General features: G+C 34.6%; 9 protein-coding genes and 2 pseudogenes across 12 annotated transcripts; 6 read left to right on the top strand and 5 right to left on the bottom strand.

The window, feature by feature from the left end:
• The first annotated feature begins 240 nt into the window (after positions 1–240).
• LOC140804991 (probable bifunctional methylthioribulose-1-phosphate dehydratase/enolase-phosphatase E1) lies at positions 241–12,537 on the top strand. Of its 2 annotated transcripts, none has more exons than XR_012112248.1 (12): positions 241–498; positions 634–770; positions 1,158–1,253; positions 1,343–1,462; positions 5,822–5,911; positions 6,281–6,463; positions 6,548–6,703; positions 7,657–7,803; positions 7,918–8,019; positions 11,556–11,674; positions 11,777–11,895; positions 12,304–12,427. XR_012112248.1 is itself a non-coding variant. In XM_073161169.1 (12 exons), the coding sequence occupies exons 1-12, from the start codon at positions 288–290 to the stop codon at positions 12,393–12,395; spliced, it is 1,563 nt and encodes a 520-aa protein (XP_073017270.1). In that variant the 5' UTR covers positions 243–287; the 3' UTR covers positions 12,396–12,537. The 2 variants fall into 2 exon arrangements, 1 of the variants encoding a protein (XP_073017270.1); XM_073161169.1 differs by having other exon boundaries at positions 243–498; positions 11,556–11,665; positions 12,304–12,537.
• A 3,551-nt stretch (positions 12,538–16,088) lies between these two features.
• LOC140805342 (uncharacterized) lies at positions 16,089–16,415 on the top strand. Its single transcript, XM_073161619.1, has one exon. The coding sequence runs from the start codon at positions 16,089–16,091 to the stop codon at positions 16,413–16,415; it is 327 nt and encodes a 108-aa protein (XP_073017720.1).
• A 938-nt stretch (positions 16,416–17,353) lies between these two features.
• Positions 17,354–20,205, top strand: LOC140805064 (ribose-phosphate pyrophosphokinase 4). The gene is made up of 7 exons (XM_073161249.1): positions 17,354–17,551; positions 18,434–18,749; positions 18,930–19,025; positions 19,142–19,210; positions 19,297–19,425; positions 19,649–19,748; positions 19,819–20,205. Exons 1-7 carry the CDS (start codon positions 17,436–17,438, stop codon positions 19,947–19,949), a joined length of 957 nt encoding a protein of 318 aa, XP_073017350.1. The 5' UTR covers positions 17,354–17,435; the 3' UTR covers positions 19,950–20,205.
• Positions 20,206–20,857: 652 nt separating this feature from the next.
• Positions 20,858–23,511, bottom strand: LOC140805341 (protein MEI2-like 2; annotated as a pseudogene).
• An 11,124-nt stretch (positions 23,512–34,635) lies between these two features.
• On the bottom strand, positions 34,636–51,737 carry LOC140805052 (uncharacterized). 3 transcript variants are annotated; one of them, XM_073161237.1, is made up of 7 exons: positions 51,632–51,737; positions 37,673–38,045; positions 37,113–37,340; positions 36,673–37,027; positions 36,449–36,573; positions 36,168–36,303; positions 34,636–35,163 (listed from the first exon to the last, which is right to left on the bottom strand). In XM_073161237.1, exons 2-7 carry the CDS (start codon positions 38,014–38,016, stop codon positions 34,924–34,926), a joined length of 1,428 nt encoding a protein of 475 aa, XP_073017338.1. In that variant the 5' UTR covers positions 38,017–38,045; positions 51,632–51,737; the 3' UTR covers positions 34,636–34,923. The 3 variants fall into 3 exon arrangements, with proteins under 3 accessions (XP_073017338.1, XP_073017336.1, XP_073017337.1); XM_073161235.1 differs by lacking the exon at positions 51,632–51,737 and adding an exon at positions 38,620–38,759; XM_073161236.1 differs by lacking the exon at positions 51,632–51,737 and adding an exon at positions 38,610–38,740.
• On the bottom strand, positions 43,043–45,405 carry LOC140805298 (ras-related protein RABB1c-like). Its single transcript, XM_073161560.1, has 6 exons — positions 45,133–45,405; positions 44,420–44,559; positions 44,133–44,215; positions 43,852–44,056; positions 43,685–43,753; positions 43,043–43,257 (listed from the first exon to the last, which is right to left on the bottom strand). The coding sequence occupies exons 1-6, from the start codon at positions 45,176–45,178 to the stop codon at positions 43,165–43,167; spliced, it is 636 nt and encodes a 211-aa protein (XP_073017661.1). The 5' UTR covers positions 45,179–45,405; the 3' UTR covers positions 43,043–43,164.
• Positions 47,579–51,749, bottom strand: LOC140805050 (uncharacterized; annotated as a pseudogene).
• A 2,310-nt stretch (positions 51,750–54,059) lies between these two features.
• On the bottom strand, positions 54,060–55,858 carry LOC140805323 (LAS seventeen-binding protein 3-like). Its single transcript, XM_073161592.1, is given in 4 exon segments — positions 54,060–54,212; positions 54,215–54,283; positions 54,867–55,067; positions 55,325–55,858. Coding segments are annotated over 4 exon segments (876 nt in total). The 5' UTR covers positions 55,793–55,858; the 3' UTR covers positions 54,060–54,074.
• An 8,812-nt stretch (positions 55,859–64,670) lies between these two features.
• LOC140805340 (serine/threonine-protein phosphatase 7 long form homolog) lies at positions 64,671–65,769 on the top strand. Its single transcript, XM_073161618.1, has 4 exons — positions 64,671–65,246; positions 65,342–65,451; positions 65,529–65,598; positions 65,758–65,769. The coding sequence occupies exons 1-4, from the start codon at positions 64,671–64,673 to the stop codon at positions 65,767–65,769; spliced, it is 768 nt and encodes a 255-aa protein (XP_073017719.1).
• Positions 65,770–95,609: 29,840 nt separating this feature from the next.
• LOC140805339 (uncharacterized) lies at positions 95,610–96,563 on the top strand. The gene has a single exon (XM_073161617.1). The coding sequence runs from the start codon at positions 95,610–95,612 to the stop codon at positions 96,561–96,563; it is 954 nt and encodes a 317-aa protein (XP_073017718.1).
• A 4,685-nt stretch (positions 96,564–101,248) lies between these two features.
• On the top strand, positions 101,249–109,893 carry LOC140804381 (probable leucine-rich repeat receptor-like serine/threonine-protein kinase At3g14840). The gene is given in 25 exon segments (XM_073160374.1): positions 101,249–101,444; positions 101,528–101,693; positions 101,954–102,025; positions 102,720–102,788; positions 102,884–102,955; positions 103,070–103,141; positions 103,436–103,507; positions 103,593–103,664; positions 103,764–103,835; positions 104,087–104,158; positions 104,246–104,317; positions 104,553–104,624; positions 105,356–105,421; positions 105,854–105,916; positions 106,001–106,033; positions 106,124–106,164; positions 106,364–106,746; positions 106,833–107,028; positions 107,130–107,279; positions 107,357–107,475; positions 107,590–107,800; positions 108,244–108,481; positions 108,572–108,722; positions 109,328–109,674; positions 109,676–109,893. Coding segments are annotated over 25 exon segments (3,006 nt in total). The 5' UTR covers positions 101,249–101,362; the 3' UTR covers positions 109,719–109,893.
• The last annotated feature ends 12,003 nt before the right edge of the window (positions 109,894–121,896 follow it).

Genomic DNA, 121,896 nt, shown 5'->3' with positions numbered 1-121,896 from the left:
CATACTTTATAATATTTTCTCTCTACTCAATTGTGAATTTTTTCACAAATGGTGAACCTATTTATAAAATTTCTTTACAAATAATCTAAAAATAAAATACATCATTACCTACTCATCACACACTAATTTTCAATATTTTCAATTCTTATTTTCAACGTTCAAATATTCAACGTTTAAATATTCAATACACATCTTTTAAATATTATTTTTCAATAGAGGCCAAATTGTTATAACCAAGATTTAATACATTTAATCCAACTCGATGGGCCATTAACGGAGCTGCGAAAATGGCTTCTACATCACTGGCGTATTTGGAGAGCAGCAGGGTCAAAGGGACGAAGACCCTGATTTCTGAGCTGTGCCGCCAATTCTATCACCTGGGCTGGGTTTCCGGCACCGGCGGCAGCGTCGCGGTTAGAGTGCATGATGATTCCATTCCCAGGCAGCGGCAGCAGCAGCAGCAGCAGCAGCAGCAGCTTATTGTCATGTCTCCTTCAGGTACAGCTGTGTTTTGTGCATATGCATATATTTTCTAGATTATTTTGTAGCTCGATTTGATGTAGTTCTTTTGCTCATTTTTTTTTTGGGTTTATGTGGGAGTCTAATTGAGTGAAAATATTGGTGTTTTTGTAGGTGTGCAGAAGGAAAGAATGGAAAATGATGATATGTATGTGTTGTCTTCGAGTGGGTCAGTGCTGTCTGAACCATTAGCGAAGCCTTGGCCTTATAAGCCTCCCAAATGCTCTGACAGCAGTCCCGTGTTCTTGAAGGTGTGCTGTTATGAAAGTTCATGGACATGTAATCTAGCTGTTAAATTAGTAGGCTAATGCCGCTGATCGAACTGGATCAGTGGTAGTTTTAATTTGTTCATTCCTGTTATGTGAATTGAAGTAGTCTTTTGTGGTAGTCTTAATTTTTTGAGCGGACTGTGCCGCCTGTGCTCTGAATTTTGTTGGGGGAGAATCAGTGCTTCATTACTATGATTAGGTGTGAATTTCGATCTCCATATTGAGTTTCTATATCATGTCTGGGTATACCAAATGTAAATTAAGAGCTATGCTTTTCACTTTCTTTTCTCTGAAGGCTTCCGATTGTTCTGTCTATTTTTTTTTTTGTTTTTGGAAGCACATTACCATAATACATATATATTTTTATAGGCATTTGAATTGCGTGATGCTGGTGCTGTTATCCACAGTCATGGGATGGAGTCTTGCCTTGTAACGATGATCAATCCATTGTCAAAAGAATTTCGGGTACATGCATTGAATTCTGTCAATTTTTTAGATAAAGAAATTCCAATGATGATTTTTATCAGCTTGTGGTGGCTTTCATCAATTTACAGATTACTCATATGGAAATGATAAAAGGAATTCAAGGTCATGGTTACTATGATGAACTTGTTGTTCCAATTATCGAGAATACTGCCCATGAAAGAGAACTTACAGATTCTATTTCTGAAGCAGTAAGGTTTCTTCCTGAATCTTTTCCATGCTACTGTACTTGATTGCTTGCATGATAGTGTATATGGTTTGTAAGTCATCACATAAATTCATGACTATTTGAAGAACACTATGTTATCTTAATACAAAAGCTACTTCTTTACATATATTAAATAAGTATGCTAGCTAACATCGGGCTGACATTAATAGTCAAAGCTTGTGTGTCTAGATGGTTTTGATGGTTCTTGGATGACAATAGTCTTATGAGTGAACATTTTGAACCATATTATCATACCTCAGAGACGTGAATCATGAGGTGCCCAGTAATTACCGGAACCCAGAACGGAAGAAACGAATCACCTGCTGTGATTGTTTTTAATCAGTAGACTCTCATAGTTTGCAGAATAGAGCTCTCAGCCAGTTGAACAGCCAAGCTTGAACGCTAGGACAATGAGCGGAACAAAAATTTACTTTACTTAGTTCCCAACCGAGGAGTCGGGTGAGACATAGTATCTGAATAGAAGATATAGTTCTGAAAAAAGAAACTGAAATCCTTTTACAACACGAGAACTATGATAAAACATAACCGTCTTAAATCTAAAAGTGTCGAACATAAAGTTTCTCAAGTCTTGTTTGATTTTGACCTTTTGAGTTCTCACTTCCTGAGCTTTTACTTAATTGTGACCTCCCTATAGGCCTATACTTATTTCAATCACACATTATATGTTGGATTTGCCACCTTAGTAATCATAAGTATCAAACAATAATAATTTAATTTGAAAAATAAACATGCATTATATAGTTTTGCAGGAAACAATCTGAAACAGAACATAAAATATTTAACTAAGCTTTAAATGAAAACATATATTAATCCAATTCCGAACAGAGCACTTACGATTCCAAAGACGACTCATGCAATGCCAAATCGAATACTTCACTTTTCTTAGTGATTGAATCGTTAGTACTCGTCTCAGTTTATGCTCATTGGGAGTATATAAAAACGAATAACGACTCCCTCGCCATGGATCATACTGCTGCCAGTGAGTATATAACAGAATCAACCATGCCGTCTTGGTCTTGGGATACCGTGTTCTCGCGTCCCACATGCAGCAACGGAAGTTTAACAATTTTAATTTGTCATACAAATCAAGGGTTACTCATATGGATCAAATAATATCAACATGCAGAGGGTTTAAGGAAATTTCTCCGAGAGAATCACGCTTGGGTATGACTCATAACTATTTTCCTATTTAAGCGGAGATATCTTTTCAAATGTAGTCCACCAACGGACGGAACAACTTTTCTTTCCTAGCTTTCCTTGACGTGCCTCTATTAGGTCCACAAAAGAAATCCAAGTTCCTATATTTTGCATTGAGACAGAAAGTGGCTCGAAAAACCCTAGGTAGAACTAGGGTGGTGGCCGAAACTTGGGTGAGGGAGGGTGATTATTTTTCTTGTCTTGCAAGTTCGTGTAATGAAAAACTAGGTCTCACATAGCCTATTTATATCAAGCGTAGTTGGCTTTGTTATAAATCATCTAGGGCTCTACTTATTAAGTAGAATGAGCTGGAAGAATCCAAGCCCATCAACTCTTCAATCCACACGCCTAGGCCTTGGGCATCGGATCCAAATGTTAGTCTATTATTGTGGTGTCATCATAATCTCGATCAATGAACCAATATCACTAACGTGATGACTATAAATAGCTGATTATTATGATATGAAGTTTGATTTATCAATCCCTAATACTAAATATAGTAACTGCTAATGCACATTATTTTAGCAGTCACAATCTCTACACTGTTTTTAGCAGTCATTCTCTCTCGAAATTTTCTAAAATGGAATATGCTCCTAAATCTTTTATAAGCAAGCTTAAAATGTTTGATCCTATCAAACTCTCATCACCAAATTCAATTTCTTGAATTTGACCATCTCAATGCGAATAGGGAAAGTTGTATTGTGTGACCTTCAATGTTTCTTTGATACAACTAGTTGTGAATTCACAAATTTTTGTGAGTCCCATTATATGCATCAACTCGTTGATTATAAAAAATGTCGAAACTACTTCTGAGTTCTGATTGCATCCAACGAATAATGGTAAGAACGCCTAAGTATCATCGCCCCACGATTCCCTATGTATCACTGATAGTGCCAGCAAGAATCAATTGTTTGTGGTTAACATACAAATCACATTTATCTTGATCAAATCTACAATCATTTGTACATCGAGGGTTGTATATGAATTCTTTAACCATGTGAAGTATCTTTGAACATTCAAAGTGGCATTGCATGTGCAACCATAAATTTTTTTCCTAAATCATACGTCTTACCCTGACCAAAGATTTATGCAATATGATAACAATATATTACATGGGATATCAATGTCCATAGGGAAGCAATGAAACTCTGACTACAGTGCACTGGCTCCTATTTGTGTCATAACTACACTCAAGTTCGTAACTTGATGACCCCTATGGAGTCAGTAAATGAATCAAACATAGCATTATCATATAGAGTATTAGTGTCGTTTAAGGACCAATGGTTTACAACCATAACCACGAACATCTCCACTCGATAAATGGTAACTACTTGGAAAGTCCAAGCAAGAGTTGTTACATGAACTCATCATATGAGCACTCATATGTATATTTGAATATCTTTCTGTCCTTACTAATGAAATGTGATATACGACATTACAGATATCAATTTCGAGCTTGAGAAACCTTTATCCTCTTTTTAGGCGGCCCAATCAACTAGGAACATATTTAGGATATACACTAATTAAAATATTCGCTTCATGCTATGTTGTATGGATACCCTGTATGGGTATCGTATCGAATACGATACCGATACATACGATGATACGATAAATTTTGAAATATAAGACACGATACGACTAAGATACGAAAATTATTAAAAAATATATAAATATCATATATATATATAAATTTAGTTTTAAAAATTGTAGAGATATATATATATATTTATATAAATTTATTTTAGAAATATATACATATTTATGTAAATATACACAATGTACAACTTCAGAGCTGTGATTTAAATAGAAAAAGCCAAAAAAAAAATTTAATTTTTTTTACTGAAACGTATCTCCATCGTGTCCATGGCGTATTCTAGCCATGTCCAAGACGTATCCGACCGGTCAATTCTACAAAAAGGCAATAACACGGATTTTACCATATCCGACATGTATCCGCGTTTCATAACCGTATCCGTGTCCGATACTTCAGAATTTTTTTAGAAGTATCCGTGCTGGTTTCATGGTAGCCATCATATGTATGACTCCATCTTTCATATACGTTAGTATATACACGATCTTTATGTATGTAGCTTGCGTGAGTAAACAAATAAAGTTTTCTGCCAAAAAAATATGAATTATATTAAATTGAAGATTGACTTGACATAAAGTCAATAAAATACTCAGCCTACAGTTGGCTTGTGGGCATCTACTCCAACGCTTGAATCCAAAATAAGCCTTACCTCGCAATTGGGACAGAGAATCTCCTCAATCACATGCTTTATGCATACCCTTATCAGAGTACCGCACCTGTTTCTATAGTCACAGAAATAGACAATATATATATGTATGTATGTGTGTATATATATGTATGTGTGTGTTTATACTTATGATATGATTGCAATTATAATTAGAAAGTTGTTTTCACACAACTTTCGTGGTTGCCTGTCATAAAAATATGAATTTTCTTTTTTTTTTCCTGCCATGACTTACTTATCTGCGTAGAAATATTTTTGGAAAGGGAGCCAAATTTATTACAAGTGCACACCTTTTAACTTATTGTTATTGAATTAAAAGCTTCTTCATTTCTCTGCTGGATACGAAAGTCTTAGCACACTGTTCATCCTAGCTACGAACTTCTTTAAGTAAATCATATGATTAATAGGATTTTGGTTCAACTTAAGATCCTTATTTATAGACGGCAAACACATAGCCCAATATCAACTTGGAATACCGATTAGAGTCTACTTTAATTTGGAATATAAGTAGACCTTAAAGGGCCATATACGGAGCATAGTGAAATCTCCATTTGGAGTGTATACTGGAGTAGTGTGGTAATTGTTTAAACTCATTGTGGAAGAATGGGTCAATGGCCATATCTGAATTATAGCAATATTTAAGCTTTCATTTGTTGATGTACTGTGTTATATCTAATTTGCAAAATATCAAGAACTCGAGTATTTGAAATTTAAATGTAGTGATATTGAAAGAAATGAAGATGAATGTGATTGAGCAAACATTTATCACAATGCATCTGTACCTGGTCTAAATATAGTCTTTACAAGTGTCAAGTTATGGTGAAGTAACATTCTTTTTCAAACATTGAACTCATTTCCTCGTTTTGCAGATCAAAGCATATCCAAAAACCACTGCTGTGCTTGTTCGGAACCATGGAATATACATATGGGGTGATTCTTGGATCAGCGCTAAAACACAGGCGAGTGTTAAAATAGAATAAACATGGTGCATAGAATAATGAAAGCGACACCATGTGTTCTGTTGATAAGACACGACATATGGTTCTTGACCGGCAATTGGTCATTGTATGTTCTTACATCTCTCAAGAAGAGAAGGTTAAGTTCGTGTCTTTCTGTTTCTAGTTAGTTTTTCTTTTGTTTAACTATACTCTGAGATTAGCAATCACAATTATTTTCATGATTGAACTACTAATTGTTTGTCTTTGGTTTTACTATACTGAGATTAGCAATCATAATTGTTTTCATGATTTGACTATTAGTTTTTTTAAAGTAACATCATGGAAGTTATTTTGGCCGTCTTCTTCTTAATTGGCAACTTAATCTTCCAGGCTGAATGCTACCATTACCTCTTTGATGCTGCCATTAAACTCCATCAATTAGGATTGGACTGGTCAACTCCATCTCATGGCCCCATTCACCGTTTGAATGGAGTCGTGGGAAGCCATCAAAATGCAAACATATTTCCAAAGGCTGGCCCCCTTTCTTTAAATAATGGCATTGATCCATCAAGAGTAAGTTTTGAGCCATTATTTATTGTGCAAAAGTTTGTCTTTAGCTTTATATATGTTTCAACAGCTTAATTCAATCTTTTGCAGCATTACATTGTACTTGACATAGAAGGAACCACTACTCCCATATCATTCGTCACGGATGTTCTCTTTCCATACGCTCGTGATAATGTGGGGAGGCATTTGGAACTGACGTATGACACTGCTGAAACTCAAGATGATATTAAGCTACTACAAGCTCAAGTAAGTCAATCATTTTGGGAGTATTTATGTTTAGCATATTAATTGGGTTGTGCTGTTGATGTCTTATGACATTTTTAATGGGTTTTCTTCTAATTTTACCATTCCACGAAAACAGTTTGCTTTGACTTCCTAGTCAATCAAGAAGACTAATTTAAAACATTTTGAAACACAACTCTTTGGACTTAATGGTATTTTGGGTGCATTACTTATGTGATTACTGATACTTATAACTGGATTTACATATTAGAAAAATGAAAGCACATTTGGAATAGTCAAGATTATGATATATTTATGACTAAAAAAGAAGAATTTTACATGATATGATTGAGATTGAACCACGCACCATATAGATGATATGATTTTATCATGTTATCGTTGGAAAGGTCTCCCCCACCATGTTTGTTCAAGATATTTTTTTATCTATGTAATGAGGTCATGATTGTATAAAAAATTAAGAGAAAAATCACAATAAGCATTTAGCACTCTTGTCATTTTCCCACGGACATGTGTTATATGATAGAACCACTCGATTATCGTTTTGTCTCATCTCTATTCACTATATTATTGTTGTCATTTATTAAAAACAGAAGAAAGGGAAAAACGCACAAAATAGAAAGATACAAGATAAGTGTGGTAAATATGCTTGAAGGAAAATACGAGTTTCATCCATACTAGTGGTGTCAAATGCCAACTCTGTCCCAAACACTTTTTAGGTTGAACAGCCATGGTAAGTAGAAGTCATTGCATGTGCATCTTAAAATCCCATTCCTCACGAATATCTGTTAGTGATCCCTGCCTGTACTTTCAGTTCACCTGTAATTTTTACTGCAGACTGAGCTCGTTATCAAATATTCATGAAATGCAAGTTAGAAGTTTTTGCATGATAATATAATTCCTCAAGAAATTCTTCTTTGTTTGATATGTTCTTTTTTTTACGGAATGTTTTCAATCAGGTATGTGAAGATCTAGAAAATGATGTTAATGGTGCAATTCCCATCCCATCTGATGGTGAGAAAGAGGACGTAATTGGGGCTTTGGTAGCTAATGTTGAGGCAATGATCAAAGCTGACAGAAAAATAACTTCCTTGAAACAATTACAAGTAAGATAGATATGATCACTTTCATATGATCTTTTTCATGGCGTTTCTCTGTATTTTTTGGAAAGAATGATGTCGAGCCTTTTGACATCAATGGTTTGATTTATCCTCGTCAAGGGTCATATATGGCAAACTGGATTTCAAAATAATGAGATAGAGGGAATCGTTTTTGATGATGTACCTGAGGCTCTAGAAAAATGGCACGCTCTTGGGATTAAGGTTATTCTCCTTTCCAACCTGCTTTTAATGCGTTGCATTTCTATTTTCAGTACAATAGCTGAATGTTGCCTCTTCTACTTAAAAATATATTGAACACATTTTTGTGCAGCACTATTTGTAATGATAAAAAGAATTATAGAATTTTTTTAGATAAATGAAAAAAAAACCAGAAGATAATTTGGAGCCATAAATATATTCAATGAAATAGTTTTTATAATACGACGCGTTATGTTATGTGATGATTGAAATAATTTTTTAGTATATTAAAATTATTGTAAATTGTTTCAAATTTTGATTGCTTTACTAATCATTGATGCACATGATATGTTTTAATTGTTATGACATTCATCATGTGCCTCAATGTTAAATATAGAATGGTTCTATTATCTCGTATTATGCCCTAATGTTTTTAATGTTATTGAATCGTGTTCCTTGTCAAATTTATGTTTCATTTTTTGTGTTTGTGCAACATAGGTCTTGTAATGCTCCGACTTTACCAGAATCCTGGAATGCGATAGATGAGTCTTATGCCATTAGTATTGCTGAACATAAAACTTTATATTAGTTGAAGGCAGAAATAATGGTTAAAATTGAGATTTCTTACTTCTAATTTTCCCACAAATTGATCAAGTTTCTCCCTCAAGTAAATGGAATTGAATAAAATAAGTTTGGCGGACCAATTCCTAATAACTTAGTCCATGTAATGATTGTTAGCAGAACTATGACAAATAATCAGAATGAGCAGAGAAAATCTGCTAGTAAAATGAATCAAGCGGAAAGATAACATTAAACTCAACAACAACCAGGTAGAGATATTGTTTCTGATTATAAATAGAATGTTTGCTAAGTTATTTTATGTAACAAAATAGCCTTATATTTGCTTAATCACTTTTGGAATAATTATCAAAATTTTTGAGTATATTCTGATTTTTAACATACGCTTCCTCATTTCTTGAGATTTTGACTGGTCCTGTCTTTCCGACTGCTCATTTGAGATATTTAAACACATATTTTAAGGTAACTGTGAGTTTCAACTCAGCAGCACAAGTATAAGACTGTAATAAATTAAAATCAGAAATAAAAATATAAAACATGTATAATATTTCTTGCATAAATAGAACTTAACTGAAGTGAAACATGACAGAGAACTAACATTAATACACCATGTTGTATGTGTATCATATAATATAAATTTGTAAGTATATTCTGATTTTTGACATCCGCATTCTCATTTCTTGAGATTTGACTGGTCGTGCCACTGCTTATATGAAATATCTGAACACATTTTTAGTAAAACGTGAACTGTCAACTCAACAAGCACAAGTATCAAACAATGATAATTAAAGTCAGAAATAAAAATGTGTATGATTTTACTTGCATAAATATAACTTAACTGAAGTGAAACATAATAGAGAACTATATTAGGGCACATGTGTTGCGTGTGTATCATATAATATAATATGTTAATATTTTTGTTGAATAAAGATATTTTTTTTTTTAAATAATTAGTTTGACGATGCTTTTTTACATATTGAATGATAGATAAACAAATTGAAATTTATTTATTCTTTTTATAAGAGTTAGTTGAGAAAAATGTGGAAAAAATTGGTGAAATATGCTTAAAATTACTAATAAGTACATAAAATGAATTTTACATATCAAATATAATATTAGGTTAAATTTGGAAAAAAATTGGTGTCCCATGTCTTATCAAAATCAGTTACTTTAATAAGCTCAACTATTATAATATAGTATAGATATAATACTTGGTTACTTGGTTATGGCTTCCAAATACTTATGTCAGAATAAATGCATACCAACTTTCCGTCCTATTTTATACCTGCTAGGATGGTGTATTAACGAATTTGACTCATTCACTACGGATCATGTGTGTTTATTTTACCTCAGCCCGGAACAAGTCATGGGGATGAAATCAAGTTTGTGCCATGGGTTTTACATAAAACATCTTTGATCACAAGCTTAATTTACATGATACAGGAAATCCATACGTTTGATAATTACATTTTATTGTCAAATTCATTTAAGTTGCATTTGGACTGATGAATTTCAAATTCATAGATTCATATGTATTCAAATGTATTTTTGTTGTTTAGAGAGGTAATATCATAAACTTCAAATTCAATTATTACATGCTTATTTAGTATTTCATGTTAATTAAGATGAATTTTAAGTTCAATACTTGGTTATGGCTTCCAAATACTTATATCAGAATAAATGCATACCAACTTTCCGTCCTATTTTATACCTGCTAGGATGGTGTATTAACGAATTTGACTCATTCACTACGGATCATGTGTGTTTATTTTACCTCAGCCCGGAACAAGTCATGGGGATGAAATCAAGTTTGTGCCATGGGTTTTACATAAAACATCTTTGATCACAAGCTTAATTTACATGATACTGGAAATCCATACGTTTGATAATTACATTTTATTGTCAAATTCATTTAAGTTGCATTTGGACTGATGAATTTCAAATTCATAGATTCATATGTATTCAAATGTATTTTTGTTGTTTAGAGAGGTAATATCATAAACTTCAAATTCAATTATTACATGCTTATTTAGTATTTCATGTTAATTAAGATGAATTTTAAGTTCAACCAATAATGATTGTCATTTGAAATTTATTATATTTTGTAGTATAACTAATGTGTAAATAAAGAACATATGAATTTAAAATTTAATATATTATTGTATTGTTAACGATAAAATTATAATCAAAATCCATGGATTTTAAATCCATCTCCCCAATGCAACCTCAAAGTATTTTAAAGTTATCTCTCTCCCGACGTGGAGTTTTTATGGATTTTAGCAAAAATCACACAATAATTGAAATTGTTTGCATCCGATTCCACTTTAAAATATTTCAGCAAAGACATTTAAAAATGTCGTTAGAATGATCACAAGTGCTTAATCCATTACTTACTCAACCGAACTTAATGTCTTCTTCCTCTGTGCTCGGACATAGTAACATAGCACTCTGTTTTCCTTGTTTACTGCTTATAAATTATTTGTAACTGAATTTGAAGCTTGATCGTGCTCTTAAGTTCATTCTAATGCCTCTATTTATAGATGCAGAGACAATTTGGAATAAGAAACTTCTACGTTAGGGAATAGAATTTATTATAACCAAGAATATTGTCTTCAATATAATTATCACTAAATCTGAATTTGTTTCCTAATAACCTAAGGAATTTGATTCCTTTGTTTTATGCATGTGTTTTTTCACGACAGTTGGTTTACATTTACTTATGTCGTTTTATACAGCTTTTGTCGATATCCTTCTCTGTACCAGCTGTCTTGATTCTCAATTCGGTCTAAGCTCTGTGACATTGTCTTCTCACATCTTATCATTTGACTAGTCTTGAGAGCTCGGATCATATTTCAGATTATTCACTATGGTTTTCTCGAGCTCATGAGTGCTTGTGTTTATGACTGCGCTTGCTTGCATTTCCGCCCTACAAATTTTCCTTGTTGAATGATTCTTATCTTTTTTCTTCTTTCGTCCATTAGGTATATATATATTCCAGTGGAAGCAGATTGGCACAAAGGCTCCTGTTTGGTAACACAACTTTTGGTGATCTCAGAAAGTACTTGTCTGGATTTTTTGATACTACAGTGGGGTGAGCTTCGTACTTGCACAAGAATGCTCTTTACTGGAAATGTTTGTGTTTCTCTCATCGCTCTTGAAATATCTCGTAATAAAATGAAAATTTCCTCTTTCTTGTTTGCAGTAACAAGAAAGAAACAAAAAGCTACGTTGAAATCACTCAATCTTTGGGGGTTGATAATCCATCAGAGATCTTATTCATTACTGATGTCTATCAAGAAGCTACAGCAGCAAAAGCAGCAGGTATGCTTTCATTTTATTTTTGCATGTCCTTGCATCTTCCATGAAACTACAAACTAAGTGTAATATCCCGTACTACAAGTGATCAATTGCGAGTCATGCATGATTTTACAAGATTATCCAATGTAATTTTCTAGCAATTTGGGTCGACCATTTTTATAACTCGAGGGTGGATACAAGATAATTGCTAGCAGAGTTCATTGTGGACCTGGGCTGTGACAGAAATCGGATAACTTTAAAGTTTCAAATATTGGATTCACCTTTTATCACCATGTAATATTCGAAGTCTCAAAATCCCTGCAGTCTCTCTCTTTCGGCCCCCCTCTGTCGTATACTTCTGAATGGAAAATGGAAAATTGAAAATCATACAATATTTATCTGAGATCATCTTTTGATTTACTCGTTTTGCAGGTTTGGAAGTGATCATTTCTATTCGACCAGGAAACGGACCTTTACCAGAGAATCATGGCTTCAAGACCATCCAGTCATTTTCAGAAATATGAAAGAGTATAGTGTCACTTAGACTTGTAACATATTGTAATATCAAAATAAAGTTGAGATTTTCCCATAGAGGTTAAAATTTGGTTTCTCTATGTGATCTAATTCTCCACGTATATAAATGGATGTTCACTCGTTTTCTCTATCTTTTTTTGGCTCTAAGGTGCAAATATAACGATGATGTTCAATATATTTGGATAAGATAATGTAGATTGTCATTTGTAAACTCTCCGTCACCATCAAACATATTGCAGACGAACTTGCTGCACTCGGCGATCCACGCAGTGATGTCGATCATGGTCTTGGCCCCGCCTTCAAAGAGCTTATCACAATAATAAGGACTCGAGATTTTCGTGATCAAGAAGAGTGTGATAAAATAATGTATCATGAGATTTTTCTCCTTAATAATGACGAACAACACTCTGAACTCACCCCGTTGATTTGATGTGGAAAAGCTCCTCCCCATTTTTATTTCTTAAAATGAGAACGGAAATTGTGTGATATATATATAATTGCACTGTTTGGAAAAAACAATTAAAGGCATGTTGCAAGCATAGAACAGTTACATTTAGTTGATTTGATAACCAAATACATTTCTTTTTAGATTGAAAAATAAAACATGTATTTTTTAAGGCAAAAACTTGTGTGAGACGGTCTCACGGGTCGTATTTTGTGAGATGGATTTTTATTTGGGTCATCCATGAAAAAATATTACTTTTAGTACTAAGAGTATTACTTTTTATTGTTAATATCGGTAGGGTTGACCCGTCTCACAAATTAAGATCTGTGAGACGGTCTCACATTAGAACCCACTCTTTTTTTAATCTCCCAAAACCAATTTTTTTTTTTTTACAAGCAAAGTATTGATTCTCACTAAAATCATAATATCATATTTCGAATTTTCATTCTCCCAAACAAACGAGGTGGAAAAGATGACATAAACGAATAATAAAAAAAATTATCAATATGAATAATCTAATATTCAACAATTTTTTGTAAAGACACACATTAAAGTTTGTGTTTTATAAATACCAATCCAAACAAATAGTGGGTCTCATGTGAGACCGTCTTACGGATCTTAATTTGTGAGACGGGTCAACTCTACTCATATTCACAATAAAAAGTAATACTTTTAGCATAAAAAGTAATATTTTTTCATTGATGACCCAAATAAGAGATCCGTATCACAAATACGACTCGTGAGAACGTCTCACACAAGTTTTTGCCCCAAACAAATACTAACAAATTCAAGATTATAAAAAAATTGCAATTTAAGAATAACTCCTAACTATATTTTATATTCTTAATTTTTATAAAAAAATCTTTAATTTAATTAATGATGAAAAAATAAAATAAAATATAGGGCTAAAAACTCAAAATCTTTTTTGGAAAAATAGGACCCACCTGTCCGAATGAATTTTCGAAGTTGTACGTTGTACCATAGGACATCTCCAACCCATACATCTTCATGCTATTTTGATGGAGAGTTCCTTCTCCAATGGAGCTCCATTTCCCTCTACGCCAAATTGCGCCAAGAGTTGTATTTTTTATTATAAATATTTATATTAAATTTTTTAAATATTATTTATATTATTGTATTAATTTAATAATTAGATATACTTAATATTTATTATATTATTTTTAATTTAGATATTTAATCATAAAAATTAAAATATTTAATTTATAAATAGATTTTACAATAATTTTATAATTGAACATCTAACACACAAATTTATTGAATAATATTTAAACATTCAAGCAAACAGTTAAAATAAAAATACAAATTCGAATTCAGATAATTTAAATGCAAATATAATAAAAGATAAACAAACTAACTCATCAATAATTTATAAAATCGGATCCAGATCCAGATCCTCCAAAATCGCCAAAATATTTTCCAAATGCGCTGCTCTCATGTTGACGAAGTTATGAATCTCTTTTTTACATAATTTTTGCTCGTTCATTTTGAATAATTTGACGCGTTTCTGGATCACCAATTGTGCTTAGATCCATGTACAAAACTTTATTCTCCTCCTGAATTTTAGCCAATTCTAGTTGTTGTCAACGAATTTTTAGTGTTTTTTTTTGGTCATTTTGCAATGCTAACATTTTAATATCATAATTTTGTTGCATATCGATATATCTTTTTTGCAATGCATTGATAAGCTCGCAATGTCCTTCCTTCATCGTAGAAATTAATTCTTAAACATTTCTTCTCTTTTTCTTTTTCTTTAATTTGGATTTTTCACTCCAAGAGGTCGTTGAGATGGAGTTCCACTTGCATTTTTGTCACTGCTTAAATTAATTGAAAATGAATTTACCGCATGGGAACCTGATATTGGAGATTCTGGTTCTTGAGTATCCGACTCTGATGAATCTAAATTTGCGACAGGTTGTTTGGATACTGCCATCGGTGCACTTTCGTTGATCGAAAATTTCTCCATATCTTTCATTATAGGCCAAACACGATCAAACTTGAATGCTAAACGAAATTTTTATCTTGCATCATTAACTCCTTTGACATGTTCAACTGCACAGAAATATGTTACTCGTATTAGAAATAGACTTAGAGTATTCATGTAAATATAATAATAAATACTTACAATATCTTGTTCAGAAGCACCACTCGGCTTCAGCTTTTCAATTATACTAACACATCCACATAATTTTCTAATGGCGTGGAGTATAACTTGCATGCGACATTGCAATGATTTGATATTGCGTACTTGCATGTTATTCGATTTGCCGATATTGAAAGCTTCTTCAATCTGACTCCAAAATCATTCTTTGAATTGGATTATACCGATGATAGGATTTTGTGAAATGACAAGATAAACATGACACATGAGTTTATCTTCTTTAATAGTGTAATTAGTTGTTTGGAGAGTCCATTGTATTTCTTTGAAAAATGAGATTTTATGGTTGAAGATTGTAATGTTTATAATTTAATCAACCAACAAGAAGTTTATTTATAGTGGAAAAGTGACCTACCAGTCCAAACTTATCTACCAGTCAAATAACATTCCAAACTCATCTACCAGTTAAAACGTATCTATCAGTCAAAATGTATCTACCAGTAAAAAGCGCATCTACCAGTCCAAACTCAGCTACTAGTCAAAACGTATCTACCAGTCCAAACTCATCTACCAGTCCAAACTCATCTACCAGTCAAAACTTATATATCATTCCGAACTCATCTATCAGTCCAAAATGCATCTACAAATCTATATAATGTAACCATAATATCATACTTTCATATAGATTTTACCTTCTTTCTAAATTAAAAATGAATTCGTATTCTCTATTTGATGCAAACTCATCTAGCTCATCTTCATTGTCAGATAATGAAGATGATATTCAATTTGTTGAAAACTTTGAAAATAGAAGAAGAGCAATACTGTCAATTATAGCTCGAGAATATGATTTGCTTGCTGCCTACATCATCCAACAAGAACAATGAGCCACACATGGAGGGTCAATTCCAGGTCACATAGTCATCAACGCGAAAGTGAAATTGCCGATCAAAAGTTGTTTAACGACTATTTTGCTGAGAATCCAACATATAATGAAGCAATGTTCTGACGAAGATTTCGAATTTCTCAAAATATTTTCCTTCGGATAGTATATGTCGAAAAGAATCATGATGTTTGGGAAGGCTCGGGCTATCGACTAATAAAAAAGTAACTGCTTCATTGAGAATGCTAGCATATGACTTACCTGCTGATGCTATTGATGAATACATCCAATTAGGAGAATCTACTGCAATTCATTGTATGCAACCCTTTTGTCGAGCTATAGTGGAAGTTTTTGCGGAGCAGTATTTGAGATCACCTACTGCCAATGATGTTGCCAGACTTCTCTATATTGGCAAACAACGAGGTTTTCCTGGAATGTTGAGAAGTCTTGACTGTATGCATTGGAGGTGGAAAAATTGTCACACGGCTGGGACGGGACAATATGCAGGTCGTAGTGGTTCTTCAACAATCATTTTAGAAGCGGTAGCTGATTACTATCTTTGGATATGACATGCATATTTTGGTATGCTTGGAACCAATAATGATATAAATGTTTTAGAGTCTTCCAGTCTATTTTCCAATCTTGCACAAGGAATTACTCCTCCAGCTCATTATACTATTGGAACAAAATCATATTACACTGGATATTATTTAGCTGATAGTATTTATCCGAAATGTCAATTATTGTGCAAATTATCCGTGATCTGCATGGTCCAAAGAAGCAATATTTGCGATGAAACAAGGGTCATGTAGGAAAGATGTGGAGCGTGCATTTGGCGTTCTTCAATCACGATTTGCGATTGTAGCATCTCCAGCACGTGGTTGGAAGAAAAATCATTTGAATGATATAATGAAAGCATGTATTATAATGCAAAATATTAATAATCGAAGTTGAACGTGATCTTGGTGCATCAATTCAAGATGTTAGGGAAGTAACGACTCCAATGATAGAAATGACTGTCAATGAACATATCAGATTTCGAGAATTTCTCGCTCGATATAAAAAAATAAAAGACAAAGATGCTTACTATATATTACGAAATGCTTTAATTGATAATTTATGAGATGAATATGATCGTTCAAATATTTAAGTTGTATTTATATTATGTTATTTAATTTAATGTCATGTATTAATTTTATTTCATCAATTTAAATTATTTCTATTTTAATTCGTATAATATAAATTTCAATAATATATTTAAAATAATTAAATCAATCATTTTAAAAATATTATCACAATTATTAATAATATAATATTAATTATATCAAATATAAAATGTAATCATAATTATGTCATTAAATTTAAAATATATATATTTAATAACAATAAAATATTTAAATAAATAAAACAAAAAAAGAATATTTTGAAAAAAAATTTTAAAGTAAAATTTGAAAAAGATGTTGATACATATTTGATGCAAATAAAATCTTTGAAATAAAATTGGGTTGAAAATGACTTTAGTAATTTGACCTTCTTATTCGCAGTCGCAGCCATCTCGGTCTCCTCTGTGCCGGGAGAAGATCGAAGAGATGGAGAGACCACAGAAGAAGCAAGTGTTCCTCTTCTATTGTGAGGAGGCTGAGGAATTGGCGCGTAAAATAGCTGCTCAATCGGACCTCATCCGCCTTCAATCCATTAACTGGAGGTAAACTAACAGATTTTTTTTTTTTGGGTTCTTAGGTGATGCAGGGGATGTGGGATTTCAGTTTCAATACCTGTATTTTTTTGTGGTGTGCTGGAGTTGAGGGTTAGTGCCACTCGGATACAACAATCTTTGTTTGGTTTTCGAAGTTTTTTACTCTTTTGATTTTGAAAAGAGAATCCTTTGTTTCTTCTGTGAAATGGGTCACATTTCTCGTAGTGAAAATTTTTGGGGTACGGTTTTTTTTGCATTATGGTTACGAGGAAATACCTCTTATTTACTTATATGCTTGTCTGGTTGTGCCGAGTTCCCTGGAACTTTTGTTAAAAAGAAGCATAGAAAATTTTCTTGGAAGCTTTGATTTTTGGAAAATGGTTTCTGTAATAAAGATTGCTCAAGCCCACCACTTTCCTAGGCAAACTTAGATTATCGCGAGTTCTAATTTTTAATTTGTGGAATGTGATAGCCTTGGAAAGTTGCTGATGTTGATCACCGTAGGCCGCGATGCTATAACTTCTGGAAACTACCTGGTTTCCTATTGTTCATGTCAATAGTGTTACTAATCCTTATCCGGTGAATCATTTTAATGGCAAAAGATTTGGACAAGAAATCTATTTTGGTTTTGAGGGAATCAGTTATTCCTCGGAAAATTGTTCTGGCAGACTAACTATGGGATGATTGCCGTTTTTTTTTCATATATTGCGGCATCTACCTTTATTTCCTTTTACTTATGACAATCGTGTCGATAATAGTTATCTAATAGATCATGTTGATCCCAAAAAATTTAGACATAAGTGCTTGTTATGTTTGACTATTGTAAATTATGTTTAGTATATCGTAAGGCTTTATTTGGTTTAGTTTATTCTGAGCTCGACTGTGTAACAGGAGCTTCGATGATGGGTTTCCAAATCTTTTCATAAAGAATGCACAAGACATTCGAGGCCAGCATGTTGCCTTTTTAGCATCTTTCAGTTCAACTGCAGTCATTTTTGAACAGCTTTCGGTGATCTATGCACTTCCTATGTTGTTTGCTGCATCGTTTGCTGTGGTGCTACCTTTCTTTCCAACTGGTTCCTTTGAAAGAATTGAAGAGGAAGGAGATGTTGCTACAGCATTTACCTTGGCTAGAATGCTATCAAACACTCCTATCTCAAGGGGTGGTCCCACCAGTTTAGTTATCTATGATATACATGCGTTGCAGGTTATTTTCAATCATAGTCGTGTTCTTCTCACTTGTAGTTTATTGTACATACTTATGTTTATATCTCACCTTTTCTGATCTATGTACTCGGTTTGTTGAAATAGTTTGGAATAGCAATGGCTCTATCTCTTAACATGATACTGAAAAATGTAGTTTTATTTTATCTTTTCATTTCCACAGGAAAGATTTTATTTTAGCGACACGATTTTGCCCTTGTTTGAGACTGGGATTCCACTCTTGAAGCACCGGCTTCACCAGCTTCCTGAATCTGACAAGGTGGGTTCCTATTTTCCTAAGAAGTTAGTAATTATGTCTTCATAAGAGCGTCAAGAGATCATTTGTTTTATCTTTTAATTATATATACATATTTCCAACTTAACTTTCATTCCCAGATAGTTGTTGCGTTTCCAGATGATGGAGCTTGGAAACGATTCCACAAGCTGTTGGATCAGTTCCCTATGGTCAGCTATTGTAATTGAAATGCCACACTGTATTTTTTCTATTATATATCTTGTTTGTTGGAGATTATGTCTTATTTTTGGCACAGGTTATTTGCAACAAGGTTCGTGAAGGGGACAAAAGAATAGTTAGGATAAAAGAGGGTAATCCGTCTGGATGCCATGTTGTCATTGTTGATGACTTGGTGCAATCTGGTGGGACCCTAATTGAGTGTCAGGTGTTACTTCTCAACTCTATTTAATTTTTGGTAGGTGCACGATTTGGCAACATATTAACCTCAGTTTGTCTTCGATATTTTGTTTACCATTAAATATTTTGCATATTGCTTCCAAATGTTTTTTGGTACTCACTCCTTCAATGTTAAATTACATAGGCAATGTATTTGTGATGACTCAAAAGTGTTATTTCTTTTTGTTATATTATTATTAATTCCCTCCCAGAAAGTGTTGGCTTCTCACGGTGCAGCAAAGGTGAGTGCCTACGTAACTCATGCCGTGTTTCCAAAGAAGTCTTGGGATCGCTTTGTTCACAAGAGTGAAGGTATCGTGTGCTTTCTTAGTTTCAGCGACTCTTTTCTATATCTTGTTGCTGACAACGACGTTCTCAGCAGACTTGGAGAAGGCGTTCACCCATTTCTGGATCACGGATTCTTGCATGAACACTGTGAAGGCCATCTCCAATAAGCCACCTTTCGAAGTTTTGAGTCTTGCGGGATCCATAGCCGATGCTCTCCAAATCTGAGGATTCGACCCAAAAAATCCAGAGAAAAGGGAGGCACACATTGTGCACTCTTATATTGAGGAAATATCGTTTGAACTTTAGGTTCTGACAATTAACCATCTACCCAAACTAGTTTTTTTTGGTACATTAGAGAGAAGCAATTGCTTCTTATCGTCCTGTTTACTCCCAAAAACTACTCTCTCATACCTATGGCTACGTGTGGTGTGCTTGATTACGTACTGAGTGTTGTTAAGTGTCATGTTCAAGCATTCTTTAAGTTGGGAGAAATAATACAAGTTGGTCGTGGGATTTTATGTATAACTTGCTGGAGATCATTTAACAACGAACTCATTATTATATAGTAAAGTACAATTCCAATATATTTAAACCATGCAAGAGTGGCCCTCTCATCTTTATTTAGTGTCGAGCAGGACTTCAGGCAATCATACAGGTTCTGTTCATTTAGAGATGCAATCTAATTTATTTGGTAGTTTACTTGTTAAACATCTATCCATAAACCACTCTATATATATGTACGGGGACGTAGGCAGGAAATAATTTGAGGCTGGGCTGAATGCTAGTTGCGATGGACACTAAGCGTTCCTACTAGCGACGGCTTTTCCAAATACCGTTGCCGACTTATATCGGCGACGGTTTTGATTAAACCGTCGCTGATCAGCGACAGTTTGTACACAGAACAAAACCGTCGTAATTTTAGCGACGGATTTCGTAAAACCGTCGCGAATCAATCTGTTTTTTTTTTTTTTTGTAGTATGGGCTATGGGCTAAAATTTTTAATAAATTCAAAAATTTTAGCGACGGATGTAGTAAATCGTCGCTAATCTATCCATATTTTTTAGTAGGCCCAAAAATCTAGTCTGGGCTGGAACCCACCCCAACATATGGGGTGGCTCCGTCCATACATTCTTTCAGACCCTTTTGACATCTATAAACCACTGCAATTTACAATCACAGAATGTGTCAAAATATACACAAGAAACTGGAAGAACAAGAAGCCTGTCGAAAGATCAGGGGCATTGCAAAGCTTCCACCTGATATTCGTCTTGGCAACCCCTGAAATGTTGATAATCCAGTTTGACAATGAACAGAAACATGTAAAACGCAAATATTGCAAATGTTTTTGTAGAAACTTTCTTACTGAGTCTGGATCTCCCTTCGGGCTATCGAGAGAATCTCCTGTGTAAAATCCATCTGGCTTGCGTAAGAGAATATTCAGATTTCCAAGTGGAAAATGTTCCTGTGTGGCCAAGAAAATCGACGGCAGATTTAGCATTGGGAAAAAATACTACTAACTCAGCAGAGCGACAGAATCTGAAGCATGCGCAAACCAAATATGAAGTGAGACAAAAACCAACTTAACCCAAGCTAGTGTGAGAAACAAAATCCGTTACACTATGAAGAACGCTAAAACTTCTCACAAATTGTTCCAGTAAAAATGGATGCTCGGAAAAGGGACTGAACTAGAATTTTGATTTAGGATGGATAAACATAATGCATACCACATCACCAGTCCCTTGGCGTTCTGATTTGAAAATAGTTGGTCGGCAAAGCCTGTCTTCACTAATTAAAGTTGAATTTCTCCCATTTCTTTCCGTTAAATGCCTGCAAAGATTTAAGTCTCACGAATTAATTTGTCACCCAAAAGATTCAAATTTTATAGGAATAAAATATAATTATGCGACTGGCCTGAAATACTATTGAGATCAACATCCGGACAAGGTATATCACGTACAATCGTGCAACACAAAAAGAAGCAAAATGGTTCCTTTCAGTCCTTGAGAAGAAACAAGAAAATGAAGCACACACCTTATACAAGGTGATGACATGCGAAGGAAATGCCATGTTGATGAAGGCATACCCTGCAACATTACACTTATTCTGGACCAAAAAATCAGCACTGAGATGGATTCACTGAAATTACCTTAAAATCTATTGGGAAATAGATAAAATCATGGATAACCTCCTGCGTCTCATCAATGGAAGCAATTAACATCTTCGAAGTGGACCTATAGTCGGATGGAACAGCACGTATGTTGAGGTGTAAGTATAACATCACAAAGAGAATGTCTTCCCGACTCTTTCTTGTTTGGATATTTTTTAATCATCAAAGTAGTCCTATTATCTTCCCCAATGACAATCTTCTCCAAGTATAATTGATATCGTTTCCTGTTGGACTTCACTCACCATCCTTCCAATTTGAAAACAGTAGTTATTTCATCATCGCTGGTTGTTCCCTTGCATCCAAAAGAACAGTTTCCGAAATATGCCGAGCTAGTTCTTGACGTCCACAGCATTCTTGAACTAGAAGAACCACTTTGGGTGAAATTACCCGGAAAAGTACCTCCTAGGTTCACTGGGCCAGTTATTTTCTGTACAGGGCACCCACTGTTACATCTAAAATTTGTGGCTCCAAAAGCTCCCTGCTTGAGGTAAGATGTTTCCTGAGACTCCGGAGAAAAACCGAATTGCCTTTCTTGTTGAAAACCAGAAAGAGCAGAGCCCACATGAAGATGTGAGCCAAGAAATGAGCCGTGCTGACTGGTATAAAGAACATTAGTTCCCTGTCCACTCAAAGGAAGTGGACGTCCCTTCGAGGATGGTGACCAGGCTGAAGAATGGATAAGCTCTGATTCAATAGTGGGACTTCCCCAAAGAAACTCGGAACCTGAAAGTGTTCCATCACTAGACGGCCTGGAATCACTAAATGGTGAGGTTGGTCCAGGAATTGGACCGAACTTTGTACTGGGACAAGAAGAATGATCCTGATCTGGATGCCGAATCTTCCAGTATCTTGACCAATGGGTGCAATCTTCACGGGATTTGGAACCAACGATAGAAGTAGAGAGGGTGAACTAGATGATTGATTGCTTTACACGGGGCTCAGGCTTCTGAAGTTTGATGCTTGATCAAAACTGTGCAATGGATTGTGCTCGACTGGACTGCTAAAATATGGCCAAGTGCCTGCGAAGAACTCCGTCAAATCTTTAAGCTTGTCTCTTAACATGGGAATGACTTACAGAGCTATTGTAAAAAAATCGTACAACATAACATGCCTGGGGAAGATGGGTGAACCGAGTTGATACCGAAAAGCTCGGTCTTCTTCCTGTTCTTTCACTTGGTTCAGTCGCTGAATTGAGCTGTATGCAAGGAGGAAAAAAACGAAATTTCAATCATTATGGACTAAGCGGAGGTTGTCAATTAATTAACTAAATGCTTAAAATGAGCCGAAAAAAACATGTCAATGTACAGGTACTGCAGTGCACTTAAGGCAAGTCTAGCTCAAGCAACACCCAACTCCAACTCAACCGGGAAAAAATCCAAAGCTCAAGCTCAGAGATTGTTTAGCCAAGGTCGACCCAAGTAATTTTCAAGTATCTCGAGCTGGAGTTTGACGAGTTTGATTTTCTCAAAGAACTAGTGGTTTTGTTCGTGAGGGGTCTCTCTTATCTACATTTTCATGCAAATAAAATTAATGTGATTGAATCTCGGACAACCAAATAAATTTGATGGGAAGTAATAAATGACAAATTAACTTGTTATGCTACCTCTTTAACTTCCCCATTTTTTGAGAAGTTTTTCCTTGGATACGGATGCATCCAAATTGAACATTACAAGAGTTCCTTGATTTAAGTCTTTCTCAGAAGGGTTATTCTCTGGGTGATGGCAAAAATGATTAATAGTCTGTAATCAGTATAATGTCAGCTGCTTGAAACAAATTCCTAAAAAATTATATGCAACATCTATATATGTATGTATATATATATATGTATGTATAGGTTTCAGCCTGATGAGATCTCGCTGAAATGGGCGAGCCGGGTAAGGAGCTCCAACGGATCAGATCAACAATTTATAATGATTGGGAATTTGAGCAAAGTAGATGGCTTCGATCGTGGCCTGCAAACAATGAAAAGAACTCGTGAATGGGCGCCGGAGGGATGTCTCCGGCGCCCACTCCGATGCTTAAGTCAGCAGGTGAAGATGATAACCAGTGTAGCTTTTAGAGAAATAAAGATTACTGGTGTAAATATGTGTGTTAACATATGTGTGTGCCAATACTCAGGATTCAGCCTCCTTTTAAATGAGAAACATACCTGTCATTTATAGTAGGAGAAGTAATGATGATTACCTCGACTTGCGTGTACACCTACAACTCATAGCCTTTGATGTTGACTTCCTGTCAAGCCATCCTACTTCTGATAGCTTCTCTGACACGCCAAACCCCTGTAGTTCTGATAGATAAGACTGCCCATACCAATACACTCGAGTATGGTGCGCTTCTCGAGGTAGCTCGAATAGAAAGTTCCCGGGAGCTTGCATGAGAGCCCGAGCTTCTGGTTGCCCGGAGTGAGTAGAGCCCAGACATCTCCCTGCCCGGCTGCTGAAGAAGATGACCTCGATTATAGTGCATAGACACTGTTCGGGTCTTGTGGAGAACCCTGGTCACCCTGGTCGGGCTGGAGAACCCTGGTTACCCTAGTCGGGCCCTGGTTACCCTGGTCGGGCTGGAGAACCCTGGTTACCCTGGTCGGGCTGGAGAACTCTGGTCAAATTTTACCCATGCTCTACTCTTCCCAGCAATTTTGGAATTTGACTCGTGTAAGTTCTCTTTCCGCCCGAGTCCAAGAATGACCCGAGCCCTTTCTAGGGTATCATCACTCCCTCCTTAAATAGTCGGGCTAGAGTCATACTCGCTGTCCCGATTAGTCATGCTTGGACTTCACCGGAAAGATAATTAATCTTGTTCTATAAAAGCATCGGGGGCTTCATGTCTCAAAGAAATGAGATGAAATGCCGGAGTCTCGTGTCTCATGGACTTGAAATAAGATGCCGGGGCATCATGCCTCTCGGTATTTGCATAAGATGCCGGGGCCTCATATCTTCTGAACTTAAGAATAGTCGAGGTACGGAGCCCCGAGCCAGGGTGTAGTTCCCTGGACTTTTTAGAACCAAGGTGCGGACCCTTGGGCCGGGGAGCATGTCCCGGGACTTGGGAATGGTCGAGGTGTGTTGCCCCGAGCCAGGGTGTAGTGCCCTGGGCTTTTGAGAACCAAGGTACGGAGCCTTGGGCCGGGGAGCATGTCCCGGGACTTGGGAATGGTCGAGGTGTGTTGCCCCGAGCCAGGTTTGAGAACCCTAGGCTTATAAATAACCAAGGTGCGGAGCCTTGGGCCGGGGAGCATGTACCGGGACTTGGGAATGGTCGAGGTGTGTTGCCCCGAGCCAGGGTGTAGTTCCCTGGGCTTAGATAAGGGTGCCGAGGCGTCATGCCTCCCGGTCTTTAAATAAGAATACTGGGGCCTCATATCTCCCGGACTCAAGATACTGTGCCGGGGCCTCGTCTCTCCCGAACTTTAAGATAATGTGCCGGAGCCTCATATCTCCCGGACTTTCAAGAAGGTGCCGTGGTGGCCTGCATGGTATGCCCGGGTGCTCTGGTATGTCTGCCCGGGTTCTGTGGATGGTCCGCCCGGGCTGTCTGGATGTCTGCCCGGGCTGTCTGGATGTCTGCCCGGGTTCTGTGGATGGTCTGCCCGGGCTGTCTGGATGTCTGCCCGGGCTGTCTGCATGGTCTGCCCGGGCTGTGGCATGGTCTGCCCGGGCTCTCTGGATGTCTGCCCGGGCTGTCTGCATGGTCTGCCCGGGCTGTCTGGATGTCTGCCCGGGCTGTCTGCATGGTCTGCCCGAGCTGTGGCATGGTCTGCCCAGGCTCTCTGGATGTCTGCCCGGGCTGTCTGGATGTCTGCCCGGGCTGTCTGCATGGTCTGCCCGAGGCTGTCTGGATGTCTGCCCGGGCTCTCAAGAATGTGTCGGGGCCTCATGTCTCCCGGACTTTCAATTTTTCCTCTTCTCTTGTTATATTAGTTTTATTAAAAACCAAATCACTAACCTGGAAATACTGAATCAGAATTCATTCTCGGTAGAGTGAAACTTCTCTGGTTAAGCTAAATTAGTTGACTAATATAGTTGTATGCTACTGAGTGCATAGCAAATGCTTTTCCACGCCAATCCGGGATAGCTGCTGAGCTTTGAGCCCATATAAAATCCACATACAAGATCTAAGTGACGCGCTGGTCGGACTTGTATGTTTGCCAAACAGAGTTGGGCTTACTGAGGTGCCGAGCAAGGTTGGACTTGTTTTTGAATGAAAACCATATCTTCGTCTCGAGCTCAAGTTTCCCACAGACGGCGCCAATGATGAGATCTCGCTGAAATGGGCGAGCCGGGTAAGGAGCTCCAACGGATCAGATCAACAATTTATAATGATTGGAAATTTGAGCAAAGTAGATGGCTTCGATCGTGGCCTGCAAACAATGAAAAGAACTCGTGAATGGGCGCCGAAGGGGTGTCTCCGGCGCCCACTCCGATGCTTAAGTCAGCAGGTGAAGATGATAACCAGTGTAGCTTTTAGAGAAAAAAAGACTACTGGTGTAAATATGTGTGTTAACATATGTGTGTGCCAATACTCAGGATTCAGCCCCTTTTTAAATGAGAAACATACCTGCCATTTATAGTAGGAGAAGTAATGATGATTACCTCGACTTGCGTGTACACCTACAACTCATAACCTTTGATGTTGACTTCCTGTCAAGCCATCCTACTTCTGATAGCTTCTCTGACACGCCAAACCCCTGTAGTTCTGACAGATAAGACTGTCCATACCGATACACTCGAGTATGGTGCGCTTCTCGAGGTAGCCCGAATAGAAAGTTCCCGGGAGCTTGCATGAGAGCCCGAGCTTCTGGTTGCCCGGAGTGAGTAGAGCCCAGACATCTCCCTGCCCGGTTGCTGAATAAGATGACCTCGATTATAGTGCATAGACACTGTTCGGGTCTTGTGGAGAACCCTGGTCAACCTGGTCAGGCTGGAGAACCCTGGTTACCCTAGCCGGGCCCTGGTTACCCTGGTCGGGCTGGAGAACCCTGGTCGCCCTGGTCGGACTGGAGAACCCTGGTCAAATTTTACCCATGCTCTACTCTTCCCAGCAATTTTGGAATTTGACTCGTGTAAGTTCTCTTTCCGCCCGAGTCCAAGAATGACCCGAGCCCTTTCCAGGGTATCACAGCCATTGTTTTTTTTTACTATTTTAAAGAAAACGAGTTATATATATATATATATATATGAAAAAAATTATATGAAACATCTCTAAGTAATGTAAAAGCCTAACTGTACGGAAAAACTAGCAAATGTCCACCGGGTTAATGCACCATCCGTCCAGCCAGTTCAGTCATCTAACCATTATGTCTCAACAGTAAAATCCTCACCAGCATCATTCACACATAGTAAGTCTATTGATTCAACAATCCTTAACCATAGTAACAATTAATATGTATACATCCACATACAACAATGAAAATACTTTTAATAAAAATAGATTTTTCATTAACATGCATAAACTTAAATCCTTTTTTTTCATCATATACATATACATTTCCTTTGAGGTGAAATCCGTTCGTTAATTGTGACCATCCTTTCATCTTTCGGTCGATTTATCAATCTCAACTGTAACCATGGTACAAAGCCGCGGGGCAACAGTAACCACTTTTCCGTTCTGTGCTTTGGCCTATAGTTGGCGGGGACACCAACAACCACTTTTTCTATTACTGAGCCTTGGTCTATAGAAATTCGGTATTGATTTCCCACGAGGATTAGTCTCGTAAACGGGTTCCACTAGAGCTTAGTCCCTCACAAATCCCCATTTCCTTATCATCACAATTAAGTCACTAAATTCAAAGCATTTCATCATTTCAATCACTTTATAAAATACATGCATAAATATCATTTTCTTTTAAACCAATCATGTAACACATTTTTAGCACTTATCATTTTCCATCATAAAATTTCATAACCTTTCAAAATAAACATTTTAACATTCATTATAGGATTCAGAACATTTCCAGGAATCCTAATATTTTTCAGGTGTAAAATAACCGTTTTGCCTCTGAAACCCTAGTTTTCCCATTTTACCCCTGAACCTTAAAACTTTGACCCGAATCCATCCAAAATTACGATAACACCTTAAAACACAACCATAAACATTTCTTAATCGTAAACTTAAGCCCCTTGACTAAATTCATAATTCGTTTTAAAGCTTGAATCAAAGTCTCGGTTTTAACCTGAATCAACCCAAATCTTAACCAAACTTTACTAAACTTTCACCATAGCTTCCTAACACCTACCCAAACCCTTTTCAACCCAATTCCAGCCATTTAGAACCCTCGAAAATGCCTAGACACCTGCTGTAAATTTCTGCACCTCACGAACGAAACCCTAGCCCAACAAATCCCAAGCTCTGTTGGGGAAATTACTGCGAAGCGATGTCGATCACGATGATAATATAGTGCCGAAAAATTGCGGAATAAAATAATCAACAAGGACACAAAGATTTACGTGGTTCACCCAATATAGGCAACGTCCACGGAGCACTGCAACTTTTATAACCGAAAGAAATATTACAACAAGTGTATACACCAATACACTCAATATCTCACGATCCCAACCCCGAGTATACCGAGAAAATATTTTCTCTAACTCACAAAAGAAAATCCCCGTACTCAAGAAAAAAATACACTTTTTTTTTCTATGCACTCTCTTTTTATTAAAGCTGAAAAGCTTTTGATTTTGGGATACTAAAAGCAAACAAGGAAGGCTCAATTTATAACAAATTCCCTCCTTCAACTTTCAGCTTCTTTCGATGTGGGATAACCAAATTCTGAATATTTTATTATTATTTAATTTAATGTGGGTCGCACCCCATTAAATTCTTACCTAACAATTCTCCCACTTAAAGACTTGATTCCAATCATGTCTTCACACCATCAGTGCAGCAGCTCATACCTCCTTTGTTAGTCCAAGAGACCAACTGAAGTCAAACACAACTTCAATTTTTCAATGATAACAGCCTTCGTGAGCATATCAGCTGGATTCTTGCTTCCAGGAATATTCTCAAGCTTCAAGACTCCATTCACCCGATCTCTAAGGATCCTCATTCCAAGGATTTGTTTTGCAGCACTCAAATCCTTCAAAGCAATAACTCTTTCTCGAGTTTATCAATCTCCTCCAGACAAACTCCTGCTATCAACATATTATCTACATATATCAGTAGTATGATATAATAACCATCAAGCTTCACATAACAACAGTGATCAGCCTGATACCTCAGAAAACCATCATTATTCATTACACCATCAAACTTCTTGTATCACTGTCTTGGAGCTTGTTTGAGACCATACAAGCTCTTCTGAAGTTTGCACACCATTTTCTCTTTCTCTCGTACTTCAAATCCATGTGATTGATCTATTTCTTCATCTAGCTCACCATGAAGAAACGTCGTCTTTACATTTAACTGTTTCAGATGTAAATCTTCTTTTATCATCAATCCAAGTACAGTCCTGATAGTAGTTAACTTTACCATCAGAGAGAAAATAGCAGTATAACCAATGACTTTCTTTTCACCTTTTACAACAAGTATTTCTTTGTACGGCTTGCTAACGTCATGTTCTAACCGGTAATCCCACTTGCTATTTAAAATCTTTTTACCTTCAAGAAGTCCTGACAACTCCCACATGTGATTGGATGACAGTGAATCCATCACATCTTCCATGGCTGACTCCCACTGTTTAAAGATCTCATAAACATCCGATTTATTTTTCGCAAAATAAACCCAAAATTTCATGCTCGATTCGTCAACAGTAGTGCCATAATATCCTGAGTGATCTCCAAGGGATGTCACAGGAGATGGTCCACATACATCAGTATGTACCAGCTCCAAATCAGCTGATTTTGGTTCTCTAACCTCTTTTGAAAAGCTCACCTTTTTCTGCTTTCCAAAAAATACAGCTTCGCCCAGCTTGTGTTCAACGGTCTTTAATTCCGGTAGCTTTCTATTTGAAACAAGCATCTTCATTCCCTTCTCACTCGTATCCCCAAGCCTACTATGACATAGACTTGAATTAGCTCCAGCATCCACAGCCGCTAATTTATTTCTCAAACTGGAGGTCATATAAAGTGTTCCAGTTTTCTTTCCTCGAGCAACAATCATGGCTCCTTTTTTCACTTTCCAGGAACCATGATTTTCCAGACAGATCCATTTGTCATCTTCGTCCGGATATCACCCATACCAATTATTTCCAAAGGTTTTCCATGAGCCAGGAAAACTTTTCCGTAATCTCCCGCAATGTAATTATCGAATACATCACGATTACCAGTGGTATGAAACGAAGCTCCCGAGTCCATAATCCAAGAATCCACTGGGCTTTCCATGGATAGTAACAGAGCATCATGTACATCCTCAGTAACAACATTAGCGTCGTTCTTTGTTGATTTGCAATTCTTTTTCAAGTGACCAGTCTCACCACAGCTCCAGCACTTCACATTCTTTTCAAAGTTGCTTTTGTCTTTTCCATTTCTTGACTTGGACCAACCATGCCATTGATAAAACTCTTTTCGCCACTCCTGCCCCTTCCTCTATTCTCGAGATTTAGAGCAGATCTTTATTGTAACGTCCCAGATTCGACGACTGTCCTCACTGTATCAAGACGAGTCTTTCCAGCGTGCTTATGTCCTCACTCACACGCACCCTAGGAAACTTCCCAGGAGGTCACCCATCCCAAAATTGCCCCAAGTCAAGCACGCTTAACTTTAGAGTTCTTATGTGATGAGCTACCGAAAAGAAGATGCACCTTCGTGATATGAGTAGTACCAATCAAATCTTTTAAGCCCTATTCAACTGTACAGTCCATTACATTGAACAGTCTCGGAATCCCTCTCATTCCCGTGTAGGTCGGTTCATTCATGTTCCCTCCACCTAGAAGCCTGCCAGGAGCCGCTCATTGTCCGTGCAACTGATGGCACCGGCGAATACGCCCCGCCCTCTTCGGCCCCGGGCCTCACATTGATGATGTTCCTTCATCAGAATCCATCTTGCGAACTTTCTCGGCAAGAATTTGATCTCTGACATCATTGAATTGTAGCTTTCTTTTTCCAACAGAGTTGCTAACCGCTGCCCGCATTGGTTCCCAAACATTTGGTAAAGACGCCAAAAGAATAAGTGCACGAATCTCATCATCAAAATTAATTTCAACCGATGTTAACTGAGAAACAATCGTGTTGAACTCATTGATGTGTTTAGCCACCGAAGCACCTTCTCCCATTTTCAAGTTGAATAACTTTTGCATGAGATGCACTTTGTTTTGCCGATGGCTTCTCGTACATGTCCGACAAAATGGACATCATCTCCTCCGTTGTTTTTGCCTCCGCCACGTTATGTGCCACGTTCTTCGTTAGGGTCAACCGTATTACACCTAACACTTGTCGGTCAAGAAGCTTCCAGTCATCATCCTTCATCTTTTCCGGCTTCTTTCCAGATAGAGGTTGATGCAACTTCTTACTGTACAGATAATCTATTATCTGTAACCGCCAGAACGAAAAATCTGTTCCGTCGAACTTGTTGATTCCCGGTCCCGATCCATTATCTCCGGCCATCACTTCTCTAGCCTTAACAGAAAATAAAAAAAAAATCTTTTCTGATGTGGAAGATCAGAAAAAGCTGCAACCACATAGCATACTCAGAATTCTTAAGAATTTTCACAACAAGGCTCTGATACCAGTTGTTGGGGGAATTACTCTGAAGCGATGTCGATCACGATGATAATATAGTGCCGAAAAATTGCAGAATAAAATAATCAACAAGGACACAAAGATTTACGTGGTTCACCCAATATAGGCTACGTCCACGGAGCACTGCAACTTTTATAACCGGAAGAAATATTACAACAAGTGTATACACTCAATATCTCACAATCCGAACCCCGAGTATACCGAGAAAATATTTTCTCTAATTCACAAAAGAAAATTCCCGCACTCAAGAAAAAAATACACTCTTTTTTTCTATGCACTCTCTTTTTATGAAAGCTGAAAAGCTTTTGATTTTGGGATACTAAAAGCAAACAAGGAAAGCTCAATTTATAACAAATTCCCTCCTTCAACTTTCAGCTTCTTTCGATGTGGGATAACCAAATTCTGAATATTTTATTATTATTTAATTTAATGTGGGTCCTACCTCATTAAATTCTTACCTAACAAGCTCCTTCGATCCTAGCCCCCAAACCGATGAGACCAAACCCCGACCAGCTTTCCTATGACCAAGACAGAGCCCTTAGGACTCTACTGGACCAACCTTAAAGAGCCATGCATGACGACGTGCACGGTTCATATTGCGGGTGGCATGGCTTGCACGGCCAAGCTGTGCGGCTACCCTCCTAACCTTTGCACCAGCCTCCCTTCAACCCATCTAAGACCATATGGCAACCCTCTTAGGACCTTTGAATATGGCCCAACCACAGCACGCAGCCGCACCCTTCAAGAAATCAATCGTGCCCTAGTTTCCCTTGAACCCCAAAGCCGTGCAACCCTTTTTTCCTTCATGTCTAGCCCTTGTGCATCCCCATCTAGTGCTCCTAAACAACCCCTAAATCAAGTCCCTAACAACCCTAACCTGGTATCCCCTTGTACGCATCAATATCATGAATTATAAGGCATAAAAATCCAAGTTTTGGCATGTATATTTCATAAAAACGAAAATATAAAGATGGATATCTGATTTTTCATGCAAGAACACACATTAACATAAAATATGGTAGGAACGATGAGAAAGTAAGGAATAAGGCGTGCCTTTGCGTGATTCACGCGTGAATAAACAATTCTATGAGGGTTTTCATGCCTTATAATTTAATATGCCATATGTCAAATACTTAAATACGACTCGGCATGTGAAAATATATCAAAAGACACCATTTTCGAAATTTTCATATTTAATATCTCATATATCAAATAATTAAAAATAATTATTTAATAAAAATATTTTCTCTTTACAGTCTCTAGTCTCCGTTCCTCGGTTGCGTATCAAATAACCTTTGAAAACACTGTTTTATGCTTTCTAATAGAAAACTATATTTTAAACATGTAAACATGTTTATCACTATAATTAATACAATTAAAATAATTTAATTATGTATTTTTTATTTTTCCTAAATTTACATGCAGTTGAATTACGTTATCATATTTTGGACCTTATATTACATACGTTGGAACCTTTGGAATCGAGAAATGAATATCAAGTTTTCTTCCTCTTAGTAGCATGTTTTGTAACGAGCCCATTGCTTTACGAGCATCCCTGATATCATGATAAGATATCATAACAAACCCCCTATACTTACATTCAGTATAAAGTTTTCTGATGTCTCCGTATTGCTATTGGGAGGAGAAAAACAAAAAAATAATGATAAATCAGTTTCAAACGAAATTCGAAATCATAAAAGTGAAGGATTATATTAAATAAAAAATAAAGTTGAAATACACCCAGAACCAAAAATGAGAATAACATGGACATGGAATGTTTAGCAGAGAAATGGGACAATTTCATATGGACTTTTAATAGAGTTGAATTCGGACAGTTAACTTTGACTCAGTGATTTTTGAAAAGTATAACTTTATATGATTGTAATGATATTTATATCTGATCGTGATTATGATGAAACCACGATCATGAATTATTTGATTAAAAACCTTGACTATATGAATGAAACACTAACTACTAGTTTTCCTAGTGAGGCATAACACCAAGCATGATTTTTTAACAATTGGACTTGAGTATCCTAAACAAACTCTAACTTCTAGGAGTTTTGACATGTTGATATGGAGTGTGTCAATCAAACATCAACTAGTAAGTGTCTAGTTGGTTAAAACACATAATTCGAATCCTGTTAGTATTCTAAAAGATCAATGATATCTTTTAATAAAAAATCACACATCAAAGTTTCACAACATAATTTTCTCTCTCCTCTCCAACTCACAACTCTCGGCCACCTTGTTCTTGAACAAAAAATCTCCGCCGCCACCTCTCAATCACAACGATCGTCGTTGCACCGCAGTACTTTCGCCACACCATCGCGTCGTCGATCTAAAAGAGGGACAAAGCTATCAATCGTGGACTTGATTATCGGTGATTGAAGACAGACGACTGTTAGTTGATTATTCATATTGATTTACAACAAGAGTTATATCCGCTTAACATCCAAAATAATTGAAGTCAAGTGATTTGTTCACTAAATATATAATCGATGACCATCATATTGTTGAAAATAAAAGCATACGAGTAACCAAACATAATTTGCATGTTCAAATTAATTTTTTTAAAACTTTTGATGCATTTTGAATATGAGAAAACAATACACTAACATGTATATCATATGATGACAATATTAGGATAATATATTGCTCAAAATTACATGGAATTTATACTTGGCTTATACATTACACATGGAATATACACTAACATGTATATCAAATCTGAAAAATCGTTTCTATATCTCTACCATAATCATAAAGGTTATCCATTACAACTTTAAAAATCAAGCTCAGTTGAACAGTGCTACTCAATTGGCTTAATTTGATAACAATTTGTTGGATTTTGTATTTTTTTAAAAAAAATTCAAATGAAGTCAACTTGCGTTTGTTACTTCTAAAAATTGAACAGTTGAACAAACTAGTTATACTCATTTTTAAAGGAATCACATAGTTTATTTTTTTGTAAAATTTATTGAGGTTCAAATTATTGATAGTACACAGATTCTTTGTGCCAGCCCCGATTCAAATCCAGATGTGTGTGGGTGTGTTGTTGAGGGACAAATTTGAACAAAAATATAATAACTTTAAAAAGTATATATCACACTATTCATCGTGTCAGCAACGATTCACATCCAGATATCTCAGCTTGAGGTCATGCACGAAATTTAAATTGACAAAACCAAAATCAAGTCAGTATATGTTTCCCTAGTGACATTTAACAAAATCAACTACAACTTCGACCCGACGAGGATTCCAGTGTGTCCATTCTGGAAATCATCTTTCCAATTCTTAACTTACAAAAAAGAAAGCCTTTGGCGATGTTGGCCAGAGCTCAGAGTGTAACGATGCTTTAGAAACCGAAGAAACCAAGCTCGCTTGCCTTTTCCTTCTCAAAGGTCTCGAAATATTGATATATGATAGTTACTGCAAGTAAAATCCCAGTGCCCGAACCGATAGCCCCCATAAGATCTGCCAATACTGTTAAGGCCCCGATGCAGATGCCACCAAAAGCTGCAGCAGTTGGAATGTAACGGTTCAGCTCCTTCTGAAGGTTTGATTCACGATGTCCAGGCATCACCATTTGTTGTTCCTGATATTTCCAGAAATGTAGTGTGTGATAAATAATAATCGATTCTTGCTACAAACTTCGCGCCAAGAATTTCTTACCACGAATGCAGTTTACAAATAAAAAATTTATGTAGATTTGAATATCTTATTTATAAGGTAAAAATGAAGGGGCCAGTGGAGGTCACTCTGTCACTGAGGAAGTAGATTTTGATCACACAAGTCATTCAGTGTGAATGGAGGTTTTGGATTGACTCATTTAAGATCATGTATTTCAAATCCATAATTTTTTACACGTTTGGATCTGGATCACTTTAATTTTTGACGATCAATCTACTAGAGCCAACTAAGCCAAATATGAGCCGCCAGCAACTGACTCCAAAGAAAACACGCGTCCTTAGCATGCACAAACTGTCCACAGATGAGAAATAGCTCATCGTGTCATGAAGGTTTATAATAATATATAAAATTTTATGATGATGCAAGATATGGAAAGATGACATTTGATAATGACATAAAACTGCATTGATGATGCATGATATTGAACATGACATTTGACAGCGCCAACTTTCCCAACGTAAAGACCCAATATATAACTGTTACAAAACTAGTAGTTCTGACTCCGCATAACTTCCCTTTAAATAACAAGGTTAGCAATTCGAATGCTACAAAGTGTTTGGCAAATTATAACAATCTAAACATTGGCAAGCTGGAATACCCATCAGTCTTCTAAGGGAGGATCCAAAAAGAAAATAAGAGAGATTTTTGGAAGGAGAGAAGATTTTTGGAAGGAAAGAAAAGGAGACAAATCTTTACGAGTATTAAAACACCACCACTGAAGGCAAGGGAGGAAATTAACGTCTTCCTTTCCACCTAGGATAATAAATCTCCTCTTCAAAAACCATATATCGCATGAAGGGCACATTTCTCACATGCAAAAGGACAAATTCTTGACATTAATGGATAAAGGATTAAAAAATGTCATAACAAAAACTTTGAGAATATATTATCAATGTGGCACGAGGATACCTTCAGCTGCTTAGCCACATCCTTAGCTGAGGATCCAGAGACCTCGATCCATGTTTTCGAGAACAAGGCACATGCTGACAGCATGAATACGATATAAAATAATCCATGGAAAGGATTTGATAATATATCTGACAAGCTGCAAATCAGAAGGAATTATCTTTAGGCATGTAAGAAGAAGTTAAAAATAAAAGTGTAAACCAAGTTAGGCTCCTCGACACAGTAACAAGCAGAAACAAGGAGAATGTGAGGATTCAAATAACAAATGCAAAAAACTAGATGACCTCGATGGTGCAGTTATGTAATAAGCGAGGCCCCCAACAGGTACAGATTGACCAGAATATTCAGATTCCTTCCACTTTCCCAGAAGGTTAACAAGGAAATTTCCACTGTATCTCCTATGAAGCAACTGCACAGAATAAAATCACATTAGCCTCATCAATAGCAAAAAGAAGTAGGTCTCTCGTCAATTTTGACTATCGCAGACTACTGAAATGTAGTTACATACCTGGGAAATAAAGTAAAGATTGGACACAAGTGCAGATTGTAAAATTATTGGCATATTAGAAGTGTAGAACAACTTAATTGGATAAGAACCCTGTTGCCCACGAGCATTCTTTGACCTCACAGGTAAAACAACACGGAACCCTTGGAAGTATATGACGATAAGGAAGATTAGGACAGTGGCGAGTAAGTTCGTAACATTAGGAAGATTCTGCCGGTAGAAAGCCTCTCTCAGAGCACGAACCTTATCCGTTCTAGTAATCAACAAGTGGAATAAAGCAATAACAGCACCTTCAAATTCAGCTCCACGTCCACTGTTTATGGTAGTTGGACTAAAGGCTTTCCAGATAATGTTTTCACTGTTAGAAGAGAAAACTCAGATAAATAAATACCTTCTCTCATAGAAAATAAATGAATACAGAATCAATAACAATGCCCACTTACCAAATATTGGTTGCTATAAAGAGAGAAATTCCAGATCCAAGACCATATCCTTTCTGGAGAAGTTCATCAAGGCAAATAACAATGATTCCAGCAAAGCACAGTTGCAGGATTATGATGATTGCATTCCCAACCCCTAGTTGTCCAACGCTGCCATACATTCCCGAGAGAACATATGCAACTGCCTCACCAACTGCTATCAAGATGCCTAACAGCTTCTGTGCACCATTTCTAGACAAGGGAAAACAGTAATTCATTACCACGAAGACCATAAATTGCACTAAACTTCATAGAATAAAAACAGGTTAAAGTTTGATTCAGTGAAAGATAGAGTAGGCCAAGTTTCAGAAATATGTAACTCTTGAGTGGTATATTGGACATCATAACTAAATACATGAAAGGAACACAAAAGAGGCTATTTCAGAAATTTCTGAATTTCAAAAAATTTCGACCGTCAAGATTAAATACAAAAACTAAGTGTAAAATTTCAAAATGAAATTCTCGGCAGAAGAACTGAACACACTATCAGTGTGTAATGAATTAATTAAAATGTAAGTACTTACAAAAGGGCCCGATCCTCTCGCACATTGTTGTCAACTTCAATGATCTTTGAACCCGCCAAAAGTTGCATAACCATGCCAGATGTCACTATCGGTGTGATTCCCAGCTCCATCACTGTGCCCCGGTTTGAGGCAAGAATTACACGCATCCAGTAGAATGGATCAGCACCCGTAGTGGAGTGTATTCCATAGAGCGGCAGCTGACTGCAGACCAGGAAAATAAAAAGGGATATTACAGTGTATATAACCTTCTCTCTGAATGGAATTTTCCGGTCCGCAGACTGAACTTCTGGCAGAACCGAAAGAAACGGCCGAACCAAATGGAGCACTCTAAATCCACCTCCCATTTTTCGTTGATCAAGCTAATTCAACCAAACTGCATAATCACATTGAAAAGATGAATTCTTCAGAAACATGTACCTTTGAAAATTATAGGGGGCTCTGTTGGCTCAATATTTAAGCACACTGAAACCAAACTAACATGCAGCAAAAATAAGATTTCAAAAACTTCTAAAATTCCAGTTGTAGAAAAGAAAAATCAGTGTCCACACATATCAACATAAAAACTCCATCTAAAAACTCACATGCTTGTCTTGTTAAATGGATCCTTGATCAAACCGAACCGGCTCAATTTCATTATAAACAGAAACAGACTAACCAAATTAAAATTGGATATTTCATTGGTAACCAACTTAACCTAATTTTCACAAAAAAAAAACTGAAGATCTAACAAAATCAGCAAGAATTGTCCGTTCAAATATTGCCCAAAAAAGGGCCTTAATTGCCTAATCTACATGTGCCTCAAAATCCTATTTTACCAACCTGGGAAATTAACAACTAGGATGAACGTTGACAAAAATAAGCATGTTTTTGAATTCAACAATACCATTATACACTTCTAATTCGAATCGAAGTAGAAAAATTATAGGGTTCATCGGACCTGTCCTCACCTGAAATCGTTTGCAGATTATTTTCGGGAAGGGAAACACGACAATTTCACGATTTTCGTTAGATTTTTGGATTCCCGGTTTCCACCTGTGCAAGTGAATGAGAAGAGATCGTTATTTATAACTCCAGTCGTTTATGAAATACGGGCCCACGAATAAGGCCCAATAGATAAATTAAATATTATTTTAAAATAAATTGGTTAAATCGATTTAGTAGAATGTATTCAATCCAGAGTTTTGATGATTTTTAATAACTTTTTCAAATGATAGACTTTTATGTATTTGATAGATTTTTATTGACTTTTACAGAATCTCACATATTTATAAACAAATTTACGTGGATTCATGTAGACTTTTTTGCAAGATTTTTATAGACTTTTGTTAAATTTTTTTTATAGGATTTTATAAATGTTGTACTTAATTATAACATATTATTTTTATTAATTTCTTTGAACTAATAATTATTTGACATATATAACATATTCAGTTTGAAATAATTTTTAAATATTTATATTAATAAATAAATTTACTTATTTAAAGTAAAATCATTTAATACTTACATCTGTATATATGTGGGTTTGTACGCATGTTTGTACATTTTTAAAAATACATCAATTGATTAATATGTAACCTTATTTTTGAATTGATAATATACATATGAAAAGAATATTATTTATCATTGTGTTGATACAATTTTGTATAAAAATATCATAGCTTACATAATAATTGAAAATGCTAAAAAGAAATTAAAAAATCATGGTTGTTGCGAGACTATTCAATTATTAAGAATTAAGCGGCGTTTTTTTGGGTCATCTTTATTATTCTTGAATATTACATTAATTTGTATAAATTAAAAAGCAAAAATTCAATTCTATCATTTAAAATTTCTTATGATATTAAAATAAAAAATTATTAAATGAACAATCATCTAAAAAATGAAAAAATTGAAAGGAAATATGAAAATATATATAGAGACGCATTTTGAAAATTCGAGAGAGTGTTAAAGATAGATGAGAGGAGAGAAGATAAGATAAGAAGAGATGTGATGTGAAGCGACAGAGAGAGAAATAAATAGCTTGTGTATTAGTTAGAGTATGCAATAAATAGCTTGTATACGAGTTAGAAAGTGCAAAAGTTTTAATTGAATACATCTATACTTTTAAAATCTACAAAAGTCGTTAAAAGTCAATAATTCTCTTACATTGAATACAATCCTCCTTAATTGATTATCCCATTTTTTTCAAAAACAATTTAAACAAAATTTTCAGATTAACAAACGGAATTTCATCTTTAAAAAAAACATAATTTCACATTTAATCTGGTTTAAATCGGTTTAACTAATTTTTTGCAAGCCAGGTATATTTATAAATATGTCTATTGTGTAATATAACGTATAAATTAATATAAAAAAATAATATTTGCATAAGTTTTAAGGTAATGTTTGGCACGTAAAATGGTATATTCGAATAATGTTGATGTATCATATGAGTGATAAAAATTTGATTAGATATAATTTATTCATGTGATATGTTTTATTATATGATATTTTGTGTACGGGTGTTGAATATATTAGAGTAAGTGTCCTACAAGCCCACTTGTAACTTAAATTTTATTAACTCTAGTGTAAAAAAAATATTTATTTTAATAATATTTTATGATTTTATGTAATTATGACATTTACTTTATTTATACTCAACATAGATAAAGACCTTGAATATATTTTAGTACCATGAGGTCAATTTCGTGAGGTTGATCATTAAATTCATCATGCGTGTATTGTACTGTATATTCTAAATATATTTTAGTTGATTCATTCACCTAAAATTAGAATAAAGGTCGCTCGAACTTGATCTTAATATTTGTGATATAGATGTCACGTTTCATTAGTAAAGACATTAAGACGTTCATTTCGTACTGATGAGTGATCATGAGATGTATCACTGAACAATCGTCCCTCATACTTTCCAAGTTGTTATCATTTATCAAGTAGAATAATGTACACCATTAGTCCTTAGATCCGGAACAATATGGAGGCTCGACGTACTAGCGCTAGACTTTGACTTGTTTTACCAACTCCATGAAAGTCACCAAGTGGCGAGATTGGATGTTGTCCCGAAATATATAGGAGTCAATGTATTATAACCGGTGATTCACTTGTTCACTTGTTGGTATGTGATATAATGAGTTAATAATGCGTGGAATCTCTGTCCATAGTAATATATGTGTTTTAGGAAACATGGTTCTCTAATTTCACATCTGATGCCACTATTATTACTCAAAATACATCACATTGTTATCAAAATTCATTTGCAACTCTCGATATACCAATGGTTGAATATCCGATCTAGATATAAAAGTGAAGAGACCGTATTGTACATTAACCATATCCTACTAGGTTTTTGCAGGCATTATCGGTCATATCTAGGAAATCGTGCGGTGATGTTACTAGACGTTTTTAACATGATTCGATGAGAGCAATTAGACTTGAGGTCTGACATTCTTATGTTCAAGGAGTTGATGCATAGAACGAGGCCAATTAAGATCGCATAAAAAACAATATTGTTTCGAATTACATGAGTCGTGAACCTGCAGCTAGCTGTATCTCTGAACCTTACGTCACACAAATATTGGATTATGTGTTCTTGTTTAGATATTCAAATTCAAGAAGTTAGATTTGATGACTTTTGTTTGATGGAGATTAAAAAAAAAGTTGCTTATAAAGGAGTTTATAAGTAGATTTTATATTTAAAAGTTCTAAAAGTTAGCTTGACTGCTATTTTTGCATGAGTGTAATTGACCGATTTAGTAAATGAGTTCTCATAATAGACAGTTGTAAAAAAATGAATAAGTAGAACATTTTTTATTTGAAATTTTCACTTCGCTTCATAATAACGAGATTTATTCTTGTAACATCGGCGATATCAGGCAATTTATTGGGATTATGATGCAACCATAATTATTTAATTATTGAATAATTAAACTTAAAGTTTACTAGTTTGGTAATTGAATAATTACTTGTCCTACTATGTCAAATAACAAAGAAAAACTCTAGATGGTTCCAGAGACTAATGATTATATAAAGGTTATCCAATCCTTCCAGATTTAATTTAATCAAGTTTGAATTGATAAGGGTTATCTAATCCTATCATGATCATTTAAATTTGAATAGATAATGTCCATCTTATCTTATAATATTTATTCAATAGTTTTTTTTTGCAGAAATAATATTTATTCAATAGTTGATGATATGAGATGAGATATTTGACACGATTTAAAAATTTAGAGTGTTCATGTAGGATAGAGATTTAAGGATTGAATGTTATTTATATGTATAATCAATAGCTGATAAGTAAATAATATATACAAGATATAATAACATAAAAAATTTAAACTTCTATTGCTATTTGAGCGCGATTTTGATTATTAAATATTTTATTCTATTCTATTTTCATACATTTTTTTGCTATCAACAATTGAAATAAAATAGAACTATTGTTTCATTTCTATTCTTATTTAATTCAAAAATTAATTCTATCCTATTTTTGTTCGATTGAAGTTCTATTTCATGACCTCTGATGTTGCATAAGACACAAAACTAGATTTTTTTTCCACAAATATCTTTTTAGATATTTTTTTATTCGTATATATAGATATACTGGTTCGCTGAGTTATCTAAAGTTCCAACAAGAAATAAATATTGAAGAAATTATATTTTCGATTTACATGTTTTTCATTTTTGGTTATTTATCAGTCAATTCACAGTTTTAGTATACTAACGACATTTTTTTCCTTCTGATTTTAGTAATTTCTCACCTGAATGCTGACGTGGTGCCGAAAAATACTGAGGTGACACTGAATATACTAAAATATCAGATGCCAAATCAGCGTTCCGATGAAAAAAAGATTAAAATTGAAAAAACAAATATAAGATAGTAGACTAAATTTGTGATTTGATCGATAACACGATAACAAATAAAAAATATGTAAATTACAAGAAAAAAAAATGTTATTTTCTTTTTATATTTTAACATTTTAAAATAAAGTTCTTTCTTAACATCGAATAGGAAACACAAAAATCAAAGGAAAACATATTTTTGGCTAAATAGTTTAGAAATATCTCCGTAAATTAAAACCATATCTCAAACATTTAAATTATCACAAAAACTCATACAAGAACTTATCAAGAATTAATTTTGTTGAGCGGAGCTCCAACCCGACTCGATTTATGAAATAATATTACATTTTATGTTAACAAGAACGGATTAGAAACCAATCCACAAATGTGTACTTCAATCAATTTATTTATTTACTCTCACAAAAAGTAATTGTTCTGAAAACTTAAAAAAGATGAAACAGAAACTTGGAGTGGTGAAGACTAATACAATTTTTTTTTTAAGTGGTGAAGACTAATACAATTTTTTTAAAAAAAAAAAAACAGAAAACACTTTCAATCTCTCTCTGTTTTGTAGGTATTTCTGGTTCACGAACGATAATTATGTAAGTGTAGGCTTGATGCTTCCCACCAGAGCGAGCAATCAAGATCGATTTTCAGCTGCAGCAAGCACCTGCTTGAGAAGTAGCACCATCTCTTCCTGCTGAAGGTCCGGATACACCTCCATATCCAACTTTGATTCCATTTGACTATACAAGAAAGAAAGTAAAGTTGGTTAGCATAAACAAAGAAATCTGTTAATTATACGTCATTACGTTGTCTATCTCTCTACAACGCGATTCATCCTTCACACTCTATATATATTATTTCATAGAGGTGTAGTATATCCTAATTATATAAATAGTTGACATCTCTTGTTCTCCACCCTAGCGGTGTATCATTTTTTGTCCTTTCCTCATCTCATAACTTTGTTTTATCAGTGGAATGGTGGATAAATATATAAGAGGGAGAGTTTCCAGCTAGAGTGTTTCATGTATTTCCGAACATTCAACAAAATATAGTTTATCTTCCACCATTAACAGATAATTTTATTTGTCCACAAAGTAAATTCACTAATAAACAGAACATATTACAAAAACTACACATTACGATCACAAGAATCAAATCATATCTTACCTCATTGGATACATCAAAAGCTCCATCCTGAATTTTCCTGTAGATCGTTGAGGCAGTCTTTATAAATGCCTAAAAAAAGAAACTGATAGTAAGAGACTTCGTGCAAATGTAGATGCAGTTAAACCCAAGTCACAGCAAGGGGTATTTATATTTGAAAAATCCGTTACCTCTTCAACATTCTGAGCTGTCTTTGCAGAAGCCTCCATGAAAATCAAGCCATGCTCCTTCGCAAACTGCTCCCCTTCTGCTGTGCTTACTGCTCTTCTGTGAGCCAGATCACACTTGTTTCCAATTAGCATTATGCTCATGTTTGCATTTGCATGCTGCCTTGCATCCTCCAACCAACTGGCAAGGTGGTTGAAAGTCTCCCTCCTGAAGAATTAAATATCAGATTGTCTAATCAGAACACGAATTATTTCCAAATTCACACGATCATTGAAATCTCTACCTTGTGATGTCATAAACCAGCAATGCCCCAGCAGCACCTCTGTAGTAAGATCTTGTAATAGACCTGAATGATTCTTGACCAGCCTGATATTAACTATGATTAATAGAGATCAGTTGTATCCACTAAATTAAGAAAAAAAATTGTTACAGGATAAATCGATGATGTATTTGGCTTAATCCAAATCTGACACTTCAAACAGCTACAGGCAAATGAAGGCTTGTTCTAGAATTTCAGATTGTGAAGCCATAACTCATACAAGAAAAAGGCACAAGAACATTAAGACGAACCGTGTCCCAAATCTGCAACTTGATGGGCTTGTTGTCAATTGTGATCATTCTAGCCCCGAATTCGACACCAATGGTTAAATCATGCACTGGTTGAAATCGCTTGTCGGTGAACTGCAGAAGAAGGCAGGATTTCCCCACACCTGGAAATATACTCACATTATGAGTTTTACGTATTTTTCACTTATCCTAGAGTTGAATAAATAAGATCAATTGCCTCTATCTCTTGCATATCAAACAACTCCCAACAATGCTGTCTAAAGCCATGATTTTTTCCAGCTCCCACGGTAGACTATGACCGTATCTCTTACAATGTGAACTTCTAGAGAGACTGGATCCAACCATAGTCATGGTGCCAAATAGCATAAACTTCATGGAGCATAATAATTTAAAAAACGAATCTTAAAACATATCAAAATTTTCATCTCAGATATCAAATTAAGATGAATTTCCTATTACTTCTCGTGCAAGAAAAGATATGAATCGTATAAAACAAAATGACAATGTAATTATCGGTAACTTAAATGCTAGAAAATGAGGAAACACCTTAACAACATGCAACAAATAATACCTCAATTCAACAAATTATAAATAACAAAACAAGCAATGAAATCAACACAGACAATGCAAAAAAAATAAAAAAATTGATTTTAACATGGATAGATAACCAAAAAATCGTTAATAATAAGCAAGCATTGAGAAAAATAAGAATTTACCGGTATCTCCGATGATAATGTACTTGAAGAGATAAGCGTACGACATCGTCTCTCCGAATCAAACTCAAAATTCCTGCAGAATTCCCGTTAGGAATATAGATAGCCGGACCGGAGAAACAATCGAAGATCGATTAAGTGAATGGATCTTCGATTTTCACGAAGAATCGCAGCAAATTTCAAAATATCAGAGAGGAAAGTGCTGCAACGACGAAATACGACGACGGTTGACAAATATGAAGGGAACCAAGTCTCTTTCCTACTATTCAGCCGGTCTCTCTCTTTTTATCATCAATCAATATATAAATATAAAAACTCATGTGAGACGGTCTCGCGAATTGTATTTGTAAGACAATCTCTTATTTGGGTCTTCCATAAAAACAATATTACTTTTTATGCTAAGAGTATTACTTTTTATTGTTGGCTATCCGTAGGGTTGACCCGTTTCACGGCTTAAGATCCGTGACTAGACATGGACAAAAACTTTTGTGAGACGGTCTCACGGATTGTATTTGTGAGACAGATCTTTTATTTGAGTCACCCATGAAAAATTATTATTTTTTATGCTAAGAGTATTACTTTTTATTGTGAATATATGTAAGGTTGACCCGTCTCACAGATTATGATCCGTGAGACGATCTCACATGAGACTCACTCTTGGACATGACCTACTAACCTGACACAGTTCAACCCAGAAAAAAAATCATGTTTGAGTTTGAGTTTGAGGTTTTCGGGTTCGAGTTGGACCCGATAGCTGACCCGAAAAAAATGATCGAAGGTAAACCCGAAAATTTTATTTTTTATAATTAATAAATATTGCCTACATTTTTATATATTATATGTCTTAAAAAATATTTATTATATATTTATATAATAAATTTTTATAATCTAATATTTATTTTGAATATTTTTTATTTTTTAAACAATTGTTTATTTGATTTACTAAATATATTTTATTTTTCTATAATTAAACTTTCAAATTTAAAACATATATATGATGGAGATTTTGTTATTATGTGCTTAAATTAAAATATTATTTTTATATTTTTTTTATTTTTAAAAAAATTCAAAATCGGGTTGTCGAGTTCAAGTTGGTTTGGGTTGAGCAATTTTTGAATAGTACTATCGCTCAACCCGACCCAACCCACCCAACTCACCCGAATTGACACCCCTACTTACGATACAGTTTCAATCAAGATAGGATCTTAACTAAAAATTCAGCGCTAACTAGCGACGACGTTCTTCTCAAAATCGTCTCAAAATTAGCGAATTTTTTTAAAAAACCATCGCTAATTTTCAACGACAGAATTCAAAACCGTCGCTAATTGTTTTTTTTGTAGTTTCATATTTATATAGTGTTTCATAATAATTATAATGAATTTCATATACACACAATAACGATGCCATTTAAAATCAACTTTACTTTGTGTAATTAATATATAAATAATTAATGTATATATTGAAGATTATTTTTCTTGTGTTGATATAAATTTAAGATTTGGTTTATTATTTAGTTTTTAACAATAAAATTATAATAAATATTCATGAATTTCAAATTCATCTTCAAACTGCAACTAAAGTGTAATTGAAATTTGTAAACTAAGATTCATAAAAAAACTTTAAATTTTATTTAATTTTTATTCAAATATTGTTTCAAGGTTTAACCAGTTCAAAAAATCATAAAAAGACCGAGAATTAGAGTTTAAATTAATTAAGTTACTTTTTTATTTTGAATATCTTACATTATTCATATCATAAATTTAATTTTTTTAAATATGTAATATTTATTTTATGAAATATTTGAATTTTCTACACTTATTATTTTTCGATTAATTAATCATAAATTTAAATATTTAAACAAATGATACATAAAAATAATATTTAGATAAAAAAAAAATAATTATCATGTGTTTACATTAAAATAAATTTTTTTATGATGATATATTTTAAATTTTATAATTTTATCTTATTATTTTGTTAAATAATAAAATAATAATAATAAAAACCAAAACTGGTGGACCGGTTGATCAGATTAGTCGGTTTTGGATTAAAATTTTAGTTCTTTCCAACCTAAACCAATCCGTAGAGTTTTGGATTAAAATTTTTAGTTCTTTCCAGCATAAACCAATCCGTAGAGTTTGAGTCAGGTTTGGATGGAGAGTTTTTTATAATACCATTGGTTCTTTCCAACCTAAACACACCCGACCAATCCGTATTGACACCTTGCTCAACGTTGGCCTAATAGAACATTTCCCAAATGATACTTGGGACTTCCAACTATCCCTCAATTTTTTTAACACCCTTGCTTCAAATCAACCCACACACACCCAACCAACCCGAATTGACACCATGATCAGCGATTGGAAGACAGGCCTAATAGAACATTTCCCAAATGATATCAAGGACTTCAACCATCCCTCAATTCAATCATGGTTTTGTAAGCGGTACATAAATTATAACTTGGAACTTTAATAAAGGTAAATATATTACTCAAGTTCATCATGCTAGCTTCTATCCATCCACCTGAGATATCTCAGCTTGAGGTCATAAGTGAATACGAAGTCTAGTTAACAAAACGAAGATCAAGTCAACAAAAGTTTCCCAAGTAATATTTAACAAAATCAACCTCTAAGTATTATATGATGTCAATTCTGGGAATCTTCTTCACACCCCTTGACTTGCCAAAAACGAATCCTTTAGGCCGTGTAGTCCATCGCTCAGAGTATGACAAAGTATTAGAAACCAAAGAAACCAAGCTCGCTAGCCTTCTCTTTCTCAAACGTCTCGAAATATTGATATATGATAGTGACTGCCAGTAGAATCCCAGTGCCTGAACCAATTGCACCCATAAGATCTGCCAATACTGTTAGTGCCCCAATGCAGATGCCTACCAAATGCGGCAGCAGGTTGGGATGTATCGGTTTAGCTCCTTCTGAAGGTTTGATTCACGATGTCCAGGCATCACCATTTGTTGTTCCTGAAATTTCCAGAAATATACAACGATGAATAATGCATTTAAGTCACATGCTTTGCACCAACAGGAATGTAGAGGAAATCCTTACTGCGAATGAGTTTAAATTTAAATTTATAAAAACTGTGAGGAAGATTGGAAGATCTTACTAATGAAAGGTTTATTAGAATTTAGATGCAATTTCTAAAATTACAGAATTTGATCACACAAAGTTAATTTAATTAGTATGAATTAAGAGTATTCCCATTGAATCATTTCAAATAATGGGAATCCAATCCATAATTTCTTTACTCGTTCGGATGATTTTAAATTATACTAATATCAATCTGCTAGAGCCAAGTAGGTCAAAACTGGGTCCCCAGCTCAATGCATAAACTGTTCATTGTTGAGAAATAGCTAATTTGTCATGAAGATTTGTTATAATGCAAACTAAATTGATGATGCAAGATAGTATCACATTTGATAATACCAACTTTCCCTACCTGGGAATCCAAAATACAACTACTATAAAACCGGTATCCACATAACCTCGCTTAAATATATTGAAAGCCTCGCAAGGTTAGCAAGTCGATGCGACAAAACTCTGGACAAATTATAATAATCTAAAAACTGGCAGGTTAGTGCGCCTATCATTCTTCTAGGAGATGGGATGAGACAAAATAAGAGAGAACTTTGAAGGGCAAAAAAACGCAACAAGTAACTTCACGAGTATGAAAGAAATAACTAAAAACAAAGGGCAGCAAATGACATCTTCCGTTCCGCCAACTAAAAGGAGAATAAATTTCCTTCTGGAAAACATAAATCACTAGAGAAATTCCTCTAGATTCACGGATAAAAATTAAATAGATTATCTATGTGTGCATAAAGATACCTTCAACTGCTTAGCAACATCTTTAGCTGAGGATCCTGAGACCTCGATCCATGTTTTCGAGAACAAGGCACATGCTGAGAGCATAAATACGATATAAAATAATCCATGGAATGGATTGGCTACTATATCTGACAAGCTGCAAATCAGAAGGCATTATCTTCAGCTTACCAGAAGACATCAAAAATAAATTACTTGAGGTCATCAACACAGTTAAAGGCAGAACAGAGAAAATGTGAAGACTGAGAAAACAAAAGCAAAGATCTAGCTCACCTCGACGGTGCAGTTATGTAATAAGCTAGGCCACCAACAGGTACAGATTGACCAGAATACTCAGATTCCTTCCACTTTCCAAGAAGGTTCACAAGGAAATTTCCACTGTATTTCCTATGAAGCAACTGCACAGAATCAAATCATATTAGCCTCATCATTATTGAAAAGGTCTCTATGAGTTTGGAGTAACTCGTGCTACTGAAATGCAGTTAGGTTACCTGGGAAATAAAATAAAGATTGGACACAAGTGCAGATTGTAAAATTATGGGCATATTTGAAGTGTAGAACAGCTTAATCGGATATGAACCCTGTTGCCCACGAGCATTCTTTGACCTCACGGGTAAGACAACACGGAACCCTTGGAAGTATATGACGATAAGGAAGATCAAGACAGTGGCGAGTAAGTTGGTAACATTGGGAAGATTCTGTCGGTAGAAAGCCTCTCTCAATGCACGAACCTTGTCCGTTCGAGTGATTAACAAGTGGAATAAAGCAATTACAGCACCTTCAAATTCAGCTCCACGTCCACTGTTTATGGTAGTTGGACTAAAGGCTTTCCAGATAATGTTTTCGCTGTTAGAAAAGAAAATTTACATAGATAATCACCAAGTCCTATAGAAGATAAATTAATGCAGAATCAACAATGCCACTCGTTTACCAAATATTGGTTGCTATGAAGAGAGAAATTCCGGATCCCAGACCATATCCTTTTTGGAGAAGTTCATCGAGGCAAATAACAATAATTCCAGCAAAGCACAGTTGCAAAATTATGAGGATCGCATTTCCAACTCCTAGTTGTCCAACGCTGCCATACATACCTGAGAGAACATATGCAACTGCCTCACCAACTGCTATCAAGATGCCTAACAGCTTCTGTGCACCATTTCTGCATGAGGGAAAACAATAAATCATAACAAGAAGAATATAAATTGCAATAAACTCCATAGAATAACAATGATTAAAATTCGATTCAAAGAAAGATTGAGAGGGTCAGATTTAACAAATATGAAACTCTTGAGTAAGGCATAGGACATCATAACTAAATACATGAGAAGAACATGCTAGAAGAGCAATTTTAGAAATTTCTGAATTTCATAAAATTTTGAAGCTAAAGAATAAAATACCAAAATTTAGTACAAAATTTCAAAATGATGAATTCTCAGCAGAACTTATTATACTATCGGTAATGAATTCTTAATATGAAAGTACTTACAAAAGGGCTCGATCCTCTCGCACATTGTTATCAACTTCAATGATCTTTGAGCCTGCTAAAAGTTGCATGACCATACCAGATGTCACTATGGGTGTGATTCCCAGCTCCATCACTGTGCCTCGGTTGGAAGCAAGAATAACACGCATCCAGTAGAATGGATCAGCTCCCGTGGTGGAGTGTATTCCATACAGTGGCAGCTGACTGCAGACCAGGAAAATAAAAAGAGAGATTACAGTGTATATAACCTTCTCTCTGAATGGAATTTTCCGGTCCGCAGACTGAACTTCTGGCAGAAACGAAAGGAAAGGCCTGACCAAATGAAGCACTCTGAACCCACCTCCCATTTTTCTTGATCAAACTATTGAACCAAACTGCATAATCACATCGAAAAGATAAAAATTTTCAGCAATATGTACCCTCAAACATACAGGGGCCAGGGGCCACTGTTGGGCTCAATATTTAAGCAAACTGGAATCCATCTACTTTACAGCAAAATAAGATTTCGGAAACTTCTAAATGATAGTAGTGAAATAAAAAAACCAGTGTCCACATAGATAAACTATAAAATTCAATCTGAAACTTCACATACTTGTAAACTACGGTTGTTTAACTGGATCCTCAGGATAAAAAAAATTTTGAACTGATATCCATAAAGGTAAAAGGAATTCTAGTTCTCCCTAGACAATATTCCCGCGCACTGGAAAATATTGTCAAGAAAGATCTTCTCTAATATGTTGGTAATCTATTCCACGGTCCCGATTTCAAGATTTCTCTAACAAGATTAAGTTATCTAAAAAAAATCTACACCCTATCGATTAACCAAAAGACCAATTATCAACTTAACCTAAGGCAACAAAGGATAAACTAAAAAAACTTGATAAAACGGAAATTTGACATAGCGGCGACACAAAATCCAACAATTATCAATTGCATGCAGAAAAAAACTGGAACCCATCGAATTCAAAATCCCAATTCAACACAATATAGGGATTCTCAGAAACAATGAACATTACATATTCGAGATTATTAACAGCCCTGATCTATGATTCAAAGTTTAGGCGTATTTTGACGAACTCGAATCAGATTAAACAGAGTAAAAAAGTAATCAAATCACACACTTCTTGAATCTGTATCACCAAAAAAACACAAATATACATTACGAGACGGATCTGCGAACCTTTGCGCGGCACCGATTGGCGAAGAAGAGTCCTTTTCTGGTCGTCGGAGGTATATATATACGAAAAGAGCAACAGGGTAGCTGTTCTAAATCAGCTAGATTTTCTTCAATTTCAATTAAACAAAAATAAGAGATATTTATTTATTATTAAAAAAACGCGGTGCCCACGTGGCAAGTGTGATTGCTGGCTTAACCAATAGTTAGATACCACGTGTACAAACTGAAGTTCATAAATTGCTGACTGAACTCGGTCCACGTAAGTCCAGTCAAACTTGGAGTCTAGGCCGAGAAATTCACATATTAAAAAATATTTTGAAATTAAATATTCAAAATTTATCAGAAAATAAAATTTAATCTATACATTAAAATTCCCTGTTTAAAGTAAGTTTGCTTAAAAAAATATAAGATTATATTAAAAGAAAAAAATTATAGTCAATTTTTTAAAGATTTTCTAACAATTAATTAATTTTAAAAAAACACAATTAGAATAATTATTTAATTATGATATATTTTTGGCAACTTTTATTCAATAGTTTAATACAAGTATATTATTTAGTCAACTTAAATAAATCTTATGTAAAAATAATATTTTATTATATTTAATTTAGTAGTTTTTAAGCATTTAAATTATAGATGATAAATTTTAAAATTGATGAAAATTGATAGAGTATGTCTCTTGTGAGACGGTCTCACGAATCTTTATCTGTAAGACGGGTCAACCCTACCGATATTCACAATAAAAAGTAGTACTCTTAGCATAAAAAGTAATATTTTTTCATGAATGATCCAAATAAAATATATGTCTCACAAAATACGATCTGTGAGATCGTCTCACATAAGTTTTGCTAAATTAAAAATATATAATCCATAAATATGTACTCGTATGCTTACGGAAACAAAAATAGAATTATATGTAATCAGTATCGACTTAAAAATATTTTCATAAAAATAACTTCAATTTAATATTAGTCATTATAATTAAAACTTTAATTCATTAAGTGAGAAGATGATAACTTAGAAAAAGAGTTTTTCTTTTCTTTTTATAGAATAGAATAAAAAAAGAGTTTTAGATTTTCGGTAGAGGATTCGAAAATCTTTTTTTATTGTGTTTGAATGGATAAATTTGATTCTGATTAACGATTTTTGAATTGATGAATTTATCTTAAAACAATTTAATAGATTGATTTCAAGTTAACTCATCTTCTATGAATTTTAAATTCATCGCAAATGCTATTGAAATTATCTAACTTTTTATACAGTTCATTTGAAATCGGCAAAAACTTGTGTGAGACGCTCCTCTTACGGATTGTATTTGTGAGACAGATCTCTTATTTGGGTCATCCATGAAAAAATATTATTTTTGATGCTAAGAGTATTATTTTTTATTGTGAATATAAGTAGGGTTGACCCGTCTCACATATTAGGATCGTGAGACGGTCTCACATGAAACACACTCTTTGAAATTTACTTGGATTTTGTATATCTAAACAAATTATTGGTATTTGAAATCCTCGAAGTGAGAGAATTGCAATTAAAACAAACTTTTAATTGAGGGTGAACGTGAGAACGACCCGGAAAAAAAGCCCGAGATTTTATCTACAAACATGAATTTTTTGTACCATAAATTAAATACAATATTTTTTATAAGATGATCTAAAGAAAAGTATACATACCTGGAAAAAAAACTGAGATTTTATCTACAAACATTAACTTTTTGTACCATAAATTAAAGACAAAAACTTTTGTGAGATAATTTTCTATTTGAATCATCAATGAAAAAATATTATTTTTATGTCAAAAATATTACTTAGGACCATAAATATAGATATAGTTTATCGATCTCGAGAGAGTTAGTAATTAAATTCAATGGCCTTCTTCCTTTTCAGCCCCCTTTTCTGTTTTTCAGCTATATACATTTATAATCATGTGATTATTCTCCGATATGAGACGAGTCGAGCCTGCTGATCTAACTATTTGACTCGACCGCTTTAGACTTCGACTCATTTACATTTCCAGACTCTACCAATCGTGGATAAAGAAATAAAAGGAATATTTTTACATGGAAGGGATAGTGCAAGGGATATATATATACACGAATGAATTTTTGTCTCCAACCCAATAGTAATATAAGGATGATGAAACCAAGGACCGTTCACCAGATAAATGAATTACTGCTGCTTCTTGTACAAGTCTGCTAATGCCCGATAGAGTGCAGAAGCTGCAGGGGGCTGAGGCATAGAACCGAGAAGAATCTCTGTCGCAGAGATGGATGGATTACCGTAGAATCTCTGTCCTCCAATTTAGAATCTCAAAAAGACATCCATTGTGCCCCTTCCCGAGCCATTTCCTATCTGACTCCTCCACTGACTACAATAATTCAATTTTCTAACTAGCACTGCAAAAACAACTTAATTTGGAATATTTTAAAGCAACAGACAACTAATCAAGTACCTTTACTGCAACTGTATGTGTAGCAAGCAGCACAGCTACCATCACCTGCTCTTACATCAGCTTCAGCAGCCCTTCCAAAAATACCAACAGCAGCACCTAAACCTGCTCCAATGGACACATGAACGTTACGTTACCGCCAAATGTTTTCACAGCAGAATCCGTTCTCAACACAATTATAAAATCTGTCACTTCCCCACCAGCCTGCAAAACAAAAAAGCACATATATTGGTATCAGTACATTCAAATTTCAGTATTATCTATCTAAACAATACACAATATTTTTGACATCAAAACACGAAAGGCATTTTGGCGACAGCGGTTAGCTTATCAATAATTACTTGCTTTATGTCTGATAGTTTGTACTGGACAAATATGTCAGTGCCAACAGTGACCCTCTGTGATATACTTTTAAACACAAAAATAATTCATGATGCAGATAATCGATAACAAACGGCCAAAACCAGGTGAAATGGGCTTCACGCATTTTAGTTACACCCACACTAGACTATAATACGGGCAACAACGATACGAAACTAGAAAAAAACTTCAAACCTTTTCCACTAGTACTATAAGGAATTATATCCACCGACTTAAGGTTTCTTGCATATAACATGCACAACTGTTATCGACAAAGATGCATGAAACGGTATTCAGGATATTGTATCAAACAAGAGTAAAATATGTAGAGTTCAAGAAACTGATTACCACAATAACAACCTTTTACAGCAAGTAAACGGACGATAGAGAATAAAAACTAAGAGATCAGGTCCAATCATTCACTCACCAGTGCTCCCCAACCAATGCCAAAGGATGTAATGGCAGACGGCGGAGACCAAGATCCATCTTTTCTACGAGCAATCACTAACCCTGTCCCAACATTGTAAGTAACCATCAAGCCAACCTTGGCAACAGTTATGATGGCAAGGCCCTTGGCTCGCTTAAGTATTGCACCAGGTATAGACTTTTCAGGTGTCAAAGATCCAACCTACAACAAAAAGAATACTGTCTATACATGACAACTAACTTTGACTAATCATGATTCTGTACAGGATTTTGACACAATCAATGACAACACATTTCAAATTGCTCAAGCAAACCCTAATCGTAAGAGGCAGATAAACTGAAACATACAGACAGTTCGGATGTTGCTCCATTGATATGTATTGCAATTAGTAATCATGAGCGTGGAAAATGAGGTGACTTGCAATGCATGTATCTGGCTGTATGAAAGAAAAACCATACCTTAATATAACCTTGAATACTGTTTGTTGCCTTATATATTTCATATTCCATAGATTGGCCCCATGGAAAATTAAGCCAAGAACGCAACGTACTTAGGTCCGTCAAATCATGAGTCGGAAACTGTGACGCACGACTCACTTGGTTGATCAAGCATGATTGGACAGACTCAAGCCGAACACAACACACATCACAAACTCGTTGAGGGTTTCCATTTCTGAATTTTTCAGGCAACAAGCTCCGTCCCTGGGAGCAACCATGGCAGAAAATTCCACCACAAAATCTACAGTGGTGCCTAGAACACATGATTGGATGAAAGCGCACGTTGCACAGCATGCAAGCAGAAGCAGAGCTATCGGGTAACCACTTTGGTGGCTCAGCTTCCAGAATTTCCTTCGTTTTACCAAAGTTGGCATCAGTAAGTGTTTGAGCCATCTCTCTCCAGGCTTGCTCTAGGAGTTGGCTAGACATCTAAGTAATGCTATATCCATAAATATCACCTGAATTCAGAGACCATATTTTCCCTCTGACTGTTAGCAACATTTTAGCAGATAACCGAAAGATGAACTCCAAAACTTTACAGATGCATTATTGAGGAAAAATGAGTTCAAGGTTACAAAAGAAATAATCGCCTATTATCTATTTATAGCTAATGACAAATGGGAGAAAAACGTATTCAACCAAAATAAGAAAACGTGTAACAACTATTGATTATTCTAATACTCCCCCTCAAGATGGAGAATGAATATTGTGAATAGCCATCTTGGACATGAGCTCCCGAAACCGTGCAGGATGAAGTGATTTTGTAAACAAATCAGCGAGCTGCAAACTTGAGGTTACATATAGCACTTTGATAATCCGAACTTGTAACTTCTCTCGCACCACATGACAATCTATTTCAATGTGTTTAGTGCGCTCATGAAACACAGGGTTTGAAGCAATATGTAAGGCTGCCTGGTTATCACAAAATAAAGGTACTGGAGTATTGCAGCATTCTCGAAAATCCTTTAACAAAGAAAGCAACCAGACCACTTCACATGTCGCATTCGCCATTGACCTATACTCGGCTTCGGAAGATGACCTGGAAACAGTTTGTTGTTTCTTGGACTTCCAAGATATCAATGACTCTCCCAAAAGAACACAAAAACCAGAGATTGATCGTCTTGTGTCTGGGCAAGCTGCCCAGTCAGAATCTGAAAAGAAACTGAGTTTGAGGTTGGACGAAGAGCTGTAGAACAAGCCTTGACCTACTGTCCCTTTAACATACTTCAACACAGAATGTACAGCTTGTAAATGTACGTCTCTTGGCTTCGAGACAAATTGGCTCAGTTTGTTTACCGAGTAGGCTAAGTCCGGTCGTGTGACAGTAAGGTAAAGAAGCTTACCCACAAGACGTCTATATACGGAAGGATCAGGAAGTAGTTCACCCTCCTCCTCACTTAACTTTAAGCCTACATCCAATGGTGTAGTCCGTGGCTTGCAACCAGTAAGACCTGTATCAGCAAGCAATTGAAGAGCATAATGGCGTTGACATATAGAAATACCTTGTGATGAGCGTGCCACTTCAATTCCAAGAAAGTACTTGAGGTTACCCAAATCTTTTAATTTAAATTGGTTGTCCAGAAATACTTTCAGATTAGTGGCTTCTTCTTCATTATTTGTGGCGATGACTATATCATCTACATACACCACTAAGGCCAGAAACACATCTCCACGGTGACGAACAAACAATGAGTTGTCCGCATGAGATTGAACAAACCCAATACGAAGTAACGTGGAAGAAAATTTGGCAAACCATTGTCTTGAGGCTTGTTTCAAACCATACAATGACTTGTGCAATTTGCAAACTGCATTCGAAGGTAAAGGCTCCCCCTGTCGTTGATATCCTGGGGGCAACGACATGTATACTTCTTCAGATAGTTCACCATGCAAGAATGCATTATTGACGTCTAGCTGTGTCAAAAACCAGCCATGAATAGAAGCCAAAGCAAGCAAGGTTCTAACTGTGACCAGCTTTGCAACAGGAGAAAAAGTTTCAAGGTAATCGATGCCCTCTTGTTGCGTGTAACCCTTAGCGACAAGCCTTGCCTTATAACGTTCTAAACGACCATCAGCCAAGAATTTGGCCTTATACACCCACCGACAGCCCACAACACGCTTGCCGGGTGGTAGAGACACAATGGACCAAGTCCCATTACATTCCAAAGCCCGCAATTCTTCAGCCATGGCTTGTTTCCATTCAAGTTGAACAACAGCCTGTGAAAAGGTGGTTGGTTCGATAACGGAGGATATAGTGTGTATGAAGGATTTGTGAGCTGAAGATAAACGATGATCACCAATAGCAGAAGACAGGGGATGAGCAGTAGAATTAAAAGAAGGAGAGGCAGTGGTATAACAATGAAAATCATGCAGATGACTTGGGGTCTTGAGTGTTCTGTTGGATCGAGTTGATCGAACTGGATTAGAATGAGGAGATGCAGAAGAAGATTCAAATTGGGTTGGCAAAGCATTGTCAAAGAAAGAATCAAAATGAGAGGAAGCGAACTCAGCTTCACTTGCAAATGGAAAAGTATGCTCATGAAAAACCACATCACGAGAAATATATATCTCATTCGTCTCAAGACTAAGCAGTTTGTGCTTTAAAACCCAATGGATAACCCAAAAATACAGACTTAATGGCACGGGGTGAGAACTTAGTTCGATTACTTAAAAGAGTTGAGCCATAGCACAAACAACCGAAGACTCTTAAGTGGGAATAGGAAGGTGACTTAGAGTGTAACAACTCAAATGGAGTCTTATGTGAAAGTCGAGGAGATGGAGTCCTATTTATCAAATATACAGCAGTTTGAACACAATCATTCCAATAGACTAAAGGAATGCATGACTGAAAAAATAGAGCACGGGCCACATTTAGGATGTGTTGATCTTTTCTTTCCACAGCAGAATTTTGTTGTGGACGTTCAACACACGAATGATGAGAAATGATGCCTTCACTATGAAAGAAATTAGAGAAGTTTAGCTCAGGAGCATTATCTGCCCGAACCGCCTTGATTTTACGCTCAAATTGGGTGGAAATCATCTTGAAAAAAAGGGGAAATATGTCAGAAACATCAGATTTAGCCTTGAGAAAATAAACCCAAGTGAACCTTGAATGATCATCCACAATAGTGAGGAAATATTTATATCCTTCAATACTCAAAGTAGAGAATGGGCCCCAAATATCTAGATGCACTAGATCAAACAAATTGTCACTAACTGAATTATTTGAAATAAAGGATAATCGTCTTTGCTTAGACAATGGACAAACAGGACAATCATAATCTTTTGCTTGACACAGGGAATCAAGAGCTAAATCTTTTCCTATAACAATTAATCTGGAAATAGATGGATGCCCCATTCTAAAATGCCAAAGTTTACATTGGGTTAAAGAAACATTACAGACAGCAGTAGATGACGGATGAACACATGATGTCAGGCTGGAGGTGTTTAGCACATAGAGGTTTCCAACTCGTTTACCCATCCCAATCATCTTGCTCTTGTGGGGTGCCTGAATTTGACAGGAATCAGAAGAGAAAGAAACTGAGCAATGATGATGAGTTGTGAGTGAACTAATTGACAACAGATTGAAGTGAAACTGGGGAACAAATAAAACATTCTGTAGAATGAGATCCTGTGACAAATGAACTAAACCAATATGTGTGGCTGGTACAGTAGAGTTATTTGGCAACGTGACAGTAGAAGTAAGAGGTTTATATGAAGAAAAAAATGATAGAGAGCAACAAATATGATGTGTTGCCCCAGTATCCAACACCCAATCGCAATTAAGAATAGAAACAGAAGCAAGAGACATAGGATTTATACCACTGAAACATGAAGTAGCGGTCTCATGCTGTTGAGTAACTGAATTAGAGCCATAACCAAGCTGAAGTTGCGAACTAAGAAAAGCAATGAGCTGCTTGCAATGCTCAGGACTGAGGGAATTCTTCAAGCCATCTGAATTTTTGTCACTGGAATGACAGACTGGAACAATTTCAGTAGAAGCAGATGTGGTGGCTTGAATATGATTGGCTCGATTACGTTCCTCATTTTTCTTTGGCTTGTATTTAGGATGACTAGGAGGATACCCATGAAGTTGATAGCATTTGTCAGCTGTATGTCCTGGATAGCGGCAATAGGAACAAGTCAGTGGTTTATCACTTTTATTGCCCTTACCATATGAAGAACCTTTAGCAAAAGCTGCTGCAAGAGATTGCTGATTGGTGTGACCACCATAAGCCTCTTTATGTATTGATCGTTGTCTCTCCTCCTGTACTACCAGCGAAAAAATCTTAGACATGGTTGGAAGTGGATCCATCATTAAGATTTGACCTCGTATTTGAGCATATGAATCATTTAATCCCATCAAAAATTGTAAGACACAATCCTGATTTTGATAGTTCACCCACTCTTTCATCGAACCACAAGTGCATACAGAAATCGGTTGGAAATCCTTCAATTCATCCCAAAGAGTTCTCATACGAGTATAATACCCGCTGATATCCATCGATCCTTGTTGTAAACCATTCAAAAGCTTCTTAATCTGAAATATACGTGGAGCATTGCTTTGATGAAATCAATCACGTAAGTCAATCCAAATTTCATGTGCAGTAGAAATGTACATTAAACTATCTGCAATTTCTCGAGAAACAGAATTAAGAATCCAGGATATAACCATGCTATTACAGCGGATCCAAGCACCATACAATAGATCCTCAACCGGAGGACACACAGTTGTGCCATCGACAAAACTAATTTTGTTTTTCGCTGTCAATGCCATATTCATCGCACGACTCCAGGTATTGTAATTGTTACCTGAGAAAGGGTGAGATACCAAAACGAGACCAGGATGATCGCCATTTTGTAGGTAGAAGAGGTTGCTAGAATCTTCGAATACAACTCTCTATCCCTGGCCCTGGCCCTGATTATTGGTGGAACCTTGAGCATTTGAGTTTGGAGCACCTCTCGCCATGGAAGGAATGCAGATCTACTGCGAATTATGCTCTGATACCATTTTAGCAGATAACCGAAAGATGAACTCCAAAACTTTACAGATGCATTATTGAGGAAAAATGAGTTCAAGGTTACAAAAGAAATAATCGCCTATTATCTATTTATAGCTAATGACAAATGGGAGAAAAACGTATTCAACCAAAATAAGAAAACGTGTAACAACTATTGATTATTCTAATACAACATATCGAGAACGACGTCCCACATGGTCATCTCTTTATCTTCGCCAATACAGTCATTCCAACCCATGTCACCCTCAGGCAAGCATCCACCATTCAAATAGAGGCTTCTATTCCATTCTTCTCTTTCAGTTTCTGGTAAAGGTGGAACAGATACAGGTATCCAAATCCCAGTTTCTTCATGAAATGGCGTGTCATAATAAAAATATTTACTTGGTTTTTTATCAATGGTAGCCAAATATTTTGTCTGTCTAACATCCAACCCACTTACTTCATTTGTACCATCTCTATTGAAAGTTCCCTCTCCGTGAACAAGTATATTGGATGTTTCAGAACCTTCACAATCCTGAATCAAGAATGTCACATCAAAATCATTTTCCATAATGAAAAACCATCATGCATGATAGAACATGAAGCTCGGTAGCAATGGCTTAGCCTTTTATGAATGCATGCAACTTATACTTCATTTTTTAAGTATTTCACAATCTGGTAGTGGATGCATCGGTATTGCATGAACAAGAGCAAATGAATGCACTACAGTGAAATTGGATCAGGCCCGACCATTTACGGAAACATAAGGTGACACGGGGGAGCTAAATACAAAAAACAAGGTCCAACTAACCAAGAGGAAAACAACAGCAATTTAGTAAGATGACATGAGGTTTATAGTGGACTTGACAGTTAGAACCAGAATGTCCTGATTGAGTAAGATGGCACGAGGTTTAAGTGAACTTGACAGTAAGATGACACAAAACAAGGCCCTCTGTCACAATGTTAAGATTGGAACTTGGATCTAACTCCACCCCAAAAGCTAGCTCTAGGTGGGAGGATTGTCCAAGCCAATATATGCCACTCAAAGGTTATTTATCCAACCGATGTGGGACAATCAACACACCCCTCTCACGCCCAGGAATGAACATCTGGAGCATGGAGTTTACAAATGACCCAATTGTGGGCAGAACGGGTGGCCTAATTATAGGCAGTCCAACACATAACGGTGAAACCCGGGCTCTGATACCATGTTAAGATTGGAACTTGGACCTAACTCCACCCCAAAAGCTAGCTCTAGGTGGGAGGATTGTCCAAGCCAATATATGCCACTCAAAGGTTATTTATCCAACCGATGTGGGACAATCAACACACAAAGACTTGACAGTTAGAACCAGAATGTCCTATTGAGAAATCAATCTTCATTATCTCGTATGGAAGAAATATGGAACATGTTTCTTATAAATTTCTAGCTTTCTACTAGTATCTCCCAGTCTCCTTCTGGTGACTCATTATCTGAAATGATCCAAACAGCGCTGTCTACTTCCAACATATGAATAGTCTTTGGAATACATCAACTATCTGTACATATTTCATTCCCACGTGAATTGCCACCATGGCACAGCTTCCAGCACCTAACTTTTAAAAGTCTGTCACAGTAGATCAGTGGACACAATACTTGTAAACAAAGGGAAGCCGGGTACATTCATCCACATTATCCCCATTGTCTCATGTACTTTACATTTCACATAATTATAATAAACATTACCGTTCACCAGTGTTCTAAACGGCGGTCGAGGCGGCAGCGGCCCTCGACCGCACCGCCTATACATGAGGCGGGTGTTTTAGGCGACCCAAGCTATATGGCGGTGCCTAGGCGGTAGGCGGCCCTCGACCGCACCGCCTATACATGAGGCAGGTGTTTTAGGCGGCCCAAGCTATATGACGTTGGGGAGGCGGGTCGAGGCGACGCGCAGACGGGCAGTCAAGATTTTGAAGTTGTAGGCAACAATTTTAAAAACCTAGTCAAACTCAACTAATTTTAAATATCAAAACCCTAGCATACCTCACTTTCTTTATGATTTTGAAGTTGTAGGCAACAATTTTAAAAACCTAGTCAAACTCAACTAATTTTAAATATCAAAACCCTAGCATACCTCACTTTCTTTATTTTATTTTTGGTTTTCACTCTCAAGTCTCAACCACCACACATAGTCTGCCACCCACTGCCCGCCGTCGCCGACCGCCGCCAGCAGTCAAAATATTTAGGTTAGGCATTGCATATTTATTATTTATCATACTTTTTTTATAATATTTCAGATTTTGTGATTTCAAAAATTAAATTTTTTTCCTTTTATTATTGATTTATTGTTGAAGATTAATGGCGGAAAAAGATAAACAACTAGAGTGGGAATTTAAGCTAAAGTCTAATGATATTGTTTGGGAATATGAGGTGTTGTATAATAAAGAGAAAAGGGGTCTTTTATCAAATTATAGTACTTTTAAATCTCATTTAACAATCTACCGTACTTTTCTAAAATTTATAAAAATATTGTAAAAAAAAAATTAAAAAAAAAATAAAACTTTTACTCCCCCGCCCTTCCAAATGGGGGGGAGCAAATTATTTCACCTCCCCCGCCTGTAGGGGAGGCGGGGGAGGGAGAAATGGATTTAAATTCTCCCCCGCATGTACGACAGGTGGGAGAGAGTTATTCTTTTTAAAATATTTCAAATGCTTGCCCGCCTATTGCAGTGGCGGGCAAATTTAAATATTTTTAAAATTCTATATATATGTATATACACGAGAAGTTAATTTACATTTTGTATCCGAAGTTTGTCACTTGTATTGTGTTCACAGAAGTTCACTTCATTTTTCAAAGGTTTGTCACTTATATTGTGTTCAAAAATTTGTCGGTATGGATTTGATTTATTTTTCGTCTCAAGTTTTTTTAATAAAATTTTGAATTCTAATAATTTTATACCTTCTGTCTCTTAATTTATTTCAGGAAGTGTAGATTTTGGTATTATCGTGCCTATCTTATTAACAGGTAAATAATATTTCTAAGTGTTGTTAAAATTATTTGTATTCAATTAATTTATTTGATGGTTGTATTATATTAATTTTAATTTATGTTTAGAAATTTTTAATCTTAATTCGTTAAAATCATTATCTTAATTTTGGTTATGATATATTTATTTGTTAATTTGTTATCATAAATATTATTGAAGTGTTTTTATTTATTATGTTTACCTAAAAATGATATATTTGTTTAGAGGGATTTTAAAATGACCTTCTACATATGTATGTTTATAATCAAATTGTACTTTAAGTTAGTTTTTAAAACTAGCACTTAATTAAATTAAATTCCAATTATATCCGTTGAATCATTTTCATAATGACACAAAACATGTTAAATTAAGTCAAATAAGAGGGATTATTTCCTATTATCATCATAATTAAATTTGGTATTAGATTAAATAACTAATCAAACTAACATATTAATTATGTTAATTGCTAAATATGTTAATTAGTTTTTTACATTGTTTTTATGAATACCGACGTTGTTAATATAAATAATCATTTTCACAATTATATTCAAACTATTCTTTAAGAATTTAAAATTTAGATCTAATATTTGTAATATTTCGTATTAAATTTATTACTTTGTATGTAGTAGCGTTTTTTTAAGATTAGATCTAATATTTTGTAATATTAATAATTTGTAAAATGTAGGAGAAAAAATTATGATTTAGTAGTATCATTTAATTAAAATATTAGACATAAATAATAAAATAAAATCTAAAAAAATTATTAGACATGAATTTAATCATCGAGATAAACTTTTATATGTTTATTATTTTTTAGTGTTAAATTAAAGATCACGTAATATAATATATTTATTTCAATTATTATTCGGGAAATTTTAGGGAATAAAATGGGTCAAATGTTTTTTGATCAAAAATGAAAGTTGTAATAATGAAAAAGGTAGTTGAAGATTATAAAATAATGCAATGCTATATAATAAAATTTTTAACAAACAAGAATATTTTAAAAAATAGTGTCTTAAGATGAGCTATAATAATTAAATTTATATCAATTAAATCACAATGAAATTATATATAAATATGTATTTATTTCTAACTGGTAATTTTTTATATATGAAATACAGATGGAATTTAACGCTGGACCAATAGATGGTAGTATTTTATATAGACAAGAAACTCATATATCAAGTGTCATTTCAAAAAACAATTTGGATAGAACTTTAAGGGTGCGGCGATCCGACAATATTATATCCAAATTGTGTGAAGATAAAATACTGCATCATCGCGTTCTTACACGTTTAAATGATATGGGTCTTTATGGCATTATTCGTTGCGGATTCTTCAAATATGATAATCATTTGATTACGGCTCTCGTTGAAAGATGGTGTAGAGAGATTCATACATTTCATCTTCGTGTTGGTGAGGCAACAATAACGTTGCAAGATGTTGAGCTGGTATGGAATCTAAATATTAACGGTTTTGCTGTTACTGGCGTTGACGAATATTTTAAGCCACACGTGTGGCAAAGTCAATGTGCTGAATGGTTGGGTTTTATGCCACACGTAAATCAATTCAGAGGTAATAAATTGGTAATGTCAGTGCTGGATCAATATTGTAGATCAATTTTGATCAACGATAATAGCACACATGTAGAAGTTGAGCGGTATACTCGGTGCGTGACATTGATGATTATCGGAGGATGTATGTTACCTGATTCAGATGGTTGTTCCGTAAATTTGATGTACTTACGTCTTCTCCGAGACACGAATCAGGTTTCAAAATACAGTTGGGGAAGTGCTGTACTAGCATTTCTCTACCGTGAACTGTGTACTGCATCAACTATCGGCAAAGGTGAAATAGCAGGACCAATTTTCATTTTACAGGTATATATAATTTTAGCAATTTTTGATTATTTCATAACATATTTTCCATTGCACATTTATTAATATTATATTTCGTTTATGTATTATTGTTGTAGGTTTGGGCACTTTCCAGAATTACCTTTCTTTGTCCAGATCCATTTGGTGACATTCCAGATGACGATGATCACAATGACCAAATTCTTCCATTTTCTCCATTTGGTGAAAGGTATGTTTATAAATCTTTGGGTAAATGTATTTTTGTGATGTTGATTGCAAATCTATTCCCAATTTAATTTCATTCAGGTGGAACCGTAGTTTCACGTGGACACATACTACGAATCACTCAGTGCGAGTGATTACTAGTTATAATATTGTAATGTCTAAAAAATTATATTATACACACACACACTAAAGATATCAAACAATGTCATAATATTGTTTTACATAAATATTACGTACACATATAATTGTAAATAAAAAATACAATAAAGATGTATATAAAAATATCACTTTAATATTTTTATATTTGTAGGATAAATATTGAAGCACATAATCCACAACTTTCTACTTATTGTGGTCTATATCATAACTTTCCAATCTACCACAAAAATAATTATGAACGATTTGTACGAAAAATATTAAAAAGTTCGTAACATTGAAATTCATAAATTTTATGATATATAAACCAGAAAAAAACGATGATTTATAAATATTAACAATATAATATAATATATATATATATATATATGTGTGTGTGTGTGTGTGTGTGTGTAATATATATAATAAATTGTTTATACATCATGATTTAATATACATAATTATTACGCACACATATATTTTATAAACAAGATATAAAAAAAATTATGTTTATCAATGATCATAAATATTTTTGAAATATATAATTAGGTTCGTTCAATAAAAAATAATAGAAATATTTATCTAATAAGATTTAATTTATGAAATTATGATATATACCTAGAAAAAGATGTCCTTTATCGTGAACAAATCTTTCGTTCTTCGTTCAATCTACAACAAAAAATAATTATGAATATAAATTATTTGTATGAAAATTATTTTTTAGATCGATGTCATTTTCAAAACAAAAATTGATATATCATATTTGAAAAATTAGCGATATACCTCAATCAGGACTGATTGATGCCAAATATTTCTTCACTCCTTAAATTCACCGACGAAACAACAACTCAGGAAAGAATATTTATTATCAGATGCAAAACAAGAAAAATAACTTCAGATATATATAGAGAAACAATACATGAATTCTTTATTGTCTATATTTTAAAAAAAATTTAAAGACAACTCGTGATTCAAATAAATACAAAAACATTAATTATTCGACACAAATTCACGATATTTTCATGACGACATTGAAAGACATGATAAGATAGGACCAAAATTATCAATCAAATATACACCAATATCAATTCATATATAACGACAATAATAATGGTCTCTGCACGTGAGGTCAAATCCATCTTTTTGTATAGTAATGTTAAATCATCTTTTAGATAAAATAAATTCCATTATTTTCGTCGGTTTCTATTAGCCACCAATAATTACACAAAAAACAAATTTATTTTATTATTTAAATTCGCCCGCCACTGCAATAGGCGGGCAAACATTTGAAATTTTATAATTTTAATTCTACCCCGGCTCCTGCGGAGGCGGGCAATATTTTAAAAATAATTAACTGCAGGCGGGGAGAATAAAATTAATTAAAACCCTTCCCCGCCACCCCTACAGGCGGGGGAGGGGAAAACAATTACTATCTTAAGTAACTTCTCCCACTACAGGCGGGGGATGGGAAAAAAATTAATACACAACTTCTCCCACTTCAACCAATGCATACCTCTCCTATCTTAAGTATCATTCCACCAAAAGTTTGGACAAAATTGTTCAATACCCTGACAAATAGAAGTTGGTATCTTGAAGCAAGACATATCATATGATGGGATTGCTTGCAATACTGATCCGACGAGTATTTCTTTACCTTCCATTGAGAAAAAATTAGTACTCCATCCCTGAATTTTCTTGTTAATGCGTTCACGAAGATACGCAAATTGGAGACGTTTGTTACGCAAAGAAAAATTCGGTAGCCCCAAATAAAGTTTGTGGCCTTGCACTATCGTGATAGAAAGCTCATTCTTAATTTCATCAATGACACTGGCCAAGGTACTCGGGCTAAAAGAAAGCGCTGATTTTTCATAATTCACCATCTGCCCTGATGCCCTTCCATAAATATGTAAACACAGTCCCACTTGTAGAAAATCCTCTTTTTTTGCTCTAAAGAAAACAAGACTGTCATTTACAAAGAAAATATGTGAAATGACTGGACAAGACACTGCTATCTTCACCCCCTTAAACAATCGAAGTTCAATCGCCTTTTGTAAAAATAGATGACAACCCTTGCGCACAAAAGACAAACAAATAGGGAGACAAAGGATCACCTTGTCGGAGCCCTCTAGATGGAAAATATTACTCTTGACTTTATTATTGTTGCATTTCGTTTTTGAATTTGTCCTACTTAATAAAACCAAGTTCTTGTATTGAGTTTATAGATGTTGTATTATGAGTATGACATAAGCTGAAGTTTACCTACTAGGCGTATAGAGGACAAGAGTTGAGGAAAATGAAATGAAAATTTACCTACTTGGGCTATGCCTAGTATATGAGAAGAGTTGAGGAGAATAAAAATTAAATTTTACCTACTTGAGCTATACCTAGTAAAGGAGAAGAGGTGAGGAGATTGAAAATTAAATTTTACCTACTTGGGTTGTGCCTAATAGAGGAGAAGAGTTGGGGAGAACGAAAATTAAATTTTACCTACTTGGTCTATGCCTAGTAGAGGAGAAGAGTTGGAAAGAATGAAAATTAAATTTTATCTACTTGGGATATGCCTAATATAGGAGAAGAGTTGAAAAGATTGAAAATTAAATTTTACATACTTGGGTTGTGCCTAGTAGAGGAAAAGAGTTGTGGAGAATGAAAATTAAAATTTTCCCACTTGGACTACGCCTAGTAGAGAAAAAGAGTTGGAGATATTGAAAATTAAATTTTACCTACCAGGCTGAGCCTAGTAGAGGAGAAGAGGTAGGAAGACTGGAAATTAAATTTTACTTACTTGGACTATGCTAGTAGATGATAAGAGTTGGGGATAATGAAAATTAAATTTTATCTACTTGGGCTATGCCTAATAGAGGAGAAGAGTTGGGAAGAATAAAAATTAAATTTTATTTACTTGGGCTACGCCTAGTCGAGGAGAAGAGGTGGGAAGTAGGGATGTTCAAACTTCGGATAAAACCGAAAATCCAAACCGAAAAAACTGAACATCAAACCGAACCGAAAACCGAATTTCGTAATTCGGATATAAATGTTAAAATCGAAGTTTATTTGGTTCGGTTTCTGATTATATATGTCAAAACCGAAAAAACCGAAATTTCATTAAATTAATAATTTTTTTTATATTTTTATTTATATTATATATTTTGATATCATATTTAGTGAATGAAAAACTATTTTTAACAATTTTTAGTTGATTGTTGTTTGTTTAATTAATTTAGACCTTATATTTAAATATTTTACTAAGAAAATATGTAGAAGTTAACATATTATATTTTACAATATATTTATATTATTAATTTAAATAATTATATCAAACCGAATTAACCGACCGAAATAACCGAACCATTTTGGTAGAAAATCGACCGAACCGAAGAAAAATGGTTCGGATATCGGATTATGTATTTCTAAAACCGAAAACCGAAATAAATAACCGAAAACCGAACCGAACCGACCGATGAACACCCCTAGTGGGAAGATCAAAAATTAAATTTTACCTATTTGGACTATGCCTAGTAGAGGAGAAGATATGGGGAGATCGAAAATTAAATTTTACCTACTTGGGCTATGCCAAGTAGAAGAGAAGAGTTTAAGATAATGAAAATTAAATTTTACCTAATTGGGCTACGCCTAGTAGATGAGAAGAGTTTGAGAGATCAAATTTAAATTTTACCCACCTGGGCTGAGCCTGGTAGAGAAGAAGAGGTAGAGATATTGAAAATTAAATTTTACCTACTTGGGTTATGCCTAGTAGAGAAGAAGAGTCGGGGAAATCAAAAATTAAATTTTACCTATTTAGGCTATGTCTAGTAGAGGAGAATAGTTGAGGAGAATAAAATTAAATTTTATCTACTTGGACTACGCCTAGTAGAGGAGATGAGTTGAAGAGATTGATAATTAAATTTTAGCTACCTGGGCTGATCCTGGTAGAGGAGAAGAGGTATGAAGACTGAAAATTAAATTTTACCTACTTGTGTTATGCCTAGTAGAGGAGAAGAGTTGGGAGATCGAAAATTAAATTTTTACCTACTTGGGCTGAGCCTAGTAGAGGAGAAGAGGTAGGAAGACAGAAAATTAAAATTACCTACTTAGGCTGAGCCTGGTAGAGGAGAAGAGGTAAAGAGACTGAAAATTAAATTTTACCTACTTGGGCTGCGCCTATTAGAGAAGAAGAGTTGAGGAGAAGAAAAATTTAATTTTACCTACTTGGGTTGCACCTAGTAGAGGAGAAGAGTTGGGGAGAAGAAAAGTTAAAGAGGAGAAGAGTTGTAAAGAAGAAAAATTAAATTTTACCTACCTAAGTTGCGCCTTGTAGAGGAGAAGAAAAATTAAATTTTACCTGCTTGGGCTGCGTTTGATAGAGGAGCTAGACTGAACCTAGTAATAGAGAAGGGGTGAGGAGATTTAAAATCATATTTTACCTACTTAGACTATGCCTAGTAGAGGAGAGAAGAAAAGGGCGGCGAGAAGGAGAGAGCTTTCGGTAAACTCGCACTCTAGCCGACGTTATTTACCCCAGTGGTTCCAAAACATCGGAAATTAACTCAGAAGAAACAGTATATTCAAACGCAAGATACTCAATGTGGCTAGGCGTGTACAGACATGGGCGGAAATGTGCGGAGCGAATGCACGGGTTGGTCGAAGAAGCTGTAGGCAAGGGTGAGGCAATGCGATGGACGGCGAGGGCAGTGGAGGGGCATTGGCGACGAGCGAGACAGTCGAGGGTGAGGCTGGTGTTGGTGAGAGTGAGGGCTGGTGTGGGCGAGCCCGAGCAGGAAGGTGCAGGTCGCGAGGGTGAAGTGATGGCGAGGCGGGCGAAAAAGGTGCGAGAAATGGCGTGTTCGGCACAAGGAGAGAGAGCTGGGAGTGGCTATGGCACGGGCGAGGGGGTGAGGCGCTGGCAGGGAGCGAGGGCGAGATCGAGAGGCGGCGAGGTGCTGTGGGTGAGGGTAAGTATTTGACGTGGGTGAGGGAGATGAGGCTGGCAGCACAAGGCGAGGGCTAGGAGTGGCGAGGTGAGAGGCGAGGGCTGTGGCACGGGCTCGTGGTGAGAAGGCTGTGCGAAGGGCGAGGCCTGTTGGTGGGGTCGTGCGAGGGGCGGCTGCTAGTGAGGAGGGGCGAGGCTGTGCGAAGGGCGATGGCTGCTGGCGGGATGGTGCGAGGGGCAACGACTAGAGAGAAGGGGTGAAACGATGGTGAGGGCTCGGTTCACGGGCGCAACCGAGGGTGAAGAATAGGTGAGTGAGTATCAGTAAATGAGGCACATAGAAAGTTCTGTGTGGGGGAAATGAGAATGAAATGAGGATGAGACATCTATTTATAAGGGAGTCCAACACAGATTTAACCCTTCAGGATTGGAAGATGATTTAATTTGTCTCCAAACTTGTGGAGACTAATGAGCAGCAAAGGAAAAATGCACAACTCACATGTTGTAAATCGAGAATAATGCAATTAATCGAACTTCTAACCCGCGACTCAGTCGATTTGGGAAGGGGGGACTAGTGATACCCCATTGATGGGCCAATTAAGATTAGGCCAAACCAGATTTTAGGCCATTGGCCCATCCCTAGCCAAGGTAGAAGGCACATTACAAACCCATGTATCTTCCTATAAATATCAGGCTGGAGTGTCTAATTCATTTATTCACTATATTAACTTTTAGCAACACCCTTAGCTGCTCTCTCATTCCACTCGTAGTATCTGACTTGAGCGTCGGAGGAGCTACGCCGGGACATCCTCCCGGCCCCCTTCTAACGGTTTTCTTCGTGATTTCAGGTCTAGAGTAAATTCGAGATTTGCACTCGGACTAGTATCACCTACTGGAATTGAACTTTAAATTTCCAGTGAGTATCGGTTAGTCATAAGTTATTGCTCCAAAAATTTAAAATAATTTAAAAAAAATTCATAATTCAATATATTATTGTATATAGTTAAATAAATTATATGATTCCAGTTAAATTATCAAATACACAATTCTAAGTTACTCAACATTTAACATTGGAACTTGAATTTTCGAAAAGAATCCAGTATGATACCCCATTGAATAACCAAGACAAATATATTAGTTAAACATTTAAAATAATTATTAATTTTATGAAAAAAAAATCGATTCTCATTTGTCGAATCCCTATATATAACTTTGCGACAAGGTTTTTAAAAAAACAATAATTATCGCCACGAAGATAGTAATCAAATGTGAGTTTTATGTTATTATATGATTTTAAAAACATAAGTTGAACTTTTTTACATTAGTCGTAAAATTAAATAAAGCAGCACACAATCAATCCTAAAATTATTGTCGGATCAAATATCTCGTGTTTGATTTCTATAAATTTGTAGATTTGTGTAATTATTAGGGGGGATTATTCGAATGTGACCATTCAAGTTATGATGTTCATGTTGTATGGTTCGTAAATTTGATTTACACTATCCTCATCGGTTAAAGTTTGTTTGAATAACAATCATTCGATCAACTTTACCTCAAACTTTTATTAACTTTAGATTTATGATTTGTTGGTTTGATTCTTCGAACATGTTTATGTCACGGAACTCTTCTTACAAACTGCTGTTGTAGTAGAACTCCGTGAATCATTCAATAACCTGAAAATACATCCAAGGCGCGTACACTCTTTCATTTAAGAAATTATTTGCTCTCACCATGGCGATGTACGTTGTCGGACTAAGCAAATGTTCATCCAAGATACAACAGATTCATACTAATATTGTCTCAAAAGTGCACGTTTAAAAAGAATCCTGACTACCTTTGAATTTTTATTCAAACTTGATAATTGAATATTCGTATATTGTTTCTGCAAAATAACAATATCCAAACAACATGTATTTTGATATAAAATAGATTTTGCAAGCAATTGAGAGGAACTTGTATGTAGATTTTTCTCAATTTATTTGAAAATGTTTGAATGATTCATTATGATTGAGTATTTTCAAAAAAACATGGCATTTCATAGAGAACGGCATTTAAATAATTACTCTGCTATATATTAGTAAATTTATCTTTAGTGAATTTACCACTCGACACCAACTATTCCGGGATTCGCGGATATAGCTCTTGTAATATTCCCCACAAACAATCTTCTTGAACTCCTTTTTTCAATTCTTCTATCGAGTCCACGATTAAAACATTTGTTCATCTTTTAAATTACACTAGAAATTTAGAAGAGATTTATTGTTTGTAATCAAAAATCAAGAGACTGCTCAACCCTTATTTTCTTGAGGTGGCCGAATTTTTGAGAGCTTTTGGAGAGTATTTTCGAAAATTATGATTACGTAGAGGCTATGGTTTTGTCTCCTACTTTAGTATTGAAACATTAACCTATTTTTCATAATTGTTTAGGTTCCTTAATTAATATTAATTGACTTAATTAATTAATTTGACTAATCTAACTAGTTTAATTAATTTATTTATTAAAGTCCATTAAAAAATTAATTAATTTCCATGTTGGACTTATACTTATACAAACTCATTAACCATTCTCCCACTATATTATTAATAAACTCAACATTTGAGTATAAAATTTTAAATTCTCAGTCTTTATAAATTCAACTCCTTGAATTTATTCTTTCAAAATTAATTATTATAAATTCAACTCCTTGAATTTACTATCTCATAATTTTATATAAACCCAACTCCTTGAATTTATTTTCTCAAATTTTAATTATTATAAATTCAACTCCTTGAATTTACTGTATCATAATTTTATATAAATTCAACTCATTGAATTTATTCTCTCAATTGGAACAATGATTTTGTGTGACCCTCAATGGTTTAGGGATACAGCTAGCCGTAAGTTCACAACTATTTGTGACTCAGGAAATTTTTACTTATTCGTGCTTACCTTAATTTGCCACATTCCATGCACCACATTTGATCATGAGAATGTCATAAATCAATTTTTTATTAAACTCATCGAATCATGGTAAAAGCGTCTAGTAGCATCACCCCATGATTCTCTAGGTATCACTGATAGTGCCTGTAAGAACCAACTGGTTATAATTAACGTATAGTACGGTCCGTTCATCTCATATATCCTCATTGAATTTGCAATCATTGGTTCATCGAGGATTCAATATTAGATTTGATAGCTATGTGTTACAACATGAAATATTTATAGTGTCATCAGCATGCACAATTAGAGAATCTCTTGTCTCTAAAATACATTTTACACTCTGGTTAGAGATTTCATGCACTACTATTTTGTTAGATCACATAGGATATCCACACCCGTATCTGAGAGGTGAATCCCCGACTACAATGCAGTGGCTCCTACACGAGTCGCAATTGCACCCAACCTCGCCACCTAGTGAACTTTGCGGAGTCGCTAAACAAGTCAAAACACAATCCTAATATGTATAGCCTTAGTGTTGTCTCGGGTCGTATGGACTAATGATGTACAATCACAACCACAAACTTTTCTTCTCAATGAATGATAACCACTTGGAAAGTCCGAGGGATGATTGTTCTGTACAATCATCATATGATGACTCATCTGCATGATTGAACATCTCTATTTCCTTATCATGAAACACGGTACACAACATCACAGATGCCGGTTTCAAGCTCAAGCGGCCTTTATCATCATTTTTAGGCGGTTGAATCGACTAGGAACGAATTTAGATTGTATAATGTTTACAAATGAGTTTCAAGATCGCGTTACGATTAATTTATATTAAAGTATAATCAAAGACTTTATCTATGTCGATTGAATGAGTATACAGATAAAGTGAAATAAAACCATGACACGTAAATTATATTAAAATAAAGACTGTTAATTACTACTGAGTCAATAAATTCCTTAGTCAACCATTAGCTTTCAAGACATCTACTCTAACAGCAAATATATTGGTCGATGCCATATTCTTTAAGCGATGATATCTCATAATTTTGTTCTATCATGTAACGTTGCAAAGATTTGATTATAAATAAACATGATTTTTCAATTGTCTTTACTCGACAAGCAAAGGAGTGTGCATATGCTTTGGCCAAAACTTCTCGTTCCTATGCTAATCCCATGGTGTAGACTGCGGAGTGAATATCCGGATTGTATATTAAATTTTTTGAATAATTTATATACTGTTGAAAATAAATGATTTGAATATTGAAAAGTAATAGTTGAATATTTGAATGTTGAAAATAAGAGTTGTAAAATTAGAAATTTGTGTGTGATGATGTAGGTAATGATGTATTTTATTTTTTGGATTATGTGTAATGAAACTCTATAAATAGATCTCTCATTTGTGAAGAAAATCACAATTGAGTAGAGAGAAAAATATTATAAAGTGTGTAGTTTGGTAAATTTTGAGAGTTTGAGATTTTTACTTTTTACCATAAATTTTTACTTTTTCACAACACGTTATCAGCACGAAGCTCTAAAAGTCCTACATACTTTTCCAAGCTCCAAACAGAAGAAAAAAGGTAACAAAAGTAATAATATTTATTTTACTATTATTTATTTATTGTGTATTTATTTAATATACAATATAATGTTATTATTAGAAATAATAAAAATAAATTTTTCATAAACTTGTTATAAATCTCGGGAGGATGTTAAGACGACATCCCACACTCCCGGTAAGGGATACGACAAATATAAAAGCCTATAAGGTTTTTAAACAAAATAAATTATGACACTCATTATAATATTATTATATGATATACATAATTATTTAAACATGTCTAATATTATATATACCATATTATTACCATAAAATTATACAAATAGATACCTTTATTTTTTTGTACACCAACGGTCATAAATAGTAAAAAAACGGCTAGTTTTTGCCCTATAAATATGATCTCACAAACACATTCAATCACTCCAAATTTCTCTTCTTCTCTAAAAATTATTCATCATCAAATTTTTCGAAGAAAAAAGAAGATGGCTTTCTCAAGGATATTTTTAATTATTTTGGTTATTATACTCACGAGTCTTGTATTTATCGGAGAATATCCTCCTCGTGCGTTTTCTTTATTTTTACAAATGTTGTACTTGTTGTTTATCCGTTACTTTGTATTGCAATATTTATTAACTAATAAAATGCATCGTAATTTTTTTTAGTACCACCATGTCAAATTTAACAAAGCTCGAATTTGTTGCGCTCGACATCACGGGAAAGAATTATATGACATGGACTCTAGATGTAGAAATGCATCTTGAGTCATTGGGTCTAAGCGAGACCATTAAAGAAAATGGCATATGCACGTCACAAGAAAAGGCAAGAGCCATGATATTTTTGCGTCGACATCTCGACGATGGATTGAAATGTGAATATCTGACTGAAAAAAATCCCATGACTTTGTGGAAGGGATTAAAAGAAAGATTCGAACATATAAGAGAAGTTATACTTCCGACCGCCCGGGATGAATGGAATACATTGAGATTCCAAGACTATAAAAAAGTCAGTGATTACAATTCGGCGATGTATAGAATAATCTCGCAATTAAAATTTTGTGGACATGAGGTCACAGAATCTGGGATGCTTGAAAAAAAAATTTCCACGTTTAATGTATCAAATATTACTCTACAGCAACAATATAGAGTACGTGGATTCGCGAGATATTCTGAACTCATCGACTGTCTTCTTGTGGCGGAAAAAACAACGAGCTATAATGAGAAATCATCAGTCCCGACCCACTGGATCAACAGCATTTCCAGAAGTAAATGCTGTAAGTAAAAATGAATTTAAACCTGGAAACCAAAATCAATTTCAAAGACAAGGTTTTGGTCGAGGTCGAGGTCGAGGTCGTGGACGTGGACGTGGACGTGGAATTGGTCGTGGTCGTGGACGCGGCCGTGGTTTTGAAAATAATAGAGATAGTTATTTTTATAACTCCACTCAAAAGAGCGTCCCAAACCATCCACTGAAAAGGCATCATGAGAATACAAGTGTTAATGAGAATCACTCAAAAAGATATGAAAGTTCTTGTTACAGATGTGGTACTCCAGGACATTGGTCCAAAGTTTGTCGAGCCCCTGAGTACCTTTGTAAACTTTATAAAGAATCATTAAAGGGGAAAGAAAAGAAGACCAACTTCACTGAACGCAGTGACCGTTTGAGTGATTCAACTCATTTTGATGCTGGTGATTTTATGAATGATTTCTCTGGAAATGATCAATATGTTGGTGGGATAGAAATAAACAATATTGATGCTGCAGATTTTCTCAACGATTTCTCTGAAAATGAACAATATAATGGTAGAATATAAATGTACAATAATTTATTTTTCATGTATTAATAGAATAATGTTTTATTGTATAATTATGATATGTGTTATATTTAAATATATATTGCCAGTAATTTATTTCATTGCATATTTTTTTGAAGTTCAAATATGGAAAATACTATGAGCAAAGCTGAAGTTTGCATACCCGATAGTGGTACAACGCATACTATCCTCCGAGATAAAAGATATTTCTTGGAACTAAAACCAACAAAAACAACGGTAAATACAATATCAGGTCCTGTAGACTTTATTAAAGGATGTGGTAAATCACAATTTTTGTTACCTAATGGTACAAATTTTTTTATCAATGATGCTTTATATTCACCACAATCGAAAAGAAATTTGTTGAGTTTTAATGATATATATTCCCATGGGTATGATACTCAAACAATGAATGAAGGGAATGAGAAATATATGTGTCTTATCACATATAAATCAGGAAAGAAATATGTGATTGAAAAACTACCAATGCTCTCTACTGGATTGCATTATACACATATAAGTCCCATTGAATCACACATGGTAGTTGATAATTCTTCGATATTAACCAATTGGCATGATCGATTGGGACATCCTGGTTCAACAATGATGCGAAGAATTATAGAAAATACACATGGTCATCCACTGAAAGACCAGAAGATCTTTCAGAATAATAAGTTTCAATGTAAAGCATGTTCTCTTGGAAAACTTATTATAAGACCATCACCAGTCAAATCCAAACTGAATCACCAATGTTTCTTGAACGTATTCAGTGTGATATTTGTGGACCAATCCATCCACTATGTGGACCATTCAGATACTTTATGATATTGATTGATGCCTCCAGCAGATGGTCACATGTATGTTTATTGTCAACTCGAAATGTTGCATTTGCAAGATTACTTGCTCAAATAATAAAATTGAGGAATCAGTTTCCCGATTATACAATCAAGAAAATTAGACTTGATAATGCTGGTGAATTTACTTCCCAGACTTTCAATGATTATTGTATGTCTATGGGAATCATTGTTGAGCATCCTCTTGCTCATGTACATACACAGAATGGATTGGCTGAATCATTGATTAAACGTCTGCAAATGATTGCTAGACCAATGATTATGAAAACAAAGCTCCCTATTTCTATATGGGGATATGCAATTTTACATGTTGCTTCATTAATTCGCATCAGACCAAGTGCATATCATAAATACTCCCCATTACAGCTTGCATTTGGTAAAGAACCAGACATTTCTCATCTGAGAATTTTTGGATGTATGGTGTATGTGCCTATTGCACCACCACAACGAAAGAAAATGGGACCTCAAAGAAATGTTGGAATTATATCGGTTATGATAGTCTATCAATCATTCGATATCTTGAACCTCAGACAGGCGACGTGTTCACAGCACGTTTTGCTGATTGTCATTTTAATGAGGAAATCTTCCCAATGTTAGGGGGAGAACAGAAACATACCGAAAAGAAAATTACATGGTATGTATCATTATTGTTACTTCTGGGTCCAAGAACAAAACAATGTAAAAAAGATGTACAACAAATTGTACACTTGCAAAGAATAGCAAATAAAATACCAGATGCATTTGTAGACACAAAAGGGGTAACTAAATCATATATTCATGCTGCAAATGCCCCTGCTCGAATTGAAATTCCAAAGAAACAAATGGAAGATACTCATGATGTCATTAAACGCCTGAAGCGTGGAAGGCCAGTCGGTTCCAAGGATAAAAATCCTCGAAAAAAAAATTCATAGAGAAACACGATGATCACAAAATAAAGAATGATGTTTCTGATGAAAAACATGATGATCACAAAATAGAGAATGGTGTTCCTGAAGAAACACATGGTGATGAAAATGTTCTGTCAGAACCACAAACTGACGAGAATCATGAAATCTCTATCAATTACATTAATACTGGAAAAATATGGAACCGAAAAGATATAGATGAAATTGATGATATATTTTTTTATAATGTGGCAATCGACATCATAAATGATAACGAAGATCATGAACCAAAATCTTTTGGTGAATGTAAAAATCGGCAGGATTGGATAAAATGGAAAGATGCCATCCAGGTTGAATTAGATTCGCTAAATAAACGTAATTTTTTTGGACCTATAGTCCTTACACCTGAAGGTGTAAAACCTGTTGGATACAAATGAGTTTTTTACGTTACGGTATTTGATTAGCTTGGCGGTATCTGAAAATTTAGAAATGCGTCTTATGGATGTTGTTACAGCTTACTTATATGGATCACTTGATAGTAATATATATATATATGAAAATCCCTGAAGGATTTAAGATGCCTGAAGCACAAAGTTCAAAACCCAGGGAATGTTATTCTGTGAAATTACAAAGATCATTATATGGGTTAAAGCAATCAGGTCGAATGTGGTATAATCGACTAAGTGATCACTTGATGAAAAAGGGATATGTAAATAATTCAATATGCCCTTGTGTTTTCATTAAGAAAACAACATCCGGATGCATAATTATTGATGTATATGTTGATGATTTAAACATCATTGGAACGAATAAGGAAATTCAAGAAGTTGTGTCATACTTGAAGGAAGAATTTGAAATGAAGGATCTGAAATGAAGGATCTTGGAAAAATCAAGTATTGTCTTGGTTTACAAATTGAACAAAAAGAATGTGGAATGTTTGTTCACCAGACAAATTATACAGAAAAGATCCTTAAACGTTTTAATATGGATAAAGCAAATCCTTTAAATACTCCAATGGTTGTTAGATCATTAAACATAGAAAAGGATCCATTCCGTCCATGTGAAGATGATGAAGATATTCTTGGTCCAGAAGTACCATATCTAAGTGTCATCGGTGCCCTTATGTACCTTACAAATTCTACAAGGCCTGATATATCTTTTGCCGTGAATCTGTTGGCAAGATTTAGCACATATCCAACAAAGAGACGCTGGAACGGAATTAAACATATATTCCGTTATCTACGAGGAACGACAGACTTGGGACTTTTGTATTCAAAAGATGCTAATCCAAGTATAATTGGTTATGCTGATGCTGGATACTTATCTGATCCACACAAGACACGTTCCCAAACTGGATATGTATTTATTCGTGGAGGCACTGCAATATCTTGGCGTTCACAAAAACAAACGCTCGTAACAACTTCATCAAATCATGCCGAGATTATTGAACTACATGAAGCAAGTCGTGAATATGTGTGGTTAAAATCAATGACCCAACATATCCAAATTTCATGCGGATTATCATTCGATGAGAAGCCTGTGATACTATATGAAGATAATGCTGCATGTGTTGCTCAAATGAAAGAAGGATACATAAAAAGCGACAGAACTAAACATATTCCTCCTAAGTTCTTTGCATTCACCAAGGAGCTAGAGAAGAATAAATGTATTGATGTTCGTTACATTCAATCAAGTGAAAACTCATCAGATCTCTTCACAAAGGCACTTCCTACGTCAATATTCAGAAAGCACATATGTAATATTGGGATGCGCAATCTACGAAATTTGTGAATAATTGTTCATGTCAACATCAGGGGGAGTTTACGTGACTGCACTCTTTTTCCCTTACTATGGTTTGTATCCCAATGGGTTTTTCCAAGTAAGGTTTTTAACGAGGCAGTACAAAACACGTAATGAAGACATCATCGTATCATGATCATCATCACAAGGGGGAGTGTTGAAAATAAATGATTTGAATATTGAAAAGTAATAGTTGAATATTTGAATGTTGAAAATAAGAGTTGTAAAATTAGAAATTTGTGTGTGATGATGTAGGTAATGATGTATTTTATTTTTTGGATTATGTGTAATGAAACTCTATAAATAGATCTCTCATTTGTGAAGAAAATCACAATTGAGTAGAGAGAAAAATATTATAAAGTGTGTAGTTTGGTAAATTTTGAGAGTTTGAGATTTTTACTTTTTACCATAAATTTTTACTTTTTCACAACATATACCAATATTGCTCATAATTAATAATACATGTCACTTTGAATGACATTTCATAAAAATTAGAGGTTAAAAACTTGTGTGAGACGGTCTCACGGGTTGTATTTGTGAGACGGATCTCTTATTTGGGTCATTCATGAAAAAGTATTAATTTTTATGCTAAGAGTATTACGTTTTATTGTGAATATGGGTAGGGTTGACCCGTCTCACAGATTAAGATCCGTAAGACAGTCTCAATCCAATAAATATTTCAGTTCTTTTTTTCATTGACGTATATGTTTTTTTTTTTGTTCTTATAAATTATTTGCTAGTTTACAAAAGAACATACAGCACTGTAAGTGTGGTCCCAAGAATTGGTTAATAATTTAAAAACTGAGAATATCATATTTTAAATTTGAATTTTTCATGCAGTTTTTCTTGATTTTCTAGATCTACACGTGAATAGATAATGATAAGGATAAATATTGCATATGATGATTTTAGAGATAAATCCAATAAAAAGAAGAATAGAGTTATTAAGAATAGGTCTCTTGTGAGACGATCTCACGAATCTTTATCTGCGAGACGATTCAACTCTACCGATATTCATAATAAAAAGTAGGCAAAAACTTGTGTGAGACGGTCTCATAGGTCATATTTGTGAGACAGATCTCGTATTTGGGTCATCCATTAAAAAGTATTACTTTTTATGCTAAAAGTGTTACTTTTTATTGTGAATATGGGTAGGATTGACCCGTCTCAAGGATTAAGATCCGTGAGACGGTCTCACATGAGCCCTACCCTAAAAAGTAATACTCTTAACATAAAAAGTAATATTTTTTCATGACCCGTGAGACCGTCTCACACAAATTTTTGTCAGTTATTAATTAATTATCTACCTACCTTCACTTACATGAAAAATTCCTTATATAGATATATGTTTATCATAATATTTAGTAATATAAAACTCTATACTAATTTTTTCCCATAAACAGGACATTATTGTTAATCAGACATTATTTTTAATCAAATATGTCACATTTTACAAAGGTGTTTATATTAAAAAAAGGACAACACTCTGTAAATCAAGAGATGCAAGAATATGAACCGTCACGTTTGCTGATCTTTTACAAATTGTATATGAACCGACGAATAAAAGATTGATGTTTCATATGCATTTAGGTCATGTACAATACATTTTAGAATAACTAAAATAATCCAAAAATGATTAATTATCAAATATCTTATTATGGGTTTATTTTTAAAATAATCCGTGAACTTTTCCGGATTCAATTTTTTTTAAAAAAAATTGCACAAAAATCACGGATTCATTAGAATCCGACACTGAATTCACGGGTGTGTTTTCTTTAACTATGAAAAAATGCGCGAAAATGCATTTTCACTTCCTTTTTCCCGACGCGACGCTACGTTTTTGTTATCAATCAGCATTGTGTTTTTTAGGCAATTCACTGGTAATTATTTTTTTCTTTTACTATCGTTGAAATAAATTTTTTTGTAATGTTATTTTATGATAATTATTTTTTAATATCGTCAGATAGTAATATTGTTCGTTAAGTTTGTCATTCATTATATACGAGTGGGTATTAAAAGGTAACGTTATTATTTTTGTTGACGTCATTATCCTTCGTCTCCATCCACCATCATGAGCCAATAACAATTTTTCTTTTGAGATGTATAACAAATAAGTAAAAGATGTTGTATTTTTTTTTTGTTTTTATTACACATAAATTAGAAAAAACCAAACAAACTATAAAATAAAATAAATGTTGAAACTGTGACAATTTAGAGGCTTTGTTGCTTGAAAACTAATAAAACTATTTTCCCTATAAACTATATACCACAATATTCAAAAAATAAAAACAAATAATTCAAAATAAAATTATTTCAATAATAAGCGAAATATATATTAAATTAGGGCGTTGAATGATAAGGCTATTCAATTATAAAGTCCAGTGTTCTCAAAAGCTCATTGTTCTAAAAAGCCCGCTTAAGTGGAAGCTCGACAAAAACTTCCCGCTTCGGAGAAAATGGTTAAATTGTGGTTTGACTGAATTAAGTATTATTAAAACGTTTAATTAAGTGTGCTTAAGTACAATTAATCGTATCTATTTATTTTTAATTTTTTTTATCTTGAAGGTATCTCTTTTTATTTTAAATTAATATATTAGGTTTATAATTTAGATGTTTATTTTTAAATTTTAATTATGCTTAAGACAAATATTTAGCATTTTTTTTAATGTATTGCAATTTTGGGATTTTTATGCTTGTATAAATATGAGAAGTAATGTATCATACTTAAATTTATCATATTTATGTATTATTTTATCTATTTATTGGTTTGAGATAATTACAATTACACTAAAAATAAAAACGTTTTTTCACGCTTAAGCATGTACTAATCTCGCTTAAACTTAAAAAGTTTGGAACTCGACATCCGCACTTCGGACGCTTCATGCTTTTTAGAACCTTGTTATAAACTTTCATGAATTCATGCAAATTTTATTGTGCAATTTTTAAAAAGAAAAATTGAATCGCCACATCGTAATAATTTTGTAAACTTAAATTTTGCAATTTTTTAATAATCAATTTTAAATTTAAAATTTTATATGATCTTTTAAAAAAAACCCATCTTATTAGGTAAAAACTTGTGTGACACGGTCTCACGGGTCATATTTGTGAGACAAATCTCTTATTTGGGTCATCCATGAAAAAGTATTACTTTTTATGCTAAGAGTATTACTTTATATTGTGAGTATAGGTAGGTTTGACCCGTCTAATAGATTAAGATCCGTGAGACGGTCTCACATGAGACCCACTCATTTTATTAATATTAATATTAATATAATCGTTAGATTTTCCACATTAAAATTGAATTGTTTTTTGAGGAAACATTAAATTACTTTTAACACCACATACATTATGTACAAAAACGTAAATACTCATCCAAAAAAAATATCAATTAATTCTCGAACAACTAACTACATGTATTGTCGATTCTACCATTATTGAGTAAGAGAGTGTTTAACTAAAATTATTTAAAACAACCTATCACATGATAGTGTATGCCACTTGGACAGTGATAGTGTCAGAAATATGGCTCCGTCCGAGCTGAAATTTTAAATTCTAAAATATTTTAATATTTTAAATTGATCTACCCGAACTAATATCATATTGTTAAAAAATTATACAAAAATTTACATATACATTTTTCTTTAAAAAAATTGAGCCACTCGAGCTTAAAGAACCATGTGGCCCCGTCTATGCACTTGGACCCAAACACCTTCAATTATGATCCAAGTGTAAAAAATAAGTAGGCCGGTGAGGTATACATTGTGGTAGGTGTTGTATCAATTCAACACACGAGGAGATCGGCTAATGAAGCGACACATCAATTTGTTCGACGTACTCTTATGACTAAAAAAAGGGTGAACCTCACCCCCTAGAGCCGCCTCAAGCTCCGGTGTGAATGGAGGTAAATCAGAGTTATGCACCGGCAGCAGGTACCCAGAGAAGAGGTTGGCAGGAGAAATTCTCCATAAAAGAGGAGCCGAGACTCGATCCCTCACCAATATGGATTAAAGTATCCTTCAATCCAAGCTTTTACCACACGTGAGTCTTTACCACACGACCAATGCCCCTGGGGGCACGTACTCTTATGACTAGGTCTGATTTAGAATGGTTTATTAGTGATTATTCAACTTGATTTTTAAAATCCTTTCTAAAGATTTAAACTCTTCGTTTTGATACAATTTTATAATTTAAAAAATAAAATTCTACAAATATTTCACCCCAGATTTTGGCTCCATGAGCAAACAATTGACAGCTTTGTATTAAATAATTATTTACTAAATTTATACTAAAAACTTGATTTTTTTAAGTTTATATAATAATATTCAAACCATGATATAATATAATTCCATGCTTCCGTGACGGTGCCGTATAGAGGTGCACGTGCGGTTAACCTAAGGCCGTACATTTGCTGGAATTCAAAGGACCTCTCCTTAACCACACAAATTTTGAGACCAAAATTCCACAACTGATTTTGATTGAACATCATATATCCTATAGTAGGTATTTTATGAGACGATTTCACGAATATTTATCTATGAGACGAGTTCACGAATCTTTACCTGTGAGACGGGTCAATCATACCGATATTCACAATAAAAAGTAATACTATTAGCATAAAAAGTAATTTTTTTTCATGGATAACTAAAAAAAGATCAGTCTCACAAAATACGACCTGTTACACCATTTCACACAAGTTTTTGCCAATATCCTATACCCATATATTATTTTTGCAATAAATATATATATATATATATATATATATATATATATCTATTATTTATTTTATCTTTTTCTTGATGTAACACCGTTTGCAATAATGGTTTTTTTATATATATATATAAAAAATCAACTGCTATAAATTTTTAAAGTTACACATGTTCTTTTAGACAACTGCTATAAATCTTTTTATATTCATATTTATAAAAATTTATGTTTTTTTTTTACTTAGTAGAATATTAACACTTTTGTTTTTTATATCCTAATAAAAAGATTGAACAAAACTTTATTTTAAATTTGATCAAAATAACAAAGTGATAAGGTGTAGATTTATGAATTAAAGATAAAATATGGATTTAAGAATATATATAAGCATATTTTGGAGAAGTCAAATACAAAAATAAGATTTTTTTTTTAAAAAAAATTTAGATTTGCCAACTTTTTTTTTTAAAACATCTTATTATTTATTTATAAATTTTTGCGAAACAAATTATGAGAGCATGTAAGATTATATATATATATATATATATATATATATATATATATATATATATATATATATATATATATATATATATATATATATATATATATATATATAGAGAATTGTTACCCTGCACCCTTGGGTGCAGGGTAACCGTGAGCTGGCGCCCACGCGTGCATTTTATTTTTTTTTTAAAAAAAATTTATTAGCGACGGTTGTAATTAATCAGTCGCTAATAACGGCGAGTCATGACTTGCGAGAATGTTACCTTCTTCCCTTTTGGCATCATGGATGATTATAATAATTTACTATTGATGGTTTTCTATGCAGCTAGATGCACCTCTCTCAGAACTCATGTGTCACAAGTTCAACATCTATTGGATATGTCATTCGTCTTATGCTACAGAAGAGACATAAGAGTTTTTACACATGCACATGTGAATAAGCTTAGCAAAACTTCATCATCAATGTTACCTGATGAATTTTTTTAGATGTCAGAAAGCAATGCAAATTCTTGAGATATGTTCTATTATCTGCTTTAATTAGCCATGCCTTTTGGATTGTTCAATTAATTAAAACTATTGTCATATATTATTTTTCATGGAAGAGAAAGGGCAGACGGTGATTGTAGGATATATGGGTCCAGACTGGGAATGCTTTTTCTACTACCAAAACGGGAATTTTGCTTCAATATGCACGCATTAAAATTGTATTAGCTTGAAACTACTCGAACGAATCAGGAACGATATTTTTTCCACATAATACATACATAGATAACATGTGTAAAAGATCTATTTGAGTGCCACAATAGCAACAGAAACAAACTTCCTCCAAATGTAACTTCACTAATATAGAATTGCATAGCTAATATTGATATTTCATACCATGACTGCCACAGCATAATAGTTAAACATGGAACATAATCAAAAATTGTTTTCATATCTGTCCGATTATTTTTTAAAAATTTAAACATTTAGCGACGGTTATTTACAAACCGTCGCTAATAACGACGGTGTTTAATAATCCGTCGTTAGTAGCGACGGATTAAAAAAAACCGTCGCTAATAAAGCTGTTTTAAAATTTAAAAAAAAATAAAATAAAATGCACGCGTGAGCTGGCGCCCACGGTTACCCTGCACCCAAGGGTGCAGGGTAACAAGTCTCTATATATATATATATATAAAGGTTATATTTAAGCTCTTTTAGATACATTTTAAGTGAAAAAGTAGACTCGATTCCATCTTATTTTCCACTCAAAATTAAAAAATAAATAAATAACGTATATGCAGTGGGCCATGGGATCTCCGAGCTGTCCTTGTCCGCACCAAAACAAATCACTGTCGGAATTCAATATTCATCAGACTTCGTATACCACATTCCTTACGTTTGCTAAATATTAGCCCCACGTCCTTAATAACCCACGTAAATCTCAATAATACTTCATGGTTTAGTAAGTCCAATAATCAATTAATTAGAAAACCAGTAAATATATCTATCCAAAAGGTCATAATCATCAGTTATAAGGAAATGACTTGCTATGAAATCGATCTCCAATTCGAATCATGAAACGAAAATATATCACTCCTAACCAAATTCGAGTTTTGTTTTGTTTTTTTAGATGAGCTTGATTATACCATACGTCTAGGGATAGTTTGGTACACATAATAGGTAAAAGAAATTGATATATATATATATATATATATATATATATATATATATATATATATATATATATATATATATATATATATCTATACTATTTATTAAGACTGAGCACCTTATAAAAACTGCCAAGGAGGACACCATCTTTTTTTTCCAGTTTTACCCTTACAGTTATAGTAATATTACACTTTTGTTTTTTTTGTTTTTTTTTTATTTCAACACACACTTTAATTTATATTTCAATCATTCAAATATCAATTTATTCCCTCCATAATTTGTCAATTTACACTTTAATCCATCGATAATGATAAAAAAAATTGTACACACACGCAACGCGTGTGCAGAGTAACTAGTATATATATAAGGATAAGTTAATGATAAATAAGATGTAGGTTCTATTATATTTAATGTTTATATGATTTTAATAATAGTGATTAAATTTATATATTAGATTGTAATGAAAAATTAACTTTATCATAATAAATTTTATAATTTCAAATGGGTGAGTCTTATGTGAGACCGTCTAACGGATTTTAATCTGTGAGATGAGTCAACTCTACCCATATTCACAATAAAAAGTAATACTCTCAGCATAAAAATAATACTTTTTCATGTATGAACCAAATAAGAGATCCGTCTCACAAATTAGACCCGTGTGACCGTCTCACACAAGTTTTTGTTATTTCAAATTTGTTGCTTGAGTTCATATTTTTTATCTGTTCATGTGTCGACAGTGCTGACATGATTTATTTATTTTTACCTAATTTTATATATTATATAATATGATAATTGAACCCTTAATTTTGTGAATCAAGTCAAATATAAATTTTTAAGGTTAATCGAGTTATACTAATAATTTTTTTAAGATTTATACAAATCATTTAAATAATTATCTCGAGGTCATTTATATATTTATCATATTATATAATATATAAAAATAAATAAAAATATTTATTTGATTTTAATTTTTACCTACAAATAAAATGAGAGAACAATAGGGTTTATGATTTTTTATATATTGAGAGCAATTAAGTCATTTATGTTGTTTTTATTATTAGATTAAAATTATCATATCTCATAAAAGAGATATTTTATCTCTATACAAAATTATTTATCACGTGCTTTCTAAAAAGGTACCAACGTGGGATAAGAGATAATTATTTATCAATCTCTCTCTTATCCCATGTACCAAACTATATTTAGTTTAATATCATAACATTTTAATCCAATGTTGGTGAAATGAATATTTTATTCTTTTAGTATTTTTGTTAAATTGATATGATCAATTTAAAATTTTGCTTTTCAAGATTACAAGATCTAGTTTGATTTATTTCTACATGATAAGATCTTGGTTGACTTAACTCTAGATATTATAAGATTTAATTTTAATATGTTATTTATCTCTAAGATATTTTATCCTTATTTGAAAGAGTTTTATGTATTAAACTCTTGTTTTGTAGGATTGATTTTATGGGAAGATAATGTGACCAAGATATTGTTGCATATATACGGAATATTGAGATAAAAATAATAAAAAAAAGACTTTTAGAATAGAGCTACTGGAGTTTTCTCTGAACACACTCATTTTTCAGAGTTGAATATTTTTGTGTGAAGACTTTGAGTGATTGATTCACGTTTATGTTGTGTTGTTGAAGACACTTGAAGAACAATACTGATGCAGAATGTTGATCGAAGAGTTTTCTCCTTTTTTTTTTCTTAAGCAATTTCGGTTTATGCATCTAGTTTTGAGTTTGGTTTATTTTGATGCATCTTAATTCTTTGGAGTGTCAAAGAATTTAGTTTTGTTATACTCACTAGTATTGTTTTGGTGTAAACGATTTACACAATTTTCTAGTGAATTTTTGTCATGAGGCATTGCATAAGTATTCGTACTTGTGTATAATTTAAATATGATGTTTTTTTATTAAAAGTTTACGTGCATGTTAAATAATCATTTTTCGTTGCATATTGTGTACTGGTGTTGACAACACCAGAGCACATCACCAACATCTGATACACACACTATAATTTATTTCATGTCCATTTATGATCAACAGCCCCTTACAAGTGGTATCAGAGCCAACGCTTGATACACTAAGTGATTGATTCTGGTCTTATGTTGTTTTTACATGAAATATGTCAATAGATCAATGGATGCATCGACTTCAAGTGCTGCTTTTGGACCACCGATCTTGGATGGATCGAATTATGCGTTTTGGAAGGTCAAGATGAGGATGTACATAAAGTTCATCGAGGAAAGAGCTTGACAACGAGTTCTAGATAGTTGGTCATCACCTAGAATTGTGGATGCTGACAGTGACAGCCGAGTAAAACCTGAGATTGCACGGTCTAATGGTGAGGTTCAGACTTCAAATTTCCATTCTAAAGCACTCAATGCTAACTTTTACCTCTGTCGATGTCAACATGTTCCGCCTTATTACCAATTGTACATCTGCTAAGAAGCATGAGAAATTCTCCAAAAGCACTGTGAAGGGTCTGAAAGTGTATGCAAAACCAAACTGAGGATGCTGACCTCCAAATTTGAGAGCCTAAGGATGGAAGACAATGAGACAATTGTTGAATATGATTGAAAACTCCAATATATTACCAATGAAGCCTTTAGTCTTGGTAATCCCATGTCTAATGAAAGACTTGTCAGTAAACTACTAAGATCTCTTCCTGAAAAATTTAACATCAAGATTTGTGTCATTGATGAATCAAAGGACACGTCTACTATGAATCTAGAAGACCTAATAAGCTCTCTTAGGACTTTTGAGATGAATCTGGAATATAGAGAAGAGACAAAAGGAAGGCCATTGCACTACAAGCTTCTGATGAATCCTTCAACAGTCTAGTCCAGAAGCAAATGAATCTGATCTGGTTGAGGAGTCAATCTCCTTGATTACTAAGAATGTTGGTGATTACTTACAGAGAATGAAAGACACGAAGAAAATTATGCAACCCTTGAAATCTTCTTTTGGCCCTTCTGACATAAATAAACTACAAACACCTGCCCAATGGTATCTTAAACCGAGAAATGAAGTGATGGCTCGAACAGAAACCAAAAGACTGGACTCTGTACAATGTAGAGAGTGTTCTGGATATGGACATTATGAAAATGAGTGTGCTAATCAACTTCGCAAAAATAAAATCATGGCAGTTTCCTTTAGTGATGAAGATTCTGATGAAGAACTTGAATCCAGTAAAAGGGATGATTTTACCTCTCTGTCTTCCATTTTGAAAAGTACATGCTAACTGAAAGTCAATCCAATTAGTGTTGCCACTGGTGTTGCAACACCAGGCCACAACACCATTTTAGAGACACTATGCCTCAATGCCAAATCTCTTGGGAACTCAGACTTTGAAGAAATCCAGTAATCTGATCAAGAAGAGCTTACTATAAAGACTGTCCAGATGATGTATGAAGAATTGTACGATGATTGGCTTAAAAGAAATGAGACAAATTATGTGCTCTCAAAGGAAAATACTGAGTTAAAGAGCAGTTTGTCTCGACTTGAAGTCTTGTTGAGTAGAAAGGACTTTGAACTTTGCAAAGTCAAGGATGATCTTGAGAAGGCCTCAAGAACTCTTGCAAAATTCAACTCAAATTCATCAAACCTTGACTCAATGCTAACAATGGGGAATGACGAAAGAACTGGTCTTGGATATGTTGAAAGAGTTTATGAACATGGTGAATCGTCCAACTCCATATCAAAATCAACTGTGTTTGCAAAGAGAATTGAATACAAATATGTCCCCTCAATGGTGAACCTTTCTATGAAGACTCTGCCAATCTCAAAGCTAGTCTCAGTACAAATGCTGAGACAACACAAAACCTCTTCCTTTCCTTTGAAAGTTGACTCGCCTGTGAAGATGTCACAAATCAAGAAGCCAGTGTCAACTTCTAAACCAAAACAAAGAAAACGACTTTTTATCTGCCATTACTACCACAAGCCTGTGCACATCAAACCCTTCTGCTAAAAACTAATAAATGACTAACTGAATTGACAATGAAATTTGATGTTTCACAACACCAAGCACAAAACCACAGTCAATACTGCTTCCACTAGGAAAATATGGGTACCCAAAACTGTTATTCGATGCAATGTCATTTATACTTTTTTAAAAACTAGCATTGCAGGTGCATGATACTTTGACAGTGAATGCTCATGCGACATGACTGGATCTGAAAAAACACCTCACGGATTATTTTGAAGTAAAAAGTGGGCGTGTAATCTATGGTGGTGGTGCCAAAGGAAGAATTGTAGGCAAAGGAACCCTGAATGTGGACGAGTTCCCTGAGCTTCACAATGTTCTATACGTTGAATGACTTAATTCGAAATTAATAAGAATAAGTCAATTTTGTGATGATGATTTACATGTTAGGTTCAAAAAAATAATTGTGAAGTCTTTAATGATGCCAATGGTTGTGTAATTTCAGGTGCTCGATCTGCTGACAATTGCTATCAGTTGGGACAAAGTGATGATTTTCGTAGTGCCAATAGACCTCTGGTATAAAAAACTGGGACATGTAAGCTTCAAGACCTTGAAGAATCTTCGTAAGTTTGATGTTGTGAGAGGTATGCCAAATTTGAGTACATGTAATGCTTATGTCTGTGGACCGTGTCAGAAAGGTAAACAAACCCGTGTTGCACACCCGGTGTTGTAACACTTTGGGACAACACGGTGTCGTGAGCTCTTACACATGGATCTAATGGGTCCAATGGACGTTGAGAGCTTGGGTGACCTAACAGGAAAAACCAAGGAGGATGGCACCGAAGGACTGCTGGATGTAAGTGAGCCTCTGACCAAAAATGGTGTTGAGTCTGGTGTTGAGACCAGTGAGACAACACCCAACACAACACCGCCACTAAATCAAACAAGAAAACTAGATGATGAGGACAATGATGATGAAGTTAATAATGACGGTAAGGACATTCTCAGTAAGATTCAGAAAAATCACCCATCATCTCAAATCATGGTGAACTGCATGATGACATTCAAACAAAGAAGAAAGAAAAAGTGGACTACCGCAAAATGATTAGGTTAGTCCGCATGAGCTCGACGTTTTCCCAGGTAAGTCATTCTTGTTTTGTATCTCACATTGAACCTAATAATATTAATGATGTACTAAAAGACTGATTCTGGGTCAATGCTATGGATGAAGAACTTAAACAAGTTGTGCTCAATGATGTATGAGATTTGGTTCCTATACCATCGAATACCAATGTTATTGGAATAAAATGGATTTTCAAGAATAAAACAGATGAATCCGATAACATTATTCGAAATAAAGCTCGGTTGGTAGCTCAAGAGTATACACAGGTTGAAGGGGTGGATTTTGATGAAACCTTCGCTCATAGAGCCTGAATCGATTCAGTCCGACTGCTGCTTGCCATAGCATGCCATATGCATATCAAATTGTATAAAATGGATGTAAATAGTGCCCTTTTGAATGGAATTTTGAAGGAGGAAGCATGTGTAAGTCAACCTAAAGGATTTGAAGATCCTCATCACATGGAGCATGTCTACAAGCTGAAGAATGCTCTATATGGATTGAAACAGGTTCCACAAGCATGATATGGTAGGTTTGCTGATTATTTGATCAACTTGATCTTTAAACGAGGTGAGGTTGATAAAACCATTTTTATTCAAAACTTGAAGCATGATATTCTGATTAGCCAAGTTTATGTAGATGTCATTATCTTTGGTGTTTCATCACAAAAATTGTTGATAACTTTGTTGAGTGCATGTCTTCACAATTTGAAATGAGCATGGTAGGAGAGTTGAATTTCTTCCTTGGGTTACTGGTTAAACAATTGCATGGTGGTATATTTATGTGTCAATCCAAGTATGCTAAGAATTTGCTTAAAAAATTTTCAAATGATAATTCCAAGCATATGAAAACTCCCATGGGGTCAAGTGAAAAAATGTCTAAAGATGATATTACCGACGGTGTTCACAACATCATATACCACAGTATCATCGGTAGTCTTTTGTACTTAACTGCTAGTCGCCCCGATATCATGTTCAGTGTGTGTTTGTGTGCTAGGTACCAAGCAAATTAAAAAACATCACACCTAAAATGTGTGAAACGTATACTTAGATACATTGCAGGTATAAAAGAATTAGAATTGTGGTACACACAAAAGACAAACAAAAATTTGGTAGGCTTTTTTGATGTTGACTGGGCCTGAGACCTACATGATAGGAAGAGCACATCGGGTAGGTGTTTTAACCTAAGGAATTGTGTCCTGGTATAGTAAGAAACAAAATTGTGTGTCCCTATCCACTTCTAAATATGAATATGTGGCAGCTGCTAGTTGCTGCTCACAACTTGTCTGGATGAATCAAATTATTGATGATTATATTATCATAGTGACATTATGATTGTATATTGTGACAACTCTAGTGCTATAGACATTTCCAAGAATCCTGTTTAACACTCTCGAACAAAATACATAGACATAAGACATCACTTTATTCGAGATTTGGTTGAAAAAGACATAATTCAACTAGAATTTGTTAGGATTGAAAACTAGCTGACTGATATATTCACGAAACCTTTGGACTTTGAGAGATTCTCCAATTTTCGGAAGTCTCTCAGCATGTGCGTACATTAATCATATATCTATGTTGTCAATGGTGTTGCCAACACCAGTGACAACACCTTTCATGCATGTCATTTTTTAGGATGCTAGGCATACAACATAATCATAATCATCATATTTTATTGTGTTATGTGTATTAATGATGGTAATATCCTAAGTGTGCACCCTGACTGAGTACAATCTTCCAATCAAGTTGTGTAAGTGTTTTATTCTCAATCTCAATCTCAACCATCAAACAATCGAGGAATTTCCAAGAATCTTTTGAACATGTCCAATACGAAAGAGGTGAATTGAAGAACTTGAGGTTTTTGGTGAAAAAAAAAAGAAGGAAAAACTAAAATTATTAGATTATAAGAAAATGGATAAAGTTACCTAAAAGAGTCCTTTGAAAATCGTTCTTCTAGTGTGTGAGCTACCAATTCTAAATCAAAATAGAGATAGAAAAATCTACCTAGAAGAGTCCTTTGAAGACCATTATTATAGTGTGGTAGCTACCATGTCTAAACCAAAACATTTTTATGGAAGGATTGACTCATAACTAGTGGCGTTGCCAACACGAAATTCCAATACAACACAATTTATACATTGCCGGACTTTTCGATATTTTATCATATCTGAGGTATATTTAGGACATGCATATTAATTTTTGTTTCGTGAATTCATCATGAACATTGACATATCTATATCTAGCCTATGACAGCTAATGAAAACTTGATTACCCAAACTTTGGATTTAAGTAACTAATTGTGTCAGCGAGTTATAATCGACGTGGGTTTTATTGGATAATTATCTGGAATCGTCGTAGCACGAGTTTGAATAAATTTTCCCGGTAGATGAGGATGCGAAGAGCAAAATTTCAAATCAAGCCTGCAAATTATTACCATTACTGTGCGGTTTTTTGGAATAGAAAGATTGTATCGGTGTGATTTTTACCGTTAGAGTAAAAGCATATATACATTGTTACCATTGAACCCTTGTTAATTAATCTTTCTTATTTTCACTGGTTACTCTCAATCGTTCCTTGCCTTCGTTTTTTTTCTTGCGCAATTCTTGGATTCTCTCGCAACCTCCTCTCACATTTTACAGATGGCTGACAATCAATTCGGCCCACTAGATATTTGAAGTGAGATGGCTTCTAGCAGTGGTGTTCCTTCCGGTGTGGAAACACCGCCCTCAACACCACCAACAGTACTTCCCACTGAGAATCCACTACAGATGGTCGTTGCTGCTCTGGAGGTACTTCCATTGGAAACCATTGCTGCTAGTGAGCTGGGAAATCCAGTTTATATTGACAATCCTCCGGATTATAAGGCTTATCAGAGGATATTTTCCCCTCAACCTATGCGGAGACGCTCCAAAAGGCAAGCAGGGTATGACCCTGACTTTGCACCTGTGAAGAAGCTCCGCTCTGCCTCCTTCACAACAAACGTTCTGGACCCTGACTTCTCATTCGGAGATGACTCCAATGACGAAGATTTTAAGTTGGTCGCAAGACCACGCCCTTCTGTTGCAGTGAAGAACACTTCAACTTCATCCTCTGCAGTTCCATCACCGACCGTGGCTGAGCCAAAGGATTGTTCGGATGATCCCAGTTTTTTTTATGAAGACGAGCAATCACTGGCCGAATTTCTCTCGTCTGAAGGAAGAAAATGCTGCATATAAAACTCCCTATGATGAAAATGAACCTGATGAAGAAATGATGTGAGAGTTCGAGGAAAATCGACTCGAGTCATCTGGGAGCTCTTCGTCTGAATCTGATTTTGAATTAGAAGAACCTGCAGACAGTACTGATGAAAAAGCTGGCTGCCTTCTTCTCGACCAAGTTCTGTTCTGAGTCGGTTGTGTCCCAATGGTCACTTTATGCCCATAGAGTATTCATCAAAGAGAGAAATATTTATAGTGAGGCTTATGGAAGGCACAATCTGATTGATTTCCTCCATGCTCGAGGATTAATTGCGACATTAGACTTTGTGATGCCCTACGCAAGAAGCCCAGTACTTGAATTCTACTGCAATCTTGTTTCTTCTAGCATTGGTGACGGGAGTTTTGCCAAGTATGGTCGCATGTTTGTGCGAGACGTCATCTATGACTTCTCTCCCTATGCCATCAATGAATTTTATAACACCCCGATGGAAGGCGAGGAGGATGATATTCCTGATATTGACGCCATCACATCCGTGCTCACAGATGGCCTAATCACTCAGTTTTCGACCCACCCCAAGCAACTTGCTGCAGCCACCCTGAAGTTTTTTAACTCTGTCCTCCACAAGACAGCTATTCGGAATTGGACTCCTTCCAATACAATTGTGGTTACCCGACCACAAGCTGTCACCTTGTTCACCATTGGTACTGGACGCCTCTATAATTTTGGACAGTTGGTGTTCAACACTATCCTGCAATTTGCTGAAGGAAGATTGAAATCAACAAATATCCCTTTTCCATCCCTGATCTTTTGGAAACTGGAATCACAAGGGCTCCTCAAGGAAGACGATGAGACCCTATCTGATGCGAGCGAAACTCTAAAGATCGCTCCTGCCTATTTCAATGGGAATAGGAAACTAGACATACTCTGGTCAGCTTCTGGTGTTGCCACTGGTGTTGGCAACACACGGCGTCCACATTTATCTCCACTCTTAAAGGCTATTTCATGCTCTCTGCCTCACATCTATAAGCACACATTTACTTTGGTTTGCAGCAGATCAAAAGGCCAAAGATGTCGCATACTACGAAGACCAAGTGGCTGAATATAGACTATTTCTAAAAGTTGGCTGACATTCTGGTAAAAAAAGAGGAGCAGGTGAGCCAAAAATGACAAAGAAAGATGATGCTGGTACCTTAGCCAGTCAGCCTCAACTGGAGGAGATAAAATTGATGACCCTGATGAAGCATCTGGAGGAGCTGATACAGACATCGAAGAAGAAAAAGACTAGACGGGTTTCCGTAGTTTGTATTGCTGAGTCCTTGTTTTTTTTCTGTGCCTTTGTGCTTTCTTTGCTCTTATGATTGTTAACTTTTTTTCTGTGCCTTTGTGCTTTCTTTGCTCTTATGATTGTTAACTGCTTAATGAATTCCAATTTCATGTGTCTTCAGACGGGTTTCCGTAGTTTGTATTGCTGAGTCCTTGTTTTTTTTCTGTGCCTTTGTGCTTTCTTTGCTCTTATGATTGTTAACTTTTTTTCTGTGCCTTTGTGCTTTCTTTGCTCTTATGATTGTTAACTGCTTAATGAATTCCAATTTCATGTGTCTTCGTATGATTTCTTATGATTTCCAGTGTTCAATGTTGGTGTTGACAACACTGTCGACAACACCAATGATTTAACATGTTTAATTCAGGGTGAGATGAACTTTAATGCAAGTTGAGAAACACTCTTTTACTCAGGAGAGCTTATCTAACTACGATGCTTGCCAAGATTATCATTTTTGAATGTTTTGTCCAGAAAGACAAAAAAAGAGAGATTGAAAGGAATATTTTATTCCTTTCGTATTTTTTCTAAATTGATATTATCAATTTAAGATATTTCCTTGATAGATTAAAAGATCTAGCTTTACTTATTTCTAGATGATAAGACCATGATTGACTTATCTTTAGATATTATAAGATTTGATTTTAATATGGTATTTATCTCTAAGATATTTTTTCTTTGTTTTTGTACTGGTGTTGACAACACCAGAGCACAACACTAACATTTGATGTTCACATTATATCACCTAAAAAAATGACATAACGTTTATCTCAACCATTATAGATAAAATGTTATGATATTGTCAATATATTATTTCTAAGCTAAATTTTTTCTCGTTTCTTAATTATATCAACTTGATGTTGATTTGTCTGCACAATAAACAAAGATCCTCATCTTAATATGGCGATTTAATGGAGAAATAGAGGTTAGTGACTATTACGCACGTACTAATTTGAAACAACTTGTTTGACAGAAAACTGAGTTTTTTAAATTTCTAAACCCAAATATTACGTTTCTTGCACTCTTTCAAAAAAATTTAAATTTAAATTAAATCTGTATATATTGATCATGGATTAAGTAGCTTATCTTGACCTTTAGAATACACTAAGCACGAAATATTTTATGTATAGTTTCACGTGTCAATTTTACAAGACATAACTCTAATTCGGCGTAATTCATGAAAAAATATTATTTTTTTATATTAGAAACATTACTTTTTTCGTTATAGATATGGAACTGGTTGACTTATCTCAATACGAGAGTCGCTGAAACGTCCACTAATCGTTTTTCTTTAAAAAGTACTAGAAATTTTTTTGTCCTCCTATGATTTGGCCGAAAATAAACATACGTAGATATATTTTTAAAAATACTTTTGCACCATTTAAAATAACCCAACCAATCATATTATTTAAAAATCCAAAAGAACGTATGAAAAACATAAAATTGTAAATGTCAACCAACCCTAAGCTAACATTATTTTCAAAATAAACTTAACTCTAACATCTTCTCAAAAACCTCTAAAAAGCATATAAGACATAAAATATTTAAAGTAATCTTAAATCATAAACGTAATTTTGCGGAAAAACTAGCAAAGATTATTGGGTTATGTGCACCATCGGTCCAGCTAGTTCAACCATCAAGTCCTCCATCAACATCATGCTCACCTGCATCGATCACATCTAGTGAGTGTATTGACTCAGCAAACCTTAACCATGATAGCAAGTAATATATTACATTCACAAATAACAATGAAAATATGTTAAAGAAAATATCTTTTTATGAACATAAACTTAAATGTTTTTTCTTTCATCATATCATATTTCTTTTAATTGAATTCAGATCATTAATTGTGAGTTTAATATGATCAGCTGTAGGTCGATGGATCCATCTACGGTATAACCATGATACCAGGCGACGATGACATTAGCGATACTCTTACCCATCAACTGAACATTGGCCTTACATATCATCGTATCATCGTATTAGTTACAATTAATTCATCTCCTTTAAACTTTCATATTTCCATCACTTATAAAAATTCATGTATATATAAACCATTTTCTTTTAAACCAAGCATACAACATGTCTTTTAGTATTAATGTTTCATCATAAAATCCCATAAACATTCAAAATAAACGTTTTAACATTTATTACCGCATTCAGGGCACTGCAAGATGTCTAACATTTTTCGGGTGTAAAATGACCGTTTTGCCCCTGAAACCCTAACGATGATCCAAATCATTCCAAACTTACATGACATCTTAAAATACACCCATAAATATTTCTTAGACATAAACTTAAGCTCCTCGACTAATTTCTCAATTCATTTTTAAAACTTAAACGTACATCCTGGTTTTAATCCGAATTGATTCGAAACTTTTCCAAACCTTACCAAACTTGAACCAAAGCTTATTAACACCTATCCATACTATATACCACCCAATTCAAGCCATTTAAACCCTTGGACCAGCATAGGAAACCTATTGAATTTTTTTTAGCACGGTTCGAAAAACCCTAGCTTAGCCAACCTTGAGTTTCTTAAAACCTAAGCCCTAACTATCATGTCCAACCCTAACCATCGAACCTAGGAATCTACTCATTCCCTTGACAACCTACTGAACCAGGCTTAGTACCCCCAACCTTGCCCAGCCCTTCACCCGCGCGCAAGAGACCATACGCGACTCCCCCACAAGCACGGTTCCTCCCTAGCCTTCAAACCAGCACTCATGCGATCAGCCTAGGACCTTTACTAGCCTCTCTTAGGACCCTTGAACACATCCCAATTGCAGCACACAACCCTCTCTTCCCTAGCCACCATAACCGAACCCTAGCCTTACAAAAACCCAAGGAAAACGTGCGGCCCTACGCTGGTAGCCGTGGCCCCTAGGGGTTCTTAAACACACCGAAATTCTCCTTTTTTATGCCCATATCATGACAGCCCCTTTGTGCATCATTAACAAGAGTTTTAAAAAAGAAAACATTAATTTTGTGCATGTATAGCCATAAAAACGAATATACAAGAAGTACATCATATTTTTTATTCAAGGATAATTAATTATACATAATATGGTGTGAAACATGTTTGAAGAAAAATTAAGGCTTGCATTTGCGTATTTCACGCAAAACAACTTGCAATGCGAGGAACATTGGTAGAGAGAAGACCTTGCGGAATTTTCCTTCCAAAACTCACGTGGAAGCCTCTTTGGATGTGTGGGGTGTGTGTATTTATGTGCCGATGGAAGAACCCTAGGACTTCTAGGTAGGGGTGTTCAAATTTCGGATAAAACCGAAAAAACCGAAAATCCAAACTGAAAAACCGAACGCCGAACCGAACTGAAAGCCGAATTTTGTAATTCTGATATAAATGTTAAAACTGAAGTTTATTTGGTTCGGTTTTGGATTATATATGTCAAAACCGAAAAAACCGGAAAAACCGAAATTTCATTGAATTAATAATTTTTTTATATTATATATTTTGATATGATATTTAGTGAATGAAAAACCATTTCAAACAATTTTTAGTTGATTGTTTTTTGTTGAATTAATTTAAACCTTATATTTAAATATTTTACTAAGAAAACATATAGAAATTTAACATATTATATTTTAAAATATATTTATATTATTAATTTAAATAATTATACCAAAACCGAAATAACCGACCGAAATAACCGAACTGTTTTGGTAGAAAACCGAACCGAACCGAAGAAAAATGGTTTGGATATCGGATTATATATTTCTAAAACCGAAAACCGAAAAAACCGAAAAAAAAAAACGAAAATCGAACCGAACCGACCGATGAACACCCCTACTTCTAGGAGGAGTGGGCGTGAGTTTTAGTTGCAAAGGTATAGGGTTTTAGGACTTATTTGATATATAAAATACATGACACAATTTTAGGCCCATTAACCTAGTATAATCGGCTTATTAAATCATAGATAAAATATTTTGTTAAGGAAAGTTTGCGAAAATATTGTTGACCGAACTCCCAAAAAGTCCTTATTTTCTTAGAAAATCGAATATCGGTTTAAAATACGACTCGACGCGTAAAAATACCTTAAAGTTGCCATTTTCGAAAACATACATGAAAACATACCACATATTAAATAATTAAAAATAATCATTTAATAAAATATATTTTTTTTAAGGTCCCTGGTCTCCGTTCCCCGATCGTGTCTCAAATAACTTTTAAAACACATATTTTATGCATTCTAGTAGAAACTACATTTTAAATATGTAAACATGCCTACCATAATCAATTTATGCAATTAAAATATATAAAAAATTTGATAACTTACAGACATATTGTTCACGTGGATTTTCAAATTTTCAGTACGTTGATGTACGTTAATTAGGAGTCCAAATTGTAGAAATATATTTAATGAAACCATAAATAAAAACATATCGTAATCGTAAACAAGAAAAAACGCGTATATCCAAAGGAGTCAACAAGCATTAATCATTTATGCATAAATATTCCGACGACACTTCATTTCTCTCTGCAATTCTTATCATCTAAATCTACTTGTCTCCATACAATAATGCCGAAGATCGTTTCATAGTTTCGTCTATCGGCCAGTATGTTCTTCCCAAGGCTCGTCGCAGCATTCATTTTCTTGGTGGGTTTTGCTTCAAGCGCCACCCTCTTACCCCCCGACGAAGGTGATTAACTTATCTCTACCGGTGTAGAATTTTCAATCTTTTTTCGTATAAGAGGATGGAAAAAAAACTGTGGGTTTTTGCAGTGGATTCTCTGCAGAAAATAGCACACACTTTGGGGAAGACTGATTGGAATTTTAGCGTCGATCCGTGCAGCGGGTTGGCGGGTTGGGTGTCCCAGCCGGCCGAACCATACGAGAATAACGTCACATGTAGCTGCATAAACAATACTGTTTGCCATGTTGTTAGTATGTAAGTATATATATAGGCAAAAATTTGTGTGAGACGGTCTCACGTGTCTTATTTGGGTTATCCATGAAAAGGTATTTTTATGCTAAGAGTATTACTTTTTATTGTGAATATGGGTAGGGTTGACCCGTCTCACATATTAAGATCCGTGAGACGGTCTCACGTGAGATCCACTCATATATATATATATAAAGAAATCAAAATTACTTAAAATTATTTTCCAAGTATAATTATAATTTATATAATTTGACTAATATTTGCAGCGTTCTCAAAGGACAGTCTCTTCCCGGAACAGTGCCACCGGAGATTGTGAGGCTCCCTTTTCTGCAGCAAATGTAAGAAACTGTGCCAATATTGCTATAAGTTTTTATTTAACCATTATTATTATAAATAATATTTAAATTATTTTGTAATTTGCTTGTGTATAATAGTTTAGGTATTAAAATATTTAAGTAACATAGACTGAATACATTAATTATTAAATTAAACTAATTACTTATAGAAACCTATTAATAGGTATTAAATTGAAGAGATATTAATTAATTGATAAATTAATAATTTATTGTTTGAATTTTTTTTAAAATTTTAATTCAGCAAACATAAATTTAATTAAATAAAAATTCCTTGTGTTACGTCAATTTATGCATCATATTATTTTGAATTAATATAAATAATGTTCTTTGTATCTATTAATCAAATATAATTTATAGAATTTTTTTTAAAAAAAAATCAATCACCAATATAATAATAATATACTAAAGTTTCTTAGTTTTGTTTGTAATTTTAGAAAATTATTAATTTATGATATTAAAGAGATCATAATTTTATATACGGGTATTTCGAAAAAATATTGTCTTATTTATTTATCGAAATTATTAATTTAACATATTAATCCAAGTCGGGAATCTGAAAAAACATTTTTTCAGTAAAGATAAATTTAGTTTTCTATGAGACTTTTTTGTGCTCGAAATCAGGGAGTGTAACTAACTTTAACTGTCAAAATTTCGATGCCATTCTATTTATATGCAGTGATCTCACTCGCAACTACCTTAACGGCACAATCCCTTCGGGATGGGGTTCGATGAAACTCGTAAACATGTATTGCATTTCTTCTTTTTATCCTTAAATTTCACAAATAATTGTTGTTGTATATGTTTTGAGTTTGGCACTAATTCAACGATACCCTGGCGCAGTTCCCTCCTCGGAAACCGGGTTACGGGTCCGATACCGAAAGAACTCGCCAACATCAGCACGCTAGCGAATCTGTAAAGTTTTTTCTTGGATACCCATTTGTGTTTTCTAACAGTTTTTCATGTCAAAGGTAAAATTTTGATCTGATTAAGGTTTTCTCGTTTTCTATTAATCGAAAATGTTTACAGTACCTTGGAGTTCAATCAACTGACAGGAACGATACCTCCAGAGTTTGGGAATCTTCCTCGCATAGAGAAATTGTAAAGTCCTTTAATTTGCATTATATGTTAATGGCACCTTTTTCCCTTTTATTCAAGGGTAGATTTTGCTGGGAGAAGGGACCTGCATCTGTGTGGATGTTTATTTTTGTGCCTTTATAGTCTGAATATATATGTACTAAGTTTTTGAGAGAGGATGTTTTCCTTCTAGTTCCGACATCGGTGTGGATGTTTATTTTTATAACTTTATATTCCATGCTTATGTTTCTTTGCGTTTCTACTTGGTTTGGCTTGATTCTCAAGCTGATCTTTTCACAATATTTTTTATGATGGGAGGCTCTTTACTTCAAACAATTTAACTGGCGAATTACCGGCGACGCTAGCGAAGTTGACCACGCTGAAGGACTTGTAACTTTCTTACTTTGTATTCAATTTCATTTGGAAATTTGTAACTTTTTCAACGTTATTCACTAAAGCATCTTTATTGATGCAGTCGTATCGGTGATAATAACTTTACAGGAAGCATACCAGACTTTATTCAGAACTGGACAAACATAACGAAAATGTAAGACATAATTGGCCCTCATTACTTCTGCCATCGTCTGAATTTGTATAATTTTTCATTGAGTTTTACTCACTTGTGACTTAAACTTGATCGTTTCAGAGTGATGCAGGGAAGTGGTTTGTCGGGACCAATTCCTTCCAGTATTGCTACCCTTACCCAATTAACCGACTTGTGAGTATATGCTATGATTCATTAATATTCTTTATATTTTATGGGTGAGACAGCGATATTGGGTCTGTGTGAGCAGCAACCCCAGCTGTCTATATGGAGCATTTGGTGATTTGGGGTACCGCACAATTTAAAATATTTGAGTTGCATCTCTTGTTATTACATTTAGATTATTGATAGGATTGTAGACACTTGCTTCAAAATGCAATGAAATGAATTGCTAAAATAAGGAAAATCCGATTCTACTTATTCAGGAGAATCAGTGACCTCAATGGAAATGAATCGGCTTTTCCATATGTCGGCGATATGACAAACCTTAAGACACTGTGAGTATGATTCTTGTGATGGTAACAATTTGGTATTGTTGAGAAATATTTGCCGCCCAAATATAACTGTTGGATTTGGTTGCACAGGATTTTGAGGAGTTGCAACATTGTAGGACAGCTGCCAGCTTATCTGGGAAGATTGACAAAGTTGAAAATCTTGTTAGTAAACACCTTTCTTCTATGAGAATCCATGGAGAGATCGCGTTTTTTCGTTGTACTTTAAAATGCTTTGAATTGTTGTGTAATTGACGAAAAAATAGTATTTCATAAACATGCTGTCAAGTATTGATTTCTCTTTTGAAAGTTGTCAGTACGAAATGAAGTAGTTCATGGACATGTTTCTTTTTTCTCAGCACTATTTTCATCCATTCAGTTTTTGACATCTCTTATGCAGAGACCTCAGTTTCAACAACCTAACTGGACCAATTCCGGACAGCTTCAGTAAATTATCAAAAACAGATTTCATGTAAGGATTTTGGTGAGCAAGTTTATTTGCCACATTGTTGTTGAATTAATGGCTTTAATTTGAATCCATAGCTCAAAAACCAAAATGGAAAATTTTGTACTAGTTGAAGCGAAGAGCTTATGGCTGACCTGAAGAAGACGTATGTATAGGCAGTGAAGCTTCGCTGCAACTTTAAAGCCAAACAGATTTGCTTTGATGACATATTAAAGGAAATATTGCATCTAGATAAAACCAGGTGTAAAAGTAGACACTTCTTCATATGGGAACAACACGTTTTGCCAATCTGAGAACCCCAACCATCTTCTTCTTTCTTCACTTTTTAGGGGAGGCTTTTGGGCATATTGTTATTAAAACAAGTCTTTTTACCTTCAACACATCTCAAATTTCTCGCAAGAAGTTACTCTGGCATCGGGGTTCTTATAATATAAACATCGCAATCATGCTATTATATTAAATGGTTATGGTAGCGCAAGAATTGTGAACTTAGATTCTTTAAAAGTTACTGACCTGTCGTTTGTTCAACTTTTCTTTATGTCCCATGTATGACCTTTGTCCAAAATAAGTACTTAAAATCTAGATTCTATAAGCCATGGGTTTTGCGTGAATATAAATAAATGGATTCACTTCGTATCAGTGCTTCGAAATAGATTACTCCATGTTTAAATTTGACAAATGTATTGTGTAACAAGAAATATTTTTAGATTCTCTCATTTGTAATAGCCATTTTCCAGCTATCTAACTGGGAACTCCCTCTCCGGGGTGTTGCCTTCTTGGATGCAGACAGATGGAGACGTCATGTAAGTTATTTGTTCTTACTTCTCTGAACTCTCACTTCTCATTAAGCCAGATTAGACCGCAATATACCCTAATAATTTGATATTATTTGTGAATAAGGGGTACTATTTAGTCAAATTTATCTAAGTTTTATCCCAAGTGTTTCCATGTCTCATATCGCGATGTAGAAATGTTAAGATCTTAAAATTTCTTGATGATTTATGTAGTCTACGATAGTGGAGCCCCAATCTTTCCTGCTTAGTTTCAATTTAAAAAAACTAGTGACGGGTGAAATTCACGGGATTATATGGAGTTTTAGATTACAAAGAGAGAACAAGATGTTTTATTTTCTTTTTAAGATTATGGTAGATCATATCAGTCATAGAAACCGTAAATGAAAAACTATATGAATGCACTGTTCTTTGCTTATGAAATTGATTTACTTTTTGTTACAGCGATCTTTCATACAACAATCTCACTCACGAAAATTCACCCTCAAGTTGTCAGCCGCGCAAGCTGTGAGATTGCTTCTACACATCTTTTGGTATAAATTTGTTTAGTGATTTTTAACATTAATGTCACTTCACCTATCATTCTATCAGGAATTTATTTGCAAGCTCAAAGGCCAGTACACCGTAAGTTTGTTGCATTTCTTTCGTCAGAGTTTGGATTATTCATATAGCATTTAGTGATAACTAGTTGTATACTTTGTGTTGCCTTGCCAGTGGTGTTGTTTCCTGCATGAGAAGCTTTCATTGTAATCGACGTAAGTCTATATATTTAGACAGATTGTTTCCACCCATTTTCTCATGTTTGCTGATAATGTTCCATTTCTTACAATGGTAATTTACGTTTCAAAACTACCAATGGATGACACAATGTGAGATCAAAGATCTAACACCTTACCTTTTAAGTTTGTTTCAGAAACCATCAGTAAAATTTCCTTTTATGTTCTTTTGTCACAGAATATTACTCCATCCATATAAATTGCGGTGGGAAACAAGTGGCCGACGATAAAGGTACTACTATCTATGAGGGTGATGGGACTTCTGGCGGGCCTTCAAATTTCTTCCAAAGTATGTCGAATTGGGCATTTAGCAGCACTGGACATTTCTTGGACGACGCTCGCCCCGTAGACTCATATATCTGGGCCAACAGCTCAAACATGGTCGGGGAAAATCCTCAGCTGTATATGGATGCACGACTCTCACCCTTGTCGTTGACTTACTACGGGTTTTGTCTGATAAACGGAAATTACACCGTGAACCTTCACTTTGCTGAAATAATGTTTACCAGTGGCCCGCAATACAGTAGCCTTGGGAGGCGTTATTTCGATGTTTACATTCAGGTATTAGATGCAGCACTGTAATCATCGTACAAAGAAGAGTCAAAATTTAGCACTAAATAGTTGATAATTTCATGAATCTTTTTCAGGGGAAGCTTGCACTGAAAGATTTCAACATCGAAGATGAAGCCGGTGGAGTTAACAAGCCATTGAGAAAAAATTTCACAGCTGTTGTAACCGATAGTACGTTGGATATCCGCTTCTTTTGGGCTGGAAAGGGAACAATTGGCATTCCTGACAGAGGAGTGTATGGCCCACTAATTTCAGCTATATCTGTAGATTCTGGTAAGCTGTGCTTCTCCCTTTACACAAAGATGATAAGATTGAATTGTTGGGGAAATGTCGATGATTCTCATAATCTATCTCTTTCTCTCATTCTTGTTCAGATTTTCCGCCACCTTCAGAAAACATAGGCAGAGGCATTTCTGGAGTAGCTATTGCTGGAATAGTGATTGGGGTTCTTTCTATGGTCTTGCTGGTTCTGTTCATTCTTTGGTGGAAGATCTGTCGGCGACAAGAAGATACCTTGGAAAATGGTACTTAGCTTTTGTATCTATTTCTTTTTAAGCATGCGACATGATAGTTATACGGCAAGTCTCTCTTTTTATTGCAGAGTTTAAGAATGTAGACCTCCAGACTACGTCATTTACCTTGAAGCAAATTAAAGCCGCCACACAGAATTTTGATCCGGCTAATAAGATTGGAGAAGGTGGTTTTGGTCCTGTCTACAAGGTGACCTGGAGAACAACTAATCTACAAATTCATTTTCACCAGTTGCCGTTTTTCATAGCGAATGTTCTAGTTTATCTTCTTATTTTTTGGTTTGGGATTCGATGTTTTCTGAAGGGAATTATGACAGATGGCACTCTCATTGCTGTAAAGCAGCTTTCTTCGAAATCAAAGCAAGGGAACCGTGAGTTCGTCAATGAAATAGGCATGATTTCGGCTCTACAAAATCCTCATCTTGCGAGACTATATGGATGTTGTATTGAAGGAAACCAACTGTTGCTTATATACGAGTACATGGAGAATAACAGCCTTGCTCGTGCATTATTTGGTGAGTTTCAATATGAGCTTATGCCTTAACTTCAATTTTTTTGTTTCTGATGGATTCAACAGTAGGTGTGTAAAATTGGTCGAGTCGACTAGATTCAAGCTCAGTAAAGCTTTCGCGATTCCGTAACGAGCTCACAAACTTAAAATTAATTTTGAATATTTTGAATACTATACATGTAGATGTTTATTATTACAATTATCATATGAAAATGTCGGGTTATTTTATGTATATTCCTAAACTTATTATTTTAGTTGAGCTCAAGCTCGTCAAAATGTTCAAACTCGACTAGTAAAACATCATGCATGAATGATGTGACCCCAACTAGAGAGACGTCCTTGAAGTTCGAATTATTACAGCAAGACGCTCTACTCGCCTTCCATGGTTTTTTTAAATACTTGACTTCTAAAAAAATATTGAATTTTGACCAAACTCAATGCTTACAGGTCCCCAGCAACACCAGCTGCACTTGGATTGGCCTACGAGGCATAAGATTTGCATTGGTATAGCAAGTGGTTTGGCTTATCTGCACGAAGAATCAAGACTGAAAATTGTTCATCGTGACATCAAGGCAACAAACGTACTTCTCGATAAAAATCTTCAACCAAAAATCTCCGATTTTGGGCTTGCCAAACTTGACGAAGAGGAAAATACCCATATAAGCACACGAATCGCTGGAACTTAGTGAGTAATCAATCAATCACTGATCCATACTTATACCGCGCTTCATATTACTATATATAAGGAAATTTACCATTTTCTTTTGTTTTCCAGTGGATATATGGCGCCTGAATATGCTATGCGAGGCCATCTGACGGACAAAGCAGACGTATACAGTTTTGGGGTGGTTCTTTTGGAGATTGTCAGTGGAAGGAGCAATACAAGCCTCAGGCCAAAGGATGAGTGCTTCTATCTTCTTGACTGGGTAACATAGCTAATCTTACTGATCATTTTTATACATCTACAAAAATTAATTTTCCATGCAATTATATTTCTAGACAACCAAAGCACGAACATCATTGTTCAATTTTACATGGTGCATCAGAATGAACTAGTTATATACTCCTGCAAGAACAGATGCAACAAGGAGAGCAATGGAGTTGCCCTCCAAATAAAACTGGGATGTCAAAAATTCGTCCTTCTACTCTAATATTATAGAAACATAAATTATTAGTTTAGCACATGTAACAGGAGTTCAAGATGCATTTATCTTGAATATTTTCAGGATGAACCTGAAAACTATATATGTTAAGTAAATTTGCACCCCTACTTATTAGTGAGGCAGGCAAACCGATCATTTTCCAGTTGTCCTAAAGAGATAATAAATAGAGATGAACCAAATTAATTTATATAATTGTAACTTCTATCTGGTAAAGAGTACAAAAATTCTACTTAAGCTTGTGTTAGACTGCAAACAGTGCTACACATTTTATAAGAAGTAAAACGGAGTTTTGGAGATGTATGTATCGTTTTGAATATGTTCAAATATATTTATTCACCCCTCTTCTTTTCTCTGGCTCTATCATTCAGGCTCATTCCTTGAAGCAAGATGGAAATTTAATGGAACTAGTTGACCCCCGATTGGATTCAAACTTTGATGCAGAAGAAGTTATCACAACTATCGACATAGCTCTTCTTTGCACTAGTGCTGTAGCTGCAGAAAGACCAAGTATGTCATCTGTGGTCAGTATACTTGAAGGAAAGACCCGTGTTGAAGAGTTTGCTTCGAACTTGAACATCCCGATGGATGTCATTAAACCCAAAAAAATGGGAACCGAGGAGGATAAGGTTGAAAAGTTTAATGACATTCGGGGACAGAGTATATCAATGGATGTGCCTTGGACTGCTTCAACTGCTGCTGCTACAGATCTTTATCCCTGCCCCTTTGGACAGTGACTACTGGGAAAAGAGGGAGTCGTAAGTCATATAAACAGGGGCGGAACGTAGGTGACCTGTGATCGATTAAATTCTTGGATTCGGCATGGTGTCCCCCACGGTTGTCTGTTTTATTTGTACTAGTAAGAAATACGTGTTTCGAATATGGGAACATTTTAATTATCAATTAGATATCCAATTAAATTAAAGATGTTTATGTTGAAAATTTTGAAACACATACGTGTTAAAGTATTCCATTGAATTAAAGACGATGTTCATGCTTAATATTTTGAAATACTTATGTTGAAACAAACAAAGCTAATTATGTCAATGGACAATGAATATATATTCCAATTTTTATTTTATTTTTTTACTTTTATGAATTGTTAAAAATTTGTATATTTCTTGTTATATATTTGGTATTTCATGAGGGACAATTCCAAAGAAATTCCTAAAGCCTATTTTCGATTAGAAAACAATCTTCATGTCAGAGAATTCCTAAAGCTTATTTTCAATTAGAAAACAATCTTCATGTCAGAGAATTTTTAGTGTGACAATCTTCATGTCAAACTTTTTAGTTTTAACTCATTGACATTAAAATATTAAGAATAACATATTACTTTGTCACATGTTTTACACATAGACTTCTTTTCCACTTAGTTTCATCTAACTCTAATATCAATCCAATTATTATATTTAATTTATTTGCTACTGATTGAAGTATTATTGAACAATAATTTAGCTTATTAGAGAAAAAAATTATGGTATTCTAAAATTTAAATTAAGTACTTATCGATAATTATATATTATTATGCAATAATTGAGTTATCCTAATTAATTATTGTTTGACTCCAAACAATTGTTCTTTATATACCAATTACATCTTCTTAATATTGAATTTGATAAAATTAATATCCATTATTGCTCTTTTTCGTACCTTGTACTAAATCTTGTATGATTTTATGTAAACAATAAGTCTATTATCTAGTTAGTCTCACATATTTATGTTTATATGTTGTGCTTGTAAGAGAAAATTAGGATTTTGATCATGTAAGCTGATGTGTTTTAAATTTTAGTCATGTAATTTCTCAGAGTTTGACTTTCATCCTACAACTTGATTTTTTTTATTCCAGTCCTTTTTTTTTTTGTCTGAAATCTCTAAATCTAGCGAATATTTTTCTTATTTGACTTTAGTAGTTTCCTACGTAGCCCATGTGACGATAATTAAATCTAAATTATATATATTAAAATCTACATAATAAAAATGAAAAGGTTCATACCATTTTTGAAATATTAAGTAACGTGCTAATTTATTTTCTCTCTTTATTTTTGTTTTGGTGAATTTTATTGTGTAACATAGGTTTTATTTAGTAACGTGCTAATTCATTGATGAAATATTAAGTAACTGTTGCAACAGCTCACTCCAATCAGGACTTATCACGCTGCTTGTTTTGGAACTCTTAGTGATCACTTTACACTTATGGATATTTAAGAACCCTCGATTCACCAGGCCACTTAGTAATCAAATAATCAAAGGTTACTTATATAAAGAAACAATATGTTTTGAGTAGCAGGAGGTTTATCCTTGAATGATCTGATATATTTATAATGAGTGTGTAGTATGAAACTTTTAGTACGCTCAAGATCTTCATATATGGAAGCTTAGTGATATGGCAATGTAGAGGTTGAAAAGCTTGTATGTCGTATGCAAAAGTCAGCGGAGTGCTTTTGTAACACCCCGAAAATTTAGAGATCCACGTGAACCACATACATACGAGTTATTAAATTCCTTGTGTATTTCAATTAATTGTTTTAATTGCATGGATTAATTATGTTGTGCATATTGACATGTTTAAAATATATTTTTCTACATGGTTGCATTAAAATATATTTTTAAAGGTTATTCGAGTTGCGATTGAGGAACGGAGACCGAGGACTGAAAAATAGAAAATATTTTTATTGGTTAATTATTTTTAATTATTTTAAATAATGGTGATGCTTTTTCTTATTTTAGAAAATAAGGATTTTTGAGGTGATTTTATATGCCGGGACGTAATTTTTATCAGTGTTGGTTTTTCAACAAAAACGCGAACGTTTTGACAACCCGGCTAATAAATTCACAAACTTATTCAAGCAAAAATATTTTAAATATTTTAAATAAGCACTAATGGGCCTAATTTACATACTTAATGGACCTAAGCCTTGTTAGTGTTTTATTAGCTATTTAAAGTGTAAAACCCTTTTCCCCACACCATTAACCCACGCCCCACACCCCTTGGACATTCAAACTCTCCTCTCAACACCAAATACACGACACACACACACAAAATTTTGAACGAGAAAGGCATCAAGTTTTCTAGAGTTTTCAAGCCGTCGTCCCTCGTCGTCGTTCTTCAAATCTTCAACGATAATTCGTGCGTTTTACACGCAAAAGCACGCCATACATCTCCTTTTCTCGTCTATCACATCATATTATCGGTTGAAATTACGTTTGTATGATAAACATGATTCCCTTATTAATATTTTCGTGATTATGCCTATGCATATGCTAAACTCATGAATTCGGTTCCAAAACTTGATATATTGATGCATGAAGAGGCTGCCACAATAGGGTCACTAAAAGAGAAGCTTTTAAGAGTGTTTAAACGCCCCTAACCCACGGCTCAAGGGCTACATGCAAGCTGGTAGAGGGTTGGTTCAAAAATCTATCACAAGGGATTGAAGGGCACGGTTGTGGGAAGTAAGTGGCTTGCTTGGTCACGACTTGAGTCCAGGGGCTAGCCACGCTAGGACTCCTACCTGAGAGTGGCAAGAGGCACTCGCAGGTTGCAGGCTTGCGCAGGAGTCAAGGGCTAGGCCTGGGGTTCTAGGGCTCGGCAAGGTGCGTCCTAATGGTCTTAGGTAAGTGCTGGAGAGGCTGGTTCGAGAGCCGAGTCGATGGTTAGAGTCCTAGGCACTAAACATGAGTCCTTGTCTACATGGGTTTCTCAGCCACTTCATGTGAAAGTTGATGTGGTTCGGTTATGGGGATAGGGCGGTTTCCATGAGTTCCTAGGGTCCAGTGGACATAGGTGATATGATTTACTTCACGGGCGAGGTCTCTGGTTCAAGTCCAGGATGGCCCAGCTCTTCCCACGACGGAGTCACCATTGACTCTATTTATTATTATGGTAAATCAGTGTATCAAGATCTCAATCTGAGATCTTATTTCAGTTCGGGGGTGCCTAAGGGTATTGGTCAGTGGTTGGTCCAGCTTGGCTCGGGTGTGGTTCGTCAAAATCGGACCATGGCTCGGGGTCGAAACGACTAGGTCAAGTTAGGGTTTTTTAAAACCTAAAATAATCGAAACACGGCTCACGGGGGTCGAATCGTGGTTCATAAGGGCTAAAATGATATAAAAAGTCTAAGTTTTAAGTTTAGGAAATTTATTTTAAAGTTTGGGATTTTTTTGGGGATAAAACACTATCAAAACGATTAATTAAAGATAAATTAAAAAGACTCGTTTTTAAGCTAAATAAAATTACGAGAATTTTAATTTAAGCTTAAATAATATTTGGAACATGTTAGAGTCAATAAAATCAAGAAAAAGTCAAAAATGTAAAATCACACGTCCAGGGGTAAAACAGTCTTTTTACACCTAAAAAATTAGAAAAAGTTATGGCAGTGCTCTAAATGTTGTTTTTATGAAATTATGATTATTTTTAAAATGTTTATGAAATTTTACATGATTAACTTATGAGTTTTAAATGTCTATTGGATTTTTATGAGTTAAAGTTGACATTTAAAATATATGTTGCATGCTGGGTTTCAAAAAAAAAATGATATTTGTGCATGATTTTATAAAGTGATCAAAATATGAAACGTTGATGAAAGTAAAGTAATTGTGATCATGAGGATATGAGGATATGATGATATGATTGAGGATAGGCTAAGGCTCAGTTGACGATCTTATGTCGCCGATGTCCCCGCCGCCCAGTACTGTGGTTTCATGTAGATGGATCCATCGACTTTTGAGGATTAAGGAAAGTCACAATTAACGATCTGAATTCAATAAAAAAGAAAAATGTTTATGATCATGATGAAAAGATACATGAGGAAAAGGAAAATGTGAGGTTTAAGTTATGCATGTTCATATGAATATGTTGAGGATGATATGAAAATGTTTACGAAAATGTTTATGAAAAGGTTTATGAATATGTTTATAAAAATATTTTTATTTAAAGTTTATGTATCATGAAAATGTCTATGAAAATGGTTATGTTTAAAGTTTATGCATCTTCATGAAAACGATATTTTAAGTACAAGTATTTTTACGGCGCATGTGTTCTGTATATGTAGTATTTGTTATCAAGGATATGACGTGTTGAGTCTTTAGACTCACTAGGTGTGATTGATGCATGTGATTATGATAATAATGTTTATGGAGGTCTTGATGGTTGATCTGACTGGACTGAAGGTGTAAATAACCCGAGGACCGATGCTAGTTTTTCGCACTAGTTATGATTTATGATTTTAAGTTATGTTAAAGATATTCTATGATTTTTATTTATGTTATGAGATATTTTTGAGAAGTTATAGTATGTGTTATACTTTTCAAATAATATTTTTAGGTTGAGTAAAACGTTTGATGATTTTACGATTTAAATTATTTTCCTTGGATTTTTAAATGTTAATTGGATGTTTAGTTTTTAAAATGGTGTCAAGATATTTTAAACTATATATATGTATATTTTGAATTATGGAGATTAAGAAGGAAAAAAAATTTCTAGCACGTTTTAAGAAAATGAATAGCAAATGTTTCAGTTGATATCAGAGCAAAGGTCCTGTAAAGGGTTGTGCCACCATCAGCACCGGAAAGATCATTCGTCAAGTCTCAACTTGTAAGTTTTCTTGCCTTATATGATTTTACGATGTTACCTGCATAATTATTTGAATTATATGTTTACGTCACATGTTTAATAGCTCTATGAGGATATATGATTTATATGCTGTGGATTTTTTTTATACGTGATACGATATGAAATAAGAAATTATTTGATTTTAATGTATGTTGACTTTGTGATGGAATTGGACTATGTTGATTTTTGGGTTGTAGTATTTACGTTCTACTTTTTGGGCCATAAGTTAATCGTGGATATTATGAATGTTTTTGGGACACGTAAATTTTTCTAAGAAAATACTGATGACTGGTGGTTACTAGTGAATTAATTTTTGGGAATTTCACTTAAGGGGTGATTATTCGAGTATTGCAACGATTTTGGAAGTAAGAAAATATTTAAATTGGGATTTGAAGTTTGATGAAAGGTAAGATTGGTTATAGGAATTGATTTTGGGTTAATAAGATTAAAATTTTTGAAATTATGTTGTGGGAAACATGTAGAAGAAAATTAAGAATGTCAAAAACTTATGGGTTAATAGTAGGATTTTCGAAATTAAGGAACAATTGAATAATTTTTGAGAAAATTAAGAATTAATTTTGTAATTTTTAAGGAATTTGGGAACTAGTTTAGCAATAAGCGATAATTGAACGATGTAAATGCTAAGAATTTTTGATGATTTGGGCACGAAAGCGTATATAGAACCTTGGGATATCTTATGTTATAACGTTATAAGGGATGTTAATTAAGGGAATTATAGGATGAATCAATATTAAACATTGAGAATCTAAGCGTCAGTAGGTGAGTTTGAGATTTTAATGTTGAAGTTTGATAAGTTGATGAACATTTTGGTTATAAAATAAGGAAAAGTAATATACAATAATTATGGTCATCCATCTTTTAATATTGAGAATTGTAAGAAAATTTGAAATTCGAGGTTATAATAGTAACATCATTAAGTCATTATGGGTCTTTCCCCCTTTTTGACATCACCACGCATAAGAAATTGCATGATTTCAGTAAGTTGAGCTCTTGGGCATCCATCCGCTGATCAACGTGAGCCTGTAATCTAGACATTTGCCCTGAAAGCTCGGTGCACATGTTGATATGCGAAGAATTGTGCCGTTCTTGTCGGAGGGAAAGACTGCAATTCATTGCAAAAAAATTCCTTAGAGATGTAAGATTTCATAGACTGAAAAGCTTCTTTAAGATCAATTTGCTTCCCGTGGAGGGCAATAATCGATTTATCCATAAGCTCTAGGAGGTCCAAAACTAACTTTTAATCGTCTTCCTAAAAATATTATTCATCTGGTTAGAAGATGTCCGATGAAGAAGTCATTCTAGCCTTGATGGAATCTAGGCGGGAAGAGGATGCTTTCTCGTTTGACTTTGAAGGCTGTGGTTCATCGATTTCGAAAGCTAGTACATCAACCGCCTTGTTATAAGCAACAAAAAAAATATGAATTGCTTCGTTGGGACTTCTTCTGCCACAAGATCAATCGATGGATTCTGAGGAATAAAAGAGACTATATGCAAAGAAGCAATAGTTAGATTGTCATCCTTGTGTACAACAGGTAAAGATACTAAGGATTTTTTGGGAATGCCCTGAACGGGATCAACAACAAATTTAGACTTTGAAGGAGGAAAGGTTTCCATATGGGTTGTTCCCTGATCAAAGTCAGAAAGAGATTGCACCACTTCTTCGGCAGAGATGAGAGGCACTACAGACAGACCGATGTGTGCCGAGAGAGTAGGTACAACTTATTTAGACTCTTGAATGGGTGTAACTTTGACATGAATCTCATGCTGAGAGTCCAGGGAGCCGAATGCATTTTGTTCGGTGACTGTCTTATTGACTAAAGCCTCCATGGACATAATGATTTTGGCAGTTGGCAGGATTTTGTCCTCACCATTGGTCACAATATTTTCAACCGGAACCTCTGGAATAGAAGAAGTAGTAAGCACGGCAGGAGATGAAGTTGGTGGTACCTAAATGGTAGAGAGATCAGCATATGTTTAGAGGCTAGCAGTTCATCAAGATGCAAATCACTGTCAAACTTGCCCTTATCACCACTTGCAGCCAATTGAAGTTCCTGCCGCTTAAGAGTGATAACCGGTGAGAGTTGTAGGGGGTCCATTTCAAGTTGAGCTATGACAGATGAGTCATCCTTTTCGGTTGGACAAGTAGGAACAAAATTGTTCCTCTTCAGTTGAATTAGAGCTAAAAGAGCACTTTCCTTCAGCTGTAACTCCAGGAAGTCTCTTCGTAGCAAAGCGGTTGGAATATCAGAGGCTTATGTCCACTCTAATATTGAACGATCAAGTTTTGCAACCGCTGTGATTTTTTCGGTTTGAACAAGAGATTCGAATGTTGTGAATGTTAGAAATTCAACCCACTTATTAAACATCTCCATTTTCTTTTGGACAATCTCATTGATCTTTTAGCTTGTGAGCACAATGGAAGTGTCCACGGTTTTTGGTTTGGGGGGGTCTTCGACCAAAACTTTCTTCCCCTTTTCTGTAGGATGAAGGAAAGGAACACTCGAGAAGGAGGATGTGATTTCCGGTTCGGCGACTTGAATCCCATTCAAACTCCTTACTTTAACTGCAAGAATTGGAGGAGGAATCAACAATGCAAAGAGATGCTTGATTATCTTGATTTTCGGAGCTTTGGGCTTTTCTGACCGTTTCTTTTTAAAGACTTGGGAGATCAGCACGTCATCCGAGATTCTTAATCAGAGCTGGATTTCAAAACCAGCTTACACTTGGTGACCTTGGGAGGCACAAATGTCTTCTTTTACTTAAGAAATTCAATCTCAGTCTCTGTTTTGACAGAGATAATCTCCTCATCGGTTGGAAGAGTTTTCCATTCAATATTTTTTTTGCGGCTTGTCATTTTAATCACCGAGCTGTGAGATATCATCAAAACACTGTAATTCGCCAAATTTTCCCTTTGGTTGATTTCTTGTTCCAGCTTCTAACTTGAGATAGCAACTTCACACTTTTTGTGTTTATTTCATTAAAATCAAGATTTTTTGTGTTTCTCAACCAAAAAATCTTCCCTTTTTAATGATCACGAAACTTGGATAAACAATTATTTCGTCTTATGATCTGATTTTAATGAATAAATGGTTTTTCCTCGAGCATGACCAGGCTGAAAATTGTACACCAATGCAATCCTATACGAGTCTAGTTTGCAATGCAAAAAACGGTTTGTCATTTCGACACTCGAGCAAAATGTTAAGTCAATTTTCCCGCAGTTGCTGCAAGATACTCGAAAATTCAACTCGGCATATACATGTTAGAAAAATATGAAATTTCGATTTTAAAGAACAAAATCAGTTTAAAATTATCTTTCAAGAACAATCCGCTATAATATCAATTGATAGGATCGTTTGAGAGACAAGCATTGAGTTAGAATAGTTCTATTCTTGAAATATTGAACACCGAGAAATTAAATCAAATTTGGCTTTCAAACCAAGCAGAAGACGCTCAATATAAGTACTCACAAAACCCGATTAAACATTTTGAAAAGCATTTAAAAGATATGTAAGTTAAATGTATAAAAAAAATTAGTTTAGATATTTTATCAAATACTTGATATGCAATATTTTGGGTATTTGAAGAACACATAAAATGCTTCAAGAATTTATTTTAAAAACATTAGCAATAATTAAATGCAAATAAATAGACACAAATTTATTTATGTATGCTCGGAGATTAACAACTCCTACGTTACCCCTTCTTCCACTTAGGAAGGATTCACGAGAAGACATTGATTTATACAACTCATTGTACAAACGCATTTCAACTTAGGACTTATATATTGCCTAATTGAAACTCCTAGCACATTCATTTAACAGCAACCTTACAATTCGCATAATGTATATATTATGTCAAGACTACAAACACAATCTTTAATGTCTTTTGTGAAGACTCATTCATCTAAACTTTGAAACTCAACTCTCATGTATATGTGTTAGTGATTGTGTGTGAGAAATTTTACTGTGTATGTATATATCAAATTTATCCTCACACTTGGGTTTGTTTTTATTCTAACTAATTTCTTAATATAGGATGCTTATGCAGTGAATCAACTTCCAAATCTTGTATTTATTTTTCAATATGTTATATAGCCTCCAATAGTGATATATACGATAGGCACAAGAATATAATCGTTTGTAAAGATTGTGTATGGATTCCAATATTGCAACAGTCAAATTTGCGTTTCTGGCCATTTTTTGAAAGTGAGTTTTTGGTGCAATAATTGTCCCTGCTTGGTAGAGCGATCGAATTTTGGTTCTTGAGCTGCTGTGCGGTTTAAAATATTTGAGTTGCACCATTACTACTAGCTATAGCTTTTGGTAAAGCGGCAAGCGCTCGGTCCTACAATTGGTATCAGAGCCAAGGTCACGGGTTCAATTCCCATTGATTGCAAGGAGTGCAATTATTGGGAGGGAGATTGTTGGGTGCAATAATTGTCCATGCTTGATAGACCGATCGAATCGTGGTGCTTAGTTTAAAAGATTTGAGTTGCACCATTACTGCTAGCTATAGCTTTTGGTAAAGCGGCAAGCGCTCGGTCTTACACTGAGCTGTTATCATATCGATCTGATCAAACTGTGATGATCTGATAGTATGATTTGTTCTGTTATGAGCTTGAGTTGTTGGCTTGATCTGAGATGTTCCAAGTGGCCAAGCTAGTACAAGTTGAGCTGTTGGCTTTGCTTTGTTATAGCTCTTGCTTTGTCGATTGCAAAGCAAAGTGATGAACATGAAAGTTGTTTCCCTTTCTTTTAGCTTTCCGTGGAATCAAGAATCACTCAATTCCAAGTTCGCATGAGAAAGATATGGTAGACATATCAGGTTGTTAGAAATCTAGAACTTGTTCTCCATTCTGTGCAGAACCAACAACGCCATCGTGATTTATCATCTTCTTTTGATCTGATTCATATTTTAACTTATGAAGATGATTGTATATCGTTCTCTTAGCTTTATAATGCATAATGAATCGTTCAGTTTGAATAAATGAGCTTATTGATATGGTCAAAATATCAAAACTGCTCCATTCAATATGAATGTTGTTTTCATTTACATCAGCTCGACCTGCGACTAATATTTCGCCTAGATAACTTTCACACCAATTGAGCTGTTGTGAAATATGAATTCTCTAAAATTGAATTTTCTATTCTGTCATTTTGGCGGCTTGTCATTTTCATCATTGAACTGTGAGATATCATCAAAATACCGCAATTCGTCAGATTTTTAGTTTGATTGATTTCGTGTTTCAGCTTCCAACTTGAGATATAACTAATTCACATTTAATAAATATGTTAGAAACACAATAAAAAATTTTGTTATCATCAAAATCAAGATTTTTATTTTTCTCAACCCAACAATATGATAATTAATCAATTCGACTCTAATCAAGCTAAATAACGCAAACATTATATCTATATTGTATCATTAAAGTTCAAGAGATATAATTGTTGGATCTCGGTTTTCTACGCGCCCAAAAGCAGCGGAAGTTTAAAAATTTTATTTATTTTGAAAACAAAATAATTTTCTTTGGGAGCTCGTATGATTTTAACAAAACATTCATAGAGCGTCAGAAATTATACCTTTGTGAATGAATCACTGGACACCAACCGATCCGGTATAACAGATCTGGCTCTTGATGAATCCCTACGAACTTTCTTCAAAGACTCCTTTCTTCTAATCAGGTCCACGACTGTATGATTTGTTCCTCTTCCAATTTGCACTAGAAAATTGAAAGAGATTTTGCGTTGAGATAGAACACGAAAAATTCGACTCAATCTCCTAAGCCAAATTTTTCTTGTTTTGTGAAGAGATTTTCGAGAGGTCCATGGGAAGAGCCGAGAGTCTTTTTCAAATCTTGGGAATTCCAAGTCTCGAAAATCATATCCCATTATAATAAAGAAATCCCATTATTTCTTTTTTTTAATCATCATTTACTTAATTAATTAAATTAATTAAGTAAACTAAATATTTGGAGGATTATGGTTGTGATTCTCAAAATCTCACAATCCAAATTTGTGGAGGCTCTCATTTTAGGTCAAAGAAAACTCAATAACCTAATTACCATAATTAACATTAATGGGCTTGATTAATTAATTGGGCTAGTCCAACTAATTTAATTAATTAATCAAAATCCATTAAGAACTTTAATTATTTAGTATGTTGGACTTGTACTCCTACAAGCCCATTAAACATACTTTCCACTATATTTAATTTAATATTTAATAAACTCAACATTTGAGCTTTAATAAATTAAATCAATTATAAATTCAACATTTGAATTTAATATTTAAATTATAAATTCAACTCCTTGAATTTATCACCTCCAAAATTTAATATTTAATAAACCCAACTTTTGAGTTTAATAAATTAAATTATCAATTTTATAAATTCAACTCCTTGAATTTATTCTCTCAAAATTTCATAATTCAACTTCTTGAATTTACTATATCAATAAATTCAACTCCTTGAATTTATTTTCTCAAAATGTAATTATCATAAATTCAACTCCTTGAATTTACTATATTATAATATAAATTCAACTCCTTGAATTTATTCTCTCAACGGGAACAAACAATCCAGTACTTGTGTGACCCTCAATGGTTCAGGGATACAGCTAGCCGTGGGTTCACAACTCTTTGTGATTCAGGACATAATCCTTTATTCGGGCTTACCCTAGTTAGCCCCATTCTTTTCATCAACACCTTGATCAAGAATGTCAGAACTCATTTCTGATTGCACCCATCGGATCATGGTAAGAGCGTCTAGTAGCATCGCCCCATGATCCCCTAGGTATCACTGATAGTGCCTGCAAGAACCAGTCGATTATGATTAGCGTACAGTACGGTCCTTTCATCTCATATATCCCGATCGAATCTGCAACCATTGGTTCATCGAGGGTTGCATAATAATTCGATAACTATGTGATAACTATAATAGTGGCATCGCGTGTACTATTTGAGAACTCCTTCTCTAACGTACATCTCGTACTCTGGCCAGAGATTCCATCCACTATTATTTCATTAGATCACATAGGATATCCACACCCGTAGGTGAGCGGTGAATCCCCGACTACAATGCACTGGCTCCTATATGTGTCGCAATTGTACCCAACCTCGCCACCTGATGACTCTCCTGGAGCCGGTAAACGAGTCAAAGCACAGCCCTAGCATATAGAGCCTCAGTGTTGTCCCGGGTCGTAAGGACTAATGTTGTACAATCATAACCACGGACTTATCCTCTCGATGAATGATAACCACTTGAAAAGTCCGAGGGAGGGTTGTTCGGTATAATCATCATATGACTACC

The sequence above is a fragment of the Primulina eburnea genome, chromosome 11, assembly GCF_022965805.1.
Source record: "Primulina eburnea isolate SZY01 chromosome 11, ASM2296580v1, whole genome shotgun sequence".
Lineage (NCBI taxonomy): Eukaryota > Viridiplantae > Streptophyta > Magnoliopsida > Lamiales > Gesneriaceae > Primulina > Primulina eburnea.
The sequence above is the reverse complement of the archived record's forward strand: the minus strand, read 5'-3'. Positions and strand labels throughout refer to the sequence as shown.

Coding starts and splice junctions, on each gene's coding strand:
- LOC140805298 (XM_073161560.1), bottom strand. CDS start 45,178: ATGTCGTACGCTTATCTCTTCAAGTACATTATCATCGGAGATACCG. Junction 44,057..44,132: donor CTGGTTTATGACATCACAAG/GTAGAGATTTCA, acceptor TTAATTCTTCAG/GAGGGAGACTTTCAACCACC. Junction 43,258..43,684: donor CTTTTGATGTATCCAATGAG/GTAAGATATGAT, acceptor TTTCTTGTATAG/TCAAATGGAATCAAAGTTGG.
- LOC140805340 (XM_073161618.1), top strand. CDS start 64,671: ATGGGTCTTTATGGCATTATTCGTTGCGGATTCTTCAAATATGATAAT. Junction 65,247..65,341: donor GACCAATTTTCATTTTACAG/GTATATATAATT, acceptor TTATTGTTGTAG/GTTTGGGCACTTTCCAGAAT. Junction 65,452..65,528: donor TTTTCTCCATTTGGTGAAAG/GTATGTTTATAA, acceptor AATTTCATTCAG/GTGGAACCGTAGTTTCACGT.
- LOC140805339 (XM_073161617.1), top strand. CDS start 95,610: ATGAAAAAGCTGGCTGCCTTCTTCTCGACCAAGTTCTGTTCTGAGTCG.
- LOC140805052 (XM_073161237.1), bottom strand. CDS start 38,016: ATGGGAGGTGGATTTAGAGTGCTCCATTTGGTTCGGCCGTTTCTTTCG. Junction 37,341..37,672: donor CGAGAGGATCGGGCCCTTTT/GTAAGTACTTAC, acceptor TCCCTTGTCTAG/AAATGGTGCACAGAAGCTGT. Junction 37,028..37,112: donor TTTATAGCAACCAATATTTG/GTAAGTGGGCAT, acceptor CTCTTCTAACAG/TGAAAACATTATCTGGAAAG.
- LOC140805342 (XM_073161619.1), top strand. CDS start 16,089: ATGCTAGCATATGACTTACCTGCTGATGCTATTGATGAATACATCCAA.
- LOC140805064 (XM_073161249.1), top strand. CDS start 17,436: ATGGAGAGACCACAGAAGAAGCAAGTGTTCCTCTTCTATTGTGAGGAG. Junction 19,026..19,141: donor AGCTTCCTGAATCTGACAAG/GTGGGTTCCTAT, acceptor TTTCATTCCCAG/ATAGTTGTTGCGTTTCCAGA. Junction 19,426..19,648: donor GGACCCTAATTGAGTGTCAG/GTGTTACTTCTC, acceptor ATTCCCTCCCAG/AAAGTGTTGGCTTCTCACGG.
- LOC140804991 (XM_073161169.1), top strand. CDS start 288: ATGGCTTCTACATCACTGGCGTATTTGGAGAGCAGCAGGGTCAAAGGG. Junction 499..633: donor TATTGTCATGTCTCCTTCAG/GTACAGCTGTGT, acceptor GTGTTTTTGTAG/GTGTGCAGAAGGAAAGAATG. Junction 11,896..12,303: donor TACAGCAGCAAAAGCAGCAG/GTATGCTTTCAT, acceptor CTCGTTTTGCAG/GTTTGGAAGTGATCATTTCT.